At 43.2% G+C, this 144179-nt stretch overlaps 2 protein-coding genes across 2 annotated transcripts; both read left to right on the top strand.

The window, feature by feature from the left end:
• The first annotated feature begins 56555 nt into the window (after positions 1 to 56555).
• LOC311101091 (uncharacterized protein) lies at positions 56556 to 62086 on the top strand. Its single transcript, XM_084142147.1, has 5 exons — positions 56556 to 56684; positions 57448 to 57861; positions 58196 to 58314; positions 60030 to 60151; positions 60314 to 62086. Exons 1-5 carry the CDS (start codon positions 56559 to 56561, stop codon positions 61627 to 61629), a joined length of 2097 nt encoding a protein of 698 aa, XP_083998273.1. The 5' UTR covers positions 56556 to 56558; the 3' UTR covers positions 61630 to 62086.
• A 15760-nt stretch (positions 62087 to 77846) lies between these two features.
• LOC311101089 (liprin-alpha-3-like) lies at positions 77847 to 128558 on the top strand (the record flags this gene model as incomplete). The annotated part of the gene is made up of 30 exons (XM_084142145.1): positions 77847 to 78170; positions 85421 to 85522; positions 86026 to 86190; positions 86349 to 86423; positions 86541 to 86600; positions 86797 to 86925; positions 90285 to 90377; positions 93078 to 93130; positions 93573 to 93666; positions 93982 to 94116; positions 94350 to 94433; positions 99156 to 99287; positions 99421 to 99483; positions 99996 to 100075; positions 105940 to 106084; positions 108587 to 108780; positions 109299 to 109545; positions 110066 to 110205; positions 110423 to 110571; positions 111133 to 111311; positions 111520 to 111720; positions 111884 to 111946; positions 112435 to 112461; positions 112865 to 113040; positions 121103 to 121200; positions 121417 to 121592; positions 126110 to 126178; positions 126468 to 126630; positions 126778 to 126845; positions 127328 to 128558. 29 exons carry the CDS (start codon positions 77847 to 77849, stop codon positions 126828 to 126830), a joined length of 3669 nt encoding a protein of 1222 aa, XP_083998271.1. The 3' UTR covers positions 126831 to 126845; positions 127328 to 128558.
• Positions 128559 to 144179: the final 15621 nt, after the last annotated feature.

Raw genomic sequence — 144179 nt, 5'->3', positions numbered from 1 at the left:
CTTACCCAATCCATTGGCAGGGGCTGAGGGAGCCCCAGCAACCTTAGATGTATACAGGGCATGGACCCAGAGAGATGTGGTCCAAGCCGTAAAAGGGGTGGTTCACCCGAAAACAGGAATAGAGGGATTAAGGAGAGATATGGAAGGGCTCACTGCAAGTTTTAAGTTAAACACAGGATAAATGGAAAGGGCAGTGAGACAGATAGTGATAGGAAAGGATTGGGCAGCTGTGAAGGGAGACTGGACCCCAGGAAGTGGGGACAGAGTTATTTTACAGTGGGTCGTAGACAGAGAGTATCGAGATAAACTTAACTATGTAACAATCTTAGAGATTACTACCATAGACATGCTGATTTTTCAAAATATCCATGAGTGCAAACAGGTAGCAGATCATCAACAATTAAAAATAGCTTTTTTAAGCGGAATGAGGCCTGATATTTCTCAAACAATAAAAAAGACCCTGATTGGCTGGGGCATAGCAACACTGATTGAGGTTAAAAGGTATGCCGTTCACCATGAGCAGAACGGGAGAGAAAAGAGGAGTAAGAGAGACCTGAAGGGAGTTGAGTATCTCATGCCAACTCTCGGGGAGATAGGAGGCCAGAACAAAGGGGCAGTGTCCTGGAAATCACAGTCTGTTTTTTGTCGGTTCTGCTGGGAGTATATTTGATGAAGGGGATTTGTGTTGAATGATAGGCTAGAGATTTCATAAAATAATAATTGGAATAATAATTATGTATTAACTTGCTCACCCAAACGTAGACATACGTCATGGGTGAGACATAATTAATATGGGTTTTCTAAGTTTGTACCATATTTGGATAATGTAATAGAGATAAGGATTCAGGAATAAACTGACCATAAGTAATGTGGTTAAAGACGTAAGTTATAAAATTGTACAAAGCCAATTTAGGGTTTCCATTAAGCTAATTATCAGAGTGGAGCTTAGGTGTAGTAAGTGAAGGAACGTCATTTTGTATCAGATGGTAAGACGACAAACCATTGTAAATGTCACGATCGTCGGTGAGAGAGGACCAAGGCGCAGCGTTGAAGGTGAACATATCCTTTTATTTTACTGATCACACGATCAAAACAATAAACGATAACGTGACGTCTACGGTTTAACACAAACCGAAATGAACAAGAAACCACAACACAAAGTGAAAAGCCAGACAGTTAAATATGGCTCCCAATCAGAGACAACCAGCTGACACTCGTTGCCTCTGATTGGGAGTCACTCAGGCCAACATAGATATACAAACATAGAATCACACACCCTGGCTCAACATAACATAGTCCCCAGAGCCAGGGCGTGACAGTACCCCCCCCCCAAAGGCGCGGACTCCGACCGCGCCAAACAACCACAACAGGGGAGGGACCGGGTGGGCACTCCGCCTCGGCGGCGGATCCGGCTCCGGACATGACCCAGGCACGGGTTGTGCTGGACTGACGACGCGCACCCCTGGCTTGGTGCGTGGAGGAGGAACGGGCCTTACCAGGCTGACGACGCACACCGTAGGCTTGGTGCGTGGAGCAGGGACAGGCCGGACTGGGCTGACGAAGCACACCACTGACTTGGTGCGGGGAGCAGGAATGGGCCGGACTGGGCTGGCGACTCGCACCACAGACTTGGTGCGGAGAGCAGGAACGGGCCAGACAGGGCTGACGAAACGCACCACAGACTTGGTGCGGGGAGCAGGAATGGGCCGGACTGGGCTGGCGACGCGCACCACAGACTTGGTGCGGAGAGCAGGAACGGGCCGGACAGGGCTGACGAAACGCACCACAGACTTGGTGCGGGGAGCAGGAATGGGCCGGACTGGGCTGGCGACGTGCACCACAGACTTGGTGCGGGGAGCAGGGACAGGCCGGACTGGGCTGGCGACGCACACCGTAGGCTTGGTGCGGGGAGCAGGGACAGGCCGGGCTGGGCTGGCGACGCGCACCACTGACTTGGTGGGAGTGGCAGGAACAGGCCGGGCTGGGCTGACGACGCGCACCACTGACTTGGTGGGAGTGGCAGGAACAGGCCGGACCGTACTGGGAACACACACCACTGGCCCTACTTGGGGATCAGGAACAGGCCGGACCGGACTGGCAACACACGCCAGTACCTCTCGCCGTGCCTCTACAACCTCCTTCCCCCTGGTGACCAGTGACTCCCCTAACCTGGCGGCCTCCTTTGCCATCCTTCTGCACCACTCTATCCCGTACACCTGCTGCCCCGACGTCGTGAGCCCCCCCCTAAAAATGTTCTGGGGGTCTCTCCTCCCCGTGGACCAGGCCTCCATCGTTCTCGCCCAATTCTCGCTCCTCTGTCTCCAACTCTCGCCATTCAGCTCCTCAATGGGCTTGACCCAGTCGAAGCTGCCACGGAGATCTGCCAGCGATGGCTCCTGGACACGCTGCTTGGTCTGGTTTAGGTGGTTTCTTCTGTCACGATTGTCGGTGAGAGAGGACCAAGGCGCAGCGTTGAAGGTGAACATATCCTTTTATTTTACTGATCACACGATCAAAACAATAAACGATAACGTGACGTCTACGGTTTAACACAAACCGAAATGAACAAGAAACCACAACACAAAGTGAAAAGCCAGACAGTTAAATATGGCTCCCAATCAGAGACAACCAGCTGACACTCGTTGCCTCTGATTGGGAGTCACTCAGGCCAACATAGATATACAAACATAGAATCACACACCCTGGCCCTACTTAGAAAGGACAGTTGCCTAGATCTGCTGTATTCTAAATAATGACGGATTGGGGGTTTCATAAGAGTTGGCTACAATTTTAGTTGATAACAGAGGTAATAGGATGTATTTTACGATGCCTAGAGAAGCGAGTGTCTTATATTCATGGGAAGTGAAGTAAGGGAACTCAGAGAATAATAGGATTATTAAACAAACACTAAGAATAATGAAGCAGTGTTGGAAGGAAGCAGAGTATGTAAGATAACATTGACTGACTGGTTTAATTGATACATTTACATTTACATTTATGTCATTTAGCAGACGCTCTTATCCAGAGCGACTTACAAATTGATACGTTTATATGAAAGAAAATTCACCTAGCAACACATGGCAGATAGTATAACATAGAGGTTTACGTTGCATCTCTGGGAATAGATGTTTTGTTTGTTTTGACTATAACTTAAAAATAATTGGTTATCTGTTAAAGTAATGTTAGATGGAAAGACAGCGGTAGAGGATAGAGATTGTAGAGGGTTTCCTGTGTGAAAAAATTAATAGAAATTGGGTGATGAGAAATGTTTAATTGCATTGTTTAAGCAAGAATGGTATTAAATTCATGCTTTCTAGTTATTTGTATGCACATATGTTATTCATTTTGGTGGTGTGTGGATAGAATTTACTAATGCCAGGATTTAGTAAACGAAGCAGAGGGTAATGTGAAGCAGATGTCTGAATAGTTTGTTTATAGAACAGTGAGTTATGCAGACAGTTCACATTGAACAATAGGAGATAGTTTTTACTATTAGGCTGATGGCGTAGTAAACATTTTTCGTAGGTTCAGGATTTATTAAACAATAGGATGGCAGCCCACATGATTGTGTAACGGATACTGAGAAACTTTGCCAAGGCCGGATTTGACAGACATAGTCTTATCAGATGAAAAAGCTTAAAATGCAGACCTCAAACCACAGACACCCACACAGCTACATCTGAAAGAGGAAGTAAACATCGACACAGACTTACTGAGAGTCAGTTGAGGGCACCAATGAAAGAGGTGACCAAATGGGAGAAGCTAGGAGCAGTCAATAAGGAGGGGATATGGCATAAGGATAATTTACCAATATTTCCTAAGTGATTGTTTAGATATGTGGCAATATTGACACATGGGCAGAGCCATGTGTCAACAGGGGGGATGGTAGAGCAGGTTAGGAAACACTTTGTGGCCTAGGGTTAGGAAAGACTTAGGAAACACTTTTTAGCCTAGGGGTTAGGAAACACTTTGTGGCCTAGGGTATAACGAATTACAAAAAAAAAAATGTTTTGTTCCAGATGTGTCATCTGTGTACAGAATAATCACCAAGGTAGACAGAGAGCACCCCAGGGGGAATATTCTCTGGCAAAATATCCTGTCCAGCAATTGGAATTTGATTTTATAGAGTTATCACGGAGTGAAGGGAAGAAATTGGGTACAATGCCTACCAATAGTGTTGATTACCATTAGAGTAATCCCAGATAAAGAGAAGGTATTTGGGAGACCATACAGAATGCCTGAGTTAGGCAGACTGGAACAAGCAGACATAGTGACAGAAGATACATTAGCAGAACACATGAGGAGATTGTTCATTAACCAAACACGTATGTCAAAGATTTTGTGCCCCACAGGAGAACTAAAGAAGAAGGTAAACCACTCTATCCAACCAGGTGACTGGCTGTGGATCCAATCCTTAAAGAAGACTGGAATCAGCCCTGTTCTGCATTGCAGCCTGAGGACTTCAGGGATCAACACCAGGCCCGTGCTGACATCTGGTGATTGTGTGGTGGTAATAGACTATGGCCCAAGCTCCATGCGAATTGGACTGGAACCTGTGCGTTAGCTCAGCTGGTAATGCCCTTCACTCTCATCAAACAATCTAACATGTCAGAGTCGGGTGTGTTGTCATGTAGAAAGCGAGACCTCCACCCGGGATCCTTTGATGAGAGAGTGTATATCGATGGGATAGGAGTACCTAGAGGGGTTCCAGACAAATTCAAAGCTAGGAATCAGATCGCAGCTGGGTTCGAGTCAAGTCTTTTCTGGTGGTCAACAATTATTAAGAATGTTGATTGGATAAATTACATCTACTACAACCAGCAGAGATTTATTAACCACACTCATGATGCGATAAAGGGATTGGCTGAGCAGACAGCGGAAACTAGCTTAATGGCATAGCAGAATAGGATAGCTTTAGATATGCTTTTGGCTGAGAAGGGTGGGGTTTGTGTCACGTTTGGATCTATGTGCTGTACTTTCATCCCCAATAACACAGCGCCCGATGGGTCAGTGACCAAGGCTCTTCAGGAACTCACCACGCTGGCGAACGAATTGGCTGAGAACTCTGGTATTGATAACTCACTAACCGATTGGTTCGATAACATGTTTGGAAAATGGAAGACTATTGTAGCGACTGCATTGGGGGCGGCTCTGGCTGGGATGTTCATGTTGGTGTTATGTGGATGTTGCCTAATCACGTGTGTGAGAGGTCTTGTGTTTAGGTCTCTGGAGAAAGCGGTGACCCAACAGATGGTGAGGTATTCCAGACTCAGACCAATGGAATGAACGCTACATGCCTCCTGCTCTGGTGGATGATGTAGAAGATTTCAATCCTGATGAACCTGAATTGAATGAGACATTTTTTTATGTTTAGTATGCTATCTTTTCAATGAAGATCATAACGAAAATCCTAACAAGAAGTGTGATAGTATGACAGCCAAATTGTATTTTTTATAGTGTGTTTTGTACTAGTGATTCATTTTATATGTGTGTTTCATTTTATAACAATGTATTTTGAGTGTGTGTGTAATATTTAGTCAAAGGGTGGATTGATAGAAGAATTTAAATGTAATGACTAAAGTATTACACCCTGGAACCATTGATAACTGTGTGAAATGTATTAGAATAATAAGACTATAATCTAGTAATGTATGTGCGTAGGACAAGTAAAGTTTGACATTGTGTTACTATTTAGCAATATGAGTAGGAGTTAGGCCAGACAACAAAGGAGAAGGAGAACTGTCGACAGACAACTTGTGACAACTGTGAAACCAAGATTAGGAAATAGGCCTCCCAATTTAGGGAGGGGAGAAAAAATTAGGCTTGGAGAAGATTATGAAACATGTTAAAGACTAAAATGTGTACAGTGGAAAAATACAGCCCGCCTAAAGCGGGGTGGGATTCTTGTCTGACGTATGTGTATAAAAGATGGACTCTGGACTTGAGAGGGCAGAGCTCTCATGAATAAAGAAACTGATTAATTGCAGGAAGGGTACTTTGTATAATTATTAACCTAGAGCCTTACACCCTCTATAGGAATTATTCAGAGTTTGAGAAGTAGTTGACTACAATCATTGAGATAACAAAATTCTCGTGACACTAAACCGTTTATCAAAAAGCTGATATGGGTAGTATTTCAACTGAAATGTCAAACATGCTAATTGCTAACCCGTTAGCTAACATTTTTAAGACACCAATAATCACAAAACATTGATGGCTTGATCACAAGATTACACTGTTGAAGGTAATATATTTCTTAAACAATGTTGAATATGCCGATAATACGGGGTGCTACGGTAGCTAAAGGTTTCATCATTGAGCAGCTCAAACGGAGCGGTTGCTATGGATACTCACAGATGCAGAGGAGCATATTGGCAGCATAGGCAAAAATTATGACGAGGGTGAAGAGAGTGACCACAGCAACTGACCACAACCACACAACTACTGACCACAATTACTGACCACAACCACACAACTACTGACCACAATTACTGACCACAACCACACAACTACTGACCACAACTACTGACCACAACCACACAACTAATGTCCACAACCACACAACTACTGACCAGACAACTACTGACCACAACTACTTACCACAACACAGCGACTGACCACAACTACTGACCACAATTACTGACCACAATTACTGACCACAACCACACAACTACTGACCACAATTACTGACCACAACCACACAACTAATGTCCATAACCACACAACTACTGACCAGACAACAACTGACCACAACTACTTACCACAACACAACTACTGACCATAACTACTGACCTCAACTACTGACCACAACCACATAACTAATGACCACAACCACACAACTACTGACCACACTTACTGACCACAACCACACAACTGCTGACCACAACCACACAGCTGCTGACCAGACAACTACTGACCACAACTACTGACCACAACCACACAACTACTGTCCACAACAACACAACAACTGACCACACAACTACTGACCATAACCACTGAACAAAACTACTGACCACAACTACTGGCCATAACCACACAACTTCTGACCACAACCACACAATTACTGACCACAACCGCAAAACGTATGACCACACAACTACTTACCACACATCTAATCACCATAACTACTGACCACCACAACTACTGACCACAACCACCTGGCCACAACAACTGACCACAGTTACTGAACCACAATTACTGACCACAAAACTACTGACCACTACTGACCAAAACTACTAACCACAACTACTGATCACAACCACACAACTACTGACCACAACCACTGAACAAAACTACTGACCACAACTACTGACCACAACCACAAAATTACTCATCACAACTACTGACCACACAACTACTGACCCAATCTACTGACCTTACCTACTGACCACAAGCACACAACTACTGACCTCAATTACTGAACCACACAACCTAATTATCACAACTACTGACCACAACTACTGACCACAAAGACAAAACTACTGACCACAACTAATGAGCACACAACCACTGAACACAACCACTGACCATAACTACTGACCACAACTACTGACCACAACCACACAACTACTGTCCACAACCACACAACTATTGACCACAACCACACAACAACTGACCACACAACTACTGACCACAACTACTGACCATAACCACACAACTACTGTCCACAACAACACACCAACTGACCACACAACTACTGACCATAACCACTGAACAAAACTACTAACCACAACTACTGACCATAACCACACAACTACTGACCACAACTACTGACCACAACCACACAACTTCTGACCACAACCACACAACCACTGACCATAACTACTGACCTTAACTACTGACCACAACTACTGACCACACAACTACTGACCTAACCTACTGATCACAACCATACAACTACTGACCACAACTACTAACCACAACCACAAAACTACTGACCACACAACTACTGACCACAACCATACAACTACTGACCACAACTATTGACCACAACTACTGACCAAAACTATTGACCACTACTGACTATCGATGGGCATTTGAAATAATTTCACTGTTCAAATAATATAATTAAAGTATAACTTTTTTAACTTCTTCCACTACCACAAAAATACATTTAAGGAGCTTTCGCAAGCCCCACAATTTTACTTGTAAAGTTACCATCAAGTTCCAGGTTCAATGTTTGACATGACTGAGTTAGCTGAAGTTGGCTAGCTAGCTAGCAAGTGACAAGAACGTTATCCAGCCTGCATAGCCACCATTTTGTTTAGAACAGACGACCAGTCCTTTTGCATAGCAACTACGCAAAAATAATTAATGACTGGGTCGCGTCTGTAGCAACATTACCAAAATAACTAACAATACGATTTTTTCCGGACTATATCTTCCAGTGGTAGAATGAAATTGTGTTAATTTACTTAACATTTTTATGAAAATATGTAATTCATTATTATTTTAATATGTTGGTAACAGTTTTATAAAAGCAATAAGGCACACGAGACAGTGCTGTATCATGAATACAGTCACAGGTAAATGGGTTGACTGGCCCTCCGCTATTGCATTGGGCCAAACAACACCATTTACCTGTGACTATTCATGATACAGCACAGCCTCTTGTGCCTTATTGATTAATTATTCAACGGATGGGTCTAATCCTGGATGCTGATTGGTTAAAACCGCGTCTGTAGTCCCAGTCAGTATTCATGTAATAATAAGGAATTCCCTTCGACTACTCCCACAAATTGAGAAAACCAACATTCTTTTCTTTTGACCCCCATTGAAAAATAGACCAATTCATCGTCAATTTTTGTGTTATAAAGAAATAACAAAACATGGCAAAAGCTGCTGTGTTGTTCAATGTACATGTAGCCAGGTCAAAAATCCCGACCTACAGTTTGCAATGCTCCCATTAGGGAAATAGAGCCTGCGAGAAGAGCCCTTTTGCTTCAGTCAATTCGGTGTGGGAGAGTGGGAAATATGGGGACGTGGTGTCATTCCATCACAGGTAAGACATTTTACTTGTTTAGTGCAGTCTGTTTGTAACTACACTCACTACTTGAAGCTGTATAGTCTGGTTTTTTTGTGTTGTTTGTCTTGGCTAGCTTAAAGTTCTGGTCGGTAGCTAGCTAGCACTCAGTCACTTAAGTGGCTGCTAGCATCATCATGAAAAGGGGCATGAGGGAAGCCATACAATATTACGTTTTTCTAAGTAGCGAGGGAGCAGGCAAAAGGTTACGTTTTTGCTGTGAGCCAATGGGGTAACCTAGGTATCTACAGGTTGTTTTCCCCACAGGTGGGCAGGGTCGCGACGTTCTATCTAATACCGACTGGGTCTATTCCACAAGTTACCACCAGCTAAGGCTATGACATTGAAATGCCTATTCACTATTCCATCTGATTGCGCAATCCACTGTCTCACCTGCCCAGCCAGGCAATTTATCCACATGATATCCACTGTAAAAATCATCTAGACATTATCTCCCATTTATTTTAGACTAGCATTTGGTTTTCAACAGAGAAGATTTATATTAACTTTGCTGTCTGTTTCTCTGACATTTGCAACAATGTTTCAATATTGAAATTAGATCTCCAGCTGTCCCATAGTAATGAACGTGTCAGGAGTCGGGACGAAACAGACAATCTGGCAGCTTTTCTCAGCCAGTCAAATTCATGAATCAGCATAATTTTAAATTTTTTAGTGCCTTCAGATAGTATTCACACCCCTTTACTTTTTACAAAATGTATTGTGTTACAGCCTGAATTTAAAATTGATTCGATTGAGATTTTGTGTCAGACACAGTACCTCATAATGTCAAAGTGGAATTTTGTTTGTAGAACATTTTAGAAATGAATTCAAAATTAAAAGCTGAAATGTCTTGAGCCAATAAGTATTCAACCCCTTTGTTATGGCAAGCCTAAATAAGGTCAGGAGTAAAAATGTGCTTAACAAATCGCATAATAAGTTGCATGGACTCATTCCGTTTTCAATAATAGTGGTTAACAATCTTTTTTGATGACTACCAATGTCTGTACCCCACACATACAATTATCTGTAAGGTCCCTCAATCGAGTAATGAATTTCAAGCAGAGATTCAACCACAAAGACCAGGGAGGTTTTAGTATACCCTGCAAAGAAGGGCTCCGATTGGTAGATGTGTAAAAATAAAAAAGCAGACGCTGAATAGCCCTTTGAGCATGGTGAAGTTATTAATTAGGCTTTGGATAGTGCATCAATACACCCAGATACAGGCGTCCTTCCTAACTCCGTCACCATGAGGCCAATGGTGACTTGAAAACAGTTACTGAGATTAATGGTTGTGATATGAGAAAACTGAGGATGGATCAACAACATTGTAGTTACTCCACAATACTGACAAAAATGACAGCGTGAAAAGAAGGAAGCCTGTACAGATAAGGCACTAAAGCAATACTGCAAATAATGTGGCAAATAAATTAACTTAATGTCCTGAATACAAAGCGTTATGTTTCGGGCAAATCACACACAACACATCACTGAGTACTACTCTTCATATTGTCAAGCATGTTGGAGGCTGCAACATGTTATGGGTATGCTTGTCATCGGCAAGGAATAGGGAGTTTTCTGGGATAAAAATTAACGGAATGCAGCTATAAGCACAGGCAAAATCCTACAGGAAAACCTGGTTCAGTCTGCTTTCCAACATCACAGGGAGACAAATTCACCTTTCAGCAGGACAATAACCTAAATCTACACTGGAGTTGCTTACCAAGACGACATTGAATGTTCCTGAGTTGCCTAGTTACAGTTTTGACCTAAAACGGCTTGAATATCTATGGCAAGAATTGAAATGTCTGTCTAGCAATGATCAACAATCAACTTGACAGAGCTTGAAGAATTTGTAAAATAATAATGGGTAAATATTGTACAATACAGGTGTGCAAAGCTCTTAGACGTACCCAAAAAGACTTACAGCTGTAATCGCCGCCAAAGGTGATTCTAACATGTATTGACTCAGGGTTGTGAATACTTATGTAAATGAGATATTTCTGAATTTCATTTTCAATACATTTTCTAAAACATATTTTCACTTTGTCATTATGGAGTATTGTGTGTAGATGGGTTAGGAAAAAAAATCTATTTCATCCATTTTGAATTCAGGCTGTAACACAACTAAATGTGGAATAAGTCAAGGGGTGTGAATATTTTCTGAAGGCACTGTATCCTCCAAACACCGGCTTCTTGGGCATTATCACTTGATTATGGTCTAGGCTAATGAGAGTGACTCATTTTGATGATGTCATCACACCAACCTCATAACATGATGCTGCGTCTGGGCTAATCTCGCCTGAAGGCCCACTGTGCATTAGACTGCATACATGTTGTTTGGCTCTGTGTGCCCCAGGGCTGTTTGCATCATACTGGCATTACAACAAAGATCTGATCTCCTTCTTCCTCTTGCTCTCACTCTCCCCCTGTCTCTTTATTCCATCATTTTCCTTTATCTCTTTCTCTCTCTCTCTCTCGTCCCTGTCTCCCTCTCTCTCCAGTCCCTGTATCCCTCCCTCTCCCTCTCTCTCTTTCCATCCCTCCCGCCGTCCATTAAGTAACATGCAATTATCACCAAAATAACAACTTTTCGAGAATTCGCTGTTGCTAATAATTTGTTTGTCGCGCTCAAGTTTCAGTTCATGCTGTACCTTTCCTCTCCCCTGTCATGTTACGTTCAAATTCTAACAAGCTTTATCGGCATCACAGGAAAAGCCAATGTTGTCAAAGTGATTTATAGTGTGCTATCACTTCACACAGAAAAGGAAAAAGCAAAGACAGATGTCACAAGAGAGACGTCTCTCTCTCTCTCTATCCACTCTCTTTCTCTTCCCCTTTACCACAAATACAATATCTCTCTTCTTGATATCATCTCATGTTTTCAGGCATACACCACAGTATAACCTCCTTAAATTGAATTGTTTGCCCTATTCAACTGTTAAAATACTTCAAACAGTTTGATACTTGTTAAGCCGATGTTGTTAGCATATTAATATACTGGCATTTAAGTAGAACATATGAATTCTTAATACAGTAAAGCTTTGTTCCATTATGCACACTGGCATACCACTTACAGTGAATACGTTTTTGGGACATGCATTCTCTGTGGTATGCTAGTATGGACATTGGGACGTAACCAAGCCTCACTTCATCCCCTCCACACAGGTGTACGTGCGGAGCACAGACTACTACCGCACCCTGATGAGTGCCCAGCCTAACCTGGCTGGGACTGTTCCCCCAAAAATACACCCCCCTCCCCTCATGCCCCAGTTACCATGGCAGCCCATTGCAGTTCAACTATCACCAGAGCCCAGGATAAGGTAGGCAGGCGGCAGGCAGCTGACTGGCATAAAAAACACGTCCACTCACTCAACTGTTTTTGAGCTAGCCTGGTTGCATTGTAACCAATGAAATAGTCCCAAAAGTGCAAACTCAGCCCATCTGACCTAGCACTCCAAGTAGGATCAATCAATCGCTCAAAATATTTGAAAGAAAAGACTAGTTACATTGGTTTTGTGTGGCGCTTGATGTGGGACTCAATATCACTACGCCCATTTGAGATATGACTTTGAGCATGGATCTTTCACATCCATTTCCCTTACCAATAGGCCATTTTGCAGTGGGATGGAAATGATGATAAAATCAAAACAAAGGACCGCTAATAAAGCAAAGATGTAAACCGAGTTTACATGAGTTTTAATAGAAGCAAATTGACACATTTGACAGAGGATTAAAACTTTTATTTTTGTCTTGGATTTGACAAGCTGTGGAAGTCCCCTAGCAAAAACTGCCCCAGGTTTAGAGAGCTGATGGTGGAGACGTTTGGCAGCGAATACTACCAGAGAGTTCTCAAGTCTCACCAGGTAATTCTCAGAAGAGTTGTCAAGGTAACACTTACATCAAATCTTAATGCCCATGATACTTCGTAGTAGACATGACATAACATGTTCAGACTTGGGTCAAATGCATAGCAGTATGTCAAAAACTTTCAAATACTGCTTGAGCTTGATTGAGTTTGCCCGGTGGAATTGAACCAAATAGAATAGTCCCAAAAGGGAAAACTCCAAGATAAATCAAGCACACCTCAACAACATTTATGAGTTTGTTGACAACTTGTTGTTGTTGTTTATGTCATTGTTGTTTATGTTTGTTTTTGTTGTTCTGTCCCGTCATTTCAAGTCATGTCATGTGATAAATAGGCCTTGAGCAATATGTCGCAGCCATGAAACCCTTTTCCTCCCAACCCTGTCTCTCCTTATTCATCTTGTCCCATGAATTAATTTTGACTCACTTGCTACATGTGTTTGTTATCCAAAGACTGAATTAATGTTTCATTGCCACAAAGGCCTTGTTAGTTATTTTGGTGTGACATCAAGTCCTCAGCGATATTTTCAGTCACAGTTTTCTCTGTCGTCTTCCAAAAAGCTGCTCAACGCAATTTCTCTCACCTTCTCAGAGCTGTTAATTAACCACAGGATTGAATTAGAATGAGAATTAAAATGAAAAGGTTTTAATTAAACTGAGTCCCATCATGATTCCTATTATGGAGACATCTGTCAATTGATGGAGGCGTCATTTGGTATGTTTTACTACCCTCTGGTGGGAACATGGAGAACTGAACATTTGTGTCACCTTTGGTACATCTCAATATTCAAAAGTGGCTTCCTCTCCTTATCTCATTCGATGTGATCTGAAGGAATTGAGCAGGTGAAAGCCTGTGTGTGGCTTGGTTGTGACTCGTGTTATGGAAGATTGTGCTTCAAACAGAACGATGCTAATGGTTGTCATTTTACCCATTAGAGGAATCACAACCTGACCACTCCTGGCTGGGCCACACAGGAAGTACTCAACACCATATAGAAAATAGCCTCCTTTGAGGTCGTGTTCAGCGTTGACAAGGCCAGGCTCTCGAGAGGTGAGAGGTTAGAGTTCAGATGGTGCCAGAGGTGCTGTGGTTGTAAAAGAGTTAAAGTAATGTTGCTTTGCTGTTGTGGGCTGAGACGTTGAGTAGATTAAATATACTAGGCATTGTGAGTTGGTCTGAAAGTTATGGTAATAGAAGGTTTGATTATATTTGCTTGTATGTCACTGTGATTGTTTTTATAATGTTGATCCAATGTTTGTTTAATGTTTAGGGGTTCTGTTGAATGCCATCCTGAGGAATTTCTCTAAGGAAATGGAGCAAGCACAAGTTCATCATTTATTCAGCGGTTAGTGAACGCCACTGGCACACACACATACATGCCCACAAATGCACACACTTCATATTATGCAATCAGATGTCTAGCATGTCTCCGTATTCATATTTACACATTCACAAGCGCACACACACATGACCGTACATACAAACACAATGTTTATGCTATGTGATTATGCAATTTATAATACACAATTAATTATATGTGACCTGATGTGTACGTCTCTCTCTCTAGATTGACTCCACCCTCATCACGCTCCAGGCTGCCCTAGACATGTACAACAGTCTCCTTCCTCCTTACACTGCCTGTGAGCTCTTTGAGTTCTATCAAGAGGATGGTGGGTAATGTACTATCAGTTGCAATACCTCTAGAAATAACACATGACTGTATCTGTAAAGGGAAATTCCAGATGGACAAAAAGGACAGTCGTTGACAAAGTCAATCAAAAATCTATCTGGTTTAATACAAGTTGCAACAGGGAGACAACCTCCAGCATGGGAGCATAGAAAAATGGGTAACACTTTACTTGACACCCAGTGTCATAAAATGTTATGACATGGTCATAACTAGGGCTGTGGCGGTCATAAAATTTTGTCAGCTGGTGATTGTCAAGCAAATAACTGCCGGTGTCATGGTAATTGACCTTTAATTAACCTAAACACATTTAGCATCTCCTGTCTTCTACGCATAGCCTACAAGCCACGGATGCAGACCTTTGGAACATCTACATGTTAAAATGTCTAATAAATCCATGTAATATAGCCCACACCATCACAATAAATCCATTATTTATTTTAGACAGGTCTAAAGAAACATGATATGAAGAAAATGTAGTCTATTTCAGAAGAACAGAATAGCATACTCTGCGTTGTCCTTATGTTAGGCCCTGATCTGGCTATGCCATATGGCTGTGGACTACACTAGTTCATTTAGCAGACAAGATTTGCTTTGAATTCCGTAGCATTATTTTATATTATTTTATAGTATGAAGAATACAATTGAACATAACTGAATAAAATAGAAAGGATATTTTCTCCAAACGATTTGAGGGAGTGTGCACATGCGGCTATTCTGTGTTGAGCAGTTAACAAAGAAACAGGTAATCCTATATGCTTAATTTAGAGTTATTTATATAACTTTAGTTGTGATAAAAAATGTTTTAGATTTTTAATACATTCTAAGGCTGCATGATGCGACTAATGATGATTTGAAAAAAGTCAGATGAAAGGCATGAGCTCTGCTTAGTTTTTTCGCAGGCTGTACACACTTCATCAGTCTCTCATTCACAATTTGACAAGCACTTGATAATGCCTCGAATTTCCCGGCTGCATTCCCTTTGTGTGGCCACAATCCATGCTTTTGTGGCCAGTAGCCATTGTGCCCTTGGGCCAGTAGCTCAGTTGGTAGAGCATGGTGCTTGCAACGCCAGGGTTGTGGGTTCGTTTCCCACGGGGGGCCAGTATGAAAATGTACGCACTCACTAACTGTAAGTCGCTCTGGATAAGAGCGTCTGCTAAATGACTAAAATGTAAAACATTTATAATAATTATAATTCCCTCCTCCCCGCTGCGTGCCGAAGCACCTCTCACTCACATGGCTCTCAGTCACGTGATCGGGTCTTTCTCACAGGCTACAAGTGAAGACAGACACATCGGGGACTCAACTGCACGCGTCCTTATCCTATTCCGAGGCACATATTGAAAATATTGGAAGAAATGTCCACATTTACTTTTCGTCAGCCAAGAAGATGAGTAGGCCTAACGAACAGCAAAAGCACTAGCCTATGTCCATCTACTATCCCCCATAGTACAAAAGTTGACCTATTCTATTCTGTGCGAGAAATAAATATTCCAAACATAGTCTGGGACAGTTGTGGGATGCGACAGATCCCACTAGCATAAAAAAAAACGTTTTAAGCAATGAGCCTTACTCAACAGATGAGAACGTTTAGCTTAAAATGTTGATAAACTATTAGGCTATTTCTTCACATTATAAGCACAGCAATGCGCACACGACAGTAGTCTATAAGCGTGAATGTGTCATTAGCAGGAAAACACCATTCTCAAAAGTGACCACAAATTGATGTGAATATGCATGTATTGCTTTTATTATTGACACTCTAGATCCTAACTGTTATAGACCTATATCCATCCTGCCCTGCCTTTCGAAAGTATTTGAAAGCCAAGTTAACAAACAGATCACCGACCATTTCGAATCCCACCGTACCTTCTCCGCTATGCAATACGGTTTCCGAGCTGGTCATGGGTGCACCTCAGCCACGCTCAAGGTCCTAAACGATATTATAAACGCGATCGATAAAAGACAGTACTGTGCAGCCTGCTCTTAAACATTAGTAAAACTAAATGCATGCTCTTCAACCGAACGCTGCTTGCACCCGCCCACCCAACTAGAATCACTACTCTCGGCGGGTCTGACCTAGAGTATGTGGACAACTACAAATACCTAGGTGTCTGGTTAGACTGTAAACTCTCCTTCCAGACTCACATTAAGCATCTCCAATCAAAAGTTAGATCTAGAATTTGATTCCTATTTCGCAACAAAGCCTCCTTCACTCATGCTGCCAAACATGCCCTCGTAAAACTGACTATCCTACCAATCCTTGACTTCGGCGATGTCATTTACAAAATAGCCTCCAACACCCTACTCAGCAAATTGGATGTAGTCTATCACAGTGCCATCCGTTTTGTCACCAAAGCCCCATATACTACCCACCATTGTGACCTGTACGCTCTTGTTGGCTGGCCCTCACTACATATTCGTCGCCAAACCCACTGGCTCCAGGTCATCTATAAATCACTGCTAGGCAAATCCCTGTCTTATCTTAGCTCACTGGTCACCATAGCAACACTCACCCGTAGTCTGCGCTCCAGCAGGTATATCTCACTGGTCATCCCCAAAGCCAACACCTCCTTTGGCCGCCATTCCTTCCAGTTCTCTGCTGCCAATGACTGGAACGAACTACAAAAATCTCTGAAGCTGGAGACTCTTATCTCCCTCACTAACTTTAAGCATCAGTTGTCAGAGCAGCTTACCGATCACTGCACCTGTACACAGCCTTTCTGAAATTAGCCCACCCAACTACCTCATCCCCATATTGTTATTTATTTTGCTAATTTGCACCCCAGTATCTCTATTTGCACATCATCTTTTGCACATCTATCATTCCAGTGTTAATACTAAATTGTAACTATTTTGCACTATGGCCTATTTATTGCATTACCTCCATAACTTACTACATTCACACACACTGTATATATATTTTCTGTTGTATTTTTGACTTTATGTTTTGTTTACCCCATATGTAACTCTGTGTTGTTGTTTTTATCGCACTGCTTTGCTTTATCTTGGCCAGGTCGCAGTTGTAAACTTGTTCTCAACTGGCTTACCTGGTTAAATAAAGGTGAAATAAATAAATAAATAAATACAAATTATAAAGGTGCGTTCTTATGGTGAAAATGATCTTCCCCAAACTTGAAACTCACGCGCTGTATATGTATGCCAGTTAGGCTCTACACCCATTGTAAAGCGGATTAATGTGCTTCATTTTGAGAAGTTATTTGGCCACTTTAGTTGTGATTCAAACCTTTTCAAAATATATAGGCCTATGGGCTAGGCTACATGAGGTGTGGGACTATGATTTGAAAAAGTTGCAAAACAAAGCATGCGCTGTTTGCCTTAAGCTGGGCATCATTCACAAGTGATAATTTATAATTCACAAGTGATAGGCTAATATTGTCACCCATCATACTATTCTTGATTTAATCTTGTCTTTACATATACTAAATAATATATGTGTGAAATTTGTTTTGAATTAGAATGGACCATTATCATGCGCCTGTCTCGAAACAGGGGCAGCGGGGAAAAAAAAACATGTCATCTATGCACTTAAATAGCGAATGGAGGACGCTTTTCTCTTGGTTAATTTTCATCCCAGCAAGGTAGGCTATACTCCTGTCATAAAGAGAAGCAATGTGCTTAATATTAGGAAGGTTGAGAAATAAATATAGTACGCCTAGCCTATAGAAAGCTGATAGAGGCCATCACTCTGTTTTCTCACACAATTGCATAGCCTATAGAAATGTTGCGTAACATTAGCTCATGGGCTCTCATGAAGTGTTTGATTAGTTTTTCAATTACATTTGCATTGATGTCAGAGTGATTAGAGGGACAATAGAGTGTGGAGTACCAGGCAGTTAGCAAGTTTGGTAGGCTACTAATGACCAGCAGCAGCATCAGAGCTTGGAGAAGCCTAATTACTGTGACTAAACGGTAATGTGGAATTTGACTGCCTTCATGACTCGTGACTGCCGGTGTGACGGTGTGGCGGTAATACGGTCATTGTAACAGCCCTAGTCATAATATGTCATAACAGCTGACATAACTTGTCATAACCTGTCATAATATGGTTATAACACTGTCATGACCCATATATTTACACCTGTTCAGACATATATTGAGTTACTTTATGGCTGGTTATGACACCTACATAAGACATAAAATAAGAAAAAAATATGTCACAACAGGTCTAAATATATGTGTCATGACATACTATTGTCAGGACCCGGTGCGAGAAACAGTCACTAATAATTGTCAGAACCCAGAAGATGAGGCAGACACAGCAGTACTAGAGATGGTGGTTTAATAAAGAACAAAAAATCCTCAGGCAAAGAAACTAAATCCACAATGTCCAAAAATAAAGCCAAGAGGCACAAAGAGGAAAACCTCCAAAAAAACAAAGAAACTCCACAAAGTGGTAAAAATCCCACCAGAGAAATATCCATATAACACAAGGCTTGGGCTGGGGCTGGGTGCTAACTTACAAACACTGAGCAAGGAACTGAGGAACACACAGGGTTTAAATACTAACAAGGGAATGACCTACAGGTGCAAACAATAATTAGATCAAGAAAAAACAAAAGGTACAAAAAAGGTGCAATGGGGACATCTAGTGACCAAAACCCGAACAGTCATGGCCAAAACCTGACAGAATCCCCCTCCTAGGAACGGCTCCTGACGTTCCTACCAGCCTTCTCAGGGTGGAGGGCCCTGAACTGACGAATGAGGTCAGGGTCCAGTATGTCCTTGGCAGGAACCCAGGAGCGCTCCTCGGGACCGTAGCCTTCCCAGTCCACCAGATACTGCCAGGACCGCTGCACCCGGCGGGAATCCAGTATCCGGTGGACGGTATAAGCCGACTGGCCACCGATGACACGGGGCGGAGGGGGAGGTCTGCCTGCCGGAATAAGGGGAGAAAAAACAACAGGTTTTAATAAAGAAATGTGAAATGTTGGATTGATCTTAAGGGATCTGGGTAAGTGCAGGCGAAAAGTAACGGGATTGACTCTCCTGGCAATCTTAAAGGGACCGATGAACCTCTGGGACAGCTTGCGAGACTCCACCCGTAGCGGTAGGTTCTTAGTTGAGAGCCATACTCTCTGGCCGGGGTACAGGGTAGGACCGGGACGGCGACCTCTGTTGGCTTGTCGTTGGTACTGCTGAGAGGAACGCAGAAGATTAAGACGTGCCTTCTTCCACGTAAGCCGACAGCGTCTGATGAACCTCGAGGCTGAAGGCACTCTGACTTCTGCCTCCTGGTCCGGGAACAATAGAGGTGCATAGCCAAACTGACACTCATGCGGGGACATACCAGTGGAGGAGGAGCACAAGGTGTTGTGCGCGTACTCGGCCCAAACAATGAAGGATGACCAAGTGGACGGGTTGTTGGAAACCATGCATCTGAGGGTGGTTTCCAGCTCCTGATTCATCCTCTCAGTTTGGCCATTGGACTCCGGATGGTACCCGGAAGATAAACTGGCCGTGGCCCCTATGAGTTGGCAGAAGGCCTTCCAAAACCTTGAGGCGAACTGGGGACCCCTGTCGGAAACCATATCTTGCGGGATCCCAAAGACTCGGAACACATGGTTAATCACCAACTCAGCTGTTTCCTTGGCAGAAGGTAATTTGGTCAAAGGAACAAACCTGGCCGCCTTAGAAAACCTGTCGATGATGACTAGGATCGTAGTATTACCATGGGACGGAGGAAGGCCAGTAATAAAGTCCAATGAGATATGGGACCAGGGTCGGTGGGGAATAGATAGAGGGTGAAGGAGTCCTTGAGGGCGAAGGTGAGAAGATTTGCCCTGGCAGCACACGGAACAGGCCTTGATGAAAGTGGCAACGTCTTCCTTCATGGTGGGCCACCAGAACTTACGCTGGATGAACTCCAAGGTGCGGCCTATGCCCGGGTGACAGGTGAGGCGAGAGGAGTGCCCCCACCGAAGGACTTGGGACCTTGCTGCCTTGGGAACAAACAACCGATTAGCAGGACCTCCACCAGGGCCCGGTTCGATGGCTTGAGCTTGTTTCACGGTATCCTCCACTTGCCACGAGATCGGAGCCACGATCTTAGCGGCCGGAAGGACAGTCATGTCAGTATCTTCTCGAATGGCAGGAGAGTAGATTCGTGACAAGGCGTCCGGTTTGAGATTCTTCGACCCGGGTCTATAGGTGAGGATAAACTGAAATCGGCTGAAGAAAAGAGACCATCGAGCTTGTCTGGCGTTCAACCGCTTCGCCTGCTGGATATACTCCAGATTCTTGTGGTCCGTAAGCACTTGAAACGGTTGAGAAGCCCCCTCGAGCCAGTGTCTCCATTCCTTCAATGCCATCTTAACCGCTAGGAGTTCACGGTCCCCCACATCGTAATTCCTCTCGGCCGGGGTAAGCCGGTGAGAGAAGAAGGCGCAAGGATGAAGCTTCTTGTCTTCACCCCTCTGAGACAGGACAGCTCCAACCCCAACCTCTGATGCGTCTACCTCCACCACAAAAGGTTCCTCCGCCGTTGGTAGTGTCAGGATGGGAGCAGAGAGGATGCGCTGCTTGAGTCCTTGGAAGGCCGTCTCAGCTTCTCTTCCCCACAGAAACCTTGTGTTGCCACCCTTGGTTACCGCCGAGAGAGGGGCTGCCACCGAGCTGAAGTTCTTGATGAACTTGCGGTAAAAGTTGGTGAAGCCCAGGAAACGTTGAACTTCCTTAACGGACTTGGGGGTGGGCCAATCCGCTACCGCCTCTACCTTCTTGGGGTCCATCTGGACTCGTCCGGGTTCCACTATAAATCCCAGGAATTGTACTCGAGAGGAATGGAATTCACACTTCTCCGGCTTAACGTACAAATGGCTGTCTAGGAGGCGTTTGAGCACTTGTCTGACATGCTTAGTGTGTTCTTGAAGGGAGCTCGAAAAGATGAGGATGTCATCCAAGTACACAAACACGAAGATGTTAAGCATATCCCTAAGCACATCGTTTATGAGCGCTTGGAACACAGCCGGAGCGTTGGTCAGGCCGAAGGGCATCACCGAGTATTCGTAGTGACCAGTAGGCGTGTTGAAAGCGGTCTTCCACTCGTCCCCGGGTTTGATCCGCACAAGATGGTATGCGTTCCGCAGGTCAAGCTTAGTGAAGACAACTGCTTCCTGGAGCAGCTCAAAGGCTGTGGCCATAAGAGGTAGCGGGTAGCGGTTACGGACGGTTATGGCATTGAGTCCCCGGTAGTCGATGCAAGGTCGTAATCCGCCGTCTTTCTTGGCCACAAAGAAAAACCCTGCTCCCGCCGGCGAGGTAGATGGACGCATGAGGCCTGCTGTCAGAGCGTCCTTGATGTAGGTATCCATAGCAGCTCGTTCGGGAGGAGAAAGGGAAAAGATCCGACCCCTGGGAGGGCAGGTCCCCGGCAACAGGTCGATGGTGCAATCGTAAGGTCTATGGGGTGGTAGTTTGGTGGCCCTCTGTTTGCTAAATACCAGTTTGAGGTCATGGTAACACTCGGGAACTCGGGACAAGTCGATGGATTCTAGAGACTCGGAAGGAGAACTCTGGGAACTCGGGAAGATACAAGTGGCTTGGCACGTGGGACCCCACTGCTTGATAGTGCCCACAGACCAGTCGATGTGAGGGTTATGGCTGTGAAGCCAGGGATAGCCAAGGACGAGAGGAAACTCGGAACAGGCGATCAGATGAAAGTTCATCACTTCCTTGTGTTGGGAAACTGAAAGTCGTAAGGGGGTAGTGGCACGAGTGACAAGTCCAGATCCCAAAGGACTTCCATCCAACGTAGCAACCCTTATGGGGTCACTTAGAGGTTCAGAAGGAACGCCATTCTCCTTCGCCCAGATCCCATCCATGAAGTTACCTGCGGCTCCAGAGTCTACCAAGGCTTGAAGAGAAACCTCGTGGTCGTCCCAGGAAAGGGTAACAGGAATGAGCAGGCGGGAGTTGGATAGATGGGAGGAGGTTATGTTTCCCGTTACAGTCCTCCCAGGCCTGCACGGGAGAGTGCGTTTCCCTGGAGCCCGGGACACGTGGAGCGGAAATGGCCCGGTTTGCCGCAATATAGACAGCATCGCTCCCTCATTCGGCGGTCTCTCTCAGCCTGGGAGATGCGTCCAACCTGCATGGGTTCTGGTGGAGCCAGCGAGGATAAAGGTGGAGACTCGGAGTTGGAACCGATAGGAACTAGGGTGAGCGGTCTATGGTTTTGTTCTCTCTCTCTCAGACGCTGGTCTATGCGTGAAGCCAACTTGATAAGGGACTCGAGGTTGTCCGGTGGTTCCCGAGTGGCCAGTTCATCTTGGATGGTGTCAGAAAGACCCTTCAAAAAACACACTGTGAGCGCCTCGTCGTTCCAGCCACTTGCTGCTGCCACAGTGCGGAACTGGATGGCATAGTCCGTCACGCTGCGCCGACCTTGGCGGAGAGTCAGGAGCTGTTTGGCTGAGTCAGGGCCGTTGGTAGGACCTTGAAACACTCGCTTGAATTCTTCAGCAAAGGTAGAGTAGCTGGCACAGCAGGGACTTTGGGCATCCCACACAGCAGTAGCCCAGGCTAGAGCCTTTTCCGACAGCAGGGTGATGATATATGCTATCTTGGACCGGTCGGTGGGAAACGACGATGGTTGCAGCTCAAAGGAGAGAGAACATTGGGTGAAAAACCCCTTACAAACACTTGGGTCCCCTGAGAACCGTTGAGGAGGCGGCAGACGAGGTTCCGCCAGGGGATTAACTGCCAGGAGCCCTTGAATCGGATGAACTGGAGCCGAAGCGGTTGCCGGGGAAAGTCGATCCGAAATCTGCTTTATAGAAGTCAGCATCTCTGACAGAAGTTGAGAATGTCTAGCCATTAAGGCCTCTTGCTGAACCAGAGCAGCTTCGTGGCGTTGGACAGTCCCCTCATGGTGGGACAGCATGGAAAAAAAATCCTGGGTACTGGCTGCCTCTGGGTTCATAATAATGGCTCAGTGTTTCTGTCAGGACCCGGTGCGAGAAACAGTCACTAATAATTGTCAGAACCCAGAAGATGAGGCAGACACAGCAGTACTAGAGATGGTGGTTTAATAAAGAACAAAAAATCCTCAGGCAAAGAAACTAAATCCACAATGTCCAAAAATAAAGCCAAGAGGCACAAAGAGGAAAACCTCCAAAAAAACAAAGAAACTCCACAAAGTGGTAAAAATCCCACCAGAGAAATATCCATATAACACAAGGCTTGGGCTGGGGCTGGGTGCTAACTTACAAACACTGAGCAAGGAACTGAGGAACACACAGGGTTTAAATACTAACAAGGGAATGACCTACAGGTGCAAACAATAATTAGATCAAGAAAAAACAAAAGGTACAAAAAAGGTGCAATGGGGACATCTAGTGACCAAAACCCGAACAGTCATGGCCAAAACCTGACAACTATGACAAGGTTTTGACCGTGTCATAATGTGTTATTATGCTGGGTGTCAAGTAAAGTGTTACCGAAAAATGTCTCCCTCCTCACAGCAGACCCTTATATCCTAATCACATACAGTATGTTCTGTAAACACATAACAAAAGACATAACACAAGGCATTGAATCACACAGTATACAATAACAACCAGTTTGTCCTCGAAACTGGCACCTTTAGACTGGTGCCAACACTATCAGAAGATAGTAGAACCTAGCCTTTAAGCCTAGCGACCATCAACCTTGCACAAACAGAATCATGTGTATTACAGGAAGGAAAATGATTATACATTGTGTTAATCACTTAACTGAATATGAACTTTATTCATCTTAAATTTCCCATTACAGTATCCCCCTAGAGAGTCTGTGTGAACTATTCCAGATCCTATTCTCTTGACTTGTATTACCGAAATGACTCATCCTGTGACCCCTACCCGACCCCTGTGTCTGGCTGTGAGACGACCTGTGCCCTCTGACCTCATTTAATGACCTGGTTAAAGATGTCATCTCAACAACTGTGAGGCCGAGTGTGGGCTCAAACCATCATGGTCCAACACAGGTAAGAGAGGTTGTCCATATCTTCCTAATGGTTCAAAGGTTTTGCTTTATTACTTTGGCTTATAGGAGCTCATTGTTCTGTCATTCTATACACCAGAATAACCATAAATATTGCCACAGATAAGTACACGTTAACACAATGTTTACTTTGAAACTGTCACTACTCATTGAAACGGGACTCTCTTTAAGACTGAAATCTTAAATCTGATTATTAAGTTAATTGCATCTCTCGTGACTTTTGCAAGGTGTCATTGCGGCGCTTGTAGTGGCAGTGGCTATCCTATCAGTGGCACTGTTGGCCAGCATAGCGGTGTTGATCCACCAGAGAAGAAACCTGTTCTCCAGGGAGGGCTAGTAGGGCTCTCCGAAGGTTGAATACGTTTTCCTAAAACATCATGGCATGGAGATAGTACAGGGCAATACATAAATACTTATAGGTCTACTATCTTTGAGATTAAAAATTGAAATAATCCATACAAGGACCTTGTGATTTTTGTTCACGTGATCTATTGTACTGTATTGTATTGTATTCTGTTACATTTTACATTTGAGTCATTTAGCAGATGATTTTATCCAGAGCGACTTACAATTAGTGCATTAATCGTAATCTCTAAAAGTCTATGCCGTTGGGGGACGGTGGGTACTAAGCTAACATATGGAATTGTTTTAAGATGGTCATACCATGGATCATTTCGTTTTTGGATTTGACATTTTAGGACCACTTTAGGTATCCCCCCAAAATATTTGCAATGTATTTAATAAAATGTTGAATTTGGACTTCACTGCGATAGCCCATAGAAACACATTGAATAACACATTCATAAATGGCAAAATAGACAGTAAAAAAGGCTTTGAAGTGTCTGTCCTATATCTAGGAGATATAAAAAAGCTCAGGAAATATATATATATATATATATATATATATATATATATATATATATATATATATATATATATATATATATATATATACACTACCGTTCAAAAGTTTGGGGTCACTTAGAAATGTCCTTGTTTTCAAAAGAAAAGCAATTTTTTGGTCCATTAAAATAATATCAAATTGATCAGAAATACAGTGTAGCCATTGTTAATGTTGTAAATAGCTATTGTAGCTGGACATTGCAGATTTTTTATGGAACATCTACATAGGCATACAGACGCCCATTATCAGCAACCATCAGTCCTGTGTTCCAATGGCACGTTGTGTTTGCTAATCCAATTAGCTAATTGATCATTAGAAAACCCTTTTGCAATTATGTAAGCACAGCTGAAAACTGTTGTGCTGATTAAAGAAGCAATAAAACTGGCCTTCTTGAGACTAGTTGAGTATCTGGAGCATCAACAATTGTGGGTTCGATTACAGGCTCAAAATGGCCAGAAACAAATAACTTTCTTCTGAAACTCGTCAGTCTATTCTTGTTCTGAGAAATGAAGGCTATTCCATGCGAGAAATTGCCAAGAAACTGAAGATCTCGTACAACGCTGTGTACTACTCCCTTCACAGAACAGCGCTAACTGGCTCTAACCAGAATAGAAAGAGGAGTGGGAGGCCCCGGTGCACAACTGAGCAAGAGGACAAATACATTAGAGTGTCTAGTTTGAGAAACAGACGCCTCACAGGTCCTCAACTGGCAGCTTCATTAAATAGTACCCGCAAAACACCAGTCTCAACGTCAACAGTGAAGAGGCGACTCCGGGATGCTGACCTTCTAGGCAGAGTTGCAATGAAAAAGCCATATCTCAGACTGGCCAATAAAAATAAAAGATTAAGATGGGCAGTCTGAGATATGGCTTTTTCTTTGGGATGTAGGGGTTTGAGCATAGCCTGAAGGTAAGGAGGTGCAGTTCCCCTTGCTGGTCCGTGGGCAAGCACCAGGGTCTTGTAGGTGATGCGAGCTTCTACTGGAAGCGAGTGGAGTGTGTGGAGGAGCGGGGTAACATGGGAGAATTTAGGAAGGTTGAACACCAGGGGGGCTGCGGCATTCTGGATAAACTGCAGGGATTTGATGGCACAAGCGGGGAGCCCAGCCAACAGAGAGTTGCAGTAGTCTAGAAGGGAGATGAAAAGTGCCTTGAGGAAAGGTTGTAGTCTACGGATGTTGTAGAGTCCTGCAGGACTGAGTCACTGCTTTGATGTTTGCAGAGGATGACAAGGTTATTTGCATTCTGGGAGGGGGACACCATGGATTTGTCAACTGTGATGGAGAGGTCTTGGAGCGAGCAGTCCTTCGCCGGGGGGAAGAACAGGTCTGTTTTTTCGAGGTTGAGCTTGAGGTGGTGGGCAGACATCCAAGCTGAGATGTCTGCCAGGCATGCAGCGATGCGTCTCGCTACCTGGGTGTCAGAAGGGGGGAAGTAGAAAAGTAGTTCAGTGCCATCCACATAGCAATGATAGGAGAGACCATGTGAGGATATGACAGAACCGAGTGACTTGATGCATAGAATCGAGCCCTGGGGGAAACGGTCAAAGACTCTAGCCACCCAAGTCATTGGCCTTGTTGATATAATGTACGTAAGTATGCTACCGCACGGCAAACGGTCCCGGAGCCTTAAGTCTGGGACCAAAAGGCTCTTGAACAGCTTCTTCCCCCAAGCCATAAAACTGCTTAATAGTTAACCAAATAGCTACCCGGACTATCTGCATTGACCCTTTTTGTGCTAACTCTTTTCACACACACTGGACTCTACCCATACACTCAGACATACTTACACTGACACTCCAACACATACACACACTCACTCACACATAACACGTACACAAAGGCACTAGAGTTCTTCACGGTTCCAAAAAGTTGGACCCGTTCCGAAATGGATCCGTGGCTTTCCCACCCAACCGAATATGCATAAATTAATTTTCAAAAAATGGAGACCCGTTCCAAATGGACCCGAGGACAGTTAGACCGTTCCGAAAGGACAGTGGAAAACAAACCCAAACAGACCCGTGTTGGTTTGGATCCGAGAGTAGAAAGAGAGAGAAAAAGAAACCTCCAACTGGGCACTGCCAGCGCCATCAAGAAACAAGCGATATTGGCCAAATTATCCACAGTTATGCATCAGCGCAGTTCATGCATATAGGCATAGACCTTGGCGTCCACTGTATGATATTCATATTTTCAAAAATCATAATATAAAGGGAGACAAGCTTAGGCCTTAGAAAGATCGAGAGAAAGATAGAGATATGTCGGCGCCATGTTCCCGACATTGACATGGATTTATTTTTACTTGACACATAGGCTACTACTGCTATACAGATATAAGCATACAGAAGGAGGTTAATTCATAATTTTCTATCAGAAATTTTTTGATAAAGATAAGCATTATATTGTTAGATTGAAGCAGTAACTCTGGTAGGTCTAAAACATTATTCTACACCTTAAACCTTAAATTAAACTGTGGGAGTCAGTTGTGCCGGTGCACACTGCCTTCAGGCCTGCAGTAGCTAAAACGAATAATAGCCATACCACACCAAACCTTCACAAAGGTTTCTTAACTTTATTAGGCTAATATCAAAAGTAAGTCAAGTGATTGTTTATAGGGAAAATATGAACAGGTTATTACATTGCAACATTAAATTAAGTTTTGCATCTTGCCCTATTTGGTTTTTCCTGTGCATTGTTTAAGTTTAAGTAGCATAGTAGACCTACAGGTAATTCTATCATATTGTGGCAAACATGATATGTTATGAATTACAATTATACTCAGTACCGAGTTCCAAACTGGCCTCCACATCCGGCTTTTTCACCTGCGGGATCGTCTGAGACCAGCCACCTGGACAGCTGATAAAACTATGGGTTTGCACAACCGAAGAATTTCTGCACAAACTGTCAGAAACCATCTCCGGATAGCTCATCTGCGTGCTCATCGTCTTCACCAGGGTCTTGGCCTGACTGCAGTTTTATCAATGGCTATTTGAATTCACAGAGATACTGTGACGAGATCCTGAGGACCATTGTTGTGCCATTCATCCGCCGCAATCACCTCATGTTTCACGGCCCCATGTCGTGAAGATCTGTACACAATTCCTGGAAGCTGAAAATGTCCCAGTTCTTCCATGGCCTGCATACTCACCAACTTCGCACAGCCATTGAAAAGGAGTGGGACAACATTCCACAGGCCACAACAAACAGCCTGATCAACTCTATGCGAAGGAAATGTGTCGCGCTGCATGAGGCAAATGGTGGTCACACCAGATACTGACTGGTTTTCTGATCCACCCCCCTACCTTTTCTTTTAAAGGTATCTGTGACCAACAGATGCATATCTGTATTCCCAGTCATGTGAAATCCATAGATAAGTGCCTAATGAATTTATTTCAATTGACTGACGTCCTGATATGAACTGTAACTCAGTAAAATATTTGAAATTGTTTTATGTTGCGTTTATATTTTTGGTCAGTGTAGATTGCTATTATTTTCTGTGCATATCATGAAATAAGATAGTCCCAATTTAACACCCTACAGCTGCGCCCTACTAGGTGTATAATCTACGCCCAGACATACAGTGGGGGAAAAAAGTATTTAGTCAGCCACCAATTGTGCAAGTTCTCCCACTTAAAAAGATGAGAGAGGCCTGTCATTTTCATCATAGGTACACATCAACTATGACAGACAAATTGAGGGGAAAAAATCCAGAAAATCACATTGTAGGATTTTTTATGAATTTATTTGCAAATTATGGTGGAAAATAAGTATTTGGTCACCTACAAACAAGCAAGATTTCTGGCTCTCACAGACCTGTAACTTCTTCTTTAAGAGGCTCCTCTGTCCTCCACTCGTTACCTGTATTAATGGCACCTGTTTGAACTTGTTATCAGTATAAAAGATACCTGTCCACAACCTCAAACAGTCACACTCCAAACTCCACTATGGTCAAGACCAAAGAGCTGTCAAAGGACACCAGAAACAAAATGGTAGACCTGCACCAGGCTGGGAAGACTGAATCTGCAATAGGTAAGCAGCTTGGTTTGAAGAAATCAACTGTGGGAGCAATTATTAGGAAATGGAAGACATACAAGACCACTGATAATCTCCCTCGATCTGGGGCTCCACGCAAGATCTCACCCCGTGGGGTCAAAATGATCACAAGAACGGTGATCAAAAATCACAGAACCACACGGGGGGACCTAGTGAATGACCTGCAGAGAGCTGGGACCAAAGTAACAAAGCCTACCATCAGTAACACACTACTCCGCCAGGGACTCAAATCCTGCATTGCCAGACGTGTCCCCCTGCTTAAGCCAGTACATGTCCAGGCCCGTCTGAAGTTTGCTAGAGTGCGTTTGGATGATCCAGAAGAGGATTGGGAGAATGTCATATGGTCAGATGAAACCAAAATAGAACTTTTTGTTAAAAACTCAACTTGTCGTGTTTGGAGGACAAAGAATGCTGAGTACACCATACCTACTGTGAAGCATGGGGGTGGAAACATCATGCTTTGGGGCTGTTTTTCTGCAAAGGGACCAGGACGACTGATCGGTGTAAAGGAAAGAATGAATGGGGCCATGTATCGTGAGATTTTGAGTGAAAACCTCCTTCCATCAGCAAGGGCATTGAAGATGAAACGTGGCTGGGTCTTTCAGCATGACAATGATCCCAAACACACCGCCCGGGCAACGAAGGAGTGGCTTCTTAAGAAGCATTTCAAGGTCCTGGAGTGGCCTAGCCAGTCTCCAGATCTCAACCCCATAGAAAATCTTTGGAGAGAGTTGAAAGTCCGTGTTGCCCAGCGACAGCCCCAAAACATCACTGCTCTAGAGGAGATCTGCATGGAGGAATGGGCAAAAAATACCAGCAACAGTGTGTGAAAACCTTGTGAAGACTTACAGAAAATGTTTGACCTGTGTGATTGCCAACAAAGGGTATATAAGAAAGTATTGAGAAACTTTTGTTATTGACCAAATACTTATTTTCCACCATAATTTGCAAATAAATTCATAAAAAATCCTACAGTGTGATTCTCTGGATTTTTTTTCTCATTTTGTCTGTCATAGTTGACGTGTACCTATGATGAAAATTACAGGCCTCCCTCATCTTTTTAAGTGGGAGAACTTGCACAATTGCTGGCTGACTAAATACTTTTTTTCCCCACTGTATGTGCATCTCTTTTTTTATATACAAACAAAGGCTTTGTGTAAATTGTTTTCTTTTTCTAAGTGTGTATTGGTTGGTTTTTAACATGGTTGAAAACAATTTGTCTGTATCGGACAAATAACTCCCTAGATTCGAAACCAGGCCTTCTTCACTCCATAAAACGGTGTTAGCCCACTGAGCTTAATCCTACGCATTCGCTTGGGGAGCTAATGCAAGTCATGTTACCCATCCTGCGTGTATGGTCCGTTCACCGAACCACCTCTGTTAGACCAGCCAAGCATCCAGACACTGACTGTTCACTAGAGGTAATATTAGATTGGGTGAGTGTTCCTCTATCTTTCTCCTCTTATCATAGCCTAAAAATATCCTCCCTGTTAATGTGTTATTGACCAATGTTTCTGGAGCATCAGTTGTGGTCTAAACTGGATGTTGAGACAGTATTTGTTGTCTAATGAAACAGTGCAGTATAACACCAACATGATACAATGACAGAGATATTTCAAGAGTAATAAGGGTCAAAACCATCACTGAAAGTACACGTCAGTAGCATTGTTTATACCTGGGTCTAACATGTGTCCTTTGTCCTGATCTTATCCACATTCTGATTGTACCCATATTGTAGCCGTTGTGTCTACACGTCGTAGTAAAATGTGTCTCTTATCCGTCCTCTGTGTCCGCATTGTGGCCAGATATCCTGGTCCCTCCCTGAATGCAAATGATTTGACAGAAATTCTTTCAAATTCATATTTCTTTATTTCAAGATACATATTGATGCCATAAGTCAATGGCGTCACTTGTCAAATGATTTTAGAGGGAGGTATAATGACAATTTAAATGGTTTCACTGTCCAGATCTGTCTACACTTACCCTGCCACAATGTGTGCATGACTACCTCCAGACGTGGTCAGGAAGATCTGATCACAATCAGATCACAATGAGTCTTTCAATAGTCTACACCTGTCTAAAAATGTGGGCACAATCAGAAAGTGTACAAGATCAGGACAAAGGATGCATGTTTGAACCGGGTATAAACGGTTCTAGAGTCCCTACTTGCTTTGGCACAAGCCTAGATTCTGATAAATTGGGGAATAGCAGTAAAATGTCACGGCGGGTAGAGATGAAGAAAGAGAGAGAGGACAGCTTTTTCTTTGAAATGCCCAAGTCACAATCCCACACTCAGCGAAAGAGAGAGACTGCCAAGGGCAGGGAGGGAGGGAGGGAGGGAGGGTGGGAGAGGGAGCACACAGAGAGCCCACTGTTAGAAGGAAGAAAGACTGATTGAGTGTCAATGGACAGCGTAGGTAGATTGCCTGACAAATTGCACAGATAAACTCAGTACAGAAGAAAAGGAGGGATAGAGATAGAGATAACACATATTAGGATAATGAAGTACAGTAAAGTAGGATAGTGTTGTGACTGAAGGAGCAACAGGCGATTGTGATAGCCAGGACAGAGCAGCCAACCCTGGGAAGATGCTGTGAGGACTCAGGACTAGAGCCAAGTGATGGAGGTTGAGAGAGCCAGCAGGCGGACACGATTGGTCAGGTACAGCAATATGGCATCTTTATGATTCATTGAGAAATGTATATAAAATGGTATGTTGAGGACTCTTTATGAAGTCTTTTTTAATTTTACCCAAAAAACAGACCAGTCACATTTAATTCAGTTCAATTTCAAAAGCAGTTCTATGGTTCTTCTTTACTATACAAATGTAAAATACAAACATAAAATGAACCCAAATTAACTTTGTATCAATATTATTAATTAACATATTGATATTTTGGTAACAAGTCACAGTACATAATTAATTGGGGGAAATTAGTAGTTGTAATATCAATAGATAAATCATAAACAGTAGATTAGACAGAAAATACTTATCCTTATTTATTGTATATTCATTTGGTTTACTCAATAGGCTCTCATGATTTGTATGACATTTTCTCAGTAAAGTGATTCACTGGTTGATCTACAGTGATCTTATTGTATTGATATTGTGTTCCAATACATTTACTACTGGTATTATTATAAAGTAAACCATTCTCTGTATGACTTCCCAGTAAAGTCATCTGGGTGTTCAAATGTTATACTGTACTGTACAGTTTGCCTGATATAACCCATTGTTTGTGGTTGAAATTTGAGACATGGGACTGAACTTATTTTGAGCAAGGCTGAATAACACTTGATATGTAAAATGTGTGTTTATCCATAAACGTGTTGTTTGATAGGCTTCAGATTCATACTACACTATGATGCCATCCAAAACCATTTTTCTCATTACCTGAAATAAGGTCATTATAAAATCTTCATAGGGTAAGAGGGTGGCTCACGTCATCACTAGTGTGTTACTGTTGAAGATTACGATTTTCTGACTTTGGTGGACTCTGTCAACATACAAGTGTCTTCGTTAGTGAGATCTGTGCGTAGATGGAAAGAGACAATTTCCCTACGTGATTTATTCAACATGCTCAGTGTCGACCTTCTCATGATGCTCCCGGCTCCTTGAGTGCTAGGCTACAAAGCCCACTCTGTGTGGTACACAAACACACCGTTTGTCTTTGCAAGCGCTCTTTAGCATTTTCCGTTTCTGTTCCCAGAGCGTGCGACCCCCCTAGTTAAGAAGGATATTCTCCAAATATTTCACTACACCCACATGACAATGGCTTCTTGTTGTCTTCTCTTACTCCATGTCTCACTTGTTTGTGGTTGGTTGATAGCTGCGTAGATTAATAATGTTACCATTCGGAATAACTGGGGCTCCCACGACTGCTTTGTGGTGGCACTGTTTCAAATGTTCCTCATGAATCTTCCTCTTTGCTAGCTTTTGTTGTGCATAGCTGTATCTATGGAGCTTGCTAGCTAGTAACAGGCTACAGTAAAACAATGACAAAACAACACACACACACAAAACTGATGGATTTTCAATGATTTCATCCCTTCCTGCTTCCTTACCTCCAACATGTTACCCCATCCCCCTGTCCACCTTTTTATTTTATTTTGGGTTTCCCCTTTTTCTGTCTTTCTCAGCAGTGCAGTCTAGTCTGCAGTTTTGTGTTCCCCGTTCCCCTATTATATCTGCCATCTTTGTCTTCTGTGCCAGATTGATTTTCACACACTCCCAGACCCCTCCCTGCTACCATGGCAATGCAGCTGTCACCTGTCACTTTCGCCATGGGACGGCAGGGCCTGTGAGGACTCAGAATAGAGAGATGGGGAAAAAGGGGCTGGCAAGTACACTACGGTACCCCCCTCTCAAGGAACAGTTAGCGGAAAACCCTTCGGTTTGGATATGTGTTTGTGACATTTTACATTTTGTACATGGTAGTGAATGACATTGTGATTTTGATGGGATTTAATTGGATGGGAGCGACACACAGCTTGATTTGTACAGTTGTATGCAGGAGTGTATTGGTAATTTTGGTTGGGTCTGGGTGAGGCAAGGCCTGTTGAGTACACTCGTTGTTATTGAGGATCAAGTTTTAGGTCTTCACATTAGATCGTAAAGAGCCACTGGACACTGTAGACGCAGAAGCCTATTTCACTTCCTCAAAACCCCCAGAATGAATCTAAGATAACTCAAGAAATCTGTAATTAATTTTGATGTTTTTGCGGAATATGTTTTAGTTGCGCAATTTGACATCTAACTAAGATGTTTGGTGCAGTATTTCTCAAGTAAAAAAATGTGCGACGTGTTATATTATGTAAACAGTCAGAGCTGCTGAGCAGGTCTGTCTCACTGTCAATGCTATTGGATAGAGAGCAATCACAGCAGCTGTTCACCCCATGTTAGTGGGCAATTGGACATCATCAAATGAAAACCCAACCTTCATTTACCCATTGTGACGCATGGATGTTCCAAACTCCGTTTAGACGGGACTGACTCTATGACCAAAACTATCCTATTTACACTTTGTAGTCAACTTTGACACTAGAATAACTGTTACTGACTCATATTGATGCCACATTGGCAGTTTTCAAAGGGATTCATTGCTTTTTAATGCCATTGACTGTAGCTGTTGATTTGTTACTCACCAGTGTTTGTGCTTGGTTTCTTCTGGTTGGTATTGCTGTCAACTGTTCGTAGACAAGCAAGGACAATTTGCTCATCAGCTGTGTAGTACAAGCCATTATGTGCCTCTTGCTGTTATGGTCACAGTTTGCCTTTTTTCATTTAGTAAAGCAATAATGGTTCAGGTCATGCTAAATAAGCCTAACTTAGCTGTACTCCACAATTGTGGATCAATTGCACAACAGGCTACACAAAGGACTACATAAAGAAGTAGGACTCCTATTGGCCCAGATGCAAGGTCTTGCTTAGAAAGGAGAGCCCCTATTGGTCATCATGTCTATACAAGAAGGCCCACTACAGGTCCCTTATGAGTTTTTGTCCTGATTGATTTCCTGATTGAAGTATTTGTAGATTATTTTAAAAGGTTCAGATCGTCATCACTAGTTTTGAATACCAATCATAAGCTTAATATGAAGATGTAGTCTCCATCTTCTTGTCCCTAGATCCAACAATACTCTACCTTTACTCTTTTACATCAACTTATTATTCTTACATGGCAAATCTTTCATACAGACACTGAGGTGCGTACAAGTATTCATCTCCTCACCCTCATCTCATCTTTTCTCCTCTTTTCTCTCTCTGTATCTTTCTCACAGAATGGAGGATCAGGACAGAATGAGCCAAGCCTCAAGTGTTGTCACAATCTCCTCTTTCCCTGTCAGAAGCAAGGTTTGTCTCTCCTGTCCTGAACCACCTCTCCCTTTGCTTAGTCTCTGTTTAACAACCTCAATGCTCATTGACGCTACCGAACATCATGAACATCAACGTTTACTGAGGTTATTTTATCAGCATCATTATCAATGATCCTCTTTCAAACTCTTACAGGACGGTGATGACAGGGTACACACGTTTGGGAAGAGATATAGGGCAGCTAAGAGAGACCCCAACTGCCCCGTGGTGATCAGGGGTTGGCTCAATAAGAAGGTACTGTTCAGTAAGCATAACGTCCTATATTATGTTTTGATCACTGCGAAGTAGCATTAAACAGGCTTTGTATTGAATGTGGATGTAGGACTTTCAGAAACACTTTATTATATCTCACGAATAAGCCTTTATAAATGCTTGTATATGTTTATTAATGCTTATAACTGCTTCATACATGATTATACATGTCATAAATGCTTATGAATTGTAATGCTTATAATTCTTATAAATGCTTTGTCCCATGTAGGACAGCTCTGGGCTGAAACTGTGGAAAAGAAGATGGTTTGTCCTGTCTAACTACTGTCTGTTCTACTACAAAGGCAAGCAAATAATATTTTATCATGTCGTTGTGTGTGTACCTTACATAAATAGTGCAGTTTTCTCTAGCCTCTCTTTTTCTCTATCCTCTTTCTCTTCTAGATAGTAGAGAAGAATCTGTTTTGGGTAGCATCCCACTACCTAGCTACAACATTCTATTCTGCACACCGCGAGAGTGCAAGAACAGAAAAAATTCTTTCAAAGTAAGTAACATAAAGTATACATTCCACTTTCCACTATGTTGACTGTATGTTTAGTACGTGTATGTGTTTATACTGTGTCTGTGTATACTGTAAAATAATATATTCATATTATATAAGGTGGTGCACAAGGGAATGCGCTCCTACTTCTTCAGTGCAGACACTCAGGAGGACATGCTGGGCTGGGTCAGAGCACTCAGTCAGTCTGCCTGTATGGAAGCAGACAACTCCATCAACAGGTAGAGCACTATATCCCATCTCTTCATCTTAGCATTTCCCTAAGTAATAATTATACTAATAATACTAGTAATATTAGGATTCATAATAATGATACAAAAACGAATAATAATAATAATAATAATAATAATAATAATAATAATAATAATAATAATAATAATATAGGACTCATTAGAAACTTTCTTTAACACATTATTTTATTTTATTTTGTTATAAAGAGGGTTTAATCCAGTCATAATGCTACCATTTCTCTACTGTTGTATTATCCTCCCTTTTCTGATCCTCTCAGGCGTTGCTCGAGTTATCAGGACTTCATGCAGATAGGTGGCAGCAGTGAGTCTGTTGATCTCCCTCATTCCCCCTCTCTCCGAGATGGTCTCTCCCAAAATGCGGCACACACCAACCGATCACAGAGAGAACCAAATCAGGTCACCGGGGGGAGAATAGAGACACCACATTCCGAACCGAGAGGGAGGCGGAGCATGCAGCAAAGGTAGTAGGCAGAAGCAGTGTCTAGACATCTGCCATCTGTCACTGTCTCTGTCACCAAACACATTTAGAAAGTCATACGGTTATTTTGGGTGAATTGTGTAAAGGGGGGTGATGACTTTGGCATTCTGTGCTATTTTCTCTCTTGTGTACTCAGCCCATCGCCCAAAACATCCAGCCCAATAGAGTTTAGCAGCAGAAGGAGAGACCGGACAGACGAGGATCCCCTTCCCTTCCATTCTGGTCTTAACACACCACCAAAGCCCATAGAATTTATTGGGACAGGTTCTTTAGCCGCCAGAGGTCAATTGGGGTCGCGACCCCACACACCAGTGGGCCGGGTTGACATTCGACCCCAGGATGATCCTCCCGTTATGCCAGAGACCCATTACGCCCCTGCGTCTCCCAAGCTGGAGTTTAAGTCCGCCCCCCACACTCCAGGGACTGAGAGATGGCAAACAATCAACAGTGTGAGGAGGAAACAATGAATTATTTGTGTTGTTATTCTATCACAATACTTATAAATGTGTAGATGCTGGGTAAATACTTTTATAATAGAAGGATTCATGAGTATGTGGTGTGTCATTGTGTGTCATCGTGACAAGGTAAAACTAAAACATAGACAGCATAATATAATTAAAGAGGAAGTTAATTAAGGTTGGGATTAAGGTTTGGTTTTTGATTCTTTAATTATCTCAATCTTCATGTTGCTTTTCTTCCCTAGCCCACGCCTGTATACTCCTCCCTCCACCATTTTTCAAGTGGACGAAAAGCTTTAGGAAAGGTACAGTACCCTGTAAATATACACAGAATGTGCACAACAGAACATAATATATGTATACAGTATATAGTATACATCAATAAACAACATACACTGTGTACACAGAAAGTTAATACACACCGACAGTGCCTTCAGAAAGTATTCACACGTATTTCCACATTTGTTGTCTTACAGCCTGAATTTAACTTGGATTGAATTGAGATTTTGTGACACTGGCCTACACACAATACCCTATAATGTCAAAGAAGAATCATGTTATTAGAATTGAATTTCAAGCACAGATTCAACCACAAAGACCAGGGAGGTTTTCAATGCCTCGCAAAGAAGGGCACCTATTGGTAAATGGGTAAAAAAACTAACAGACATTGAATATCCCTTTGAGCATGGTGAAGTTATTAATTACACTTTGGATGGTGTATCAATACATCCAGTCACTACAAAGATACAGGCGTCTTTCCTAACTCAGTTGCCGGAGAAGAAGGAAACCACTTAGGGATTTCATCATGAGGCCAATGCTGAGTTTAAAACAGTCACAGAGTTTAATGGCTGTGATAGGAGAAAACTGAGGATGGATCAACAACATTGTAGTTACTCCACAATACTGACCAAAATGACAAAGTGAAAAGAAGGCAGCCAGTACAGAATACAATTACTCCAAAACATGCATCCTGGTTGCAATAAGGCACTAAAGTAAAACTGCAAAAAATGTGTCAAAGTAATGAACTTTATGTCCTGAATACAAAGCGTTATGTTTGGGTCAAATCCAACACGTCACAGAGTGCAACTCCTCATATTTCCAAGCAAGGTGGTGTCTGCATCATGTTATGGGTATGCTTGTCATCTGCAAGTACTAGGGAGTTTTTTAGGATCAAAATAAACGGAATAGAGCTAAGCACAGGCAAAATCCTAGAAGAATACATGGTTCAGTCTGCTTTCCAACAGACACTGGGCAACAAATTCACGTTTCAGCAGGACAACAACCTAAAACACAAGGCCAAATATACACTTGAGTTGCTTACCAAGATGACATTGAATGTTCCTGAGTGGCCTAGTTACAGTTTTGACTTAAATCTGATTGAAAATCTATGGTAAGACTTGAAAATGGCTGTCTAGCAATGATCAACAACCAACTTGACAGAGCTTGAAGAATGTTAAAAAGAATAATGTGGAAATATTGTACAATCCAGGTGTGTAAAGCTCTTATAGACTTACCCAGAAAGACTCACAGCTGTAATCGCTGCCAAAGGTGATTCTGACATGTATTGACTCAGGGATGTGAATACTCACTGTATGTAAAATGAGATATTTCTGTCTTAAATTAAATGTCTAAAAACATGTTTTCACTTTGTCATTATGGGGTATTGTGTGTAGATGGATAAGATTTGTAAAAATGTTTTATCCATTTTTTAATTCAAGTTGTAACACAACAAAATGTGGAATAAGTCAAGGGGTATGAATACTTTCTGAAGGCACTGTATATCTTTTTAATAACATGATCATTTATCATAGTGTATTTATAGGAAGATAATTGTATAACTGACCATCATTATTATCATGTGAACTTTCTATAATAATAAGCCATGTATGTTACTATATATATACAGTGGGGAGAACAAGTATTTGATACACTGCCGATTTTGCAGGTTTTCCTACTTACAAGCATGTAGAGGTCTGTAATTTTTATCATAGGTACACTTCAACTGTGAGAGACGGAATCTTAAACAAAAATCCAGAAAATCACATTGTATGATTTTTAAGTAATTAATTTGCATTTTATTGCATGACATAAGTATTTGATACATCAGAAACGCAGAACTTAATATTTGGTACAGAAACCTTTGTTTGCAATTACAGAGATCATACGTTTCCTGTAGGTCTTGCCCATGTTTGCACACACTGCAGCAGGGATTTTGGCCCACTCCTCCATACAGACCTTCTCCAGATCCTTCAGGTTTCGGGGCTGTCGCTGGGCAATACAGACTTTCAGCTCCCTCCAAAGATGTTCTATTGGGTTCAGGTCTGGAGACTGGCTAGGCCACTCCAGGACCTTGAGATGCTTCTTACGGAGCCACTCCTTAGTTGCCCTGGCTGTGTGTTTCGGGTTGTTGTCATGCTGGAAGACCCAGCCACGACCCATCTTCAATGCTCTTACTGAGGGAAGGAGGTTGTTGGCCAAGATCTCGCGATACATGGCCCCATCCATCCTCCCCTCAATACGGTGCAGTCGTCCTGTCCCCTTTGCAGAAAAGCATCCCCAAAGAATGATGTTTCCACCTCCATGCTTCACGGTTGGGATGGTGTTCTTGGGGTTGTACTCATCCTTCTTCTTCCTCCAAACACGGCGAGTGGAGTTTAGACCAAAAAGCTCTATTTTTGTCTCATCAGACCACATGACCTTCTCCCATTCCTCCTCTGGATCATCCAGATGGTCATTGGCAAACTTCAGACAGGCCTGGACATGCGCTGGCTTGAGCAGGGGGACCTTGCGTGTGCTGCAGGATTTTAATCCATGACGGCGTAGTGTGTTACTAATGGTTTTCTTTGAGAATGTGGTCCCAGCTCTCTTCAGGTCATTGACCATGTCCTGCCGTGTAGTTATGGGCTGATCCCTCACCTTCCTCATGATCATTGATGCCCCACAAGGTGAGATCTTGCATGGAGCCCCAGACTGAGGGTGATTGACCGTCATCTTGAACTTCTTCCATTTTCTAATAATTGCGCCAACAGTTGTTGCCAACTCACCAAGCTGCTTGCCTATTGTCCTGTAGCCCATCGCAGCCTTGTGCAGCTCTACAATGTTATCCCTGATGTCCTTACACAGCTCACTGGTCTTGGCCATTGTGGAGAGGTTGGAGTCTGTTTGATTGAGTGTGTGGACAGGTGTCTTTTATACAGGTAACGAGTTCAAACAGGTGCAGTTAATACAGGTATTGAGTGGAGAACAGGAGCGCTTCTTAAATAAAAACTAACAGGTCTGTGAGAGCCGGAATTCTTACTGGTTGGTAGGTGATCAAATACTTATGTCATGCAATAAAATGCAAATTAATTACTTAAAAATCATACAATGTGATTTTCTGGATTTTTGTTTTAGATTCCGTCTCTCACAGTTACAGACCTCTACATGCTTTGTAAGTAGGAAAACCTGCAAAATTGGCAGTGTATCAAATACTTGTTCTCCCCACTGTATATATAGTAACATACATGGCTTATTATAGAAAGTACAGTACCAGTCGAAGTTTGGACACACCTACTCATTCAAGGGTTTTTCATTATTTTTACTATTTATTACATTGTAGAATAATAGTGAAGACATCAAAACTATGAAATAACACATATGGAATCATGTAGTAAACAAAAAAGTGTTAAACAAAACAAAAATCGAAATATATTTTATGTTTGAGATTCTTCAAATAGACACCCTTTACCTTGATGAGAGCTTTGCACACTCTTGAAATTCTCTCATCCAGCTTCACCTGGAATGCTTTTCCAACAGCCTTGAAGGAGTTCCCACATATGCTGAGCACTTGTTGACTGCTTTTCCTTCACTCTGCGGTCTGACTCATCCCAAACCATCTCAATTGTGTTGAGGTCGGGGGATTGTGGAGGCCAGGTCATCTGATGCAGCACTCCATCAGTCTTCTTCTTGGTAAAATAGCCCTTACACAACCAGGTCTCTTCTTCTTATTGATGTCCTAGTAGTGGTTTCTTTGCAGCAATTCGACCATGAAGGCCTGATTCACACAGTCCCATCTGAACAGTTGATCTTGAGATGTGTCTGTTACTAGATCTCTATTTGGGCTGCAATTTCTGAGGCTGGTAACTCTAATGAACTTATCCTCTGCAGCAGAGGAAACTTTGGGTCTTCCATTCCTGTGGGGGTCCTCATGAGAGTCAGTTTCATCATAGCGCTTGATGGTTTTTGCGACTGCACTTGAAGAAACTTCTTGAAATGTTCCGTATTGACTGACCTTCATGTGTTAAAGTAATGATGGACTGTCATTTCTCTTTGCTTTTTTGAGCTGTTCTTGCCATAATATGGACTTGGCCTTTTACCATATAGGGCTATTTTCTGTAAACCCCCCTACCTTGTCCCAACACAACTGATTGGCTCAAACATTAAGAAGGAAAGAAATTCCATAAATTAACTTTTAAGAAGGCACACCTGTTAATTGAAATGCTTTCCAGGTGACTACCTCATGAAGCTGGTTGAGAGAATGCCAAGAGTGTGCAAAGCTGTCATCAAGGCAAAGGGTGGCTATTTGAAGAATCTTAAATATAAAATATATTTTGATTTGTTTAACACTTTTTTTGATTACTACATGATTCCATATGTGTTATTTCATAGTTTTGATGTCTTCACTATTATTCTACAATGTAGAAAATAGTAAAAATAAAGAAAAACCCTTGAATGAGTAGGTGTGTCCAAACTTTTTACTCTTACTGTATATGTATATATATACATATATTTTCTTAATTACGTACTGTATCGTATATATTTTTTGCCCTGTTTCTCTCTTCAGAGCTACTCCACAGGGGGGCAAACAGACTTATTGCCCCCTTTGCCCTCATCATCAAGAGTTCCCCATGCTCCTCACCCCCCACACCTCCACCACCACCACCACCATCACCATCACAGCCATATGTCTGTCTGTCTGCTACCGACACTTATGGTACAACCTGTCTGTCTTTGGTCTGTGTTTGACTAGCTTTTTATGTTGTTATGTCTTAATATTGTGTTTTGTCTGTAGCACTTCAGATTACAATATACCATAGACTTGTAACATAGTAACTACACTACTGATAAGTTATTCATATAATGGCATTTGACGTCCACATATTTAAGGAAACACTACTAACACATACTCCTCACAACGTCTGTCTGTTTACAGTTATGTCTGTCTGTTTGTCCATCCTGTTTGTTGTTTAGCCACTGGCGAGTGAGTCCAATAACTGTAAATTGTCTTGTGTAGCGATAGCCTTTGTGTTCTGCATTTGTCACGTTTTTCAATCTCTGTTTTTCAAATACATTGTTTGACAATAATGTGTTTTCTGTTGTTGTTTATTTCATGTAGCTACAGTATTGGCAACGTGAGGCTGTTGAAGCTTCCGTATGTTCAAATCAATGTGATGTTGATGATTATGAAATTAACTGCCTACTACACTATGTTGAGGTCAAAGGTTATATTTCAACACAATTGCTTTTCCGCCAAGTAGAATAATGACAGTAACTATATAACCTCTTTGTTTTTTCATGCGCTATAAAGCATGTATCAACGACTGTAGAGTTCATGGGCAAACTCATATCATAATAATTTAACTTAAAGACATATTTATATATCTTGTCTCAAAAATATTGAGGTGTTTTGTGTAACACTCACTCAAGAAAACTGATTCGAAACACAAACATGTACACACATACAAAAAGATTCCTTATCCCAGGAAGTGTACTGGGGTAAGGAATGTTTTAGGATTTTCAAGTCTCTCAGTCGAGCACCTGATTCCATTTTTTTCAAGCTGGTCTGGAGCGCGTTTCAGTACACTTTCTTTCTAATGTACACGCATACATTCCATTATTCACAAAGAACTCATTCGTGATACCAGGGGCGATTTGGGATTTCATTTGAGTTATAGAAGGAAGTTTATCAAATTCAGTATGAAAATCAGAGTGGTTAGATCATGAGCTGTCATGAACTCTCTGCTTACAGCCTGCCAAGTCTGAGCTGTTCAAAGACAGAGAGACTCCACCACCCATCAGACCTCTTGAGAGTGAAGCAGATGTAAGAGCTTGTATTTGTGCCCTTTAATGAAATGTAGTCCTTATTATCCTTCTCATCCAATATATCCTTCTTATTGTTTCACTGTTTTCTATCAGATTTGTTTCACTAATTGAACTGTGTTTGATTGTTTAGCTGTGTTTTTTTTATTCTGTTAGGCTGTGCTGACTAGACTGTGTGGGTGTGACAAGCTTCTCCAGTCTCTTTCTCTAGAGCTGGCCCAGCTACAAGTTGACAAGGTCAGTACCTTCAGCTTACAGTTTCCTTTCAATAGCCTTCACATAGTTGTCATTTTTCTACTAGACAACATTCATGTATAGTGTTATTCACTCAACACGTCACACAGACTTTGCCTAGACTTTATTTACTGTACAGTCAATGGCTTAATCTGGTGAAATGTTCCATTTGTAGCACCGCAAACTTCAACCTTTGGAAGCTTCTACAATTACAGTTTTTTACGATTGTTTACACACTAAAATTAAAATTTCCACACAATTAGCAAAATTGTACTCCAATGAGCAAAACACCTCCACAGATTTGCACAACATTACACACAATGTCCGCCTCACCCTTTTGCAAAACATTACACACAGTGATTTGTAAAACTCTACACACATTTTCACACCTTAGACACAGATAAGGATCGTGAGGTTACTTCCTTGTAATTACAAAGCACCGGATTGCCAATTACCACACTAATGAACGAATTGGATAAACACATCTACCAGGTGTGGAAGCACACATGTGCTAATTTGAAAACGCAGCACTCAGGTGTGCTATAAAAGGCAGCAGGTGAGTTCACCTGTCTTCAACAAAAATGGAAGGAGTTAGAAGAAGAAGAAGAGTGAGAATGAGAGGGGGAGCTCAAAGAGGAGATGAAGGCGGTAGAGTAAGAGGAGAAGGAGGTAGAGGAAGAGGCATAGGTGGAGGAGAAGAAGGTAGAGGAAGAGAAGGAGGTAGAGGAAGACACCTAGGTAGAGGAAGAGGTAGAGAAGGACTTGAAGAGTTGATAGAACCTGAACAAAGAAGACGAGGACCAAATTTGACTCGAGAAATCCGTGCAACACTTATTGACCATGTTATCAACCATGGACTGACACTGATGGAAGCTGGACAAAGAGTTCAAACAAATCTCAGCAGAAATACTGTTGCGTCAGTAATTCTGACATTTCATCGAGAAAACAGGTAAGCTAACCACACAGTATACATTGAAACTGAAGCTTGTATAATCAATATTGTTTACTGTGACATTTGACAGTAGGCTGCATATATATATATATCTATATATATATTTATTTATTTTTATCTTATTTTGTTTTTACATAGGATTGAGGGTCGAGGACACCAAGGTGGAAGGGGCCCTATGTTTAGTCGTGCACAAGAGGCCGCCATTGTGAACATGGTTTTGGCCAATAATTGTATCAGGCTACGAGAAATCCAAGCCAATATCATCAATGATGACAATATTTTCAATAACATCCAACGAGTCTCTCTGTCAACATTAGGTCGAATCCTAAAGAAAAATCAAATATACATGAAGCAACTGTATCGGGTACCATTTGACAGAAATTCAGAGAGAGTGAAACATCTGCGCAATGAGTATGTGGAGGTATGCATTGTTCATCTGACTATGGTGTGGTATCATGCACTGCTCATAATGTTCTGTCACAAAAAAAATACTGTGCTATAGATATTGAATAGCATCCTATTTTCTTTAATGTGTTTCAGAGAGTCTTGCAAATGGATGCTGCTGAAATTCAACATGAATTTATATATGTGGATGAGGCTGGATTTAACCTTGCAAAAACAAGAAGAAGAGGGAGAAATGTAATTGGGCACAGGGCAATCACCAATGTGCCAGGGCAGCGAGGGGGTAACATCACCCTTTGCGCTGCTATCACACAAAATGGGGTCCTCCACCACCATGTAAATCTGGGACCCTATAATGCAAATCTGATACTTGCATTTCTTGACCGATTGCATGAGATTGTCACAGCATTACACCAAGTGGACCAGATGCGGTACATTGTCGTTTGGGACAATGTCTCATTTCATCGGGCTGCTCTAGTCCAGAACTGGTTCCATGATCACCCTGATTTTGAAGTTTTATACCTTCCCCCATACTCCCCCTTCCTGAATCCTATAGAATAATTTTTTTCAGCGTGGCGGTGGAAGGTATATGACCTGCGGCCTTATGACCGTTTGCCCCTCATTCAGGCCATGGAACAGGCATGTGATCTTATTGAAGCAGCTTCAGTGCAGGGGTGGATTCGTCACACAAGGCGATTCTTCCAACGGTGCCTTGCCAATGAAGACATAGCCTGTGATGTGGATGAAATGTTATGGCCTGATCCAGCCAGACGGAGAGATGGATAGTTACAGTATTCTTGTTGCTTTTACAGTAGTTTTCTTTCATTTCTGTTTACTTTTACTTTACTTTTCTTCAGAGTCAAAGTGTATGTACTGTAATTCATGCAGTAATTTTTATTTGTCTACGGATTTTATTTGTTTACAGTAATTGATATCATTGTTGGTTGATTACTGTAACTGATTATGGTAAGAAATACTGTAAGTATTGAAATAAATACTTGAAATATTCAGTCTGCAGCATCAAGTGTTGTGCAGTGCTTGGTAAGGTTATAGTAGGCCTACAGTATTTGTCTACATTCTCCTTATATCTCAAAACAAATCATGAATAATGTTGTGAGTTTCTCACTATTTTTTGTCACCTAAATTATCTCTCACATACATTAAGAATGTCTGGCCAAAAATCTATTTTTTTTTTTTTTTACAAATGTGTTTTTTATTTATCACAGCAGTGTGAAACTGGCTGCAATAGTGTATGATCATTGATGACTGTGTTGGTTAAATGAAAACAAATAGCATTTTCACAAATATGTGTATATGTTTTGACTGAAGTGTGTATGTTTTGACTGAAGTGTGTCATTTTGCAAACAATCTAGGAATTTTGCTAATTGATTGTGGTGTTTGGATAATTGTGATTATATTTTGACAAAAAGAACTCTGTTTTCAAAATCGCGTGTAAACAATTGAAAAAAACTGTAAAACATTTTCCCAATCCTTTTCCATCTTACAATGGTGTACATTGTATTGTTCAAACTTTTTCACCCTTCCCATCTCTCCCTCTCTTATAGGACAGTGTCCAGCGCGCCTTAGAGATGACCAGGCTGCAACTGGATGAGTGGAGGAGCGAAGGACTCAAAGGACAGGAAGGAGCGCTCACCCAGAAGGCTTTGCTCCAGGAAGAACTGGTCACTATCCGAGCAAGGATGTGTGACGTCTCATTGGTGCATAACATAGGATCATTAACCATGGCTTGCTCTGTCAAAAAGGATACATTCTGCAGTGTAATGGAAGGGACATTGTAACAATGCCAATGGCTCTGTAACTTTTTTTTTTTTTTACTAATTGTTTATGATTGTATGATATATTAGTGTTAAATGAAAAATCGAATTGATATCCATATCAGGAAGACCATATTATGAACCTAAACTTAAATTCTTAACCCCTAATTAAAACATATTTGTTTACTTTTCGGTACAGGAAATGGAGAGATTGTGGAGCCAGTATGAGAGGATGGAGAGTGAGCTGTCTGTGTTCCGCTCACACCTCCAGCACGTCTGTAATTTCGGGATGCCACAGGTATAGACTCCTCAGTTTTATCACACTTCACAGATTATCTTGTGCTCTCACAACATTTATTTTAATACAATGTTCTTGAATTGAATTTAGTACACTGCAACTCATAAAATGTTTCCCATACCTATAATGGTCAGTTTCACGTAAGATATATTCCTAGCAGGGGCAGAACAGGGGCATACAATGGCGCCAGAGGAGATAGCTGCCGTTTTACGGGCTCCTAACCAATTGTGCTATTGTGTGTTTTTTTGCGTTATTTGTAACTTATTTTGTACACAATGTTTCTGCCACCGTCTCTTATGACCGAAAATAGCTTCTGGATATCAGGACAGCGATTACTCACCTCGTACTGGACGAAGATTTTTTCTTTAACGAGTCGGACGCGAAGGATTTACTTCAGACACCCGACAAGGCCCCAAAAAAAGAGACTGAGATATCGGCGACGTAGGTCGGGGTGCCTTTTAAGGATCCGATGGCGAATGGGTAATCTGCCTCTACCATCATTCCTATTAGCCAACGTACAATCATTGGATAACAAAATAGATGAGCTACGATCACGAATATCCTACCAACGGGACATTAAAAACTGTAATATCTTATGTTTCACCGAGTCGTGGCTGAATGACGACATGGATAACAAACAGCTGGCGGGGTTTACGCTGCATCGGCAAGATAGAACAGCCGCCTCTGGTAAGACAAGGGGTGGCGGTCTGTGTATATTTGTAAACAACAGCTGGTGTACGAAATCTAATATTAAGGAAGTCTCGAGGTTTTGCTCGCCTGAGGTAGAGTATCTCATGATAAGCTGTAGACCACACTATTTACCAAGAGAGTTTTCATCAATATTTTTCGTAGCTGTCTATTTATCACCACAAACCGATGCTGGCAGTAAGACGACACTCAAAGAGCTGTATAAGGCCATAAGCAAACAGGAAAACGCTCATCCAGAGGCAGCGCTCCTAGTGGCCGGGGACTTTAATGCAGGGAAACTTACATCCATTTTACCTCATTTCTACCGCATGTTAAATGTGCAACCAGAGAAAATAAAACTCTAGCCACATTTACTCCACACACAGAGACGCGTACAAAGCTCTCCCTCGCCCTCCATTTGGCAAATCTGACCATAAGTATATCCTCCTGATCCCAGCTTACAAGCAAAAACTAAAGCAGGAAGCACCAGTGACTCGGTCAATAAAGAAGTGGTCAGATAATGCAGATGCTAAGCTACAGGACTGTTTTGCCAGCACAGACTGGAATATGTTCAAGGATTCTTCCGATGGCATTGAGGAGTACACCACATCAGTCACGGCTTCATCAATAAGTGCATCGATGACGTCGTCCCCACAGTGACCGTGTGTACATACCCCAACCAGAAGCCATGGATTACAGGCAACATCCACACTGAGCTAAAGGGTAGAGCTGCCACTTTCAAGGAGCGGGACTCTAACTCGGAAGCATTTAAGAAATCCCGTTATGCCCTCCGACGAACCATCAAACAGGCAAAGCGTCAATACAGGACTAAGATTGAATCGTACTACACCGGCTCCGATGCTCGACGGATGTGGCAGGGCTTACAAACTATTACAGACTACAAAGGGAAGCACAGCCGTGAGCTGCCCAGTGACATGAGCCTACCAGACGAGCTAAATTACTTCTATGCTCGCTTCGAGGCAAGCAACACTGAAGCATGCATGAGAGCATCAGCTGTTCCGGACGACTGTGTGATCACGCTCTCCATAGCCAATGTGAGTAAGACCTTTAAACAGGTCAACATTCACAAGGCCGTAGGACCAGATGGATTACCAGGACGTGTACTCCGAGCATGCACTGACCAACTTGCAAGTGTCTTCATTGACATTTTCAACCTGTCCCGGACTGAGTCTGTAATACCAACATGTTTCAAGCAGACCACCATAGTCCCTGTGCCCAATAACACTAAGATAACCTGCTTAAATGACTCCAAACCTGTAGCACTCACGCCTGTTGCCATGAAGTGCTTTGAAAGGCTGGTCATGGCTCAAATCAACACCATTGTCCCAGAAACCCTAGAAACCCCACTCCAATTTGCATACTGCCCCAACAGATCCACAGATGATGCAATCTTTATTGCACTCCACACTGCCCTTTCCCACCTGGACAAAAGGAACACCTACGTGAGAATGCTATTCATTGACTACAGCTCAGCGTTCAACACCATAGTGCCCTCAAAGTTCATCACTAAGCTAAGGACTCTGGGACTAAACACCTCCCTCTGCAACTGGATCCTGGACTTCCTGACAAGCCGCCCCCCAGGTGGTAAGGGTCGGTAATAACACATCTGCCAACATGAGGGCCCCTCAGGGGTGCTTTCTCAGTCACCTCCTGTACTCCCTGTTCACCCATGACTGCATGGCCAGGCACGACTCCAACACCATCTTTAAGTTTGCCGACGACACAACAGTGGTAGGCCTGATCACTGACAACGATGAGACAGCCTATAGAGAGGAGGTCAGAGACCTGGCCGTGTGTTGCCAGGATAACAACCTCTCCCTCAACGTTATCAAGACAAAGGAGATGATTGTGGACTACAGGGAAAAAAAGAGGACTGAGCACGCCCCCATTCTCATCGACAGGGCTGTAGTGGAACAGGTTGAGAGCTTCAAGTTCTTTGGTGTCCACATCACCAACAAACTATCATGGTCCAAACACACCAAGACAGTCGTGAAGAGGGCACGACAAAGCCTATTCCCCCTCAGGAGACTGAAAAGATTTGGCATGGATCCTCAGATCCTTAAAAAGTTATACAGCTGCACCATCGAGAGCATCCTGACTGGTTGCATCACTGCCTGGTATGGCAACTGCTCCGCCTCCGACCGCAAGGCACTACAGAGGGTAGTGCGTACGGCCCAGTACATCACTGGGGCCAAGCCTCCTGCCATCCAGGACCTCTATACCAGGCGGTGTCAGAGGAAGGCCCTAACAATTGTCAAAGACTCCAGTCACCCTAGTCATAGACTGTTCTCTACTACCGCACGGCAAGCGGTACCGGAGCGCCCAGTCTAGGTCCAAAAGGCTTCTTCATAGCTTCTACCCTCAAGCCATAAGACTCCTGCACAGCTAATCATGGCTACCCAGACTATTTGCCTTGCCCCCCCCCCCCCCAACGACCCCACCCCACCCACCCCCTCTTTTACGCTGCTGCCACTCTCTGTTTATTATCTATGCATAGTCACTTTAACTCTACCTACATGTACATATTACCTCAATTACCTCGACTAACCTGTGCCCCCGCACATTGACTCTGTACTGGTACCCCCTGTACATAGCCTCGCTACTATTATTTTACTTCTGTTCTTAATTATTATTATTATTTATATATATATATATTTATTTACAATATTTATTTTATGTTTTAAATTTTTTATCTATTTTTACTCAACACTTATTTTTCTTAAAACTACATTGTTGGTTAAGGGCTTGTAAGTAAGCATTCCACTGTTGTATTCGGCGCATGTGACAAATACAATTTTATTTTATTTTATTTGATGAATCTCAGGAACATATATACAGTATGTTTCTTCTGTTTCCCTCTGCAACGCTCAGAAGTCACACAGAACTCGTTAGTAGGGACTGTGGTAAAACTGCACAGAATGATTGGGGGAAATGTATTGATCTTCTGTTCTAAGAAATATGAAATACACAATGATTGCCTGATTATCTTCCTTCTGCTTTCCTGAACTTTCCAATACCAGTCAGATGCATTTCAATCACTTGAAAGCATACTTCATTCAGACTGAAATTTGGCATTACCTTATATACCTTATATCTTTATAAGGCCAGATTCAAAATCATTTTTACACATTGTTTACAATACCCCCACTTGTCCAAAAAAATGTAATAAAATACTGTGATCAATATCTTAAAACAAATACAGTGCCTTCAGAAAAGATTCATACCCCTCGACTTATTCCACATTTTGTTGTGTTAGAGCCTGAATTCAAAATTGATTAAATATATATTTTTCTCACCCATCTACACACAATACCTCATAATTATCTAGTCTTGCCATAACAAAGGGGGTTGAATATTTATTGACTCAAGACATTTCTGGTTTTTATTTTTTATTAATTTGTAAAAATTTCTAAAAACATAGTTCCACTTTGACATTATGGGAAATTGTGTGTAGGCCAGTGACACCAAATCTCAATTTAATCCATTTTAAATTCAGGCTGTAACACAACAAAATGTGGAAAAAGTCAAGGGGGCGAGAATACTTTCTGAAGGCACTGCACAGTACGCGTTAATAGGGCAATAATATAATACAGAAAACGCTTCAGCATTGTAAAGGTCTGCCACATCTGCCTCTGGCTCTCACCATCCCTAAAACATGGTTATCAATCAAAGCCCTAATAAAGGTGCTTGTCAAACCTGATAGATCAATGTCATCACAAAATGCAGTCTAAATCACATGAATCAGCCAAGAACTCCTCCTTTAGATAAAGGACTGTGTAGCTCCTGTTCTGAGCACACTATCTGATAATATGCTGAGGGTATGAAACTAGCCTAAATGTTGTTCCAGGGCTTAGGTGTTTCAATGGGTGTTTGGGGGGACCAAATAAAACGTTAAAGCATATCTTCACTTTGATAGACTTCAATTTTTCCATAAACCTATGGGAAATCTATGGGACCAGGAGAGACTGTCATCCACGGTTTTGTTTAGTTTCAAAAGCCACTGCTAACTTGAGCTCAGTTAGAAATAAAATAGATAGGGGCAAGCTTGCCATGTTCAAAGTTGAATGACCAAATCAACTGAAAGACCTGTTTTGTGATTTGGCCTTTAAATGACCCCCTGTCCCCTGTCCCCCGTCCTCCGTCCCCCATCCCCTGTCCTCCGTCCCTCCTCAGGAGCAGTCCCAGGCCCAGAGAGAGCTGTGGATGATGGAGGACATCCTCTCTGGACTCAGGGTAAACAGGGATCACTTCCGGGTCCTGCTGGGCTTGCAGAGGCACACAGGTAACTGTCGGAAACACTCATACTTTGTCTGATCATTTGCTCATATTGCTTAGGCTTAGGAATTAATATGGATTGCCCACATTGAGAAAGGGAGCAACCAGAGGCAGATATATAGAGAGATACAGTATACAGTATGGCTCTTGTAGCAACTTATTCTCTTCACTTGTGTGTCTTTTCTAAGCTCCCAAAGGAGTATTCCAGAAGTCATCCTCCCACCCGGGGACACCTGGATCTTCAACAGAGAGGATGCCGAGTGGATTGCCAATGGTATGACTACCATACTACAATACCAGTGACCTAGTAGGTTACCATAGTGCTGTGGAATCATACGAATTCAGAGTGGGTTCCCTGCATGCTGTCATATATCCAAAGAGATATTGGAAAAGGCATATACAGTGAGGGAAAAAAGTATTTGATCCCCTGCTGATTTTGTACATTTGCCCACTGACAAAGACATGATCAGTCTATACTTTTAATGGTAGGTTTATTTCAACAGTGAGAGACAGAATAACAAGAAAACAATCCTGAAAGACGCATGTCAAAAATGTTATAAATTGATTTCCATTTTAATGAGGGAAATAAGTATTTGAACCCTCAGCTAAACATGACTTAGTACTTGGTGGCAAAACCCTTGTTGGCAATCACGAGGTTTGCACACATCTCAGGAGGGATTTTGTCCCACTCCTCTTTGCAGATCTTCTCCAAGTCATTAAGGTTTCGAGGCTGACTTTTGGCAACTCGAACCTTCAGCTCCCTCCACAGATTTTCTATGGGATTAAGGTCTGGAGACCACTCCAGGACCTTAATGTGCTTCTTCTTGAGCCACTCCTTTGTTGCCTTGGCCGTGTGTTTTGGGTCATTGTCATGCTGGAATACCCATCCACGACCCATTTTCAATGCCCTGGCTGAGGGAAGGAGGTTCTCACCCAAGATTTGATGGTACATGGCCCCGTCCATCGTCCCTTTGATGCGGTGAAGTTGTCCTGTCCCCTTAGCAGAAAAACACCTCCAAAGCATAATGTTTCCACCTCCATGTTTGACGGTGTGGATAGTGTTCTTGGGGTCATAGGCAGCATTCCTCCTCCTCCAAACATGGCGAGTTGAGTTGATGCCAAAGAGCTCAATTTTGGTCTCATCTGACCACAACACTTTCACACAGTTCGCCTCTGAATCATTCAGATGTTCATTGGCAAACTTCAGACGGCCCAGTATATGTGCTTTCTTGAGCAGGGGGACCTTGCGGGCGCTGCAGGATTTCAGTCCTTCACGGCGTAGTGTGTTACCAATTGTTTTCTTGGTGACTATGGTCCCAGCTGCCTTGAGATCATTGACAAGATCCTCCCGTGTAGTTCTGGGCTGATTCCTCACCGTTGCAACTCCACGAGGTGAGATCTTGCATGGAGCCCCAGGCCAAGGGAGATTGACAGTTATTTTGTGTTTCTTCCATTTGCGAATAATCGCACCAACTGTTGTCACCTTCTCACCAAGCTGCTTGGCGATGGTCTTGTAGCCCATTCCAGCCTTGTGTAGTTCTACAATCTTGACCCTGACATCATTGGAGAGCTCTTTGGTCTTGGCCATGGTGGAAAGTTTGGAATCTGATTGATTGATTGCTTCTGTGGACAGGTGTATTTTATACAGGTAACAAACTGAGATTAGGAGAACTCCCTGTAAGAGTGTGCTCCTAATCTCAGCTCGTTACCTGTATAAAAGACACCTGGGAGCCAGAAATCTTTCTGATTGAGAGGGGGTCAAATACTTATTTCCCTCAATAAAATGCAAATCAATTTATAACATTTCTGACACGCGTTTTTCTAGATTTTTTTGTTGTTATTCTGTCTCTCACTGTTCAAATAAACCTACCAATAAAATTATAGACTGATCATTTCTTTGTCAGTGGGCAAACATACAAAATCAGCAGGGGATTAAATACTTTTTTCCCTCACTGTAAGACAATGTTCTTATAAGTGTGCTGTTCGGTGTAATGAACCAATAAGCATTGATTGGTTAATAATGGGTATGATTTTGTTAGGGAGTTGAATCAGAGCCTCCGACCCGCCCCCCTTTACCTCAGGAGCTCCAAGACACCAATCAGGGAAGAGACCAGGGGCATGTGTGGATAGATCCGAACTATGAGGTGAGTATTGAGAGACACAGTAGGTTACATTCTGATTCTCTACCCTTTTCTCAAAGCGTGCACTTTCACTCCCTATAATTGATTTAGCAATAGTGGAAACTCCCTCCAGCCAATGCTTACACCAATGCAATGTTTTCAAATCCATGACAGGTAGTGTGCAAGCGCACACTTTGGGAGAAGGGTAGAGAATCAGGACGCAACCATGCTGATAATACCACTTTGAATCCTCAACAATGACACAGTAAATATCTCTGTTGCATCCATGATCTCTGTGTATGTGCTGTATGTCCTCCAGGGCATCTACAGTGACCCAGTATATCCACTGGACAGAAGAGGAAACAGACAGTCTGATACCCACGGTGACAGAACACAGAGAGAGACATCAGGTAGCTAGTATGATATGGAGTTTTTGACTATGTCTATGACGATCATGTACATTAACCACCTATGGATCATCGATTTCCAGAGTTGAGGAAATACCGGTATGGTATAACTATAGCAAACGTTCCTTCTGATGGTGTTACACTGTACTGTATTGTCCTTGTCAGGTTTTCGTCACGTTATCAATTGCTCTTTCTTGTACACTCATTTTCCTTCTCTCGCTCTATATCTGTCATCCACAGAATCTCAGTCTAGTTCAAGATGGTCCATACCAGATCCCACAAATAAGGTACAATTGTCTAATTCATCTACGTCTCCACCATCTGCACCTTGTTAAAATGTAAATCACTTGATAGAATACAAATAACTGACAGATTTTTTTTAAATGATATTTTCTTTCAATCAAAGCCAAATTCAAATGTTTTGATTCTCATCTGATTCCTTACAATTAGGGCGTGTTTCAATATCTCTGACAGTCAACAGAGGGAAACAGAGACACATAGCTCTGTGGTTCTCGCTGTATTTACACCCAACCTCTTCTCCCTTTTTCTCTCTCTCAATTCAATTCAATTCAAAGGGCTTTATTGGTATGGGAAACTTATGTTTACATTGCCAAATCAAGTGAAATAGATAATAAACAAAAGTGAAATAAACTATCAAAAATGAACAGTAAACATTACTGTTTACAACAAACTACAACAAATGTTTCAAAGGAATAGAGGCATTTCATATTATGGCTATGTACAGTGCTATAACGATGTGCAAATAGTTAAAGTACAAAAGGGAAAATAAATAAACACAAATATGGGTTGTATTTACAATGGTGTTTGTTCTTCACTGGTTGCCCTTTCCTTGTGGCAACAGGTCACACATCTTGCTGCTGTGATGGCACACTGTGGTATGTCACCTAATAGATATGGGAGTTTATCAACATTTGATTTGTTTTCAAATCTTTGTGGGTCTGTATAATCTGAGGGAAATACTGTATGTGCCTCTAAGTGTAGCTCAGTTTCCACCTCATTTTGTGGGCAGTATGCACATAACCTGTCTTCTCTTGAGAGCCAGGTCTGCCTACGGTGGCCTCTCTCAATAGCAAGGCTATGCTCACTGAGTCTGTACATAGTCAAAGCTGTCCTTCATTTTGGGTCAGTCACTCTGGTCAGGTATTCTGCCACTGTGTACTCTCTGTTTAGGGCTAAATAGAATTCCAGTTTGCTCTATTTTTGGTTAATTATTTCCTATGTGTCAAGAAATTCTCTCTCTCTCTCTCTCTCTCTCTCTCTCTCTCTCTCTCTCTCTCTCTCTCTCTCTCTCTCTCTCTCTCTCTCTCTCTCTCTCTCTCTCTCTCTCTCTCTCTCTCTCTCTCTCTCTCTCTCACACACACACACACAAACACACATGTTTGTTTTACTATACTTGTGGGGACCAAACACTTGATTCCCATTCAGAATCCTATTTTCCCTAACCCCTAAACCTAACCCTAATCTTAACCCTAAACCTGAGCCTAAACCTAACCCTTAACCCCTAACTCTAACCCTGAACCTGAGCTGAAACCTAACCCTAACTCCTAACCCTAACCCTAAACCTAACCCCTAACCCTAATTCTAACCCTAACCCTAAATGTAACCCTAAACCAACCCCCTATGCCTAAAACAGCCTTTTTCCTTGTGGGGACGAGCAAAATGTCCCCACTTATCCAAATGTTCCTTGTTTTACTATCCTTATGAGGACTTATGGTCCCCACAAGGAGAGTAAAACCAAACGCACACACACACACACACAATATCGTAGATGTTCTATTGGCACTATTACTGCTCTTGGCATTCTCAAGCTTTCCTGCTACCAGTCTGTTTTTTCACACACGACATCTATGACTTCCATTCATTCTATGCATTGGAGTCATACACGTTGTACTAAAGCATCACCTTTTCCTCAGAAGGGGAGGATGAGTGAAGAGGAGCAGATAGAGAGGATGAGGAGACATCAGGAAAGGCTAGCCAGTCGGAGGAAACCGCCAATTCCCGATCTCACGACCCAAACCCAGTGTCAAAGTTCAGATCCGAAAGAAGAGGTTGGTTCTATGAGGATGAGTGTGTAATGGATTTCCATATGTATATTAGTATATGATCCAACATTGTATGAATATATACATACTGTACTGTATATGCACACATATATGTACGTATAGGTAACTGCCAAAATAAAGGAAACACCAACATAAAGGGTCTTAATAGGGCGTTGGGCCTCCACGAGCTGCCAGAACAGCTTCAATGTGCCTTGGAATAGGTTCTACAATTGTTTGGAACTCTATTGGAGGGATGCGACATCATTCTTCCACACGAAATTCCATCAGTTGGTGTTTTGTTGATGGTGGTGGAAAACACTATCTCTCAGGTGCCGCTCCAGAATCTCCCATAAGTGGTCAATTGGGTTGAGATCTGGTGACTGAGACAGACAGACAGACAGACAGACAGACAGACAGACAGCCTGACTGACTGACAGACACACACACACACACACACACACACACTTTAAACACCCTATGCTCCTTTGAGACCTCTCTTTCAAAGTCACTGAGATCTCTTCTTCTAGCCATGGTAGCCAAAATAATGGGCAACTGGGCATTTTTATTCATGACCCTAAGCATGATGGGATGTTAATTGCTTAATTAACTCAGTAACCACACCTGTGTGGAAGCGCTTGCTTTCATTATACTTTGTAGCCCTCATTTACTCAATTGTTTCCTTTATTTTGGCAGTTACTTGCATATGCATACATGCAGGCCTATACATGTGAATGAGTCACTCAGGGAAAATCTCTTTTTTTTTCTTCAGGCCCACTTTGCTGTGAGGGTGACGAGAGTCGTCAAAGCCATCTTACCGTCCTCTCTGATTGCCCAACGCGTTTCTGTGGAGGAACCACTTCTTGAGATGAGCCAGGAGCAGCTGCCAGCCCAACGGTTGGCTAAGGCTCTACAGGAGCTAGATTCAGAGAGGCAGGAGCAAAACTCCAATGGGCTCAATGCAACCAGGGCCCAGAAGAGCCACAATGTCACCACCAAGTCCTCCAGAGACGACTCCTGGACAGAGGCGGAGACTGCTGCGGAGGCCCTGAAGCTCCATCAGAGTTGTGACTGGGCCGTTGTGGGAAATGGTGGTGTGGCCTCTGTTCCCCGGGTAAGAGAGGAGGATGGGGGTCATGACTCTACAAGAAAAGTGTTGGGAGGAGGTCATAAGGAGGAACAGAAGGTAAGATGGTTGATGTGGACTTGTTGTTCAGTATAGTTCATTTAATCTCATCTCTTATTTCAGTTTTAAATCATATTCTAATAAAGGCTTTTCACAAGCTAATTAGCTACTGATCGCCAATCAACTGAAACATGTTAGGTCTTATCACAGTTTTACCTGGGCTTTTACTCTTGTACGGATAAGCATGCCACATATCTCAAAGTCACAATCTGGTAGATGTCCTTCTGTTCAACTGCCATTTCGAGTAATGATATTCATCCATTGATTCCTAAAGAATACAACTTATGAATGCCTCATGAAACACAGACTCAGGATTGTGGCTTTCATGTTACAGGTTGAGGGATGTGCTACTCTCCTAACCTCTGCCCCGGACCCTGATCTTTGCCTCACCCCTGAGCAGAGAGAGGCCAAGCAGAGACGTGTAGAGAGGATCAGGGAGAGAGTCATCCAGAGGTGTGTGTGTGTGTGTGTGTGTGTCTGTGTGTGTTTATCAGTCAGAAAGCTGGGTCATGATGAATCTCTTCTGTGACAGCTCAGTATGTTTCACTATGTAGAGAGACAATTATTAGAAGGGATATAAATTACTCTAACTCCCATGTCCATAGACCTGTCTCTGTGTTGCTATACAGTACCAGTCAGAAGTTTGGACACACCTACTCATTCAAGGGTTTTTATTTTCTTCACCTGGAATGCTTTTCCAACAGTCTTGAAGGAGTTCCCACATATGCTGAGCACTTGTTGGCTGCTTTTCCTTCACTTTTCCTTCATGTCCGACTCATCCCAAACCATCTCAATTGGGTTGAGGTCGGGTGATTGTGGAGGCCAGGTCATCTGATGCAGCACTCCATCACTCTCCTTCTTGGTAAAATAGTCCTTACACAGCCTGGTGGTGTGTTGGGTCATTGTCCTGTTGAAAAACAAATGATAGTCCCACTAAGCCCAAACTAGATGGGATGGCGTGTTGCTGCAGAATTCTGTGGTAGCCATGCTGGTTAAGTGTGCCTAAATAAATCACAGACAGTGTCACCAGCAAAGCACCGCCACACCATAACACCTCCTCCTCCATGCTTTCAGTGGGAACTACACATGCGGAGATCATCCGTTCACCCACACAGCGTCTCACAAAGAAAAGGCAGTTGTAACCAAAAATCTCAAATTTGGACTCCAGACCAAAGGACACATTTCCACCGTTCTAATGTCCATTGCTCGTGTTTCTTGGCCCAAGCAAGTCTCTTCTTCTTATTGGTGTCCTTTAGAAGTGGTTTATTTGCAGCAATTCGACCATGAAGGCCTGATTCACACAGTCCCCTCTGAACAGTTGATGTTGAGATGTGTCTGTAACTTGAACTCTGTGAAGCGTTTATTTGGGCTGCAATTTCTGAGGCTGGTGACTCTAATGAACCTATCCTCTGCAGCAGAGGTAACTCTGGTTCTTCCATTCCTGTGGCGGTCCTCATGAGAGCCAGTTTCATCATAGAGCTTGATGGTTTTTGCGACTGCACTTGAAGAAACTTTCAAAGTTCTTGAAAGTTTCCGTATTAAATGACCTTCATGTCTTAAAGTAATGATGGACTGTAGTTTCTCTTTGCTTATTTGAGCTGTTCTTGCCATAATATGGACTTGGTCTTTTACCAAATAGGGCTATCTTCTGTATACCACCAATACCTTGTCACAACACAACTGATTGGCTCAAATGCATTAAGAAGGAAAGAAATTCCATAAATTAAGTTTTAAAAAGGCACACCTGTTAATTGAAATGCATTCCAGGTGACTACCTCATGAAGCTGGTTGAGAGAATGCCAAGAGTCTGCAAAGCTGTCATCAAGGCAAAGAGTGGCTATTTGAAGAATCTCAAATATATAAAATATATTTTGATTTGTTTAACACTTTTTGGGTTACTACATGATTCCATATGTGTTATTTCATAGTTTTGATGTCTTCACTATTATTCTACAATGTAAAAAATAGTAAAAATAAATAAAAACCCTTGAATGAGTAGGTGTGTCCAAACTTTTGATTGGTAGAGTATGTTCTTGTCATGTGTTTTTCTTATGAGTTTGCATGCATCTACAAATCTAGCTTTAATCTCAGGGCTTTCCTTCCACCTCCTCTTTCTGCTCTGCCTCCCTATGTCTCTCTCTCGCTCTCTCGCTCTCTCTCTCTCTCAGTGCAGTCAGAGAGAGTGCCGTGGCGCCCGGCCGTCCACTGACCAGGGGAGAGAAACAGGAGCTCCACAACACCCCTTCTACACAGACCTATGACAAGGCCAGAAATAGCAGGGAGATGTCAGGTACTCATTTAGCCATAATGCTTAGGTACAAACAATCAATTATTTTTAGAAATGTATGCTGAAAGTTTGTCCTTTCTGCTACATTACTCTCATTAATATACAGTCTACACTGTACTACATTCAGAGAATCACACCAATTCCAGAACTTTCTGTACTTTTCAGTTTCTGGACCTTATGAGGATGTGTGCGGAGGCTGGTGCCGTTGTGACGGAGCTGTTCTTCGTAGGTACAGAACAGTAGAACCTCCCACCCCTGGAGAGACACTACTTTATGCAGATGAGGGAAAGGGACATACGAAAGGCCATGAGGGTCATATTGGGAACAAAACACAACACAATGGTCACAGTGACAGAAAGGGTATCATGAAACATAAAAAAGAAAAGAAACCATCCACTTCCTCCAAACAGATATCCTCGATGACTGTATACCAGACCGATGGAGGCCAGCGATTCAAGAGGAGGTGCGAGGAGGAAGAACAAGAGGAACTCTCAATCGATCATGGTGAAAGCAGTTCTCTGTCCACCAATCAGAGAGCAGAATGGTTCCTCTCAACCAATCAGTGGCGAGAATTCATACCTTTACAAGACCACGGAATAGAGTCATTATGCCATGAGGAAACCTTGAATTTGGACAATGATCCAACATCTCATGATGCAGGAACTGATTCCAATGGCGCCACATTTTCTATCAGTGAAAGTTTAGAGAAAATGTTGGAGAATCATTCCCTCTTCTATAGAATCACAAGTGACATCAATCTATCAGACACGGACATTACAATGACTGATGGACAATCAGTTTCCGATCAGGAAGAAAAGATGGAGGGGGCAACCAGTGAGATTTCAAGAGCAGATGAAGTGACCTATAGTGTGGTAAGACCAACAGACCAACAAATTGAAGGTTGCCACCCTTCAGAATCCTCCACAAGTCATGATACAGCCACAGACAATAGTGGAGACATCACTACAACCAATGAGCAGCAAGACTCAACATCTATGGACCTGAACGCACAACTAACACTATCTGGTAATCAAACATCATGTGCCTCAACCAAACCAGCACATGACCTATGCATCTATGAAGAGATACCGGACAATGACGCCTTGTCCAAAGCAACGGAGGAACCCAGTCAAGAGAGTCAATGGAAAATGAAGAAAAGTCAGGAATCGAGAAAACCTAATCCCGAATCGTCGGGTAATCCTGAATCAGAACAGGCTCCCTCTATGGATACATGTGGAAAGTCGAAAACAGGAGAAGGAAATTGTGGAATAGTTGAGACAGTAGATATGAAGGTAGAACAGGAGGGAACTGCAGTGTTGAAAGTGGGCAATAGCAGTTTAGGTGGAGAGAGGGAAGAGGCGGTCCAAAAAAGAGGTAGCCTATCCAAAACCAATTCTTTAGGCCTATACGAGGGTGAAAGCGCGGATCGAAGTGCCTCGTTTGGAAGAGGGAGAGTAACAGTACTGCGGACAAGTTTATAGAGGGATCACAAAAATGGAGAATGACAAAAAAGATGTAGTACAATAGAGACTGGAGTAGTGAGGAGGATGGGGGGGTAAAGTATCGAAAGTTATTTTTTATGTCATATCCTGGAAAAATCGATGAACATAAAATAAATCTATGATCAGGATATGCTACCAACAGAAAATAACATACATGGAATTCACCATAAAATCTGTATATACGTATATATTGTGATCGTATGTAGTATGAATACAATTTAAGGCAATAAACTAATCTACATGTCAAAAGTCCAAGGTTACACAGTCATTCCACCCAGTTTACATATCTAACACTGAGCAAATACACGCGTATCACAGTTGGATGGGGGTTCATTGTTCACCAATCACTTATTGTTATTCTCACTGTATAACATGAATGGTGCTTGTGTTTTGTATCTCAAATGTCTTAATTAATAAACATGTCTGGCATTACCATATTTTGCATTGAGACTATTATTATAAAATTAGGAATATATATGACATGTGGGAGTAATGCATGTATATTTGCTCCCGTTTCATCAATAGCACTTTCTTTCCCTCAACACTGGTCCTCTAGATTCCTACTCCCTCTGGTTAACTCTTCTCTGATCAGGCCTAACGCAGAATTGCAACGGGTTTTTTAAAACGCCTTTGTCACTTTAAATCCTTGCTGTGTCTCAATCAATGACATCATTGTCTGAGAACACGTTACATCACCTCTTGCTGGGCTCTCTTGTGCTTAAAAACAGCCCTACCTTCTGTTTTGACTGTAACAAACTCAACCAGCTTATCTGTTTACCTGAGATATGCTATCAATATCGATATATTCTATATGGAAACTACATTTATATATCAAACAATGTCTTGTTTGTTTATTTATTTATTTTAAAGAACATGCAATGCAATGGAATTGAATATAGGCTGGTATACAGTATGTACATGGTATACTACTCACACATCAACATTTTCAGAATACAACATGACAACTACATTTACAAACTGCACACTTATTCATGTAATAAACATATATTAGCATTCTTGTCATATTGTATTGACTGTAATGGTTTTCTTACCATACTCAGCCCGGAATGGATAGTTTAACATACTTTTATGTCATGTATTTTTTTAAAGACAAAAGTAGCCTGCATTATAATAGAGTAACATAAATATGCGTAATCTAATTTCATTGATATGCAAAGAACAGTCAGATCAAGGTACAAACAACTATTTACAGATGTAGGATCTTAATTTGATCACTCTTTAGTTGCTGAGAATTTTCCTGCATAGCAGGAAATGCAAAAGTGTAGCGTATTTGGTTTAAAAAGGCTTCTAAAGTTTGTAAAACCCACTTTAAAATGTCAGACTTTATTTGCCTAAAAGAAAACGTTTCAACCCCTACAAAATAAATCCATTAATTATAATCCAGTATTATTTTCCTGCTGAAGCAAACTGGCTCAAATTAAGAACCTACATCTGTAGAAATGTACATTCGGTTAAATATTCACTGATTGGTGCAGTGAGTGAAATTACAAATATCACAGCCCATTTTACAAACTAAAAAAGTTGTTTGTACAAGTATAGTTTCTGATGTTTGCACTGCACCTGCCTCCTCAGTCATGTGGCCTATTTTCCATTACAAAAATACATATCTGGTGCAGCCTACATAATATTAGACTTAAATCTTGTGCAACACCAGAACATCTGTCCACATCATAGGTGATTTGTTGGCTAAGAAGACCTATAAACTATATGGATGCATTATACATTATAAATACTTACTGTATATTCGAACTAGCCTAATGCACACCATATTCAGTTTCATTTGTTAGGTTGTTATCATATTATGCACTGTAAAACATTTCCTGTAAAATGTACAGTAACATACTGGCAGCAATTGGCCAGTAAGTTACTGTAATTCATTGTACAGAAGAGCTACTGTAATCAATTTTATGGTACCACAAATATTACTGTAATCGAATTTACAGTACCAAGTCAGTTAAGAAATATAATTTACAGTACCAATTACAATTACAGCATATTACTGTAATTACCCGGTGACATATTACCCAGTGTTTTTTGCAAGTTTTCATTTTTACATTTACCTTTACATTTTGGTCATTTAGCGGGCACTCTTGTCCTTAGAAAGTCGGTGCTTACAGTCGGTGCTTTCAACCAAGGTTGTAAAAAAAATTAACATCAGAGTCATAGCAAGTAAAACGTTTCTGTAACCATTACTGAAAATGTTGTAGTTAAGGATACACTGGTCTTCAGAATATATACAGTTGAAGTCGAAAGTTTACTTACACCTTAGCCAAATACATTTAAACTCAGTTTTTCACAATTCCTGACATTTAATCCTAGTAAAAGTTCCCTGTCTTAGGTCAGTTTGGATCACCACTTTATTTTAAGAATGTGAAATGTCAGAATAATAGTAGAGAGAATGATTTATTTAAGCTTTTATATATTTCATCACATTCCCAGTGGGTCAGAAGTTTACATACACTCAATTAGTATTTGGTAGCATTGCCTTTAAATTGTTTAACTAGGGTCAAACGTTTCGGGTAGCTTCCACAAGCTTCACACAATAAGTTGGGTGAGTTTTGGCCCATTCCTCCTGACAATGCTGGTGTTACTGAGTCAGGTTTCTTGCTCGCACACGCTTTTTTTACATTTTAGTCATTTAGCAGACGCTCTTATCCAGAGCGACTTACAGTTAGTGCATACATTATTTTATTTTTTTCATACTGGCCCCCCGTGAGAATCGAACCCACAACCCTGGCGTTGCAAACACCATGCTCTACCAACTGAGCTACATCCCTGCCGGCCATTCCCTCCCCTTCCCTGGATGAATTGTGCGCCGCCACATGGGTCTCCCGGTCGCGGCCGGCTACAACAGAGCCTGGATTCGAACCAGGGTCTCTAGTGGCACAGCTAGCACTGCGATGCAGTGCCTTAGACCACTGCGCCACTCTGGCGCCACTTGAGACTTTTTCAGTTCTGCCCACACATTTTCTATAGGATTGAGGTCAGGGCTTTGTAATGGCCACTCCAATACCTTGACTTTGTTGTCCTTAAGCCATTTTGCCACAACTTTGGAAGTATGCTTGGGGTTATTGTCCATTTGGAAGACCCATTTGCGACCAAGCTTTAACTTCCTGACTGATATCTTGAGATGTTGCTTCAGTATATCCACATAATTTTCCTTCCTCATGATGCCATCTATTTTGTGAAGTGCACCAGTCCCTCCTGCAGCAAAGCACCCCCACAGCATGATGCTGCCACCCCCGTGCTTCACGGTTGGGATGGTGTTCTTCGGCTTGCAAGCACCCCCTTTTTCCTCCAAACATAACGATGGTAATTATGGCCAAACAGTTCTATTTTTGTTTCATCAGACCAGAGGACATTTCTCCAAAAAGTATGATCTTTGTCCCCATGTGCAGTTGCAAACTGTAGTCTGGCTTTTTTATGGCGGTTTTTGAGCAGTGGCTTCTTCCTTGCTGAGCGGCATTTCAGGTTATGTCGATATAGGACTTGTTTTACTGTGGATATAGATACTTTTGTACCTGTTTCCTCCAGTATCTTCACAAGGTCCTTTGCTGTTGTTCTGGGATTGATTTGCACTTTTCGCACCAAAATATGTTCATCTCTAGGAGACAGAACGCGTCTCCTTCCTGAGCGGTATGACGGCTGTGCGGTCCCATGGTGTTTATACTTGAGTACTATTGTTTGTACAGATGAACGTGGTACCTTCAGGCATTTGGAAATTGCTCCCAAGGATGAACCAGACTTGTGGAGGTCTACAATTTTTCTTTTGAGGTCTTGGCTGATTTCTTTTGATTTTCCCATGATGTCAAGCAAAGAGGCAGTGAGTTTGAAGGTAGGCCTTGAAATATATCCACAGGTACACCTCCAATTGCTCAAATGATGTGAATTAGCCTATCAGAAGATTCTAAAGGCATGACATCATTTTCTGGAATTTTCCAAGCAGGTTAAAGGCACAGTCAATTTAGTGCATGTAAACTTCTGACCCACTGGAGTTGTGATACAATGAATTAGAAGTGAAATAATCTGTCTGTAAACAATTGTTGGAAAAATTACTTGTGTCATGCACAAAGTAGATCTCCTAACCGACTTGCCAAAAGTGTGGTTGAAAAACGAGTTTTAATGACTCCAACATAAGTGTATGTAAACTTCCAACTTCAACTGTATCTCTGACTAGTGCCAATACAGTACTAAGATATTCACAGTAACTTGATGTCAGCTTCCTGTAAATTACTATAATATCCAAAGCAATGAAAAACAGTACAAAACTGTAAAACGGACAAATAAACTGTAAGAAAGTTATTTTTAGAGTATTTTACTGCAATTTCAAGGAATTGGAGCAAGCAGGTTGGCTGCTAGGCATTTGTTTATTACAGCATAGTAATTAATACTACGTGTTTTATATTACTTGCACTTCTAGAGGCCTTAACAAAGGCTTCCCGTCAGCAAAAAAATCGCAGCACCCCCACCCCCAAACAGAGCAAGATGTTCCCACGGCTGTGGACACGCCTTAAAATATGTTAATGAGACAATTATTATTTCCCCTCCCGCAATAATTTTCCACAATGCACCATAATTTACAGTATGCTGCACTAAATATACAGCAATACAGTACTTTGTTGAATTCTATTGAAAAACTATTCATCAACTGCTAATAGTGAATATGTAATTACACAGTACCAGTCAAAAGTTTGGACACACCTACTCATTCAAGGGTTTTTCTTCATTTTTACTATTTTTTACATTGTAGAATAATAGTGAATACATCAAAACTATGAAATAACACACATGAAATCATGTAGTAACTAAAAAAGTGTTAAACAATCAAAATATATTTTATATTTGAGATTCTTCAAATAGCCACCCTTTGCCTTGATGACAGCTTTGCACACTCTTGGCATTCTCTCAACCAGCTTCACCTGGAATGCTTTTCCAACAGCCTTGAAGGAGTTCCCACATATGCTGAGCACTTGTTGGCTCCTTTTCCTTCACTCTGCGGTCCAACTCATCCCAAACCATCTCAATTGGGTTGAGGTCGGGGGATTGTGGAGCCCAGGTCATCTGATGCAGCACTCCATCACTCTCCTTCTTGGTAAAATAGCCCTTACACAGCCAGTGTTGTGTCACGTCCTGTTGAAAAACAAATGATAGTCCCACTAAGCCCAAACCAGATGGGATGGCGTATCGCTGCAGAATGCTGTGGAAGCCATGCTGGTTAAGTGTGCCTTGAATTCTAAATAAATCACAGACAGTGTCACCAGCAAAGCACCCCATAACATAACATCTCCTCCTCCATGCTTTACGGTGGGAAATACAAATGCGGAGATCATCCGTTCACCCACACCGCGTCTCACAAAGACACGATGGCTGGAATCAAAAATCTCCAATCTGGACTCCAGACCAAAGGACACATTTCCACCATTCTAACGTCCATTGCTCATGTTTCTTGGCCCAAGCAAGTCTCTTCTTCTTATTGGTGTCCTTTAGTAGCGGTTTCTTTGCAGCAATTCGACCATGACGGCCTGATTCACACAGTCCCCTCTGAACAGTTGATGTTGAGATGTGTCTCTTACTTGAACTCTGTGAAGCATTTATTTGGGCTGCAATTTCTGAGGCTGGTAACTGTAATGAACTTATTCTCTGCTGCAGAGGTAACTCTGGTTCTTCCATTCCTGTGGCGGTCCTCATGAAGCTGGTTGAGAAAATGCCAAGAGTGTACAAAGCTGTCATCAAGGCAAAGGGTGGCTATTTGAAGAATCTCAAATATAAAATATATTTTGATATGTTTAACAATTTTTTAGTTACTACGTTATTCCATATGTGTTATTTTATAGTTTTGATGTCTTCACTATTATTCTACAATGTAGAAAATAGTACAAATAAAGAAAAACCCTTGAATGAGTAGGTGTGTCCAAACTTTTGACGGGTACTGTATATTACATCATACCAACTGATATTTGGTGTTTTATATCACTTGCACTTTAGGGCTTAACAAAGGCTTCTAAACTGACAGGTAACTAAAGGGCAAAACAGATCAAAAGGACATGACTAGCCACTCAACCATTAAAGGTTTGAGACTTGCTGTCACGGTTTCGGCCGAGGCTGCCTCTCTTCCTTGCTCGGGCAGGCTTCGGCGTTCGTCGTCTCCGGAATACTAGCTGCCACCGTTGTATGTTTCTATGTTCGTTTGGTCTGGTCTGGTATTGTACACCTGTTATCGTTTAGTGTCATTAGTGTCCTATAAGTTCTCGTTGTGTTTGTCAGGTGTTGTGTGTGAATGTTTTCACTGTCGTGCGTTTTGCTAGTTCGAATACTGTTTGCTCGGTTGAGCTGTTCTCCTATGTATAGGAGTGTTTTGTCGCACATGTTTAGTGCGCCCGTTTTGTTTTCGCCTGCGTGCGGAGTTCTCGCCTCAGGGCATTTCATCGTGCTTGAGTTTGTGCATTCACTAAAGTCTTTTGGACTTATTTTCTGCGTCCTGCGCCTGATTCCACCACCACACCCACCTACAGCAACACTGACAGAATCACACACCAAATCGAATGGAATCAGCAGGAGCCGCAGCAGCACAGGAGACGTTGGAGGACAGGGTCCGGGAGCAGAATGACCAGATCCTGCGGATGGGGTCCGCCCTGCAGGAGGTGATCACCACCCTCCAACGCTGGGAGACCCGAGGGACACCCCCAACGCCATCTTCCCTGCCCTCACCATCGGCAAGTCAGCCCATTCCCGCTCCGGAACCCAGAGGAGTTCGACTCTCGCTCCCGAGGGCCTACGATGGGACCGCTGCCGGGTGTCAGGGCTTCCTTCTCCAGGTGGAGCTTTACCTGGCCACCGTGCACCCGGCGCCCTCGGGACACGAGAGCGTGTCCGCCCTGATCTCATGCCTTTCCGGCAAGGCGTTAGAATGGGCCAACGCCGAGTGGAGGAGAATAGACGCTACCACCATCACGTACGCAGAGTTCTCCCGCCGCTTCAGGGCGGTGTTTGACCATCCCCCGGAGGGGAAAGCGGCGGGGGAGTGTCTGTTCTGCCTCCGGCAGGGGAAGAGGAGTGCCCAGGAGTTCGCGTTGGAATTCCGTACTCTAGCGGCGGATGCAGGGTGGAATGAGCGGGCCCTCATCGATCACTACCGCTGTAGTCTACGCGAGGACGTCCGCAGGGAGCTGGCCTGTCGGGACACCAGCCTCTCGTTCGACCAGTTAGTCAACATGTCCATCAGGCTGGATACCCTGCTAGCTACCCGCGGACGTCCCGATGGGGGTCCGTCCATTTCACCCTCCAGCGCGTCCGAGCCGTGCCCCATGGAGCTCGGGGGCGCTGGCGCTAGAGAGAGGAGGGGTCGGAGTACGAGGGGGTCCATCTCCTGCACCAACTGTGGTCGGGGAGGACACACCGCGGCTAGGTGCTGGGGATGGCCTCCTAGGGGAGAAGACGACAGGCCCCGCACAGGGGAGTCCTTCCAGGTGAGTAGGCGCCCCACTCACCCAGAGCTCTCTGTTGCGTACTTCTGTATACCTGTGCGTTTTCCACAGGTAGCACCTCATTCCCAGCATAAGGCGCTGGTAGATTCAGGCGCGGCTGGGAATTTTGTTGATAAGAAATTTTGTTTAGCCTTAGGGATTCCCCTTCTCCCTGGTGACGTCCCCTTCCCCGTTCATGCCCTAGTTAGCCGTCCGTTGGGTGCGGGCTTGATCAGGGAGGTCACGGCGCCACTTAGGATGTGTGCGCAGGGGGGTCATCAGGAGATGATCCAGCTATTTCTGATCGACTCGCCTGCGTATCCGGTGGTGCTGGGCATGCCCTGGTTGAGTACCCATAACCCGTCTATTTCGTGGCAGGAGAGGGCTCTGATGGAGTGGTCTGCCCAGTGTGTGGGTCGATGTTTAGGCGTTTCCGTAGGGGCTACCTCGGTGGAGAGTCCAAACCAGGTGCCCGCATTGCACGTTCCCCCTGAGTATGGGGATTTGGCTATTGTGTTCAGTAAGTCGAGGGCGACGCAGTTGCCTCCCCACAGGCAGGGAGATTGTGCGATAGACCTCCAGGCAGGAGCTGCGCTCCCACGGAGCCATGTGTATCCTCTGTCTCAGGAGGAAAAGAGAGCTATGGAGACTTACATAGACGAATCTCTGAGACAAGGATACATACGGCCCTCCACTTCCCCTGCGTCCTCGAGTTTCTTTTTTGTGAAGAAAAAGGATGGTGGGTTACGCCCGTGCATTGATTACCGTGGTCTCAATCAGATCACGGTGAAGTACAGTTATCCACTCCCGCTGATTGCGACCATGACGGAGTCATTGCACGGGGCGCGTTTCTTCACTAAATTAGATCTCAGGAGCGCGTACAACTTGGTGCGCATTAGGGGGGGCGATGAATGGAAGACAGCCTTTAGTACCACCTCGGGCCATTACGAGTATCTTGTCATGCCGTACGGGTTGATGAACGCTCCTTCAGTTTTCCAATCATTCGTGGATGAGATCTTCAGGGACATGCAGGGGCAGTGGGTGGTCGTGTACATAGATGACATTCTCGTGTACTCATCTACCCGAGTCGAGCATGTGGCCCTGGTGCGCCGAGTGTTGCGGAGGCTGTTGGAGCACGACCTGTATGTCAAGGCAGAGAAGTGTCTGTTTTTCCAGGAGTCGGTCTCCTTTTTGGGTTATCAGTTGTCTGCGTCAGGGGTGAAGATGGAGGTAGACCGGGTGTCAGCCGTGCGTAATTGGCAAACGCCAACCACTGTGAAGGAGGTGCAGCAGTTTTTGGGGTTTGCGAATTACTACAGGAGGTTTATCCGGGGTTTTGGACAGGTGGCAGCTCCCATAACGTCTCTTTTGAAGGGGGGTCCGGTGCGTCTGCAGTGGTCAGCCGAGGCGGACAGGGCGTTTGGGAGGCTGAAGGACCTGTTTACCTCGGCTCCGGTGCTGGCACATCCGGATCCCTCTTTACCATTTCAGGTAGAGGTGGACGCGTCAGAGGCCAGTATAGGAGCCGTGCTTTCGCAACGGTCTGGCACGCCACCTAAACTCCGCCCCTGTGCTTTTTATTCCAAGAAGCTCAGTCCGGCGGAGCGAAATTATGACGTAGGGGACAGGAAGCTGTTAGCCGTGGTACAGGCCCTAAAGGTGTGGAGGCACTGGCTTGAGGGGGCTCAACACCCTTTCCTCATTTTGACGGACCACCGTAACCTGGAGTACATCCGGGCAGCGAGGAGACTGAACCCTGTCGTTTGCTCCCTATGCCGGGCCTTCCTACTGCCCTGCAGACCGCCGAAGCGCTATTCACCCATGTGTTCCGGCACTACGGGGTACCCGAGGATATTGTGTCTGATCGAGGTCCCCAATTTACCTCCAGAGTCTGGAGAGCTTTTATGGAGCGGTTGGGGGTCTCGGTGAGCCTCACCTTGGGTTACCATCCGGAGAGTAATGGGCAGGTGGAACGTGTGAACCAGGATGTGGGTAGGTTTCTTAGAACATACTGCCAGGACCGGCCGGAGGAGTGGGCAAGGTACGTTCCCTGGGCCGAAATGGCCCAGAATTCCCTACGCCATTCCTCCACTAACCTAACCCCTTTCCAATGTGTGTTAGGGTACCAGCCGGTTCTGGCACCTTGGCAGCAGAGCCAGATCGAGGCTCCTGCGGTGGATGAGTGGGTGCGGCGCTCGGAGGAGACATGGAACGCTGCACACGTCCACCTGCAGCGGGCCCTCCGTCGTCAAAAGGCGAGCGCCGATCTCCACCGCAGTGAGGGACCGGTGTACGCACCTGGTGATCGAGTCTGGCTCTCTACCAGAAACCTGCCCCTCCGCCTGCCCTGTCGGAAACTGGGTCGGCGGTTTGTAGGGCCATTTAAAGTCCTGAGAAGATTGAACGAGGTGTGTTACAGATTACAACTACCTGTTGAGTATAAAAGTATTAACCCCTCGTTCCATGTGTCTCTTCTCAGGCCGGTGGTAGCTGGCCCACTCCAAGAAAATGAGATCAGGGAGACTCCTCCGCCCCCATTGGACATCGAGGGGGCACCGGCGTACTCCGTGCGGTCCATCTTGGATTCGAGACGTCGGATGGGGGGTCTCCAATATCTAGTGGAGTGGGAGGGGTACGGCCCGGAGGAACGGTGCTGGGTGCCGAGGAGAGACATTTTGGACCCGTCTCTCCTGACGGAATTCCATCGTGGTCACCCGACGCACCCTGCTCCGCGTCCTCCTGGTCGTCCCCGAGGCCGGAGTCGGCGCACGTCTGGAGCCGCGCGTCAAGGGGGGGGTACTGTCACGGTTTCGGCCGAGGCTGCCTCTCTTCCTTGCTCGGGCAGGCTTCGGCGTTCGTCGTCTCCGGAATACTAGCTGCCACCGTTGTATGTTTCTATGTTCGTTTGGTCTGGTCTGGTATTGTACACCTGTTATCGTTTAGTGTCATTAGTGTCCTATAAGTTCTCGTTGTGTTTGTCAGGTGTTGTGTGTGATTGTTTTCACTGTCGTGCGTTTTGCTAGTTCGAATACTGTTTGCTCGGTTGAGCTGTTCTCCTATGTATAGGAGTGTTTTGTCGCAAATGTTTAGTGCGCCCGTTTTGTTTTCGCCTGCGTGCGGAGTTCTCGCCTCAGGGCATTTCATCGTGCTTGAGTTTGTGCATTCACTAAAGTCTTTTGGACTTATTTTCTGCGTCCTGCGCCTGATTCCACCACCACACCCACCTACAGCAACACTGCCACTTGCTGCCACTCTGATCTGTCTCCTATATAAATGTAATTGTTAGGGAACCTCTACCACATATCAGTTAAATGTATATACAGTGTTCTCATTAACAGGTGCTACAAATATAGCCTTTTACAAGACTCACCTCTAATTATGTTAACAAGTCAGAAACAACAATAGCATGCACCCACTAGTGTTTAAAAGGTTTTTGGTGCTCCAAAAATACATTATGATACTGTATTCTGAATTGGCCAGCAAGTTACGGTAGATTTTCAGGATGTATTACTGTATTTTTACTGTATTACTGTATTCAGTGGGGATACAGCATTCTCACTCATGGGTGCAACAAATGTAGCCTCTTACAAGGTATGCCTTAAAATATGTTAATGAGCAAGAGACTGTTTCCCCGCCCACAACATTTTCCTCAATGCACCATAATTAATTATATAAAACACATTTAAGGTAATTTACTTTGTATTCTGCAGTGTTTTACTGTTGAAATTGCAGAAAAGTCTTACATGTGCTGTAAAACACATTTATGGTATTTTAGTGGTTTACTGTTGAAATTATATGAACATCTTATGCATGTTGTGGTCAATTTATAATGGTTAAGTCTGTCTGTCTGTCTGTCTGTCTGTCTGTCAACATGGCCTAGCTGTCTCTTATAGACATTTACTGTAGCCTATAATTAATTGTTTGTGTGTGCGTGTACCTGAGTATGCGTGTGTGTGTGCGCGCGCGCGTAAATCACAGAGAGCTGCGGGGCAATGCTGAGAGATTGTTTCTTTAAGACCCATTACCTTCCAATCCGACAGAGGGGGAGGCTATGGTAAGGTGGTGTAGCGCCGCTCCCCGCTCCCTTATGCTGTTTACATGTGCAAAGGAGAGAGACAGGGGGAACCATATATCTGGGTATTTGAATGCAGCACAGCCACAAAGGCAAAATCCGCGGAGATGGGTCCGAGAAATATTTAACATCAGATTTGGACAATATGAGCATCACACGATGACTATGGTAAGGCGGAACTTCCACCGCCCCTCGCAACCCATTTTCTTATGGCATGAAAAGAGAAGAGTGTGTGAAAATGTGTGTGCGTTTGTGTGTAGCCGATAACCAGTTAGCCTATGTTTATTGTGTTGTCAGGAAGGGAGGGGAATACAGGCGGGAGGTAAATAAATAAAATAAACGATGCAATGCTCGATAATGTCAGGCATTGAGAGGTGCGTTAGCAACACACACCACAATTTATTTAGGGCTCGCACGAGAGCGAGAGAGAGAGAGCGAGAGAGAGAGCGAGAGAGAGAGAGAATATAGCCTACATATAACGTATATGTAGCCTACGCATTGCCAAGTTTATTATAAGCCTATAATAAACTAATAAACTGTAGCATATAAGCTACCGTTATTAAGCAACGATTTCCAAGAATGTTCTGATAACCATTATTTTAGTGGTTTTCTCTCTTGTTTGTCTCTGGACTAAATTGTATCCAAAATGTGTGACATACATTTTGGTTTCCGTTCAGCGTATTTCTGACGTGCGGTTCTCCATAAACTGAGTAGCCTATATCTTATGCCATGATGAAAGTTAACCATCGAGATATCTTCCTGCAAACTGTGGATGTTTTTATTAACATTCAGGAATGTCTCTAGTTGTGTGGGGCTGTGTGTGTGTTTTATCAAATAGTATTTTTCAAAACTGGAAGTAGCCTATAGCTGTCATCTCCAAACGCCTCATTTTCAGCACTGAAACATGGTCGGGGATACGATTAAAGGCATGTTTGATTGGTTTTCTTTCCTTTGATTCTGTCTCACTCTGCCCAGCTGCCGACAATCAGTTATTGATTCTAATGATGCGTTTCTTTGAATGAGATGGATGGAAATAGGTTAGTTGTGTTCGCTATTGTGAATAATGTGGCACAGGACAAACCGCCGCTGTCTCAGTCATCATTAATGTGTAAACATTTAAAATAGATAATTTTATGTGTGTGTAAATGCTGAGTAGCCTATATAAGACAACATTTATGTTGAACAGATCATGCCCCACTTTCTTCCAATGTCAGCAATAGTGAAAGCCTTGAGCCACACTCCCCTCTCCACCCCAATGTCTGGTGAACAGCGCTGTTAATGCTGCCTTGCTCCTTCCTTCCTCGTCTCTCTCTCTCTCTCTCTCTCTCTCTCTCTCTCTCTCTCTCTCTCTCTCTCAAACGTTTCATATTATCCTTATTAGTCCCCCATTCATGGATAGCTGCTTTTTTAGTAACCTAATACTGTACAAGATTGGGGCCTGCTACTAATTGGCCATATAGAGAGCAACCCTGAGATAGCCTACTACTCTGGGCTGGGAAGAACAACCACAACCATGTCAGGAATGTGAGAGCTATGGGGTGTTGACAGAGATGATGAGGGTGATGGCAAGTATGATGATAAATAGTATATAGAGATCATTTGGTAACTGTTCAATGATGCAGTATTAGTCCACATTGCATATTAGTCAGTGTGTCAGGTGCAAACAAGACATTGTGCTAGATGACCAACTAGCTTTCAGAAGCTGAGTACACCTAAAATCAGCTGCCTCTATAGTCCTAATCTTGCCATGAAAAAGGACGGAATTGGTATCACAAGCCCAATTATCTTTGACTCTATATAATAATTTGTCCATAATTCGGGACTTTGTTTGTCTTGAGAGGTTTGTCGCCTTTGTATCCTTGTGTCAACTGTTTGTATGGTCGTTAACATGTTTGAATAGCCTACCCCACAAAGATAATGAAAATACTACTACGTTACTATTGGGAGTATATTTTGTGGAAAGGCTTGGGCCACGTATAGTCCTTGTCCAGAAGTGCAGGGGCTTAAAGTGTCACATTGCCTGGTTGTCCAGTCTGTTTGTGCTTTGATCATATGGCAGTGTTCTACATTGCGTATGAATATGTTTCTGTAAATATCCATATCTCTAGTCCTCTGTCTCTCTAGTCCCCTGTACAGGCAGTGCACTGGCCATCACTAAGTTCCCCTACCTCAGAGCTGAATCAGGTGTGTCAGTGCTTGGCTGGAACAAAAGCCTGCACACCTAGTAGCTCTTCAGGACCAGGGTTGGAGACCACTGCCCGTACCAGTAAAAGGATGGCATGAGAGACGGCCTTGGTGGTCCTCCTTAGCACTCCTGGATGAGATGGAAGATACTGATATAGCAGCAGCAGTAACCCAGGTGCAGTAGGTGCTGGGTGGGTTACAGTTTGCCAGACATCCTCTTCCTGGCAGGTCATGGAGGGAATGCTATAATGGATACCCAGACTGACTCATGGTTCTGATGTCCTGACTTGCCCTATCCACAGCCACCACATCATGTATTGAAATGTAACAATGGTCCTAGACCAGTGTTCTTCCTTACTGGTCCTGAATGGGGACTCACAGGGCGTGCAGGCTTTTGATCTATTCCAGCACTAACACACCAGTTTCCAGACCCCGATTTATTAAATCAAGTATGTGTTAGGAAGGGGCAGGGACAAAAGCCTGCACACCCTGTGGGTGCCCAGGACCAGGCTTGAAGAAAAACACTGATCTTTCCTTAGATCGCTATTTTAGGCCTATCCTCTCTGTTCACAAACCTAAACTGGACAGGTGTGGGAAATAAGCTTGAAACCTTATCCAGTCGCCTTATTGATCTGTGATCATTAAATAAATATAAAGAAAGGAAGGGTTTGTAAAGTATTGGGACACAGGCTGGGAGTTGTAGTCTTCCCAGACAGCCCATTGTTGTTACTGTACCACTAGTAGTCTCTCTCGAAAAGACTACAGAACCACTATGTGCCGGTCTGCTCCCCAGTCCGGAGAGGTGAGGATCTGGAACTGGGGATGTCTTCCGGCCTTTAGATTAGGTTACGTAGGTCCGTGTGGTCTCAAAAGCCTGCACACTCTGTGTCTCCCTGGGACCAGGATTGAATCAAATAATCAGCCATTTTTTCAAAACTTGATTAGCTGAATCAGGTGTTCTAGTGCTGGGCTGCAAGAAAAAAAGCTTGCACACACTTTGTTTGTTTAATCACAGAGAATAAACTAATATGTATAACACACTAGATGTGGTCAATATCTGGGTCATGTTCAGTAGGGAGAAAACATTTTGAAATGGGGAGGTAACACCAGTAAGAACACAGATTGTTTTGTTTTCCAGTGTAAAACATTTGCAAACACGTGCCCTGCTGAACACGACCCAGGTCCTGCACCTATATTTCATTACATATTTGGAGTCATTATCTGTCCATGTTTGAGAGGTGCTTGAGATTACTACACTTACAGTACATCAAGTTACAGTACAGGTTTCTGTTGTTGAATTACATTTTACATTTGAGTCATTTAGCAGACGCTCTTATCCAGAGCGACTTACAGTTAGTGAGTGCATACATTTTTCATACAGTAGTGGTAGTACTGGCCTAGCTTGTCTTTCCTATGTTGTATACAGTGTGTTAACTGAGGTGTGCCTAATGTGACACATTGTCTATCTTTATTTCTTTCAGCTATCGCTCTGGGTGCTGTGAAGACCCAACCAGTTGATCCAGTCAGAAGGTGGGCCTTCCTCTATCCCTTCCTCTCCTCCAGCCCCTCCCCTTCCTCACCCTCAGCCAATGCTAGACTCCCACCACAGCCCAGTTTCCCATAGATACTTCCTCCTTCGGTCATTCGAGAGCACATAGATCAGGGATCATCAACTAGATTCAGCCGTGGGCTGATTTTTTCTTGAGTGGATGGTCAGGGAGCCAGAATTGACCGCAAGAAGCCAAAACAGATATAACATTTGACTAAAACATAATAATTTCAAACCTTGCTTACATTTGTATATGATCACATATATCTCTCTATTATGCGTGGGAATACTTTGGAACAGATTTCCTAAATTAAAATCACTTTTAGCTGATTTGCTGGTGTTTTTACAGTCTTTCATGTCACATTTTTAAAAGAAACTATTTTCTCTGCTCAGAAACCTTGGAGGGCCAGCTTGGAGGGCCAAATAATATGACTCGCGGGTCAAATTCGTCCAGGCCCCACGGGCCGCCAGTTGGGGAACCCTGACATAGATCCTTCCTGGTAAACAAAACCCAGGTTGTTGCACAGTAAGAAAAAAGCAGCGAGAGAGAAAAGTGCACTAGGCCTATTTGTTAGTGTTGTTTTGGAGAGAAGAAGTAAGGCAGTAGATGGAATCAGAAGGAGTGAAAAGGAAGCGTCAAACATGACCGATTGAAAACTATTTTTGACAAAGAATTAAAGGAACGATTTCTCTTTTTTATATACTGTCATTTCAGTCAGAGGTGGACAGACTCAAACAGAAGATCTTGTTCAAGTAACAGAGACATTCTGTCAACGAATCACACGTACACACACTTTGACCCACGGAACACCTGCACATAGGGCTGCACACAGGGCTTTTGGGTAAACGCAAACTCCCAACATAGACGTTTTCTCCCAGAACCCGCCACACACTCTCCAGTCTCATGATGATGTGCGAGGTGATGCCCACCATTTCGGAGGATGGGCGCGGTGGAGGCCTCTCCTCTCCTGGGGTCGGGGCTGGGGGCCCTGGTGGAGCCATGGGGGGAGGGGGCTACGGTGGCCGAGGAGAATCAAGGGGTGGGGGTGACGAGGGGGGCAGCACAGGGAACCTGGAGTCCCTGATGGTCAACATGCTGACCGAGAGGGAGAGGCTGCTGGACAGCCTAAGGGAGACCCAGGACAGCCTTGGGACGGCCCAGCTACGCCTCAGAGAGCTAGGCCACGAAAAGGACTCCCTCTCGAGACAGCTGTCCATCGCCCTGCCACAGGTATGGTAGTGTGTGTGTGTGCGTGTGCGTGTGCCTGCATGTGTGTGTGTGTGTGTGTGTGTGTGGGGGGGGGGGTACAGTATGAGTGTGGGTAGAGTCAATGTATGTCCATGTGAGTATGTGGGTGTGATTGGCATGTCTGAGTGTGTATGTGTGTCTGTGCGTGCGTGTGTTTGTGTATGGTGCGTGCATGTGTGCGACTGCATGTGTGTTTGCGTGTGTTCATGCATGCGCGTGCTTGTCTGTGTATGCGTCAGTTGCAGAGCAAAGCTGGCTCACAATAAATTCCTGCAGTGGCAGATCAGTGTGCTCCACCATATAGAGAAAAACTATAAACTATAGAGAGGGACATCAATTAATTCCACTCCTGCCTCTTTAGAATAACCAGTCTTGTACTTACACATGGAGAGCATTTGTACTTGTGTTCCCTTTTGTCTTTTTGCTCCCTTACTTGTGTCAGCATTTTCTTTTAGCTATTTTTCATCACAGATTGAGGGAAACATTTGTTTGTTTTTAGCACTGTAATTGGATCTGATAGGGCATTATAAAAGTAGTACTGTGTTCATATGTTTCATTAGATTGACCTTCATGGCCACCGTAGGTGAAGGCTAATTTTCTTCAGTGGGTATATTCTCCCTCAAAAAGATAATATTTGAATCAGGTTCGATCAAACTTATCTTTGTTTACATATCTCCTACCTGGGCAACAGTGGCTGTTGGTGCTGTTTAAGATTAGTGAGGATTATTTTTTTTAATGAGCATGGCCTTATTTCTATTACAGCATATTGGATGACTGTCATTCACATTCCAGTCACCCAGTTCAATGTAACATCGATAGGTTTAGGCTACTACATGATACTCACATGTTCCCTATACCCATCATGAGGTTGCTACAACCTAGCCTATGAATGAAAGTTTATAACGTACAGTTGAAGTCGGAAGTTTACATACACTTAGGTTGGAGTCATTAAAACTACAACTACTCCACACATTTCTTGTTAACAAACTATAGTTTTGGCAAGTCGGTTAGGACATCTACTTTGTGAATAACACAAGTAATTTTTCCAACAATTGTTTACAGACAGATTATTTCACTTATAATTCACTGTATCACAATTCCAGTGGGTAAGAAGTTTACATACACTAAATTGACTGTGCCTTTAAACAGCTTGGAAAATTCCAGAAAATTATGTCATGGCTTTAGAAGCTTCTGATAGGCTACTTGACACAATTTGACTCAATTGGAGGTGGACCTGTGGATGTATTTCAAGGCCTACCTTCAAACTCAGTGCCTCTTTGCTTGACATCATGGGAAAATCAAAAGAAATCAGCCAAGACCTCAGAAAAAAAATTGTAGTCTTCCACAAGTCTGGTTCATCCTTGGAAGCAATTTCCAAATGCCTGAAGGTACCACTTTCACCTGTACAAACAATAGTATGCAAGTACAGTGGGGGAAAAAAGTATTTAGTCAGCCACCAATTGTGCAAGTTCTCCCACTTAAAAAGATGAGAGAGGCCTGTAATTTTCATCATAGGTACACGTCAACTATGACAGACAAATTGAGAATTTTTTTCCAGAAAATCACATTGTAGGATTTTTTATGAATTTATTTGCAAATTATGGTGGAAAATAAGTACAGTAGGGAAAAAAAGTATTTAGTCAGCCACCAATTGTGCAAGTTCTCCCACTTAAAAAGATGAGAGAGGCCTGTAATTTTCATCATAGGTACACGTCAACTATGACAGACAAAATGAGAATTTTTTTTTCAGAAAATCACATTGTAGGATTTTTAATGAATTTATTTGCAAATGATGGTGGAAAATAAGTATTTGGTCACCTACAAACAAGCAAGATTTCTGGCTCTCACAGACCTGTAACTTCTTCTTTAAGAGGCTCCTCTGTCCTCCACTCGTTACCTGTATTAATGGCACCTGTTTGAACTTGTTATCAGTATAAAAGACACCTGTCCACAACCTCAAACAGTCACACTCCAAACTCCACTATGGCCAAGACCAAAGAGCTGTCAAAGGACACCAGAAACAAAATTGTAGACCTGCACCAGGCTGGGAAGACTGAATCTGCAATAGGTAAGCAGCTTGGTTTGAAGAAATCAACTGTGGGAGCAATTATTAGGAAATGGAAGACATACAAGACCACTGATAATCTCCCTCGATCTGGGGCTCCACGCAAGATCTCACCCCGTGGGGTCAAAATGATCACAAGAACGGTGAGCAAAAATCCCAGAACCACACGGGGGGACCTAGTGAATGACCTGCAGAGAGCTGGGACCAAAGTAACAAAGCCTACCATCAGTAACACACTACGCCGCCAGGGACTCAAATCCTGCAGTATGAGACGTGTCCCCCTGCTTAAGCCAGTACATGTCCAGGCCCGTCTGAAGTTTGCTAGAGTGCATTTGGATGATCCAGAAGAGGATTGGGAGAATGTCATATGGTCAGATGAAACCAAAAAAGAACTTTTTGGTAAAAACTCAACTCGTCGTGTTTGGAGGACAAAGAATGCTGAGTTGCATCAAAAGAACAGCATACCTACTGTGAAGCATAGGGGTGGAAACATCATGCTTTGGGGCTGTTTTTCTGCAAAGGGACCAGGACGACTGATCCGTGTAAAGGAAAGAATGAATGGGGCCATGTATCGTGAGATTTTGAGTGAAAACCTCCTTCTATCAGCAAGGGCATTGAAGATGAAACGTGGCTGGGTCTTTCAGCATGACAATGATCCCAAACACACCGCCCGGGCAACGAAGGAGTGGCTTCGTAAGAAGCATTTCAAGGTCCTGGAATGGCCTAGCCAGTCTCCAGATCTCAACCCCATAGAAAATCTTTGGAGGGAGTTGAAAGTACGTGTTGCCCAGCGACAGCCCCAAAATATCACTGCTCTAGAGGAGATCTGCATGGAGGAATGGGCCAAAATACCTGCAACAGTGTGTGAAAACCTTGTGAAGACTTACAGAAAACTTTAGACCTGTGCCATTGCCAACAAAGGGTATATAACAAAGTATTGAGAAACTTTTGTTATTGACCAAATACTTATTTTCCACCATAATTTGCAAATAAATTCAGAAAAAATCCTACAATGTGATTTTCTGGATTTTTTTGTCTTTTTTTGTCTGTCATAGTTGACATGTACCTATGATGAAAATTACAGGACTCTCTCATCTTTTTAAAGTGGGAGAACTTGCACAATTGGTGGCTGACTAAATACTTTTTTCCCCCACTGTATAAACACCATGGGACCACGCAGCCGTCATACCGCTCAGGAAGGAGACGCGTTCTGTCTCCTAGAGATGAACATACTTTGGTGCGAAAATCTATATCTACAGTAAAACGAGTCCTATATTGACATAACCTGAAATGCTGCTCAGCAAGGAAGAAGCCACTGCTCCAAAACCGCCATAAAAAAGCCAGACTACAGTTTGCAACTGCACATGGGGACAAAGATTGTACTTTTTGGAGAAATGTTCTATGGTCTGATGAAACAAAAATAGAACTGTTTGGCCATAATGACCATCATTATGTTTGGAGGAAAAAGGGGGACGCTTGCAAGCTGAAGGACACCATCCCAACCGTGGCGCACGGGGGTGGCAGCATCATGCTGTGGGGGTGCTTTGCTGCAGGAGGGACTGGTGCACTTCAGAAAATAGATGGCATCATGAGGAAGGAATATTATGTGGTTATATTGAAGCAACATCTCAAGACATCAGTCAGGAAGTTAAAGCTTGGTCGAAAATGGGTCTTCCAAATGGACAATGACCCAAAGCACACTTCCAGAGTTGTGGCAAAATGCCTTAAGGACGACAAAGTCAAGGTATTGGAGTGGCCATCACAAAGCCCTGACCTCAATCCTGTAGAAAATGTGTGGGCAGAACTGAAAAAGCGTGTGCGAGTAAGGAGGCCTACAAACCTGACACAGTTACACCAGCTCTGTCAGGAGGAATTGGCCAAAATTCACCCAACTTATTTTGGGAAGCTTGTGGAAGGCTACTCGAAACATTTGACCCTAGTTAAACAATTTAAAGGCAATGCTACCAAATACTAATTGAGTGTATGTAAACTTCTGACCCACTGGGAATGTGATGAAAGAAATAAAAGCTGAAATAAATCATTCTCTCTACTATTATTCTGACATTTCACATTCTTAAAATAAAGTGGTGATCCTAACTGACCTAAGACAGGGACTTTTTACTATGATTAAATGTCAGGAATTGTGAAAAACTGAGTTTAAATATATTTGGCTAAGGTGTATGTAAACTTCCGACTTCAACTGTAGGTGCACAGGTCTAGAAACATATTGGAGTAATTAAGGTGACAGACAGTGACACATTCAATACCGCCTTGCACACTCTTGCCTACATCTAGCTGATCTAGGGTGTAATCATTAGTCCAAACAGTTGCAAATTAGAGTTTCTATTGGACAAATTCAGGTAGGTTAATCCCCATTTCATTCCGTTTGCTTCCGTTTAAGAAACATTTTTCAACAGAATTGGCGGAATGAATACACCCCTGATCACCCGCACACCAGTGGAGGCTGCTGAGGGGAGGACGGCTCATAATAATGGCTGGAACGGAGTAAATGGAATGGCATCAAACATCTGGAAACCAGGTGTTTGATGTATTTGATACCATTTCACTTATTCCGCTCCAGCCATTACCACGAGCCCGTTCTCCCCAATGAAGGTGCCACCAACATCCTGTGCTGCACACACAGTTCACTTTCATAGCAGCCACATACAAACAGCATCATCACTTTGCTTGTTGTATAATTCCTTCTCGCATCTACGTGCTTTTGACATTCCTCCCACTGTGTCTGCTGGGATCTTCTGTTTGGTAGTTTGCTTGTTGCAGGAGGCCAGTGGGCAGAGCTGGGAGGATTGTCAGCTGATGTGGCGCACCTGTGCAGGCTTGGCCTGCAGGCTATAAAGTGTGGCCACATCAGCCAACACGCTCTGTCCTCCATGACTGGCAGGCTGGCTTCCACCACCTTCGGGTTTTTGGTCTGTTTTCACCATACAACACCCTCTCCACTCATCCACACACTGCATACACTACTGATCTTACAGACATCCACAGCTTATGTTACATTTTTGAATTTATTATTATTTAGTTTAATAAATGTATTCCTTTTTACATTTAAGTCATGTGTGGTCTCCCTTTGTTGTTACGAACTATGAGCCAGGTTGTAACAGCTCTCTCCTCCTCTCACCTTTTCCCTTCACGTGGACTTCAGTTAATAAAACCAAAAGCTTACCTTGACTTGGAAGAGTTCCAGTGTTGGATAGCCTTAGCCAGCTAGCTAACATAAATAGCATTCCTCTCTGTTTGAGCCAGGTGTTTGAGTAGGCTAAATTAGCTAGCTGCATTAGCTAGCTAAGTAGGCTAAGTGAAAGTGAAATTGAAATAGAAAATACAACGAAATAAAGCTAGCTCTCTCTCTCGCTCTCTCTGCTGCTGCTTCTCCTTAATTTTTGAAGAAATGAATTTGTTCCAAACTGTTCAACTATTGTCTTTCTCTCTCTTTGAGTCAACTACTCACCACATTTTATGCACTGCAGTGCTAGCTAGCTGTAGCTTATGCTTTCAGTACTAGATTAATTATCTGATTCTTAGATTGGGTGGACAACATGTCAGTTCATTCTGCAAGAGCTCTGATAGGTTGGAGGACGTGCTCTGGAAGTCGTCATAATTACTGTGTAAGTCTATGGAAGGGGGTGAGAACCATGAGCCTCCTAGGTTTTGTATTGAAGTCAATGTACTCAGAGGAGGAAGGAAAATAGCTGTCCTCTGGCTACACCATGGTGCTACCCCAGAGAGTGCTGTTGAGGCTACCGTAGACCTTCATTGCAAAACAATGTGTTTTAATCAGTTATTTGGAGATGTGAATATATTTTGTATAGTTGTATCTAAAAATGATCACTTTTTAAATGTTTCACTATTTTTATTTTTATGAAATTCACTGAGTAGGATGGTCCTCCCCTTCCTCCTTTACGGAGCCTCCACTGCACACACAAAGCTTATTCTGAAAACACCATTTTTGAACGGTACCCCAATACCATTCTGTGATTTTAGATTAGAATTAGCAAGTGTGCATACAAGTACACAACACACATTCCGTACATAAACAAAGCATACGTGAACTGTACAGTATATAGCACACAACAATGAATTGGACCGTGTGATAAAGGGTATGTTTGTATGCTACTCTTTAAATAAGAGTTCTACTGAATGGAGCCCCTAGTCTCTCAATGATGATACAGACAGTGAGAATGAGAGAGAGATTGCATAAAAAGAAATGACCAGAGATGCCAAGTGAAATTCTGACCCTTATCCAAACAAGGACCAATTCCAGAAGGCAGAGTGCCAACGGTCCTACTGTGTCACCATCTGTATATTCCCCTTCTCTTATCTCCGACTACCATCGCTGTCCTATTGCATTTCATACTGTATGTTTCTTTGTGTGTCTTATGCCATGTTGTTACTATTGTTTACATTGCAGCATAACATATTGGCATTGTAGTCCTCCAGTTTAAAGGTAGTCAAGTGGTGCTTGTGCCTAAAAAATGAAGGTTCCAAAGCTTGTGTCTCCAAAAGGAACAATCTAAAGCTTGTGCTGCCAAAACTAAGCTTAATTTGTTGGTGTCTTTTTTCTTCCAAATAATAGGGATCGTAATTTTTTTGGAAGGCTCAGGAACATAAGGAATAATTAATAATTACAAAAGTGTTGCATGTCATATTACCTTGTGATGGCAAGATATTTTACTCACACTGTTGTTGACAGTGTGTTTCCAGTTAGCATTGTAAGTGGCATATCAATGCTGTGAGTGTTTCTTGTCTTTCCAGTGCATGTTAGTGCAGTATCATTGTGTAACTCAGTGATGTAATCCTTGAAGTTCACAGCCTGATAGTGTCACTGCAGAGTAAAGGGTGTCAGTGAATCAGTACATGATTATTATGCTTGCTTACTGCTTCAATGTCTGCACGTAAGTGTATGTGTGTGTGTGTGTGTGCGTGCGTGCATGTGTGTTTTCAGCATGTGTGTACATGCGTATGTGTGTACTGTACATGCGTATGTGTGTACTGTACATGCGTATGTGTGTTTTCAGAGTTGGTTGCACACCTTGCTGATTACAGTATATTTCCTGTAATATTGCATCTACATTGATTGATTATATGTGAGCACGTTACAAGTCGTCCATATTGTTCATGAATGTTATGTTGCTTGGGGGTTCTGCAGGAGTTTGCTGTGCTGACTAAGGAGCTGAATGTTTGCCGGGATCAGCTACTGGAGAGGGAAGAGGAGATTTCTGAGCTCAAGGCGGAGAGAAACAACACACGTGTAAGATGTTTATCAGTCATTTTACTCCTCAGCACTTTCACAGCAGTTGTGTTTGTTCTTTCTTACCCATCGTAGTTGAGGTATTGATTCTATTACTCACTCTTCTCCTCCCTAGTACACACTTTCACATTTTCTCATATCATCCCTCTGCCCTCTCCTTTTTCTCCACGTTTCTCCCCCTTCTCTTTCTGCTACCTTATGCTCTTCCACTCCTCTCCACTCCCTCTAAACCTTTCTTGTCTCTCTCTCTCCTCCTTTTTCCCTTTTCCTCTCCACTCTCTTTTCTCCACCTCCTACTCTGCCTGTCTTTCTCTCCTTTCCTTTGCCTCTCTCCATCCCTTCCTTGCGTCTCTAACTCTTCTGCCTCTCTCTCTTTCTCTCTCCACCTCTCCCTCAAACTCTTTATCTGCCTCTTTCTGCCTGTCTCATCCTCCTCCTCTCTCCCCCCTCTCTCTTTCTCTCTCTTTTCATCTTTCCCTCTTGTCCTCTCCCCTCCCATATAGTTGTTACTAGAGCACCTGGAGTGTCTTGTGTCCCGTCATGAGCGCAGTCTGAGGATGACAGTGGTGAAGAGGCAGGCCCAGTCCCCGGCAGGTGTCTCCAGTGAAGTGGAGGTTCTCAAGGCCCTCAAGTCCCTGTTTGAACACCACAAGGCTTTGGATGAGAAGGTGGGCGACCAGGCCACCAGGCTCCCATTTTGGGGTCTCCATCCCACTCATAAGCAGCTACTGTAGCTTTCTACAGTCGCTTTATTGTTTTGCTGAAAGGATCCAGACAGACACATTTCTCAGCGTTTCTTATTCATCTCTTATTTTTGGCCCCTAAGGTTCGAGAGCGACTCCGTGTGGCCCTTGAGAGAGTGACCCTTTTGGAAGATCAACTACAAGCATCCGCACAAGAGGTAAAAGCCATACGGGATACAGATGTTTTATTAAAGCATGTTATATCTCAATTTCTTGACAATAAGAAAGATACAAATGCATTCACTCAATTTTTTCGTCATTTACCTCTCTTGCAGGTAATCTCTTTAAGAGACCAAATTAAAAGACGGCAACAAGGGTCGGACGGCGGGAAAGATGTAAGGGGGGACTTATGCACGTTGGTTCTAGTGTTTGTGTTTGTTAGCGTCCAAAAGTTAATAACAGTACTACAGTATATAGTATATGGGTATTATGATGTGTCTCTTTGATATTCAACAGTATGATGATGGGTCTAATTGATCTCATTTCCCATCGATCTCCTTTCTCGAAAACCATTGTCACCGGTGACATCAGCGCCTACCCAATGGACCTTCTTCTGGATTGGATGATGGTGAGATTGACAGACAGAGAGAAACGGAGATAGAACGCCAAAGAGCTGAGCTCTCCCAGCTGAAAGAGAGACTGGCCCTTATGTGTCGACAGGTGGGTTTGAGAGCGAGAGAGAGAATGTAGCCTACATGTACAGTGAGGGAAAAAAGTATTTGATCCCCTGCTGATTTTGTACGTTTGCCCACTGACAAAGACATGATCAGTCTATAATTTTAATGGTAGGTTTATTTGAACAGTGAGAGACAGAATAACAACAACAAAATCCAGAAAAACGCATGTCAAAAATGTTATAAATTGATTTGCATTTTAATGAGGGAAATAAGTATTTGACCCCTCTGCAAAACATGACTTAGTACTTGGTGGCAAAACCTTTGTTGGCAATCACAGAGGTCAGACGTTTCTTGTAGTTGGCCACCAAGTTTGCACACATCTCAGGAGAGATTTTGTTCCTTCTCCTCTTTGCAGATCTTCTCCAAGTCATTAAGGTTTCGAGCCTGACGTTTGGCAACTCGAACCTTCAGCTCCCTCCACAGATTGTCTATGGGATTAAGGTCTGGAGACTGGCTAGGCCACTCCAGGACCTTAATGTGCTTCTTCTTGAGCCACTCCTTTGTTGCCTTGGCCGTGTGTTTTGGGTCATTGTCATGCTGGAATACCCATCCACGACCCATTTTCAATGCCCTGGCTGAGGGAAGGAGGTTCTCACCCAAGATTTGACGGTACACGGCCCCGTCCATCGTCCCTTTGATGCAGTGAAGTTGTCCTGTCCCCTTAGCAGAAAAACACCCACAAAGCATAATGTTTCCACCTCCATGTTTGACGGCGGGGATGGTGTTCTTGGGGTCATAGGCAGCAATCCTCCTCCTCCAAACACGGCGAGTTGAGTTGATGCCAAAGAGCTCGATTTTGGTCTCATCTGACCACAACACTTTCACCCAGTTCTCCTCTGAATCATTCAGGTGTTCATTGGCAAACTTCAGACGGACCTGTATATGTGCTCTCTTGAGCAGGGGGACCTTGCGGGCGCTGCAGGATTTCAGTCCTTCACAGCATAGTGCGTTACCAATTGTTTTCTTGGTGACTATGGTCCCAGCTGCCTTGAGATCATTGACAAGATCCTCCCGTGTAGTTCTGGGCTGATTCCTCACCGTTCTCATGATCATTGCAACTCCACGAGGTGAGATCTTGCATGGAGCCCCAGGCCGAGGGAGATTGACAGTTCTTTTGTGTTTCTTCCATTTGCGAATAATTGCACCAACTGTTGTCACCTTCTCACCAAGCTGCTTGGCGATGGTCTTGTAGCCCATTCCAGCCTTGTGTAGGTCTACAATCTTGTCCCTGACATCCTTGGAGAGCTCTTTGGTCTTGGCCATGGTGGAAAGTTTGGAATCTGATTGATTGATTGCTTCTGTGGACAGGTGTCTTTTATACAGGTAACAAGCTGAGATTAGGAGCACTCCCTTTAAGAATGTGCTCCTAATCTCACCTCGTTACCTGTATAGAAGACACCTGGGAGCCAGAAATCTTTCTGATTGAGAGGGGGTCAAATACTTATTTCCCTCATTAAAATGCAAATCAATTTATAACATTTTTGACATGCGTTTTTCTGGATTTCTTTGTTGTTATTCTGTCTCTCACTGTTCAAATAAACCTACCATTAAAATTATAGACTGATCATTTCTTTGTCAGTGGGCAAACATACAAAATCAGCAGGGGATCAAATACTTTTTTCCCTCACTGTATGCATTGCCTACTCTGTAAGACTTTTCTGTAATTTTAACAGTGAAACACTGTAGAATGCACAGTAAAATACCTTAAATGTGTTTTACAGAATTCATTATGGTGCATTGTGGGAAAATGTTGAGGGCGGGGAAAGAGTCTCTGGCTCATTAATGTACTTTAAGACGTGCCTTGTAAGAGGCTATATTTGTTGCATCCGTGAGAATGCTGTACCCCAACAGAAAACAGTAATATACTGTATTTTAAGGATTTCTACCAACCTTGTCCTGAAAAATCGCTGCCATTAATTTTCTGTAATTCAGAATGCAGTACCATACTGTATTTTTGGAGCGACAAAAACCTTTTGAATACTAGTGTCTCATTAACATATTTTGAGGTGTGTCTTGTAAGAGGTTATATTTGTTGCACCTGTTAGTGAGAATGCTGTACGAATTTAGCTAATATGTGGTAGTGGTTCCCTAAGCCTTTGTTAAGGCCTAAAGTGCAAGTGATATAAAACACCAAATATCAGTTATTGTGCTGGAAGGTACACCCATCTAGTACCGAGTCAGACCCCGCTTTGCCTCCAGAACAGCCTGAATTCTTCGGTGCATAGAAACGTTGCTGAATTGGTATTAAGGGACCTAACGTGTGCCAGGAAAACATTACCCACACCATTACTCTACCGCTACCAGCCTGTACCATTGACACCAGGCAGGATGGGGCCATGGACTCATGCTGCTTATGCCAAATCCTAACTCTGCCATTAGCATGACACAACAGGAACCGGGATTCGTCGGACCAGGCAATGTTTTTCCACTCCTCAATTGTCCAGTGTTGGTGATCGTGTGCCCACTGGAGCCGCTTCTTCTTGTTTTTAGCTGATAGGAGTGGAACCCGGTGTAGTCGTCTGCTGCAGTAGCCCATTTGTGACAAGAACCGACAAGTTGTGCATTCCGAGATGCCGTTCTACACACCACTGTTGTACTGTGCCGTTATTTGCCTGTTTGTGGCCCGCCTGTTAGCTTGCACAATTATTGCCATTCTCCTTCGACCTCTCATCAAAGAGTTGTTTTCACCCACAGGACTGCCTCTGACTGGATGTTTTTTGTTTGTCGCACCATTCTTGGTAAACCCTAGACACTGTCGTATGTGAAAAGCCCAGGAGGCCGGCCGTTTCTGAAATACTAGAACACTGGTTAATATGTCACTGGGTAATTACAGTAATATTCTGTAATTGTAATTGGTACTGTAAATTAGATTACAGTAATATTTGTGGTACCGTTAAATGGATTACAGTAGCTGTACTGTAGAATAAATTAAAGTAACTTACTGGCCAATTGCTGCCAGTATGTTACTTTAATTTTACAGGACTTATTTTACAGTGTAGTTTATTATGATCTTAATGTAACCTATGTTGTTATGAACCATTCCCAACAATATTGTGTGAGAGAGAGAGAGTGAAATAGAGAAAAGAGAAGAAAGATAAAGAAAAATAGATTAGGTTGGGGGGTGTATGAAGATTCTTAAAACCAGTTACCTTCTTCCCTCTTGTGGACAGTCAAAAACCACACAGCCTGATCATTGTACATGACAGTCTTTTCTATATAATTGCCATAAACCTGCCTCTACCCAAACCAGTGCTTCACGGCTTCACTCATAAAGGCCCTCTGTCCTGTTATAGTCCCTTATTGTCCCTTATCATCTTATTGCTCTTCCTCATGTCACGTCAGGTTGGGGAAATAGAGGAACAGCTTGCAGCCGCCAGGAGGGAGGTGACGAAGTCGGAGGAGGCCAATCAGAAGCTCCAGAGGGACGTGAAGGAGGTCAGTCGGGCCAATCTGTTCCTGGCCAAGGCCTTTGGTCAGGGGTGGGAAAACCTTTTTGGCTCGAGGGCCACATCAGTATTGATCATTTCTACATACTTTCTATCTAGTTTTAGATGCTCAAGTAAGGCCTGGAGCGTTTCTTTTTTACACAAAATAATAATTTGTAATCGGCTGCCCACCCCTGCCTTAGATTATATCAGTTCCCGAAGCCTCTCTGTTTAAGCTACTGTTCTATCCCACTATGTGCATCCAATGCAAATATCTCAATGCACAGAGCATTGAAATGCCTGGTATGAATTTCGGGAAAATATGCATTTATGAGTTATATTCATCATGGATCAGGAGCTATACAGTTGAAGTCAGACGTTTACATACACCTTAGCCAAATACATTTAAACTCAGTTTTTCACAATTCCTGACATTTAATCCTAGTAAAAATTCCCTGTCTTAGGTCAGTTAGGATCACCACTTTATTTTAAGAATGTGAAATGTCAGAATAATAGTAGAGAGAATGATTTATTTCAGCTTTTATTTATTTCATCACATTCCCAGTGGGTCAGAAGTTTACATACACTCAATTAGTATTTGGTAGCATTGCCTTTAAATTGTTTAACTTGGGTCAAACGTTTTGTGTAGCCTTCCACAAGCTTCCCACAATAAGTTTGGCCCATTCCTCCTGACAGAGCTGGTGTAACTGAGTCAGGTTTGTAGGCCTTCTTGCTCGCACACGCTTTTTCAGTTCTGCCCACAAATGTTCTATAGGATTGAGGTCAGGGCTTTGTGATGGTCACTCCAATACCTTGACTTTGTTGTCCTTAAGCTATTTTGCCACAACATTGGAAGTATGCTTGGGGTCATTGTCCACTTGGAAGACCCATTTGCGACCAAGCTTTAACTTCCTGACTGATGTCTTGAGATGTTGCTTCAATATATCCACATAATTTTCCTTCCTCATGATGCCATCTATTTTGTGAAGTGCACCAGACCCTCCTGCAGCAAAGCACCCCCACAGCATGATGCTGCCACCCCCGTGCTTCACGGTTGGGGTGGTGTTCTTGGGCTTGCAAGCGTCCCCCTTTTTCCTCCAAACATAATGATGGTCATTATGGCCAAACAGTTCTATTTTTGTTTCATCAGACCAGAGGACATTTCTCCAAAAAGTATGATCTTTGTCCCATGTGCAGTTGCAAACCGTAGTCTGGCTTTTTTATGGCGGTTTTGGAGCAGTAGCTTCTTCCTTGCTGAGCGGCCTTTCAGGTTATGTCGATATAGGACTCGTTTTACTGTGGATATAGATACTTTTGTACCTGTTTCCTCCAGCATCTTCACAAGGTCCTTTGCTGTTGTTTTGGGATTGATTTGCACTTTTCGCATCAAAGTACGTTCATCTCTAGGAGACAGAACGTGTCTCCTTCCTGAGCGGTATGAAGGCTGCGTGTTTCCCATTGTGTTTATACTTGCGTACTATTGTTTGTACAGATGAACGTGGTACCTTCAGGCATTTGTAAATTGCTCCCAAGGATGAACCAGACTTGTGGAGGTCTACAATTTTCTTTCTGAGGTCTTGGCTGATTTCTATGGATTTTCCCATGATGTCAAGCAAAGAGTCACTGAGTTTGAAGGTAGGCCTTGAAATACATCCACAGGTACACCTCAAATTGAGTCAAATTATGTCAATTAGCCTATCAGAAGCTTCTAAAGCCATGACATCATTTTCTGGAATTTTCCAAGCTGTTTAAAGACACAGTCAACTTAGTTTATGTAAACTTCTGACCCACTGGAATTGTGATACAGTGAATTATAAGTGAAATAATCTGTCTGTAAACAATTGTTGGAAAAATTACTTGTGTCATTCACAAAGTCGACTTGCCAAAACTATAGTTTGTTAACAAGACATTTGTGGATTGGTTGAAAAACGAGTTTTTAACAAGTACTTACCATGCCCGACCCTGCTTAGCTACTAAGATCAGACATGTTCAGGGTGGTATGGCCACAAGCATACTTGGCACATCGCTGCAATTCCCCAATGGGCTCGGGAGAGGCGAAGGTCGAGTCACGCGTCCTCCGAAACATGACCTGCCTGGCCACACTACTTCTTATCATACTACTCGCTTAATCCGTAAGTCAGCTGCACCAATTTGTCAGAGGAAACACCATTCGACTGACGACAGAAGTCAGCTTGAAGGCGCCCGACTCTGCCACGAGTCGCTAGAGCGTGATGAGCCAAGGAAAGCCCCCCGGCCAAACCCTCTCCTACCTCGGACGGCGCTGGGACAATTGTGCAGCATCCTATGGGGCTCCCGGTCACAGTGCTTTTGACATCTGTGCCACTCAGGATTAATGACGCATAATAAAGGCCTATTTAGCTACTTATGTTGCAAATGAGTGTCTGTATTGTGATTCCTCTACTAAAGTTGTACCTTTTGTACTCTATTAAGCATGTAAATTAATATTGAATATGAAAGAAAGAGTAGCTGTAAGACGAGCCCTAGGTGACAAGAGAGACTAGAGGAGCTGTGCACATATTAAATGACTGAACAAATGTGATAATGAATAGTCAATTCATATGAATGTGCACATACTCTGTTAAATGTTTAGGTTACCATTTTTGGTTTGTGATATTCACAATGTGTAATGTATAATCATATGTTTATTTGGATGATTAACCATGCTTCACTACGTTTCTGTGTCGTTCAGGCTCTGTGCCAAAGGGAGGATATGGAGGAGAGGATCACTACATTAGAACGCAGGTAACCCTCTATTTGCAGAACGATACTGGCTTGTGTGACTATTCATTTCCCCTTTTACAGTGCAATGGTGCCAAACTACCAGGTTTTCCCCTCATTATCTGAAAAGCTGTCACCAACGTGTCACAACACCTGTACATCGCACCTTTCGTCTTTAACTCAATGCCTGGGTATTTTCAAACGTTACAGCACACTGCAATAGTTGGCTTGTGTCTGCATACTGCACATACAGTGAAGAGTGCATAACTAATGGTCAGGGATGTAGTGGAGCATAAATGCACATAAACGTTGTTTAGGCACCTTTATATTGGTGAAAAACGTTTACACTCCTACCGTGCCAAATAAGCTTTGTTAGCGTTAACGTTGACATTACTTGCTGCCGGTCATCAGCTCGACCAATGTTCACCGTTGGTGTTATCTACCTTTCTTACCATGTTGTTTGCAGGTACCTCAGTGCTCAGAGGGAAGCAACCTCTCTACATGACATCAAAGACAAGCTGGAGAATGAGCTGGCCAGCAAGGAGTCACTGCACAGACAGGTAATGGTTAACAAACGACTACAAGGGTGGCTTACATAGATGTACAATAACCCTGTACAAATGAGTAGGTTATATCCAGATTAGCATTGTCTTTTAATACTTAGGGCCAGATTCTTAGGGCCAATTTCCTGTACCTCGATTTAAGTAATTCTCAATGGAGTATCTCCATTAAAATTATATGTTAGTCCAGGGCTAGACTTAATCCGGGTCCAGAAAACCAGCTCTCGGACTCAGACCTGGATTGTAGTGCAGTGTATAAAAATATCCCTGACTTCATCCGCTCTCTTCCCTCTTTCTCGTCCTGTATATTGTAAGAGTGAGGAGAAGAACAGGCAGCTCCAGGAGCGTCTGGGTGACGCCAAGCAGAAGCTCCAGCAGACCCTGCAGAGGGCCGAGACACTGCCCGAGATTGAGGCCCAGCTCGCCCAGAGAGTGGCTGCCCTCAACAAGGTACTGTACTGGATGTCTAAGTTCACACTGTTTGTTCTGTTTACTCATGTGGATCTGTCTGACTGTCTGTGAAACTGTTTGGTTGTCTGTCTGTCTCTTTCCACTTTCTACCGTCCGTCCGTCTGTATGACCTGAGTTGTCCTCCTATTGGCAACCCATCTATCTGTCCTTGTGTTAGTCTGAGTTTATATTTGATCTCATGTTCAGACACTTTCTCTATCTTTTCTATTTAGGCAGAGGAACGCCATGGAAACTTTGAGGAGCGACTACGACAGATGGAGGCACAACTTGAAGAGAGGAATCAGGAGTTGCAAAGGGTAATAATGCAGTACTTGTTTATACACTGTAAACCCCAATGTGCTGTCATTACTCCCAATTCTTTAGGAAACCTGTTGCACTAAATATATCTGAGTACAGTTACAGTTACAGTTTTGGAGTCATTACTCAAATCGATAGTCGATGTGACCCTGTAGGGCAGGGGTGTCAACTCATTCCATGGAGGGTCTAGTGTCTTCTGGTTTTTATTTTTTTCCTTTCAGTTAAGACCTAGACAACCAGGTGAGGGAAGTTTCTTACTAATTAGTGACCTTAATTCATCAATCAAGGGAGGAGCGAAAACCTGCAGACACTCGGCCCTCCGTGGAATGAGTTTGACACGTGCTGTAGGGGGTCCAGATTTGAGTTGTATCAGCTTGCCTTTTCAAGTGAATTGCAGAATTACCACCCATGACTGTATTTGTTAGTGATAGAGACATGGTTGTTGAATTCGTTCATTTTCAGTCCTGTGGCCTTACCAAGAGAGTTCTTAGGTGAATGTTATAACTCTTTATGACAATACATATCTCATAAGGCCTTATTTTGAGGCCTCGCTTTATCCTAATACAGTTGCCTGAAAATCATTGTTTACAGGCCACATCAGGCCTGCAAGTAGGGTTGCAAAACTCTGGTAACTATACAAAAATTCCCAGAATCTTCCAACTGGGATTTCTGGAAAACCAGGGAAATGTACTGTTGATGTTACGTTTTATGTTAATTTTGATACCGGAGCTCAGAGGCATGCGTAGAAATCGCTAAGCAGCTAACTTCGAAGCAGTTTGCCGATGCATATATAACTTTATCAGAAGTACATTCAATGACATCTGAAGCTTTGTTTGATCACATGCTTTTTCAAACCATGTGATGCAAAATGTGAGATTCCACTGATTTCGCCGTGGTTCTGCTGCTTTCTTCGATTCCAAGCTACTTTCAAACACCGACCTCTAATGGACACAGTACATACATATATACACAGAACAAAAATATAAGCGCAACATGTAAAGTGTTGGTCTCATGTTTCATGAGCTGAAATAAAAGATCCCAGAAATGTTGTTTACATCCCTGTTAGTGAGCATTTATCCTTTGCCAAGATAATCCATACAAATGACAGGTGTGGCATATCAAGAAGCTGATTAAACAGGATGATCATTACACAGGTGCACCTTGCGCTGAGGACAATATAAGGTAACTCTAAAATGTGCAGTTTTGTCACACAACACAATGCCACAGACGTCTCAAGTTTTGAGGGAGCGTGCAATTGGCATGCTGACTGCAGGAATGTCCACCAGAGCTGTTGCCAGATAATTGAATATTAATTTGCCTCCAATGTCGTTTTAGAGAATTTGGCAGTACGTCCAACCGGCCTCACAACCGCAGACCACATGTAACGACACCAGTCCTCCACATCCAGCTTTTTCACCTGCGGGATTGTCTGAGACCAGCCACCCGGACAGCTGATGAAACTGTGAGTTTGCACAAGTGAAGAATTTCTGCACTAACTGTCAGAAACCATCTCAGGGAAGCTCATCTGCGTGCTTGTCGTCCTCACCACGGTCTTGACCTGACTGCAGTTTGATGTCGGTACTGACTTGAGTGGGCAAATGCTCACCTTCGATGGCCACTGGCATGCTGGATCTCATGTGTGCTCTTCACGGAAGAATCCCAGTTTGAACTGTACCAGTCAGATGGCGTTGTGTGGGCGAGCGGTTTGCTGATGTCAACGTTGTGAACAGAGTGCCCCATGGTGGCGGTGGGGTTATGATATGGGCAGGCATAAGCTATGGACAACGAACACAATTGCATTTTATTGATGGCAATTTGAATGCACAGAGATACCGTGATGAGATCCTGAGGCCCATCATCGTGCCATTCATCTGCCGCCATCACCTCATGTTTCAGCATGATAATGCACGGCCCCATGTTGCAAGGATCTGTACACAATTCCTGGAAGCTAAAAATGTCCCCGTTCTGCCATGGCCTGCAAACTCACCAGACTGAGCATGTTTGGGATGCTCTGGATCGACAGCATGTTCCAGTTCCGCCAATATCCAGCAACTTCGCACAGCCATTGAAGAGGAGTGGGACAACATTCCACAATCAACAGCCTGATCAACTCTATGCGAAGGAGATGTGTCGAACTGCATGAGGCAAATGGTGGTCACACCAGATACTGAATGGTTTTCTGATCCACACGCCTACTTTTTTTTTTTAAGGTACACTACATGGCCAAAAGTCCTTCAAATTAGTGGATTTGGCTATTTCAGCCACACCCGTTGCTGACAGGTGTATACAATCCAGCACACAGCCATACAATCTCCATAGACAAACATTGGCAGTAGAATAGCCCGTGCTGAAGAGCTCAGTGACTTTCAACATGGCACCGTCATAGGATGTCAGTTTGTCAAATTTCTGCCCTGCTAGAGCTATAAGTGCTGTTATTGTGAAGTGGAAAGGTCTAGGAGCAACAACGGCTTAGCCGAGAAGTGGTAGGCCACACAAGCTCACAGAATGGGACCGCCGAGTGCAGAAGCACATAACACGGAAAAATCATCTGTCTTCGGTTGCAACACTCACTACTGAGTTCCAAACTGCCTCTGAAAGCAACGTCAGCACAATAACTGTTCATCGGGAGCTTCATGAAATGGGTTTCCGTGGCCGAGCAGCCAGACATAAGCCTAAGATCACCATGCGCAATATCAAGACTCGGCTGGAGTGTTGTAAAGCTCGCCACCATTGGCCTCTGGAGCAGTGGAAACACATTCTCTGAAGTGATGAATCACACTTCACCATCTGGTTGTCTGACAGACGAATCTGGGTTTGGTGGATGCCAATAGAATGCTACCTGCCCGAATGCAATGTGCCAACTCTAAAGTTTGGTGGAGGAGGAATAATGGTCTGGGGCTGTTTTTCATGGTTCGGGCTAGGCCTCTTAGTTCCAGTGAAGGGAAATCTTAACGTTTCAGCATACAATGACATTCTAGACTATTCTGTGCTTCCACTTTGTGGCAACCGTTTGGGGAAGGCCCTTTGCTGTTTCAGCATGACAATGTCCACGTGCACAAAGCGATGTCCATACAGAAATGGTTTGTTGAGATCGGTGTGGAAGAACTTGACTGGCATGCACAGAGCCCTGACCTCAACCACACCAAACACCTTTGGGATGAATTGGAACGCCGACTGCGAGCCAGGCCTAATCGCCCATCAGTGCCCGACCTCACTAATGCTCTTGTGACTGAGTGGAAGCAAGTCCCCGCAGCAATGTTCCAACATCTAGTGGAAAGCCTTCCCAGAAGAGTGGAGGCTGGTATAGCAGCAAATGGGGGGGACCAACTCCATATTAATGCTCATGATTTCGGAATGAGATGTTCGACGAGCAGGTGTCCACCTACTTTTGGCCATGTAGTGTATCTGTGACCAACAGATGCATATCTGTATTCCCAGTCATGTGAAATCCATAGATTAGGGCCTAATCAATTGACTGATTTCCTTATATGAACTGTAACTCAGTAAAATCTTTGAAATTGTTGCGTTCACATTTTTGTTCAGTGTAGTTAGGATTTTGTACGAAAAATGTCACTTGACGGGTAGCTTAGCAGGTAGAGTAGTGAACTATGGAACATTCAGGGACGTGAGAGGTATGAGGTCGAATTAAGTTGAATTGATTTATGTGAAACCACACTTTCAGCACTGTTGTTAAAATAATATGTTATATTTAGTATAGTCTGTGTTAAGCATCCTAAATAATGTCATAGATACTGTTTTTGAAAGATAGTAAACTTGTAGGTAATAAGAGGAAGCGTGATGTAAGATGCATACCTGTTATTCCAACTGATTATAGGCTACTATAGCCAGCGACTTACAATTGCGTCAAGACGTTTTGATGAAAACAATGGAGAAAAAAACATCTATCTGATAATCACAAGCTGCTATTTATTGCTGACCAGCAGATGTCACTTATGTGCATTGTGAACAGAATGAAGCTCTGAGTAATGAACCGTTTTTCTGCATAATTTGGTTAAAGCGCCGAAGCCTTCAGAAAGCGTTGGTTTCCAATCACTACAACACTACCTGCAAGTCACATTATGATGGCTTGCAAAGTGATGTGCCATTCCTAGTTAGGATATCCAACAGTTGACATTTTTATTCACAAATTCAAAATGACTGCCAGGGTTAGGAACAGTGGGAGGAGATTACCTAAGCCATTTAAACTTGAACATCCATTTCAGTAAAGGGTGCAAAAATTCTAACTAAATGACTGGATTTGTTTAGAAAAATGTATGTTATTTATCTTTGTGTAGCATAAGATTAATCAATCACTCAATGTACCTGCAAAAACACAGATATTAAAAACAATCTTTAAAAAATCCACCTGCAGTAGAACAAGCTAGGAAAAAAGTTAATTTGTTATCATAACTTAACTTGACTTTGAGTTCAACTTACTAGAATTATTTGATTTAAAAATGCCTTGGTCTGTTATAATGTTTCATAAATGCTTATAACAAGCATTATACCGGCTATATTTTACCTGCTAAAGTGGTAAAGTGTTACAATGTGTTCCTTACCCTCCATTTTGGCCAATCAATTAAAACCCAATCCTATCTTTATGAACTGCATGAACTCTTATTGCTACCCAAAAGCGCACAGTTTCTTCAGCTTCTTCTTAATTTTTTCCTTCATATCTTTTCTCTACCTTGACCCTCACTGTGTAATTTTGTCTGTTTCAGGCAAGGCAGAGAGAGAAAATGAATGACGAACACAACAAACGCCTCTCGGATACGGTGGACAAGCTACTGTCTGAGTCCAATGAGCGACTGCAGCTTCACCTCAAAGAGAGAATGGCTGCCCTTGAGGAGAAGGTACTATAACGCTTTGTTAACCATATGCTAAATGAAGCTAATATTGCCATCAATAATCAGTAAGTATTTTTGATCAACACAATAAACGGCAAACATGAGTAAACTTGGCATAATCACTCCTCTACTCTTATAGAATGCACTGTCAGAGGAGTTAGCAAACATGAAGAAAATCCAAGATGATCTTCTAGCAAACAAGGTACATATCTTCCCCTTATTGTATCCAGTTCATCAGATTTCAATATATACATTGCTGCTGTACTTTACATCTGTCGATACATGGAATGAGGACATCAGCAGGACTTTATACTGATTTAAAACTTTGGACTTACTCAGTGGTTGCCTTTAGGGCTATACACTAACTTTTGCAAACCCTTTTTGGGATACTAGGGTGGATAGTTTACCCTCCCCGGTCTCAATATGTAATTTAATCTATCATCGCAAGGGTTTATCTGTTTTGCTGCAAGAACTGGAGACCAGTCACACTGCTCTGCACTGATAACAATATTTTGATTTTGCTAACAGAAAAATACTTCTGTGATCTTGTAGTTCTGTCAGTTCTGTCTGTACTTTAGTTATTCTTACCTGCTTCTGTATCCGTTCTTTGTTTAGATATTTTAATAGGGAAATAGATGCATGTAAACAAGTAGGACGTTTTCTTTGCTGGAATATAATGTCATCCTGTACTGTGCTCCCATCTCTCTCTCCCAGGACCAGCTCATAGCCGAGCTGGAGAGGATTCAGCTGGAGGTGGATCAACTGAGGGGGAGGCCTGGCTCTTCCTATTCCAGGTTAGCCACAATGGAGCTTCAAGGGTATTTATAAATACATTTGATAAAAGCATTAAATAAACAAATTTGTTCTCTCGAGGGAACACTAATCCACCACTTGTCAGAGGATGATGTTATGAACACTTTACCCCTCCTAAATGATAGACTTTCTAAATGTTTGTTTTATATTTTGCTAAGACGACCAAGGCAACGAGTTTAGAGCAGAGATATTATCAATATGTTTTGCCCTAATGCCCTCAAAACCAACAAAAATAATGGTTGATGACAGGTCCCCGAACAGTCAAAATCATGTTTTTCATTAAATTGGATGATATTTGGATGAAACCAGATAAAAGTAGGACGACCCAAGTATGAAAAATTACTATTGCTTCTACACTACCAGTCAAAAGTTTGGACACAACAACTCATTCAAGGGTTTTTCTTTATTTGTAAAACATTTTACATTGTAAAATAAAAGTGAAGACATCAAAACTATGAAATAACACATATGGAATCATGTAGTAACCAAAAAAGTGTTAAACCAATCAAAATATATGTTACATTTGAGATTCTTCAAATAGCCACCCTTTGCCTTGATGACAGCTTTGCACACTATTGGCACAATCTCTCAACCAGCTTCATGAGGTAGTCACCTGGAATTCATTTCAATTAACAGGTGGGCCTTCTGTGTGAATTTCTTTCCTTCTTAATGTGTTTGAGCCAATCAGTTGTGTTGTGACAAGGTGGGGGGGGGGTATACAGAAGATAGCCCTATTTCGTAACAGACCAAGTCCATATTATGGCAAGAACAGCTCAAATAAGCAAAGAGAAATGACAGTCCATCATTACTTTAAGACATGAAGGTCAGTCAATACAGAACATTTCAAGTGCAGTTGCAAAAACCATCAAGCGCTATGATGAAACTGGCTCTCATGAGGACCGCCACAGGAATGGAAGACCCAGAGTTACCTCTGCTGCAGAGGATAAGTTCATTAGAGTTACCAGCCTCAGAAGTTGCAGCCCAAATAAAAGCTTCACAGAGTTCAAGTTACAGACACATCTCAACATCAACTCTTCAGAGGGGACTGTGTGAATCAGGCCTTCATGGTTGAATTGCTGCAAAGAAACCACTACTAAAGGACACCAATAATAAGAAGAGACCTGCTTGGGCCAAGAAACACGAGCAATGGACATTAGACCGGTGGAAATGTGTCCTTTGGTCTGGAGTCCAAATTGGAGATTTTTGGTTCAAACCGCCGTGTATTTGTGAGACGCGGTGAGGGTGAATGGATGATCTCCGCAAGTGTATTTTCCACCGTAAAGCATGGAGGACAAGGTGTTATGGTGTGGGGGGGCTTTGCTGGTGACACTGTCTGTGATTTATTTAGAATTCAAGGCACACTTAACCAGCATGGCTACCATAGAATTCTGCAGCGATACGCCATCCCATCTGGTTTGGGCTAAGTTGGACTATCATTTGTTTTTCAACAGGACAATGACCCAACACACCTCCAGGCTGTTTAAGGGCTATTTTACCAAGAAGGAGAGTGATGGAGTGCTTCATCAGATGACCTGGGCTCCACAATCCCCCGACCTCAACCCAATTGAGATGGTTTGGGATGAGTCGGACGGCAGAGTGAAGGAAAGGCAGCCAACAAGTGCTCAGCATATGTGGGAACTGCACATATGTTGGAAAAGCATTCCAGGTGAAGCTGGTTGAGAGAATGTCAAAAGTGTGCAAAGCTGTCATCAAGGCAAAGGGTGGATATTTGAAGAATCTCAAATATAAAATATGTTTTGATTTGTTTAACACTTTTTTGGTTACTACATGATTCCATATGTGTTATTTCATAGTTTTGATGTTTTCACTGTACATTGATAAAATTGTATCATAAAGTTACTAGTCCCCTCCCCTATGTCAAACACTTGGATTCAGGTGGCTGGATTATTAAGGGCTGTTTGTGACATCACAAAAATACTAATTTGAATACACCAATGGGAAAGTCTTATTCCCTTACCAAATTTAAATAAGTAGAGCCTTGTAAGCAACATCGCAGAAGGCATGTTCGCAGAGGGGCGTGGTTTACATACAGTGCATTTGGAAAGTATTCAGACCCCTTGACTTTTTCCACATTTTGTTATGGTACGGCCTTATTCTAAAATTGATTAAATTAATACTTTTCCTCATCAATATACACACAATACCCCATAATGACAAAGTGAAAGCAGGTTTTTAAAAATGTTTGCACATTTATAGAAAAAACTACAGAAACACCTTATTTACATAAGTATTCAGACCCTTTGCTATGAGACTTAAAATTGAGCTCAGGTGCATCCTGTTCCCATTGATCATCCTTGAGATGTTTCTACAACTTGATTGGAGTCCACCTGTGGTAAATTCAGTTGATTGGACATGATTTGGAAAGGCACACACCTGTCTAAATAAGGTCCCACAGTTGACAGTGCATGTCAGAGCAAAAAAAAAGCCATGAGGTGGAAGGAATTGTCTGTAGAACTCTGAGACAGGATTGTGTCGAGGCACAGATTTGGGGAAGGGTATAAAAAACCTTCTGCAGCATTGAGGGTCCCCAAGAACACAGTGGCCTCCATCATTCTTAAATAGAAGAAGTTTGGAGCTACCAAGACTATTACAAGAGCTGGCCTCCTGGCCAAACTGAGCAATCGGGAGAGAATGGCCTTGATCATGGAGGTGATCAAGAACCCGATGGTCACTCTGACAGAGCTCCAGAGTTCCTCTGTGGAGATGGGAGAAACTTCCAGAAGGCCAATCATCTCTGCAGCACTTCACCAATCAGGCCTTTATGGTAGAGTGGCCAGACGGAAGCCACTCCTCAGTAAACAAGATTGTCTGGTCTGATGAATCCTTGATTGAACTCTTTGACCTGATGCCAAGCGTCACGTCTGGAGGAAACCTGGCACCATCCCTACGGTGAAGCATGGTGGTGGCATCATGAAGTGGGGATGTTATTCAGCGGCAGGGACTGGGAGACTAGTCAGGATCAAAGGAAAGCTGAACAGAGCAAAGAACAGAGAGATCCTTGATGAAAACCTACTCCAGAGCACTCAGGACCTCATACTGGGATGAAGGTTCACCTTCCAACAGGACAACGACCCTAAGCACACAGCCAAGACAATGCAGGAGTGGCTTCGGGACAAGTCTCTGAATGTCCTTGAGTGGCCCAGCCAGAGCCCGGACTTGAACCCGATTGAACATCTCTTCTGGAGAGACCTGAAAATAGCTGTGCAGCGACGCTCCACATCCAACCTGACAGAGCTGGAGAGGATCTGCAGAGAACAATGGGAGAAACTCCCCAAATACAGCTGTGCCAAGCTTGTAGAGTCATACCCAAGAACACTCAAGGCAGTAATCGCTGTTAAAGGTGCTTCAACAAAGTACTGAGTAAAGGGTCTGAATACTTATGTAAATGTGATATTTCCATTTTTTATTTGTAATACATTTCTAAATATTTATAAAAACCTGTTTTTGCTTTGTCATTATGGGGTATTGTGTGTAGATTGATGAGAAAAAACACTATTTAATCCATTTTAGAATAAGGCTGTAACTTAACAATATGGGGAAAACGTTGATTGTCTGAATACTTTCCGAATGCACTGTAGCTAGGTAGCTAGTCTACTGGTGGCAAAGTTTGACTGCAGTGTGACAGCAAATATAATTAGAAGTATCCCCTATTCATCTAAGGCAAAGACACTTATAGGTTTCCGCTTTCATCTGTGTCTGGTGTTAGTTAGTAACTGGCTAGCTAGGTCTTCAGCCAGCATGGAACAAAAGTAGGGGAAGGATTGCCCAAAACTCAGATGCAGTTGTCATGTCATTAAATCAAGAGATATGCCAAATAGAAAATTCATACAAACTTCTTGACATTATTGATAGTCATGATATATGAATATTGTCTGACAGTCTTTAAATCAAAATTACCCCAGGTGGCACCCTGTATGGTTTCAGCTGAAATTGTCCCAGATGAACTAGCTAGCTAGCTTGATAAACAGCCCTGACAATTCCATTTGGGCTAGCTAGCTAAATGAAACAGTCAACAGTTTGACTATATTGATGCTGTTACAGTAACCAAACAGGATAAACAAATCATTTGTGAAACCGTGATGTGATGTATGAAAGGATTGGATGTTGAATGCAATTTCAATGTTGTTTGAGTTGCTTTGTGTATCAGCAAATTTGCTTGAGATAATCTCACTTGACAAAGGTGTTTTCAAAGAATCGCCAGTCAAGGTGAGCTCCCCCCCACACACTCATCCTACTAGCCCCCCCCCCCCCCCCCCCCCCCCCTCTCAGTCTGTATTTCAGACTTTCTGGTAGTGTGACATGAGAGAAAAAATAGATATAAAAATTTTGTAGCATTTTTCTATACATAAAAAATATTATGGGTGATGTTTTAGTCACTCAAAAGGATAATTTACATGGGAATTAGAATGACTGTTCCAGACCTTTAAGTTTACATTGTTTTTCTCACTTTCTGTTAGTTGAGGTAGCATTAGATTTTGTTCTAATGTAGTGTAACAAATAAAGCATGTATTGTGATTGAGGGTAAAATGTCACAATTTCACTCAATTTACAAATGTTAAAGTTTTTCATTAAAAACGTGGATTTTATTCAGGAAATGAGGTAAATACATTCTGAAAGATGTGCTATAACGAATAAAGCCTTTTATTTTCTCATCTAACAAACTCAGTGGTCACCAAACTTTTTTTGAGCTGAGATCACTTTCTGAGTTAAAATGCAGGATAAGATCTACAGCACAGATGTATTTTTATTTTTTACATGACTTAAAAAACGTAAGCCTACGCAACACTCATCTATTAAAAACAGTTTTGTAGCAATGAGGTTTGTGCAGTAGGCTATAGGCCCAACACATTATCACTGCATATTGGCTATTATTGAATTGCCCTACCAATGTTGTTCTTCTCAAACCATTTTCAAATTATGTTTAAAAACTTGATGTATATGATCACACTGGTAATAGATCATTATTTGTTGTATTACTTGTGAGGCACAGCCAAGTGAGCATACATTGAAATAATTTGCTTTCTATATTTTACTGGACTGATGATGTCTGCATCTGATGGTCAGTCTCAGCGGAGGGAGAACATCAGAGGTTCTGCCTCTCATCATTGGACCGTCACTCAGCTCTCCCCCCTCCGCTAAGACTGACCAAAAAGGGGAAACCATCTTTGAGCTGGTGGTGAAACTCGAGTCACACCACATTATACACAAATTCTTGTTGTTACTCGTATGACCAGAGAAAGTGATATATTCCACGATATTAAAAAACACAGCCGCTAATAATAACACAGCAAGCCTATCGATACACTTTGCTACTCATTCATTGAAGCAGCAGTGCTGGTTGCAGCGCAAGTGGAGCCGCGCCTTTCATTACTTATAAAGTTTTGAATGAAAAATGTTGACAGTGCTGAATGAAACTTTAACATGAACTCACTCATAAAAACAGAACTGCTGTATTCGTTGACAGTCTCTCTCTAGTCATGGTTTTAGACGTTTTGAAATCACAATATAAATGAGAAAGCTATAAGGTGCACTTGATTTGCTCTCCGGGCACGCAGAGTAAGCAGTGTTTGTTCCTTCAGACACATGAAATGGTTAAAAATGGGAATACTTCGCCTACCCGGTGTTCAGGGCAGCTGAAACAAGTGCACCTACTGCCAACAGTGCAAGACAGATAAAAGTAGGAATGCAAGGCTTTATTATAGAAATGTTTCTCGATCAACCAGGAATGCCTTGGAGATCGACCATTCTATTGCCATCGACTGTTTGTGACCACTGCTGTAGGGCGAGCAACGTGAGCTCACTTCCCTCCAACCTTTTTTTGAAGATCTCTTTCAGGGAGTGCCTCGGAGCTCCGGTACCCCCAGGGTGGTGGCTCCCTCCCAGCCGGCTATGGCAGCTCCTCCAGTGGCGTGGTGGTCCGGAGGGCACACCGCGGCCGATGGGCTCCCCCCAGGGATGAAAGCAACAAGGTGAGGATCTCATGGACTACCTATAGTACTGGAGCTCCCTGGTAGCCTGGTCCCATAACATATTGGCTATAGCCAACTCCTAGAAAAGAAAGGCTGCACATTTAAATGGCTCTGATGCAATAAATACCAACATTTCAACAGCTTTGCTGTCTTAGTCAGGGTTTCAACTCCTGTCCCACAACATACAGTCTAGGACCAGGCTTGCTCCCTCGGTGGTGCCTAATTTTGTGTTTTAATGATTTATGATTGACTGAGTGACCTGTCACTCCTACACATGGGGGCCATTTTAATAATAATAATAATAATATGCCATTTAGCAGACGCTTTTATCCAAAGCGACTTACAGTCATGCGTGCATAAATTTTTATGTATGGGTGGTCCCGGGGATCGAACCCACTACCTATTTTGTTTGAGTCTTAATTTGACATGCAAGGATAAAAGTAGACTGTAAGACATTTCTGTAATTTCAACAGTAAAAAACTGTTGAATGTACAGTAAAATACCATGTGTTTTACAGAATTAATTATGGGAAAATGTTGTGGGCGAGGAAAGAGTTTTTGGTTCATTAACATATTTTAAGGCGTGCCTTGTAAGAGGCACCCATGAGTGAGAACGCTGTACCCCCACAAAATACAGTAATATACTGTATTAGAAGAGTTTCTACAAACCTTTTCCTCTGCAGTAACTTACTGGCTAATTGCTACCAGTAATTTACTGTAATTCAGAATACAGTATCATACTGTATTTTTGGAGCTCCAAAAACCTTTTGAACACTAGTGGGTGCATGGTTTGTTGTTTCTGACTCATTAACATATTTTGAGGTGTGTCTTGTAAGAGGCTGTATTTGTTGCACCCGTTAGTGAGAGTCACGTACCAATTTAAATGATATGTGGTAGTAGTTCCCTAACAATTAAATGTATATAGGGGACAGATCAGAGTGGCAGTGGGTTTTAAACCTTTAATGGTTGAATATTTAACTATGTCCATTTGATCTATTTTGCCCTGTAATCATTCCAGTTATGAAGCCTTTGTTCCCTCTAGAATTGCAAGTGATGTAAAACTAGTAATGGGGAACCAAAGCTTCCTGAAGCATCGTGCATTTTCAGCAAATTGTGTCAAAAATAGGTTCATTACTCAAGGCTTTGATCAACACAGTGTACACTAGTGGCACCTGCTGGTCAAAATAATTTAGAGCAGCCTAATTATTATAGATGACTTCGCACACGCTGTGGCGCGTGTGCATGGTAGCCTTTTGTCTTCTACCGAAACCAATACCAAACTAATCAGGTGGTTGTTCGACAAAACGACGCTTCGGACGTCATTGATCACATGCTTCTGATAAAGTGATACAAGCATCGGCACACTGTTTCAAAGCAAACTGCTTAGCGATTTTGACACATGCCTCAGAGCTCCGGTATCAAACGTAACATCACTATATAAAACACCTAGTATTCATTAATATCCTGTAATATACAAATGCCTAGCAGCCAACCTGCTTGATCCAATCCCTTGTAATTGCAGTAAAATACTGTAAAAATAACTTTGTTACAGTCTATTAGTCAGTTTTACAGTATTGTACAGTTTTTCATTGCTTTGGACATTATAGTAATTTACAGGAAGCTGGCATCAAATTACAGTGAATATCTCAGTAATGTATTGTCACTATCCAGAGATAGTCAGAGATACAGTATATCATAAGATATTTTGTTTTAATAACAATTATTCTGAAGATCAGTGAATCCTTAACTACATTTTCAGTAACAGTTACAGAAACGTTTTACTTGCTATGACTGTGTTTATTTTTTATCAACCTTGGTTGAAAACACTGACTGTACGTTTCTAAGGACAAGAGTGTCCGCTAAATGACCAAAATGTAAAGGTAAATGTAAAAATGAAAACCTGCAAAGAACACTGGTTAATATGTCACTGGGTAATTACAGTAATATGCTTTAATTGTAATTGGTACTGTAAATTAGATTACAATAACTGACTTGGTACTGTAAATTAGATTACAGTAATATTTGTGAATATGTCAAATGGATTACAGTAGCTGTACTTCAAAATAAAGTACAGGAGCTTACTGGCCAATTGCTACCAGTATATTACTGCAGGGTTTCCTAAACTCGGTCCTCGGGCCCCCCTTTGGGTGCACATTTTAGTTTTTGCCCTAGCACTACACAGCGGATTCAAATAACCAACTCATCATCAAGCTTTGATTATTTGAATCAGCTGTGTTATTCAATGGGCAAAAACCAAAATGTGCGCCCAAGGGGGGCCCCAGGACCGAGTTTGGGAAACCCTGTCTTACTGTACATTTTACAGGAAATGTTTTACAGTGTAGCTAACAGCATTCCAAGTCATGTCTCTACTTTTCTCTTCTTTCTTTCTTTCTTTCTTTCTTTCTTTCTTTCTTTCTTTCTTTCTTTCTTTCTTTCTTTCTTTCTTTCTTTCTTTCTTTCTTTCTTTCTTTCTTTCTTTCTTTCCTCCTCTGTCTCTCTGCAGTATGGAGAGTGGAACAGTGGCACCATGCTGGGTCCCAGGTTTGAGGGGGGAGCTGAGGGGGGCTGTTCGGACGACGAGGAGGACAGGGAGACCCTGTTTGGGTCGGAGCTGCTCTCGCCCAGCGGACAGACGGACGTGCAGACCCTCGCCATCATGCTGCAGGAGCAACTGGAGGCCATCAACAAGGAGATAAAGTAAGTCTTCCGATACACCGCAAACAGGAATGCTGGGTTTGACTGAATTCCTAACGGACCTAAAATTGCCTAAGAAATACCTCAATACCTCAATAAAACACTCTTACTATATCCTCTGTCCAATTCAGTGGGTGATCCAGAGGTCAATTGCGCACACAAAACCCCCACAATATCTAAAATCGACATCTCTTTGCTTTTCTACTCTGCTTTGTCCAAAGCAGGTGTGATACAGATAGAAAAACTCACACTCTTTACGCAATCCAGAGGTTTGCATATTATAAAGGAGTGATACCACAAACATGTATTCCTCATCTCATTGCGGCTATCCTCAGCTTAGTAGTAAAATCAGGAGTAATTTTCCTAATTTTCTCCCCTCTCCTTCTCTCCCTCTTTTTCTTCTCCTCTTTGCTCCTTTCCTCACCTCTCCAATGCCCTCCACTTGCCCCCCTCTGTCTCATCACTCTTCCTCTCCCCCCTTTCTCCTCTCCTCCCTCTTTGCCACTCTCCTCTCCTCTCAGGCTAATCCAGGAGGAGAAGGAGAGCACTGAGCTGAGGGCGGAGGAGATCGCGAGCCGGGTGAGCAGCGTGGCCATGGACTCCAACCCTCTCCCCCCCTCCTCGCTGGGCGGGGGCAGGGACAGTGTGGGGAGGGGCTACATGACCCCCTCCCTCACTTCCTCCACCCTGGCCTCCCCGTCTCCCCCCAGCTCTGGACATTCCACCCCCCGACACTCACATTCCCCTGCCCGAGAGTCAGATAGACAGGTATAGTACCGTACTGCTGGTGGCTATCTGTGTTTGGACACATCTAGCATTTCAATGTGCGCTTCTTGGTTGTTGCTCCCCAACGGGTAAGGCTAGTTGAAATGACATCATAATGTCAGTTTACAATCAGAACTGGTTGTAACCTAGTTGTAACATCATTTCAACTAATTTTGCCCGCTGGGTAAAGGAGCTTCTTCTTAATGTCTACACTGTGTTTGATTGTGTTTGTTTGTGTGATTGGTCTTCTAAATATATTCTCATGCGGCAGCATGAGAAAAACACAGTGTGGTATTATTGTTGCTGCAGGTCTCAAGTGTACTGTGACTTAAACGAGCTGAATTGTTTACAGTACAACAAATACATAGAATGTTCTATTGTGATTTAAATGGATGGAACAGTTTATAGGGTTCCAAATGAATTAAACTAGCGAAGTTACTTGAATGAACACATCTTCCTACAGCAATTAAAATGGATTAGTTGTCTACAGTGACTCAATTGAACTGATTCTCTGTCAATACAGAACAGCAAAGAGAGCGACGACTGCCGGGCGCTAGCCCTGATTGACTCTACCCCTCCTCCAGTTCCTCGCGCTCTGCGATTGGACAGAATGACTCACACACACCCAGGGGCGGGGCTGGATGATCACCGCGAATTCCGCAGGTACAGAAATTACTTTAGTCTACATTGTGTGGTGTTTGTGTGTTTTCTGGGAAGCTAGGTAATATAATTGACTCCCTGTTGAAATAAAGACAAAATAATATAAATTAAATAATAGCTAGCCAATAGAATGGATTTAAAATAGACTAGATTACCAACTAGTTCAGTGACCCTCATGTAATGATGTGTCACCAGTGATGTTCTGAGATGAATTTGTCAGTCTGTCTGCTGATGGTGCAACCACCAGTAGTCAGGACTCTCTCCAAAAAGCCAGCAAGAAGAAGAGCATCAAGTCCTCCATTGGACGCCTGTTTGGAAAGAAGGAGAAAGGGAGGATCGGAGGACCTGGAAGTCAGTCTGCCTCTCTAGGTAAGTCAATATAGAGGGTTAACAATGTGTGTGGTATGAGGGTTTGAAACAATGTAAGGTTGCCTGCAAACTTATACAGTATACACTAATATACACGATTATACGCAATATAACAGTAATATAATTGACCCTAAAGAACATATATACAAAAAGGGCAGCTACTTTCACAGTTTTAATAAGAAAAACTGATGGCAAAACTGATTTTCCAGTAATCATGTGGAGTATTCCTAGACAAGGGCTCTCCAACCTTGTTCCTGGAGAGCTACCGTATATAGGGTAGCACTCCAGGAACAGGGATGGTGAGCCCTGTCCTAGACAGAGGGGGTTTAAGCCAGTGTCAAACTCATTCATTCCATGGAGGGCCTAGTGTCTGCAGGTTTTCGGTTTTTCCTTTCAATTAAGCCCTAGACAACCAGGTGTGGGGAGTTCCTTACTAATTAGTAACCTTAATTCATCAATCAAGTACGAGGGAGGAGTGAAAACCCGCAGACACTCTGCCCTCCGTGGAATGAGTTTGCCACCTGTGGTTTAAGCAGTGTCTCACATGACCTTTGACCCCAGCCTCCACACCCTCTGATGACCTGGGATCAGCCGACCCCCTGGGCCTGGCCAAGATGGGAACTGGCACCGTGGAGAAAGATCGGCGCAGCAAGAAGAAGCATGACCTGCTAGAAGAAGCCTGTCGTCAGGGTCTTCCCTTTGCCTCATGGGATGGCCCCACCGTGGTCACATGGCTTGAGGTACGTTGTCTCATTGGTTAACTATCTGGGAGGAAATCATTAATGATGTGCAATATTTTACCTGAAGGTGCTCCATCCAACTATGAATGAATCTGAATAACGTACATGATGAACATATTCTTCAATTCAATTCAGCCTTATTGGCACGTAATATGTGTGTAAATATTCCCAAAGCATCTTCTCTCTGTCTCCCTCCAATTCCTCTTAGTTGTGGGTGGGCATGCCCGCCTGGTATGTGGCAGCGTGTCGTGCCAATGTGAAGAGCGGTGCCATCATGGCCAACCTGTCGGACACAGAGATCCAGCGGGAGATTGGCATCAGTAACCCCCTGCACCGCCTTAAACTGCGCCTGGCCATCCAGGAGATGGTGTCCCTCACCAGCCCCTCGGCACCGGCCAGCACACGCTCTGTAAGTGATACAGCATATACACGTAATAACCTGCACACAAACATTAGCATATGTTCAGTAACACATCCAGAAGTTTAAAAATGTCTGAGTGAAAATGTATTCAAACTGTAATCCTTTATTATTTTCCCATCTCAATCTGAAATTGTCCTCGATGACATCACAGTTGACCAGTAATATCTGGATGACTCATGCAGAAATGGAGTCACTGACCTCTGCCATAAAACCAGTAAGCTGTTTTGCTGATCTCTCTATTTTGTATTTGCTTGAAGTTCTCCTACAAAGTATCTTATTTCAAAAGTGATTAAATCTATGTTTGACATTTTGTGCAACTCAATTATCTAACGGTAGTGTATTAATTCCAAACTGTATAAGAATTGATGGTACACATCTAACTTGCTTAAAATCATCAAGCAACTTGAGACTATGCTGAATGAAATGCCATTTATGATTTGTTTTCTTTGTCTTTCTCTCTGATTAGGCATATATTTGCTGCACCTTTCCCCCACTACTCCCCCAATTTGTCTTTGAATGTAGTGCTTCTCCAACTAATTTTCCTTCACTAACAAACTATTCCTCCTTCTGCCCCTCCTTCCTTACATCCTCTCCTCTCTATAATGCATCCTGCCATTTACCGTTCTGGCAATCGTTCCTTCTCCCTCTCCCTCCATATCTATCCTGTTTTCTCTCTTTCCCTTTCCTTTGCCTCCACTGAAGGAAGTGAAGGAGTTCAGCTGGGACCAGGTGAGTTGTTGTTTTTGTCATTAATATTACTGTCATCATCAGCAAAATGATATCAATGATATCACATTGCAAACAGATCATAAATCCCATCCCAAACCTGGAAATGTTCCTTTCAATTATTTTACAGACTTTTTGTCCGCTTCAAATTAACTTTCCTCTTTACTCAGGACCGGGATTGAGGTCAACTCTATCTGTCGATCTATCTCAGAGAAGATGTTGGAAGGAAATATAGGACATTTAAATAAATTGTCTCTCAGAGGACATTCACTGTCTCATGCTCTCTCTTACCCACTTTTTCTCTCGTTTCTATATCCCACCTCCCTCCCTCCTTCCCCCCTATGTTTTGTATCCCAACACGCCTTCTCTCTCTACTTCTCTCTCCCTCCCTCTTCCCCCCATCTAGATCCTGGCCTACGGGGACATGAATCATGAGTGGGTAGGGAACGAGTGGCTGCCCAGCCTGGGTCTGCCCCAGTACCGTTCCTACTTCATGGAGTCCCTGGTGGACGCTCGCATGCTGGACCACCTCACCAAGAAGGAGCTTAGAGGACAGCTCAAAATGGTGGACAGCTTCCACAGGTTGGATTCAAATAGTTTCAATCAATCTTTACTGTCATCGAAGGGCAATCTGTGTATGGAAGCATATTTATGCCAAAATCTTGGTGTTGATTTGGTACAAATCTGCTTCCTTAATTTGTGTGCTGCATGAAAACATAAAGGAAAATACTGATCATAAACAGCAAAGATGAGTAGTGGGATGGGAATATTAAATGTACAATACCAAAGGGCATCTTGTCTAGTGTCCTCTGCTTAGTTACATATATCAGTGGTTTTTACATATACAGTAAGCACCATAATTCATTGGACAGTGACCATTTTTTTGTTATTTTGGTTCTGTACTCTAGCACTTTGAGTTTGAAAGGATACAATGACAATGAGGGTGAAGTGCAGACTGTCAGCTTTAATTTGAGGGTATTTTCATACATATCGGATGAACCGTTTAGAAATTCTACAAGCTTTTGTACATGGTCCCCCCCATTTTCGGGCATCAAAAAACATTGGACAGTTTAACATAATGTAGAATAAAGTAATCATTGTTAATATTTGGTCGCATATCCTTTGCATGCAATGACTGCTTGAAGTCTGCGATGCATCGACATCACCAGACGCTGGGTATCTTCCCTGGTGATGCTCTGCCAGGCCTGTACTGCAGCCATCTTCAGTTCCTGCTTGTTTCTGGGACTTATTGCCTTCAGTCTCCTCTTAAGCATGTAAAATGCATGTTCAATTGGATTCAGATCCGGTGATTGACTCAGCCAGTCAAGGATTTTCCACTTTTTGGCCATCAAAAACCCCTTTGTTGCTCTAGCAGTATGTTTAGGATCATTGTCTTGTTGCATGATGAAGTGCCGTCCAATGAGTTTGGAGGCGTTTGGTTTTATCTGAGCAGATAAAATATTTCTGTAGACTTCAGCATTCATTGTTCTACTTCTGTCTGCAGTCACATCATCGATGAAGACAAGTGAGCCTGTTCCACTGGCAACCATACAGGCCCAAGACATAACACCCCCTCCACCATGTTTCACGGATGAGGTGGTATGCTTTGGATCATGGGCATTTATTTATTTTTCTCCACACTTTCCTCTTTCAATCACTCTGGTACATGTTCATCTTTGTTTCATCTGTCCACAATACTTTTTTCCAGAACTCTTGGTGCTCTTATAGGTGCTTTTTAGCAAACTATAATCTCGCCTTTCTGTTATTCAGGCTTATCAGTGGTTTGCATCTTGTAGTGTACCCTCTGTAGTCCTGCTGGTGTAGTCTTCTACGTATGGTAGACTTTGACACATCTACACCTGCATCCAGGAGAGTGTTTTTGATCTGTTGGGCTGTTGTCAGGGGGGTTTTCTTCACCATAGAAAGTATTCTCCGGTCATCCACTACAGTGGTCTTCCTCGGTCTACCGGGTCTTTTGACATAATTGAGTTCACCGGTTGTTTTTTTCTTGTTAATGATGAACCAAACTGTTGACTTGGGCATGGCCAGGGTTTTTGCAATGTTCCTGATTGATTGATTTTCATTTCTGAGCCTTATGACGGCCAGCTTCATTTGCATCGACACTGCTGTCTTCCTCATGTTGTCACACCCCAGGCTTGTTGCTCGTCGACTTGTCCATAGGCCTCCCGCACGTACACTCTTCTAACTTAGCCTGCCGAAGATGTCCTCCAAAGGCAATAGCAAAGTCTAGAATCAATACTATTCATCAACAGCTCTCCTGCATTCACTAACGAAATAAATGAATATACCTGGCTAACGACACATCTGTGAAGCCAATTTAACAAATACTTGTAGTACCTTAAAATGGGAGGACCATGTACAAAAGGTGCTGTCATTTCTAAACGGTTCATCCGATATGTATGAAAATACCCTCAAATTAAAGCTGACAGTCTGCACTTCACCCTCATTGTCATTGTATCCTTTCAAACTCAAAGTGCTAGTGTACAGAACCAAAATAAATAAATAAAATGTTCACTGTCCAATGAATATTTCTTATCATCATCTCTTTTATTCCTCTTCTCTAGAGTATAAGGGGTTGGTTGTCACACATTTTACTGTTGTGTGTATTTCTCAGCACCAGTAGACTCTATATATACAAAAGTATGTGGACACCTCTCAAGTTAGTGGATTCAGCTATTTCAGCCACAGGTTTCTAAAATCGAGCACACAGCCATGCAATCTCCATAGACAAACATTGTCAGTAGAATGGCCTTACTGAAGAGCTCAGTGACTTTCAACGTGGCACCGTCATAGGATGTTCGTCAAATTTCTGCACTGCTAGAGCTACCCCGGTCAACTGTAAGTGCTGTTATTTGTGAAGTTGAAATGTCTAGGAGCAACAAAGGCTTAGCCGTGAAGTGATAGGCCACACAAGCTCACAGAACGGGACCGCCGAGTGCTGAAGCGCGCAACGCGTAAAAATCGTCTGTCCTCGGTTGCAACACTCACTACCGAGTTCCAAACTGCATCTGGAAGCAACGTCAGCACAATAACTGTTTGTCAAGGGCTTCATGAAATGGGTTTCCATGGCCAAGCCTCACCATGCACAATGCCATGCGTCTGCTGGAGTTGTGTAAAGCTCACCGCCATTGGACTCTGGAGCAGCTGTTTTTCATGTTTTGGGCTAGGCCCCTTAGTTCCAGTGAAGGGAAATCTTAACTCTACAGTATACAATGACATTCTAGACGATTCTGTGCTTCGAACTTTGTGGCAACAGTTTGGGGAAGGCCCTTTCCTGTTTTAGCATGACAATGCCCCCGTGCACAAAGCGAGGTCCAAACAGAAATGGTTTGTCGAGATCGGTGTGGAAGAACATGACTGGCCTGCACAGAGCCCTGACCTCAACCGCATCGAACACCTTTGGGATGAATTGGAACGCCGACTGTGAGCCAGGCCTAATCACCCAACATCAGTGCCCGACCTCACTAATGCTCTTGTGGCTGAATGGAAGCAAGTCCCCGCAGCAATGTTCCAACATCTAATGGAAAGCCTTCCCAGAAGAGTGGAGGGTGTTATACCAGCAATGGGGGGACCAACTCCATATTAATGACCATGATTTTGAAATGAGATGTTCGATGAGCAGGTGTCCACATACTTTTGGTTATGTAGTGTATCTTACAATGCTTTTTCAATATTAGGAGAAAGACTTGAAATGTGGACCATTTTTATCCTCATATCTTATTCCATAAGCCATCAAACACACTTTGTCCACTTGTGACAACCATGGATGTCATACAGTATGGGTTTGGTTGTTTGCTAGTAGCGTATTCCTTTTGTAACAGGAAATGAAGCAATATAGCATACAGAATCTTACAAATAGCCTTTCTTTGATCGAACGATATTCCTATCAAAATTCAGAATTTTAGGCCGTAAGAATAACAAATTACCTTTTTAGTAAATTTGTGAATGTTTGCACATGTGGGTGTGCATGTGTGGGTGTGTGACAGAAACAAATACAGGAAACAAAGGGAGCTCTTTATAGCACATGCACAAAAGAGCTTGGGATTTATTATAATGGAGTTGATAGTGACAACCAACCCCATATTCCACGTGACAACTATCTGTCACTTTACCGATGTGGATGTGGTGGAGGAGTCAAGCGCAGGAAACAGAGGTTAGTCCAACAAGACTTTAATAGTCTAAATAACACGAGTAGAAAACCCCGACCTCGAAAAATACACGAAGTGGCGAGGGAAAATTACGCACACGCGTAAAACACTAAACATGAAACACAACGGAAAACAAGCACGTAGCATAGACAAAGTGCCAACAAAATAACAACACACAATTACCCTAGAGCAAAACAAGGAACTTATAAGACACGTAATCAACACCCAAACAGACACAGGTGTGACAGACAGACAAAAGCAATCAACTACAGAAACATAGAGCGGTGGCAGCTAGTACTCCGGGGACGGCGAGCGCCGAAGCCTGCCCGAACCAGGAGGAGGAGCAGCCTCGGCCGAAACCGTGACAGTACCCCCGGAGCCGCGCGCCGACCCCGGCCTCGGGGACGGCCAGGAGGACGCGGACCCGGGCGCGTGGGATGCCCACGGTGAAACTCAGTCAGGAGGGATGGATCGAGTATGTCCCTCCTGGGCACCCAGCACCGTTCCTCCGGACCGTACCCCTCCCACTCCACGAGATACTGGAGACCACTCCTCCGGCGCCTCGAGTCCAAGATGGTCCGGACCCTGTACGCCGGGGCCCCCTCGATGTCCAAAGGGGGCGGAGGGGTCTCTCCTATCTCATCTTCTTGGAGTGGGCCAGCTACCACCGGCCTGAGAAGAGACACATGGAATGAGGGGTTAATATTTTTATACTCAATTGGCAGTTGTAACCTGTAACACACCTCGTTCAATCTTCTCAGGACTTTGAAGGGCCCCACAAACCGTCGACCCAGCTTCCGGCAGGGCAGGCGGAGGGGCAGGTTTCGAGTCGAGAGCCAGACTCGATCTCCCGGTGCGTACACCGGTCCCTCACTGCGGTGGCGATCGGCGCTCGCCTTTTGTTGACGGATGGCACGCTGCAGATGGACATGGGCAGCGTCCCACGTCTCCTCCGAGCGCCGAATCCACTCGTCCACCGCAGGGGCCTCGATCTGGCTCTCGTGCCACGGTGCCAGGACCGGCTGATAACCTAAAACACACTGGAAAGGTGTTAAGTTGGTGGAGGAGTGGCGGAGAGAGTTCTGGGCCATCTCTGCCCAGGGGATGAACCTCGACCACTCCTCCGGCCGGTCCCGGCAATAGGACCTCAAAAACCTACCCACATCCTGGTTGACACGTTCCACCTGCCCATTACTCTCTGGGTGGTACCCCGAGGTAAGGCTTACCGAGACCCCCAACCGTTCCATGAACGCTCCCCAAACTCTGGAAGTGAACTGGGGACCTCGGTCAGACACAATATCCTCGGGGACCCCATAGTGCCGGAACACATGGGTAAATAGGGCCTCAGCGGTTTGTAGGGCAGTAGGGAGACCCGGCATGGGAAGGAGACGACAGGCCTTGGAAAACCGATCCACAACGACCAATATGGTGGTATTCCCCTGGGAGGGGGGTAGGTCTGTTACGAAATCCACCGATAGGTGGGACCATGGTCGTTGTGGAACGGGCAGGGGATGTAGCTTACCCCTGGGCAAATGTCTAGGCGCCTTACACTGGGCACACACCGAGCAGGAGGAGACATAAACCCTCACATCCCTAGCTAACGTTGGCCACCAGTATTTCATGCTAAGACAGTGCACGGTCCGGCCAATACCTGGATGTCCAGAGGAGGGTGATGTATGAGCCCAATAAATAAGACGATCACGGACCTCGAGCTGAACGTACGTCCGCCCCACAGGACACTCGGGGGGAGTAGGGTCGGTACGCAGTGCCCGCTCGATTTCCGCATCGACCTCCCATACCACCGGAGCCACCAAACAAGATTCCGGCAATATGGAAGTAGGCTCGTTGGACCTCTCCTCCGTGTCATACCGCCAGGACAGGGCGTCTGCCTTACCATTCTGGGACCCTGGGATGTATGTGATCTTAAAAACAAACCGGGTTAGGAACATATTCCACCTAGCCTGACGAGGGTTCAATCTCCTAGCTGCCCGGATGTACTCCAGGTTACGGTGATCAGTCAGAATGAGGAAAGGGTGTTGAGCCCCCTCAAGCCAATGCCTCCACACCTTTAGGGCTTGGACTACGGCTAACAGCTCCCTGTCCCCAACATCATAGTTGCGCTCCGCCGAGCTGAGCTTCTTAGAGTAGAAAGCACAGGGGCGGAGTTTAGGTGGCGCGCCGGACCGTTGTGACAGGACTGCCCCAATACCGGTCTCGGACGTGTCTACCTCAACCTGGAATGGTAAAGAGGGATCCGGATGCGCCAGCACCGGAGCCGAGGTGAACAGGTTCTTCAGTTTGACAAATGCCCTGTCCGCCTCAGCCGACCACTGCAAACGAACCGGACCCCCCTTTAGCAGGGACGTAATGGGAGCTGCAACCTGTCCAAAACCCCAAATAAACCTCCGGTAGTAATTAGCAAAACCCAAGAACTGCTGCACCTCTTTTACAGTGGTTGGAGTTTGCCAATTACGCACGGCCGATACCCGGTCTACCTCTATCTCCACACCAGACGCGGACAACCGATAACCCAAAAAGGAGACGGACTCCTGGAAGAACAGGCATTTCTCTGCCTTGACATACAAGTCATGCTCCAACAGTCTTCTCAACACTCGGCGCACCTGGGCTACATGCTCGGCTCGAGTAGCAGAGTACACTAGGATGTCGTCGATGTAAACTACTACCCCCTGCCCATGCATGTCCCGGAAAATCTCGTCAACAAAGGATTGGAAGACTGAAGGAGCATTCATTAACCCGTATGGCATGACGAGATACTCGTAATGACCCGAGGTGGTGCTAAATGCTGTCTTCCATTCATCCCCCTCCCTAATGCGCACCAGATTGTACGCGCTCCTGAGATCCAACTTTGTGAAGAACCGCGCTCTGCGTAATGATTCCGTCATCGTCGCAATCAGTGGAAGTGGGTAGCTGTATTTAACTGTGATCTGATTGAGACTACGATAATCAATACACGGGCGCAATCCCCCGTCCTTCTTCTTCACAAAGAAGAAACTCGAGGAGACTGGGGAAGTAGAGGACCGTATGTATCCCTGTGCCAAGGACTCGGCTATGTATGTCTCCATAGCCGCTGTTTCCTCTTGAGACAGGGGATACACATGACTCCGTGGAAGAGCCGCTCCTGTTTGGAGATTTATCGCACAGTCCCCCTGTCTATGAGGAGGTAGCCGTGTTGCCCTCGATTTGCTAAACACGAGTGCTAAATCCTCATACTCGGGGGGAATGCGCAGTGCGGGCACTTGGTTCGGACTCTCTACCGAGGTCGCCCCTACGGAAACACCTAGACATCTCCCTACACACTGGGCAGACCACTCCATAAGAGCCCTCTGTTGCCACGCTATGGTAGGATCATGGGTGCTTAACCAGGGAAGGCCCAACACCACGGGGTACGCAGGAGAGTCAATCAGATAAAACTGAATGATCTCCTCATGACCCCCCTGCGTCGTCATCGTCAGTGGCGCTGTGACCTCCCTGATCAGGCCCGACCCCAACGGCCGGCTGTCTAAGGCGTGGACAGGAAATGGAGCTTCTACCGGCCGAAGGGGAATTCCTAACCTACTACAAAATGCCCGATCAATAAAGTTCCCAGCTGCGCCTGAATCTACTAGCGCCTTATGCTGGGAATGAGGTGCCACCTGTGGAAACCTCACAGGAATACTCATGTGACCAAAAGAGAGCTCTGGGTAAGTGGGGCGCCTACTCACCTGAAATGACTCCCCAGTGCGTGGCCTGTTGTCACCTCTCCCAGGAGACCCTCCCCAGCACCTGGCCGCAGTGTGTCCTCCACGACCGCAGGTGGTGCAGGGGATGGCCCCTCTCGGGTTCCCTCTCCTCCTCTCTCTAGCGCCAGCACCCCCGAGCTCCATGGGAATCGGCTCGGGGGTGCTGGAGGGTGGACTGGACGACCCCCACTCGGGAAGTCCGCGGGTAGCCAGCAGGGTGTCCAGACGGATGGAAATGTCCACCAACTGGTCAAACGACAGGTTGGTGTCCCTGCAGGCCAGCTCCCGACGAACGTCCTCTCGTAGACTACACCGGTACTGGTCGATGAGGGCCCTCTCATTCCACCCCGCATCCGCCGCTAGTGTCCGGAACTCCAGTGCGAACTCCTGTGCGCTCCTCTTCCCCTGTCTGAGGTGGAATAGACGCTCTCCCCCCCCCGGATGCATGCCATGTTGACATGAATTGACCAGGTGCATGAGTTCTTTCAAATAATTCACATATTTTAACCTTTAAAATATTACACAGTGCCATTTAGATTGGGAGTAATTAGCACTGTGACAACCAACCCGTAAGACAACCAACCCCGGTCTCCTCTACTCAGTATTCTTTTTTTCTTTTCTCCAGTTTCTCTGCATCAGGGTTTTTAATGTGGTTGTGTGTTTGGTTCTGAGGACATCAACAGTATCGCTCTATCTCTTTCTCCCTCTCTTTCTTTCTTTCTCTTTCTCTCTCAGGGTCAGTCTTCATTATGGCATCATGTGCTTGAAGCGTTTGAACTATGACAGGAAGGAGCTAGAAAGGAGGAGGGATGAGAGCCAACATCTGAACCAAGGTGAGAATACTCTACACAGGTAACTTGAGTCGTAACATATTTGGGGGCTCGTCTGATATTGCCAATGATTGTTGTCTTGCAAATAAAACAGAGGTAACTTGGGCTATAACGTCACCCATATTCTTTGTCTCTCAAATGCTAATCTTCACAGTTTTTTTTAACCCCACTCGATTGTTATTGTACTACAGTAGCTGCCTCTTTCTGCCCCCTCCCTAGATGTGATGGTATGGTCCAATGAGCGAGTGATGTGTTGGGTCAAGGCCATTGGGCTAAAGGAGTTTGCAGATAATCTCACAGAGAGTGGGGTCCATGGGGCCCTCCTAGCCCTGGACGACACGTTCGATTACACCGACCTAGCCCTGCTCATCCAGATACCCAATCAGAACACACAGGTACCTTCCCTTCCTGCTACACTCAAAAAAATGCTGGCTTGAAAACGACCCAGTTTGGGATATTTGCTAACCCAAAGCTAGGGATGGGCTTTTGAAATAGTTTCACTATTCGAATAATATCATGATTTTTTTTCGGATATCCGGATAGTCTAAATACATTTTAAACTTCAATGGGGACTTGCTCGTGCGACTCAGGAGGTGCACTCTGCTTGTTGTTTCAGCACAGAAGGGTGTGGGAGGGGCAGAGTGTCTGACATCGAGGGAGAGTGAGAGAAAGTAGCCAAACCAACTTGCGCAAGTTAGACAAACTTGTTGCCGCAATAGATTATCTATCATCTCATCTGGCAGTGTCTGTCTTGACTGCATCAAATTGATGTAAAGAAGCTAGCTAGCTACACTATCCAACTAAGTTAGCCAGATAGCTATCTAGCAAGGCTAATTGAGGCTATTTTGCTTCGCTCCCCATCCAACAACTCCATTCATATTAAACAACAGCCTACCTATTGGATGATCATTGTAGCCTACTCCTTCTCATTTAGCCAATAATTCAATTTACCATTGATTAGAAATCTCCCACTTCACTTGCTACACATGGAGCCTCTGACTGTAAAGCTGCTTTGATTGACTGACAATAACAAGCTACACACGTGAAAAGTGTCTAGGCTACCGGTAAGTATTTTTTTATGGCCGCACTCATAAAAACTGTAATAAAACTGTTTTATTAACATTTTGAATGTCATGGTCTATCTTTGCATGTAGCAATGTCACGTAGATAGTAAAAATTTAGGCAAAGCCTTTTAATAAAAATTAAAAGTATATATATATTGGTTCTTTCAAAAATGTATACTCTCGCAAGTAATCGAATAATAACGATTGAATATTCGGGTAAATATTGGACAGAACACACACTGGGTTATTTTGACTCAGCCAGTTGGGTTGCGTGAATAACCCAAGATGTTGGGTTGTTTGGATTACACAAACATTGGCTAATTTAACCATCCGTTTTTATTCACTTTCATTCTGGGTTGACCCAGGGGTGAATGACTGACTGCACCCTCTCATTGAAGCCATGACAGTTCAAGGCCAACCGCAGTACTGCAGGAATTGTTAGCAGAAAACAGGATCCCCTATTATAGTGAATGGAACAATTGCAATCTTTGTGGTAAATGTTAGTGTAAATAAAATAAAAATGTAACACAATCATGGTACCAATAATAGCTTCTAATACAAACAATGTACACTCACCGGAAAGTGTATTAGGTTCACCCGTCTAGTACCGTGTCGGACCACCCTTTGCCTCCAGAACAGCCTGAAATCTTCAGGTCATGGATTCTACAAGGTGTCGAAAACATTAGTTGCTCAATTGATATCAAGGGACCTAATGTCTGCCAGGAAAACATTCCCCACACCAGGACACCATGGACTCATGCTGCTTACGCCAAATCCTGACTCTGCCATCAGCATGACGCAACAGGAACCAGAATTAATTAGACCAGGCAATGTTTTTCCACAGGCAATGTTTTTCCTGTGTTGGTGATCGTGTGCCCACTGGAGCCACTTCTTCTTGTTTTTAGCTGATAGGAGTGGAACCCGGTGTGGATGCCTGCTGCAATAGACGATCCATAGCAAGGATCGACCAGTTGGGCGTTCCGAGATTCCGTTCTGCAAACCACTGTTGTACTGCACCTTTATTTGCCTGTTTGTGGCCCACCTGTTAGCTTGCACCATTCTTGCCATTCTCTTTCGACCTCTCTCATCAGCTGTTTTCGCCCACAGGACTGCCGCTGACTGGATGTTGCTGTTTTTTTGTCACACCATTCTCTGTAAACCCTAGACACTGTTGTGCGTGAAAAGCCCAGGATGTCCCAACGCTGACGTCACCCAATTGAAGTTGAAATGTAAAAGAGTTAAGGTTAGGGGTTATGGTTAGGTTAGGGTTTAGGGTAGGGACGTCCCAAGAATAGCACTAACCCTTTTTTATTCTAATCCATAGGTCATTTGCAGGCGTGGCTTTCAGATAGTTATTTTTGGCCACCCGTGAGAGTAAATGTCATTCCTGTTCATCATGTTACGTTTGTACACTGCAAATTTCAATTTTCCTTGAATATTTTTGATCTTTACAAATTCTAATATAAACTGAATAACAATATTATTTCTAAACCTTGTCACACGTACCAACAAACGGGTGTGATCATTCTACAGTGGTCCCTGCAGCGTACGCTCAAACTGGTGTGATTAGAACACTTATTTAGAACGTCCAGTTTCGATTGACGCAACAGTCAGCATTTGAGCTAGCCACACTGTTTTTTCACAGAAACATTTTGCACAAACACAGTCCTTACAAAGTTATTTACATTTTACATTTTAGTCATTTAGCAGACGCTCTTATCTAGAGTGACTTACAGTTAGTGAGTGCATACATTTTCATACTGGCCCCCCTTATGAAACGAACCCACAACCCTGGCGTTGCAAGCGCCATGCTCTACCAACTGAGCTACAGGGGACCTATATTCAGAGTTATGTCCTGAATATGACCAGTTAATTTTTTGGATGCACTGTTCAGACATTCACAGAAGTAGTGACAGCATACACAATCATTCAAATCTGAAAATGTAGGCTACATTAGTCCTAGTGCTAACTAAGGAAAGATTGACGTAACACAAGCGGTCATATTTAGATAACTCTTGGCTGTCAGAAACCACAATATGAATTAGCTAATAGCAATTACTATTTATAATTCATCACATCCCGGGTGAGCTCACCATTGATCGAAATAATTGAGTAAAACACTTTGCAGAAATCGAAAGTAATCCGACGATGGGTAGTTTGTGCGCGCCACCATGTTTGTTTTTTTGCCTCAACCAAAGATAATAAGAGGAGACAAGAAGAGTTTGGTCTGTTTGCAGTATGCATGTTGAAGGGGGAGTGTCATCTACGATCATTCAGTTCCCATCATTCACTTCCGAAAGTTTACTTGAAAAATGAGTGAACCATTCCTTCACCTCATTATAACATCTTTGGTCTGACAGATGTTTACGTGACAACCAGAATGCATGGTATAATGTCAACAAACATGGCGCCACACATAGCTGGCAAATAACTTAGCATTAGCTCATTATAATCAGTAGAACCTTCAAAAAAGTATTTTACACACGTCATAGGTGTCTATTACGATACATGCAAAAATCGGAATGCATTATTTGTCACCAGTACTTGAAAACGTGAATAAAACTGTAAATACATTATGCTCCATACATACAAAACATACATACATGCAAACTGTATGCTACAGTAGAAACGACAACACGATATACAGAAAATAAGGCACTTACTTTGATAGGAACGCACACATGTCCAAAGTTATTATTTGTAAGGAAAACAACAAGGCAGGCAATGCGAGCACCAGCCAGAAAATGTTCCAATTTGTGCATATTTGATCTGCAGAAACATTGGTGAAGACGTGCTTGGGCTCTCCTCGAAGAGAGAAGTTTGTCCGGCTCAGTAAAGACTCACACATAAATTGTCTGCTACGCTGAAATTGGGAGGCGGAACACACCTCAATTCAAACTGTTGTTAGAAAATAAAACTTGTTAGAAAATAATTTGAAATTGACAAGTTGAAACATAGCCTATAGATAATTAGCAGGCAGCGCGTGTTAACTGTCCTGTTGCGTAACAATCACATTTTGGAACAGTGAGTGCATTTTGACATGTGAATAGGTTAATATTGTAACAACGTGGTAACTATCCCTCATTAAAGCTACACAAGCGTTAGTGTTCAACCTGCACATGTGATAACAATACAACAGAACAGATTAACCGGAATGACATTTACTCTCACGTGTGGCCAAAAACAACTATCTGAAAGCCACGCCCCTACTAAGCCATGCCTACAGTCTATCTCAATAACCCAAAGTCTAAGAAGCGGTAGATCTGTTCTATGTGCGCCTTTTCTATGCTTACCATTCTTACATTTAGTTTTTGCATTTTTTACTTTGGTACTTTTGTACACCAGCTTCAAACAAGCTGAAAATACAATATCTTTGAAAATATGTTAGATGGTACAATGATTCTCTACACTATACTTGTTTTGTTGCTTATTTTGTCACATAAATTGAAATTAGGCAAACTATTAGAATTTTTCAACCAGGAAATGGTGGTGGGATTTTTCCATATCGCACCTTTAAAACTGAAACAGTTTCTCTCAACTCCATGGAGAAATTTGTAGAATTGCAGAAAATTTGCTTAAATATTCAAAAATGTCTCTACACCGCCAAGATGGGGTCCTCTAAAATGTTCTCTAAAATCCAGCCATGCCGACGGGCCGACCACTATCCAATCAGAGCACAGGCACTCCTCATTCTACTATCGTAGTCTCATCAGAACAACCCTCATTCACCACAATCACCAACCTACTTCATTTACCTTACTTACAACTGTTTGGTAACTCAATTTAATCAAGAAATCCCCTTGATAATCTTAATTGTAATCTTAATACACTCATTATTTCTCTCCCAGGCGAGGCAGATGCTGGAGAAGGAGTACAATGCTCTCATCTCCATTGGAACGGAGAGAAGGCCAGATGAGGTAAAAATAATAATAATCAAAGAATGCCAATGAAAACAACATCAATAAAGTTAATCCTCAATGATAATGACTCATACAAGCAAGCGTTACAATCTTTATGAAATGGTAGGTGGATAGTTGCCTGCCTAAGGTTATTGCTCATGAAGATAGGCAGTTTGTTTCAACCAACATTAACTGTGGGAACCATGTGCATGTATTTTTCCCACATGCTGTTCTATAGTATACCTAACTAGCACTTGGGAAATCTAATGAATATCATCATACAATATTGTCTGCGTCTCGTTGACAGGATGGCACTAAGACGTTCACACGCTCACCCTCGTGGAGGAAGATGTTCAGAGAGAAGGACCTCCGGGGCGTGACCTCTGATTCCTCGGAAACGTTACCCGCCAACTTCCGTGCCTCCGCCATCTCCACGCCCTCCGTCACCCTGAGGAAAGTCCAAAGTGAAGGTGAGGTGGTCGTCGCTTTCATCTCCTTCCCACTGGGGACCTGCTATTTGGGTCATTGGTTCCATGCTGACCACCCATTTCAGTGTTTATGACTGGAAATCTAGTGTCATTGACAGGTGTTTAAAATCGTAGTGCTATCTGTTTCAGTGAACTCCGGGCCCAGGGGTGAGTCGGGGTCAGTGAGAACATATTCCTGCTAGAGATAAGGACACCAGGTGAGAAAAATACTTAATTGCCAAATAATATCATAAACGTGTACAAGGTTGTAAAGTAGTCCTGGCTCAACAAAACATAAACTTTTTAACATTTAGAATGTTGCTTTTGTCACCTTCTGTAAGAGTGTCTGAATTTCAGTCACCCAAACATGTTATCCTATTCATTTCAACAATTTCAGTAATTCCATGCATCCAAACACATTTCAGTAATTAATATCAGTTATCCAAACACATTTCAGTAATTTCAGTCATCTCAGACATCCAAACACATTTCAGTATTCTCAGTCATCCAAAAATATTCCACTCATTTCAGTAACCCATCATCCAAAAATATTTCAGTCCTTTCAGTACTGTCATCAAAACACATTTGTCATTTCAGTAATCTCAGTCATCCAAACACATTTCAGACAAGAGTCGACTAATACTGAAATTTAGTTATTTTATGGTTGCTTCATTATTTATCAACCCTGTCTTTGTTTTAGAGTCCGGAAAAAATCAACCCTGTTTTTTAAGAAAAATAAGATGAAGATCATCAACAAAATGGAGAATAGAACACAAACAACAACAATTCAATTGGAATCCTTGAAGAAACAAGGACAATGTGAGAGAATGAAAAGACGCTAAAATAGAGTGATTGTCCGTCTGTCTCTCTCTCTCTCCTCTCCGTCTTAGTCCACAGTTGTGGCATGAAGCTGTTTGATGCTGTAGAAAGTGACTCCATCGCCCATTGTGAAGTTCATCTTCAGTTGTGAGTGTGAAATGACAATGACACAATGACCCTTCTTTTTTTCATTGGGACATAAAACTGCATTCCCATTCTGATCAACAGAATGATGACCCAGATAGACATTTTTTTATTTGGACTATCGAGAGAACATGCATACCCTATTTGTTAAAATCTCATTAACTGGTATTGGGATCGTGTTTCTCAAACCTTTTGTAACATGGACAGGCAAGCGAAGGTTTTGCCTTTACTAAGGACCCACAAGCTATGGTCCTTCTCTCTTGGGGGACCACTTACATTAAAACTAGCACTTGAGAACTGACTAAATCAGGTACAGCTAACCATCTGAGGGACCAGTCAGCATCATCCAAGGAACTGGTCGGTCCACGGACCAGAGGTTGAGAAACACTGTATTAGGATAGAGGGAGAGGGAGGTTGCGAAATAAGTTATAAGGGTCATAAGCATGTTCTTAAGCCATAACAGACACCATGAGATGCACAATGAGAAGGACAATGGACAATGTGTGAAGTGCATTATGACAAAATCCTGTTCGAACAACAACAACAACAAAAAGTTTGTGTTAATATGCATGCCAAAACAAAACCATTTTAGAGTGAGAGCAATGATATCAATCCTCTAATGACGTGAAAGCTTGGGTAAGGGTAATTTGTAAAATGTATGTATTTTATTCTATCAATTTTTATGGTGTGTGTGTGTGTGTGTGTGTGTGTGTGCATGTGTGTGTGTCTGAACTGTATGTTCATTTCATACTTAGTTAAGAATGACTGTAATTTTTGTTAGAAAAGTAAATGCGTTTTAAATTATGGACATTTAAGATATTCTACTTGTATGTGTACATTTTGAAAACAACTGTTATGATTTGAATTAATATTAATAATGAAGAGTAGTGCTGATAATTTAAAATGATATAACAATAATGATAATGATTGTAAAAGCTGCAATTAAAAAAGACCTGTAAAATGGATGGAAACTAAGTGTATGTAATTTTTTGTTCTGCATTATATTTCCTCTTCCAAATAAGGTTACAGAAGGTCAACAGGAAATGAGAGGTTACTTGATGTGTTCTTGATTTTTTTTATCCTTCCCTCGTATCAGGTTCCCACTGGGCACAAACTGGTTGAATCAACGTTGTGTCAACGTAATTTTATCAATGTATTGTGACGCGGAAACTACATGGAAAATACATTGAATTTGAAAAAAGTTATCAATGCATCCAAACTGTTGTTTTGAGGGTGACATTTCAATCACAGGATTATGTCATCATTGTAACCAGTTTTCAACATAGACAAACCTTGTATAAAATATGTTGAATTTGTACCTTTTGAAACAACGTCAGATCTTCAACATTATATCCACTATCAGAAAAAACAAAACAATAGGCTGAGCAGCACCCCCTACTGGAGAGTTGATCTATCTACAGCTATTCATTTGGTCTCCCATCCAGGGTTTTAACCAAGCCCTACTTAGCTTTAATATTTGTCACTGACTAATAGCAATGTGCTATTGTGAGAATAATTATTGAGAGATCTCTTGATAACTAAATAGATTCACTGTTGCTATTGAAGTCATTCCAAAGGGTAGGTTTAACAGAGCAACTGAAATGTGCCCACACTTTAAAAGTCATATCGTCAATGATACTATTAAGGCCCATATAGCATTTGTAAAGTAATCAACCTCTACTGTTTGAATTCAACCCAGACCGGGCCGGTTCCAGGCTAAGCAGTTTTAGGAACTCAGTCGGGGTCTCAGCTTACTATTGAGAGGAAGAATAGTAGAATACACCAGGTGCAATTTCAAAATGTGGATGTGTATCAGCAGTTTTTCTCTTGGTATGCCAGTCTCTGACAGTCACTCAATTAGCCCTGTCAGCTAACAATTTTTAGATTGGTAGTTAGTCTAGCCAGATATCTAAACTTGTGGTAATCATGGCCGAATACCGACCGGGCACGCAGGGCACTTGCCCAGGGGCCCTGACCTCCAGGGAGCCTGTCATGCCAAATAATGTCCCCCAGCCAAAAAGTGTCCCCCCCCCCCCTGGGTCATAATGGGATTCGAAAAACTATTAGTGTCAGTTGCTATAGCAACGGTGTGATGACCTAATACGTCGAATTTTGGATGATCATTACAACCTAAATTACATTATGTTCATCCCCGCTATGTTAAACAAAGCTGATGTCCACGATAAGCTTGCTGTTTAAATGAGTTTTGTTTAGCTAATAAGATGAAAACATCACTTCGAACTACTTTTGTGTACCTTGTTAACATTTCAACAACATGAAATCAATGTCTTAAACGTTGCTACGTTCCAGAAATAGCAAAGAAAATGTGTAATCTTAAAGTCAGCTAATTTCCACTCCATTCATATGCAAATCAGTTTGATTCACACACTGGCTTGTCTGGCTGGCATGTTTTTATTTTGAGCTGCCCTTATCTTGTTTTTTCAAATTTAATTTCAGTACCCTATTATGATTCTTTTTTTTTTTTTTATCTCACTTACCTCATTAGTACACCCTTGTGGTTGAATATATATGTACATATTATAGGTCCTAGGATTCCATAATGAATAATGTTGAACTAACAAATACCATCAAGGGATTCGTTACAATTTACAGCAATGAACACCTTGTGAAACAGCTGTGAAAACCAAGCTGGCAATATTTACGATTTAAATATATAAACTTGTATATTTTTGTGGTACAGGCATGTCATTCATTTATTTTCACAGATTTTTTTTGAACACTCAAATGGCAATCAGACTGAAATACTTAATTCTGGTGTGTGGAATATAGAGGTGGTGGGTGCTGTGTGGTTGGGAGGTTCTGCCTGTCACTTGTTCTCAACAGGCAGCCAGTCCTGGAAGAGGGACTTGAAGAGGGAGACTGTAAAGTCCAGGCACTGCTGCTCTCTTTGTTCTGAGTGTTTGCAGTACTAGTGTTTTTAGTTAATCTGTGTATCTCACATATTATGTGCCCAGTATGATACGGCTAGCAAACTTTATTAGCAGATAATTACAATAACTGTAGCTTTAGATGATGTAATGAAACGTTGGAGGGTGGTTGGTAATGGAAGACATCAAGTGGATCCACAACTGCGTGTTAGGCAGAAACCCTTAGTTCCTGGAGAACAGGAACAGAGTTAAAGTGAACAGGGGAGGAGACAAACGCAAACAAGCAAAGACACAGGCTACAGGTAGATCAGGTATGTACAAATACAGTTATTGATTGATTTAATTTCAATTCAATGTTCGATTAAACATGCAATAATGTTAATGGCAGACATAGAAAAGAAAGAAAGGATGCCTGTCTGATGGGAGGAGGTTTCCAGAGATGGAGAAGGGAGGAGGGGATGGGATGAGCGGGCAGAGTTTTGGGCAATCAGACGTCATTAGATGCAGAATTTCGTCTGGAGGGAGAGGAGAGGAAGAGTTAAAGGATGAGGAGAGAGGGAAGAGGCAGAATCAAGAGACAGGTGCTGCGGCTAGTTCTTCCTGTCACTTGTCCTCGACAGGCAGCCAGTCTCAGTCAGGGGTGGTGGGATGGAAAAGCAAACATTAAGGATATTCATTTTCAATAACATGGGCCTGGTTTAGTTGGAAGCCCTCTCACCACGTCAAGGTACAGGCCGAGAGAAGGTTTTTTAAAATATATTTTTTACCCAGTGTCACACCCTGGCTCTGGGACTCTATATGTTGAGCCAGGGTGTGTATATTCTATGTGTTGTGTTTCTATGTCGGGATTCTAGTTTTGTATTTCTGTGTTGGCCAGAGTGGTTCCCAATCAGAGGCAACGAGTGTCAGCTGTTGCTGGTTGTCTCTGATTGGGAGCCATATTTATAGAGGCTGTTTTCCCACAATAGTTGTGGGATCTTGTTCCAGTTGGTTTGTTCCTTTTGGTCTGTACCGTAGGACTGCACGTATCGTTTGTTGTTTTGTTCGAGTGTTTACTCTCTTTAAATAAATATGTTTGCCTGCAACGCTGCGCCTTGGTCCACTCTCTCTAACGATCGTGACAGAAGATCCCACCATACCAGGACCAAGCAGCGTGTCCAGGAGCAGGCGGCCTGGACATGGGAGGAAGCGCCGGGAAAGGAGTGGAGAGGTTGGCGATGGCCCAGGTGGGCAAATCGTGGTCCTGGGAGGACATGCTCGGGGGCAAAGGGCCATGGGCTAAGATTAAGGCCCTGGCGAGAGAGGAGCAACGGCGTCAACAGTGTCGTCGTCGGACGGACGAGAGGCAACCCCAGGACATTTTTAGGGGGGGGCACACGGCATGGGCGACTGGGCAGCAGGAGGCTGCCACAGGGCGTAATGGGAGACGAGGAGAGAAGGCCACTGGGTTACGGGAGCCATTGGTGAGAGGAGGGAAGGAAGTTGTAGAGGCACGGCGAGAGGTACTGAGGTGTATTGCCAGTCCGGTCCGGCCCGTTCCTGATCCCCGTTTAAGGCCAGTGGTGTGTGTTCCCAGTACGGTCCTTCCTGTTCCTCGCACCAAGCCTACGGTTCGCGTCGCCAGCCCGGCCCGGCCTGTTCCTACTCCTCGCACCAAGCCTACGGTGCGCGTCGCCAGCCCGGCCCGGCCTGTTCCTGCCCCTCGCACCAAGCCTACGGTGCGCGTCGCCAGCCCGGCCTGGCCTGTTCCTGCCCCTCGCACCAAGCCTACGGTGCGCGTCGTCAGCCCGGTCCGGCCCGTTCCTGCTCCACGCACCAAGCCAGGGGTGCGTATCGTCAGCCCGGTCCGGCCCGTTCCTGCTCCACGCACCAATCCAGGGGTGCGAGTCGTCAGCCCGGTCCGGCCCGTTCCTGCTCCACGCACCAAGCCAGGGGTGCGCATCGTCAGCCCGGTCCGGCCCGTTCCTGCTCCACGCACCAAGCCAGGAGTGCGCATCGTCAGCCCGGTCCGGTCCGTTCCTGCTCCACGCACCAAGCCAGGGGTGCGCATCGTCAGCCCGGTCCGGCCCGTTGCTGCTCCATGCACCAAGCCAGGGGTGCACATCGTCAGCCCGGTCCGGCCCGTTCCTGCTCCACGTACCAAGCCAGGGGTGCGCGTCGTCAGTCCGGCACAACCCGTGCCTGGGTCACCGGTGCCTGGTCAGGTACCGGTCAGCTGCTCCACACCGGAGCTTAAGCAATCCGCTCCTACGATGTCCAGTCCAGCTCCAGCCAGCGGGGCCAGACCGGACCAGGGGCGCTACGGGGGGATTATTGGAGGGTGGTGGGCGAGCCCGGAGCCGGAACCGCCTCCGAGGAGGAATGCCCACCCAGCCCTCCCCTGGTTTGTTTATGTTTAGGCGCGGTCGCAGTCCGCGCCTTTAGGGGGGGGGGTACTGTCACACCCTGGCTCTGGGGACTCTATATGTTGAGCCAGGGTGTGTATATTCTATGTGTTGTATTTCTGTGTTGGCCAGAGTGGTTCCCAATCAGAGGCAACGAGTGTCAGCTGTTGCTGGTTGTCTCTGATTGGGAGCCATATTTATAGAGGCAGTTTTCCCACAATAGTTGTGGGATCTTGTTTCCGTTTGGTTTGTTCCGTGTTGGTTGTGTTAACCGTAGGACTGCACGTATCGTTTGTTGTTTTGTTGTTTATATTATCACTAAAGATAATAAAGTTTAAGTATGTTTGCAACTAACGCTGCGCATTGGTCTACTCCGTCTAACGATCGTGACACCCAGTTTAATTAAGGCCTTTAAACCCCTACTCTATCTTTTTAGTGTTTGCCTGATGGGGCTTGGATAGATGTAGCAATATGGTGATGACTCCACCCTGCTGTGTAATGGGCTCCAGGACACTTCTGCCATATTACGTACATAAATCTAGAACCTCCGGATATGCAAACCCTAACTAGAAACCAATGTCCCTGGCCTAAAGTTTGATTTGGAATTGGGCACAAAAGATTCATGGCTAGAGAGAAGGGGTTAAGGACCAGTTAGGAACTGGGCGACTGAACACTACATTTTAGTCAATTGAAAATGTTACTTGCAATGAATACATTTTGTATCAAATGTATACATTTACAGCCAATTCGAGCAAGTTTCAAATATTTACCAGCAAACAAATGGAAAAATATATGAATATTTACCTGTTTGTAAACGTTACTTGCAATACAAGACAGATACATGTGCTATATACTTACCAACCAAATTACCAACTTCACAGCCAATGTCTGCAAGATAACACATCTTTATACAAATGTAAAACAATATTACAACATGATTAAGGTTATTTACAATAACATACAATTTACAACAAGATGTAATGTAGTAAAATACCTACCGTCTTGAGGTGGGGAGCCGGCCAAGCAGTGACAACAAGGGTGGGGAAAACATCAGACAAAACAGACGACGGACAACGGACACGATGGACAGACAAATCTCATGCACATTGACGACATGAGACAAACAAGACACATGAAAATGCTTGCCACATCTGCAACGGGCCACCTCCTTACCTTCTCTCACGTATTTCCAGCAGAAGCAGTGGATGCTGACCTCTGTTGTGTAGGGTGTGGATACCTTGGGAGGCCTGGACCCAGGACGGGGACTGGAATCGGGACTGGGAAATGGTGCCAGGCACCCAGCCTGAAAACAAGAGAAAATATGTTTTTTCTCATGGATTTCTGATGGTATAGTGCCATGGAGGGTTCCTCATCTCTGCAGAGAGTAAGACTGTTTGCAATAGCAAACAGCCCACAATCTGTGCCCCCTTTCTGCTGCTGGACTGCCGGCCACTCCACAGTCACAGAGGTCCCTGGAAAAGATAAGAGAGAGGTGAGATGTGAGAGAAACTCTGGAGTGGTGTCATGACCACTGGAGTCATACACCTTAACAGTACCTTCCTGGCAGCGAAGGTTACTTACCGTGACCCAGTGGTTAGCCTGTGATTGACTATCTGGACAAACCCCTGGGCCAATGTTGGTACTGCTGACAGCATGGCGATGCCGCCCACCATGAGGAGGCCTCCTACTTCTGGATGCTGCACCTGCAAAAGAGCTTGAGCTTGATCAATTGTAAAATTGTCTAACCAGGAGTGTGACGGAGGAATGACCCACCGAAGGTCCTCCATCCAGCCACAGAGAGCAGCTGGCCTTACCTGCCCCTGTTGGACACTAGTGATGAGAACCTCACTAGTGTCATGACTGACCACGAGAATCCAAATAGGTCAGATCAGGTTTGCAATTAATAACTTCAATCAGACCCCCTCTGGGGGAAGGAAATAACTAGTGGGGATTAACAACTCACATCCTGTTGTACATCAAGGGAGAAGATCCAGGCCTGTGCTCTCCAAATTCGCCAAAGGAACGTGCTTTGTTTCAACAGACCCATTTCCCGCTGAAAATCTAACACGTTCAAAATCGAATACTGGAACAATATTTCTAACGTAGAATGTGGGGAATGGTCAGAGGCGATCTATAGAACACTAATGTCATTTTGTTTGTTATTTTGTGATGTCATTAAAAATGTTAAAAAGGAAATACTGTAACTTGGAAAGTATACCCACTACTTAGATGAAGTTTCCATACTATGGGTTGTGCATGTAATATCAAAAATTATGAAAGTGTTTTTGTTAAGAAAGGGATGTGATTTGAGAAGTTATAAGAGATAATTGTTTTTCATAACTTTGCACAGTAAGTAATGACAGCCCCGAAGTGAGTCAGGGAGCATACCGCCTGGCTGGCAGGCCAGTGCTGGGATCTGTGGTGGCACATTCAACACAAGGTTTGGCTGCGTCCTGGGCTATACTGAGAGGAGTGCCCCTCGCTGATATTTGTGCTGCGGCCAGCTGGGCTTCCTCTTGCACCTTTTCTAGGTACTATCGGGTAAATGTGGCACCTCCCTCCCTCAGCGGTTGGTTCAGCGGTCCTGGGTGTTGCCTCCCCTTCCGGGGACTGTGCCGGGACCCGCCTTCCACATTGACGGCCCCTGTATCTCGGTTCCACGCTGGGACTTTGCCGCTGGCTGGCCAGGTCCCTCTAGCACCGACTAAATCTGGTACGGGTATACCAATATATTGGAGTGATCCAATATAGTGAAACATAACAAAGGTTACGTATGTAACCACGGTTATGTGAGCTATATGGATCACTCCAATCCTCTACGGTGCTAGAGGCGCCTCAAAAATGATGTAGAGAACGTGTGTTGCAGCCATGGGGTCTATATATAGGGGCGAACCCCAGCCGTGACACAGGTGTACACGGCAGTAAATCTGTAAATCCTCACCTCGGATGTATCCCCCCGCCGCGGAATGATACCAATATATTGAAGTGATCCATATAGCTCACATAACCGTGGTTACATACGTAACCTTCAATATTCTACACGCAACAGACCGGAAGGAAGGACTATTGTTTTTTGTGTTACGTTTTTTAGTGGCTAACCCACTATGTTTATAAACCAACAAACCCTAATTTGGCACTATATACAACCATTTGTTTTTAATGTGTAGTTGCTCCTTGTTTCTGTCGACCAACATTTGCTTTTTCAGTTTGAGAAGTGCTCCTTCATAATACATTTGAATACATTATAACAAAATACATTTTATAAACTGCATAAGATAAGATTAAAGAAGATGAGAAGACACCGTGTTTCATATTGACAGCACTAAAATTACAATGAAGATTCAACTCTTTAAAGAACATACAAGCTAATATTACAATTAATAATTTACAACTCATAGCTTAAAAATGAATAGCATGATGAATGAAAACAACAAGCATGTCACTCATTCTCCTTTATCTTTCTGGCAAGCAACCTACAGTAGTGTAGTTGAATGTTCCTACACCAGTCAATTGTTTGTCTCCCCCTGATGATGATAGTTTTATCTGCACCATAAAAACTAGAACAGACATTCATGTTTTTCTGCTACACATATTGCTGCTTTCACACTATATGCCAGTGTCAGTTTGCCATTGCACTGGTTTAAAGCTTTTCAATGGTTCATTTTCTAATCTCTTTTTTGTGACAGGGTCACAGCTGAAGGATCACACCTGAGTCAACTGGTGTTCCCTGAGGTACATTTTGGCCCCGCTCAACTTCCTGCTCTGTCTAGCTCACCTTCCTCCACACCCTCATGCTCCTCGTCCTGCCACAGCGAGGTCTTGTTGTGCGTGTACTCGGTGTCGTCCTCACACTTCATCTCGCAGTGGTAGAAGTATCTGAAGTTGGACACAATGACAGGCACAGGCAGCGAGATGGTAAGCATGTCGGCAATGGCCAACCACACCGTCTCGGGGTACATGTCGCTGTAGCCCATGGTTGTCATGGTGACCACAGACCACCAGAAGGCGTCGGCGATGCTGACGAACGCTGTGTCCTTGTGGTTGCATCGATGCAATCTTCAACGAAAAGTATGGACAGAAATATGACGCAACCACGTATAAAACGATGCAACATTTCTTGAAATCAATGATAGTAAAAGCTATTATTTGAGTTGAAGCGAGAGAAAATAAACTCTGACTTCGGAATGAAACGTTGCCCATTCACATCTCATATATTGACTGACTACAATATTGTATCTTGAAATAGTTAAAAAATACATTGCGTTCATTTTGGCATGTTTACCTGCCTTCAATAGCCACTGTAGTTTGCATAGATTGCATGCCCATGGTAAGTGAATAGGGCGAACTGGCTAACTACTACCGTTAGCTAGCTAGCTAGCCACGAAGAATTGGTAGCTAGCTAACCATGAAGAATTGACTACTACCTTGCATAACATTAATTTTAGGTAATTCTTGCCTGTTAAACTATCTGGTTAGCAAGATTATTACGATTCACATATACAGTTGAAGTCGGAAGTTTACATACACTTAGGTTGGAGTCATTAAAACTTGTTTTTCAACCACTCCACACATTTCTTGTTAACAAACTATATTTTTGGCAAGTCGGTTAGGACATCTACTTTGTGCATGACACAAGTAATTTTTCCAACAATTGTTTACAGACAGATTATTTCACTTATAATTCACTGTATCACAATTCCAGTGGGTCAGAAGTTTACATACACTAAGACTGTGCCTTTAAAATTCCAGAAAATTATGTCATGGCTTTAGAAGATTCTGATAGGCTAATTGACATCATTTGAGTCAATTGGAGGTATACCTGTGGATGTATTTCAAGGCCTACCTTCAAACTCAGTGCCTCTTTGCTTGACAAAAGAAACCAGCCAAGACCTCAGAATTTTATTTGTAGACCTCCACAAGTCTAGTTAATCCTTGGGAGCAATTTCCAAATGCCTGAATGTACCACGTTCATCTGTACAAACAATAGTATGCAAGTATAAACACCATGGGACCACGCAGCCGTCATACCGCTCAGGAAGGAGACGCATTCTGTCTCCTAGAGATGAACGTACTTTGGTGCGAAAAGTGCAAATCAATTCCAGAACAACAGCAAAGGACCTTGTGAAGATGCTGGAGGAAACAGGTACAAGTCTATATCCAAGGTAAAACGAGTCCTATATCGACATAACCTGAAAGGCCGCTCAGCAAGGAAGAAGCCACTGCTCCAAAACCACCATAAAAAAAGCCAGACTACGGTTTGCAACTGCACATGGGGACAAAGATCGTACTTTTTGGAGAAATGTCCTCTGGTCTGATGAAACAAAAATATAACTGTTTGGCCATAATGACCATCGTTAAGTTTGGAGGAAAAAGGGGGTTGCTTGCAAGCCAAAGAACACCATCTCAACCGTGAAGCACGGGGGTGGCAGCATCATGCTGTGGGGTTGCTTTGCTGCAGGAGGGACTGGTGCACTTCACAAAATAGTTGGCATCATGAGGAAGTAAAATTATTTGGATATATTGAAGCAACATTTCAAGACATCAGTCAGGAAGTTAAATCAAAGTTGGCAAAATGGCTTAAGGACAACAAAGTCAAGGTATTGGAGTGGCCATCACAAAGCCTTGAACTCAATCCTATAGAAAATGTGTGGGCAGAACTGAAAAAAGTGTGTGCGAGCAAGGAGGCCTACAAACCTGACTCAGTTACACCAGCTCTGTCAGGAGGAATGGGCCAAAATTCACCCAACTTATTGTGGGAAGCTTATAGAAGGCTACCCGAAACATTTGACCCAAGTTAAACAATTTAAAGGCAATGCTAACAAATACTAATTGAGTGTATGTAAACTTCTGACACACTGGGAATGTGATGAAAGAAATAAAAACTGAAATAAATCATTCTCTCTACTATTATTCTGACATTTCACATTCTTAAAATAACTGACCTAAGACAGGGAATTTTTTCAGGAATTGTGAAAAACAGAGTTTAAATGTATTTGGTTAAGGTGTATGTAAACTTCTGACTTCAACTGTAGTTGATGGTTATGAGGTAAAACGTTTGCTTTGTGTATATCTTGTTTCGTCTCTATTGCCATTGTCCTGGTTGGAAGAAGGTTCAGTGAATGGGTAAATCCATAGTAAGTCAATAGGGCTAACTGGCTAGCTAGCTAGCCAGTAAGAATTGGTAGCTTGTTACCCACGAAGAATTGACATCTACCTTGCAGAACATTAGTTTAAAGTCATTTGGCTGTTTAACTAGCTGGCTAGCTAGATTATTACGATTCACATATAGCTAGCTGATAATTGTGAAGTAAAACGTTTGCTTTGTGTGTATCTTGTTTCGTCTCTATTGCCATTGTCCTGGCTGGAAGAAGGTTCAGTGAATGGGGAGGTGCAGCGTGTGTGAGGTAATACAGTAGGGGGAGTGCGAGTGCTTCTCAAATGTAATGTTTTATGCGTACTCCACACTCTCGTCCTCACAAGAACGGACTCAAGAGAACGTCCTCGGAGAATGCACTCGAAGCATGACAGTTTGGAGTACGGTAGTATGCATATTGATAAATACCCCCTGACTAACCTGATCACCCGGATGATGGACAGTGACATTCCCGGGGCCTTCTCAGTGTCCTTAGTAGGGCAGGATGGTTGTGAAGTCGATGATGTTCATCACATCCTTGAAAAAGTGCATCTGGCTGGGCAAGCAGGCAAAACGCATGAGCAGCTCAAAAGAGAGCCAGCAGACACACATGGTCTCCACCAGGAAGAAGGTGTCCTGGAAGACGCTGCCCCCCCCCCACCGAGATCTCCAAGGAGAAACATGAGTGTTCACGCCACTCCCCATGCTCCCCATCCATCTCCACTGTCGCTATCCCATCTCCCTCCTCTGCGGCCCAGCCGCATAGCCAACACTCTTCAGTCGGCCTGCCACTCCTCACTGGGGAGACAAGATTGCACTGTTACAAGCGCTTCCTGGCAGTCACCCCTCGTGCAAAAGGCAGCCACCGTCAGCCTAGTATAGCTCTCCTGAAGGAATGTGATAACATTACCAGGCAGATTGCTCAAGATTGACTTTGAAATTGGACGTCTGTCTATGTGCTGAGAATGTCGGGAAATGCCATCAAAACCGGCCACTAGGGGCAACAGTGAGCGCTATTACCATGACTCCGGATCCAAAGGTTGCATGTTCAATCTCAGTGGTAGATACAAATGTTTTATTTTAACTCTATCCCAAACCTTTTAAAGGGATACTTCGGGATTTTGGCAATGGGGCCCTTTATCTACATCCCCAGAGTCAGATGAACTCGTGGATATGAAGGAAGTTAGAGGTAGTTTTGCGAGCCAATGCTAACTAGCGTTAACAGAGTGACTGGTAGTCAATGGGTATCTACAAGACACATCCCATAGCTACACACCTCCCATTCAAGACACACCAGAACTACACACATCCAGGGCCGGATTAATGAAGCCCCTGGGCCCAGGGCCGTGGGGGGCCCAAAAGGCAACAAAAAAATACAAAAATGTATTTTAAGAAATGAAGGAAATATATACAGTATATATTATATATACAGTATATATTATATAACCACAGGAGGACTCAGGAGCCCGCTCTCAATAAGTTTAGACTGCCTGCTGCTGCCTGTGCCGCTCTGCTGATCATCAGATGTGGGTAGGAGAGGAGGTAGGGGGCCCACGTGGGTAACTGGGATGCCCTGCCTTGACAGGGTAACCAATTGATAAAATAAAAAACTGCATAATAAGTAAATGTGACTGGTCAATTGTGTCAGTCAGGGGCTGTGCCAGTAAGGGACCAAAGAGACCAAAAAACACAAATAAACATTACATTATTTATTTGTATTATATATATTTTTTTTCATCCAAACACAGGAGCCCGCTCTCAATGTTCAACATACACCAGAGAGAATAATTTTGCCACAGAGGATCAATAGTTTAAAAAAATAACTGTGGATTAAGTTTTATCACAAGCACATACAGGTAACTGCCAAAATAAAGGAAACACCAACATAAACTGTCTTGAAAAGGTGTCAGGCCACCACGAGCTGGCAGAACCGCTTCAATGTGCATTGGCATAGATTCTATAAGTGGACCTAAACCATGCCAGGAAAATGCACCCCACAACATAACATACAGTGCCTTAGGAAAGTATTCATACCCCATTAACATTTTCCACTTTTTGTTACGTTACAGCCTTATTCTAAAAAAAAAATCCCCCTTCATCAATCTACACACAACACCCCATACTGACAAAGCAAAAACAGTTTACATAAGTATTCAGACCATTTACTCAGTACTTTGTTGAAGCACCTTTGGCAGCGATTACAGCATCAAGTCTTCTTGGGTATGATGCTACAAGCTTGGCACACATGTATTAGGTCAGTTTCTCCCATTCTTCTCTGCAGATCCTCTCAAGCTCTGTCAGGTTGGATGGGGAGCATTGCTGCACAGCTATTTTCAGGTCTCTCCAGAGATGTTAGATCGGGTTCAAGTCCGGGCTCTGGCTGGGCCACTCAAGGACATTCAGAGACTTGTCCCGAAGCCACTCCTGCGTTGTCTTGGTTGTGTGCTTAGGGTCGTTGTCCTGTTGGAAGGTGAACCTTCGCCCCAGTCTGAGGTCCTGAGCGCTCTGGGGCAGGTTTTCATCAAGGAGCTCTCTGTACTTTGCTCCGTTCATCTTTGCCTCGATCCTGACTAGTCTCCCACTTTCCCTGGTTCCAAACTTCTTCCATTTAAGACTGATGGAGGCCACTGAGTTCTTGGGGACCTTCACTGCTGTAGACATTTTTTGGTACCCTTCCCCAGATCTGTGCCTCGACACAATCTTGGCTCAGAGCTCTACGGACAATTCCTTCGACCTCATGGCTTGGTTTTTGCTCTGACATGCACTGTCAACTGTGGGACAGGTGTGTGCCTTTCCAAATCATGTCCAATCAATTGAATTTACCACAGGTGGACTCCAATCAAGTTGTAGAAACATCTCAAGGATAATCAATGGAAACAGGATGCACCTGAGCTCAATTTCGAGTCTCATAGGAAAGGGTCTGAATACTTATGTAAATAAGGTACTTCTGTTTTGTTTATTTTATACATTTGCCAAAATTTCTAAAAAACCTGTTGTCGCTTTTTTATTATGGGGTATTGTGTGTAGATTGCTGAGATAAAAAAAAAATGTTTTAGAATAAGGCCTTAGCGTAAGAAAAAGTAAAGGGGTCTGAATTCTTTCCAAAGGCACTGTATACTTTGTATCCCTCATTTACTGAAGTGTTTCCTTTATTTTGGCAGTTACTGACATGCCTACAGTCGGAAAGGCCGCAGTTTTTTGCTTGTGTTGTGGCCATAGACTTATGTCCATAGAAGCTTTTGGAAACTCTTACCCTGGCAATTTGACCGTTAAACTCTTGGGTACACTAACAATGGCTGCCAGTCTGACTTGGATGGAACTGCCATCTATGGATTATATTTCTATGGTTGGTTGCGCCTGTAGGTTTGTGCTTTGCAGAATTCAAAATACAATCGCCGAAAAACGTACAGTTTGGAAAACAAATGCCTATTGCTGAAACGAGAAGACTAATCTGTCTGTAGAACCAATAGAAATAATTATTTCTCAACAACTCCCAAAACAGCAGCACTGTTTTCCAAAGTAACTCATCTTGAGGATAGGCTATTGCCATGAGGAGCGCATCAGCCATCCCCGTGAGTAGCCTATGGCTTAATCTTCATCATTAAGTGAGTCAGTGTGCAACTGGAAATTATATTTAGTAGCTTACTGTAGCCTATAATATATATATATATATATATATATATATACATATATATATATATATATATATATATATAGTACCAGTCAAAAGTTTGGACACATCTACTCATTCAAGGGTTTTTCTTTATTTTTACTATTTGTTACATTGTAGAATAATAGTGAAGATATGAAAACTATGAAATATCACATATGGAATCATGTAGTAACCAAAAAAGTGTTAAACAAATCAAAATATATTTTCTATTTGAGATTCTTCAAAAAGCCACCCAAACCATCTCAATTTGGTTGAGGTTGGGGGATTGTGGAGGCCAGCTCATCTGATGCAGCACTCCATCACTCTCCTTCTTGGTAAAATAGCCCTTACACAGCCTGGAGGCCTGTTGAAAAACAAGCCCAAACCAGATGGGATGGCGTATCGCTGCATGCTGTGGTAGCCATGCTGGTCAAGTGTGCCTTGAATTCTAAATAAATCACAGACAGTGTCACCAGCAAAGCACCCCCACACCATAACACCTCCTCCTCCATGTTTTACGGTGGGAAATACACATGCGGAGATCATCCGTTCACTCACACCGCGTCTCACAAAGACACAGCGGTTGGAACCAAAAATCTCAAATTTGGACTCCAGACCAAAGGACAAATTTCCACCGGTCTATTGTCCATTGCTCATGTTTCTTGGCCCAAGCAAGTCTCTTCTTCTTATTGGTGTCCTTTAGTAGTGGTTTCTTTGCAGCAATTCGACCATGAAGGCCTGATTCACACAGTCCCCTCTGAACAGTTAATGTTGAGATTTGTCTGTGACATGAACTCTGTGAAGCATTTATTTGGGCTGCAATTTCTGAGGCTGGTAACTCTAATGAACTTATCCTCTGCAGCAGAGGTAACTCTGGGTCTTCCATTCCTGTGGTGGTCCTCATGAGAGCCAGTTTCATCATAGCGCTTGATGGTTTTTGCGACTGCACTTGAAGAAACTTTCAAAGTTCTTGAAATGTTCCGTATTGACTGACCTTCATGTCTTAAAGTAAGGATGGACTGTCATTTCTCTTTGCTTATAGGAGCTGTTCTTGCCATAATGTGGACTTGGTCTTTTACCAAATAAGGCTATCTTCTGTATACCCCCCCTACCTTGTCACAACACAACTGATTGGCTCAAACGCATTGAAATGCATTCCAGGTGACTACCTCATGAAGCTGGTTGAGAGAATGCGAAGAGTGTGCAAAGTTGTCATCAAGGCAAAGGGCGGCTATTTTGAAGTATTTCAAATATACAATATATTTTGATTTGTTTAACACTTTTTTGGTTACTACATGATTCTATATGTGTTATTTCATAGTTTTGATGTCTTCACTATCATTCTACAATGTAAAAAATAGTAAAAATAAAGAAAAACCCAGGTGTGTCCAAACATCTGACTGGTACTGTATTTCTTCCTAATATTGTACTATCTGTGTGTCGCTTCACTGGCCTGGGCTATTGTTTGTTTGAATTCAAGACCAGATTAATCTCAGTTTGTCAGTGTCAGAGTAGCCACTCATTTCGGTCAT

Source organism: Coregonus lavaretus, assembly GCF_964263955.1.
Source record: "Coregonus lavaretus genome assembly, chromosome: 25".
Taxonomy (NCBI): Eukaryota; Metazoa; Chordata; class Actinopteri; order Salmoniformes; family Salmonidae; genus Coregonus; species Coregonus lavaretus.
The sequence above is the reverse complement of the archived record's forward strand: the minus strand, read 5'-3'. Positions and strand labels throughout refer to the sequence as shown.

Coding starts and splice junctions, on each gene's coding strand:
- LOC311101091 (XM_084142147.1), top strand. CDS start 56,559: ATGAGTGAAGAGGAGCAGATAGAGAGGATGAGGAGACATCAGGAAAGG. Junction 56,685..57,447: donor GTTCAGATCCGAAAGAAGAG/GTTGGTTCTATG, acceptor TTTTTTCTTCAG/GCCCACTTTGCTGTGAGGGT. Junction 58,315..60,029: donor AGGGAGAGAGTCATCCAGAG/GTGTGTGTGTGT, acceptor TCTCTCTCTCAG/TGCAGTCAGAGAGAGTGCCG.